This window comes from Anopheles moucheti, chromosome X, assembly GCF_943734755.1.
Source record: "Anopheles moucheti chromosome X, idAnoMoucSN_F20_07, whole genome shotgun sequence".
In the NCBI taxonomy this organism is placed as follows: Eukaryota; Metazoa; Arthropoda; class Insecta; order Diptera; family Culicidae; genus Anopheles; species Anopheles moucheti.
In genome coordinates, this window is record NC_069142.1 from 3,337,152 (window position 1) to 3,449,374 (window position 112,223).

Sequence of the window (112,223 nt, forward strand, 5' to 3'; positions counted from 1 at the left end):
TTTATTATAGCACTTTATTATAGTCCTTCTGCCTTTGACGACTGTAATCGTCCAGTGATTAATTCCAAGCTCTCTTGGTGCTCTTAAAGGTGGACAATATTTTCAATTGAGCTGTTCTTAAATTGGGCACAGTTGTTTTTTACTTGTTACACTGGTTGACATTGGCCTATCTTAACACTTCATAAGAGTTTTGATATTCTATCCATGAATGAAGCTCTATCCATATCTATAATGTTAACCTTCATCCGTGCTTTGAATCAAACTCCTTAGTGTCATCCAAACTGGTTTAACTGTAACTACTTTCGTTTCTATTTCAAAATCATTAATTTACATTTTTATTTGTTTTTCGCACTGAAACACGTGCTTAATAGATCCACCGAGATGCGATTTTGCCAAAAAAAAATTTGCCACCCATCAACACACATCTGCCCCACCGGGGGAGCAATACGAGCATCGGTGACGATATCGCGCTTTCGCCGACATAATACATTATCAGCTAAATCCGCATACTTTCACTGTCGGTTGTATGTGTTGAATAAAAAAGCTGACCAAATAGTAGCGTGCCTATTTTAAAATAAATTCCAGGGCTCCGGTCATTTCAGGTATCAGGTTATATCAAACAACCGATCTTCTTCACTTCGTTCGTTTTGCATGCTCCCCAGCATCAGAAATAACATAACGACATTTTACTACAACTGGAATCAGAATCAGCAACAATGCGGAAAGTAACCTTTGATTGACTGACGTGACTTGAACCGGACTTCAATTTTCATAGTAGTGAGGCAAAGCGGAAAGCATTCCTATTTTTTTTTCCTTAATATCACGTCCTCGCTCTATGTCCTCCCTCGACGGAAGAGGAAAGCTACTCTAAAAACGGATGGATTAGCATAACTCATACGAAGAGCGCACCCACAGAAGAAGACAACACCAATCTGCAAACGCCATTTGCCATTCTAGCCTGTGACTTTACCGCATATTATGAAACATCCTTATACTAGATACACTGCTTATATTGCCTACTACTATCGCACCACTACCAAACACCTGGAGCTGGTGTTGGTAAGTCATGCAGCGGACAATAGCAGATGCCGTCATGATCATTGATAACATGCGAAAATGGAGATTTAGTGTTACCGCGTTCGATGGATGCTCTCTTTGTGTTGCAACATGCGAAATGTGGTCAGTTTATGGAAAGAGATGACGAATTCTTTACGTCTCATCGGACTCATTTGTTGTTATTTTGTCAAAGAAGAAACACATTATTGTAATAAATTATATGAAATATAAACAAAGATCATTCCGAACTTGTGTTACAGAACATAATCAGCAAAACAAATAAGTCAATACCATTATACGCAAGGGAAGATTTTATTATCAATTCCAAATGTACCCTCCTGATAGTACCTATATTACGAAGCGTAGATTTCACCAAAGTTTTAAAAGATTGAGTGAACAAAATAAAATTAATTTGTTTTAAACAAAGTTGCAACAAAAACAATGCAAGTACGCTAGACCAATCGCTAAGCAGCAGATGTTATGTATTCGGCACTAAAATTGATTGTAGTTTACCTTAGAAAGATGTTAAATAATATGCATTAACTTTGTCTGTAACATGAATGTTTGAATAAAACAATCTTTAAGAAAATTAGATTATGCAACTATTTTATCTCTTGATAATTCTCACTATCGCATTTAAAACGCAAGGAATGATTAGAACATCTGCGATTCACCTGCTATTTCGATAACTATTGTGTATTATGATGTATTACGAATGTTTAACCTCGATACGTTGCAATTTTTCATTAATTTGTTTAAGAAGAAAATTCTTTTATCCTATATATGCAAGGTACGACTACAGGAAGTGTTGTAGTTTTATTATTGAGCCTGATGTGTGATGGAGATAGATGAAGGACCCTAAAGCCCAGCTCCTAAAGGAACACTAAAGACGTATAGTGGTTGAAAGCATCAAGCACTCTACCGAACGAAACCATCACCACCGCTAGGTATTATCTTTCTTCCTGTTGTAATTGTTGATGTGTGGCGATATGATCTAACAGTTGCTTGATCAACGGCAGCAAATCGGGTAATTTATTTGCAAATAATGTTTTATCTAGTCCAAAAAGTGTTGCAATAACAATAAAGCTAAAATGTGTTTAAACATAAAAAAAACTTCTACAACGTGCGACTTCCATCCAACATACCCAACATATGCGACAAAAGTACGAAATATTTGGCCGGTCATTCGTTGCCCCCATATCCCCTATCCCAGGTGCTATTCAAGCTGTTGGCGCGTCGTTTCAAACGATCGTGTAGTACGTATTCACGTCGTACAGCTCGCCCCGGACAGGTGGGGACCCCCGCCGGCTAGTTACTTTTTTGAAAGCAGTTTCGGCCAGTCCACAAAATCGATACGATGCTTTTCGAAGAATCGTTTCGTTACTAGACAGGCAATACCCCAGCCAAACAATATAACACCTGTTTTGAAGTTATACGCTGTCGGATATAGCAGAACGACAAAGAACACCGCTATCTCGAACAACACTATTGACGCCATCTGTGGGAAGAAAATGGTAGAAAAATTGCGTTATTTGTCCATTTCCAAACAATTCGGTACCGCTTTGGTTAAGTCATATTTACCATTCGTTTCCTCATGTCAACGGTACGATCGAAGGCAGTCACTGGAGAGGGAAAATCTAAACCTTCACCTTCATTCACTCGATACGACCCTAGAAGCAGCTCGATACTGTCCTGACGGTAGCCGTCGTAAAAGTTGTTCTTTACATAGCGCGTCAGGGAGTTCAAACCATCGCGAAGCAATCCTTTAAATGTACGCTTCCCTGTTCGGGTAAAATCTGTCTTCAGCGCACCGGTACCGGAATACTGCAGCGAAATGAGGTCCGCGTTATCTGCCCAAACCTGTGCACAATGAGAGATATGAGAAATATGTTTTTAGTGCAATGTACCGGAATTATCATTGGTCCATCATCATCGCTCATACCGCTTTGAAGATGGCTTCAAACTGGGAAGTTGGATCGATGTGTTTCTCGCCTAGCTTGAAAATGCCCATTCTTTCCAACGATTGCTCAAGGCTACGCTTTGCAATTAAGCTCTGTACGACATTCGTTCGGTCCAAACAGTCGATGCAGTTCGTACGGAACACACCTTTCTGGACGGAGTACACGTGTCCGGTGTTGCTTGTGTGGTAAACGCCAAAGTTGTCCTGCTGGCTAGCAATCCGCGACATTAACAGACTCAACCGATCGTAACGCATCTTCTTGCACTCCGTATGGAAGTCGAACGATACGTAGTTTACCAATGGGTTGGCGAGTGCTGAAATCGTCGCATCGTAAGCCTTCTCTAGCACCTCCTCAGCACCTTTGTGATCAATTAGATTGATTAAACCTTGCGCACCGTACCGTTTGCACTGCTCGTCAAAGTGACGCGAACAGGCGATTAGGTGGTCTCGTCCGGTTAGCAATTGCGGCCGAGGTTTGTATTGCAACGTTGGGTTTTGTTGCCAGAAGAGCGGAATGCTGCCTCGTGTCTGCACGTACGAAACGCGATCTTGTCCGGTGATTAGGATCTGTTCCGTCTCAACGTAGTTAGCCACCTGACCATCGCTGTTGATACCACGGCAAAACAACCGCGTGCCTGCATATTGTACCGAGCGCCGTGAAATCAATATCCAGCTGAGCGAATGTCCGTTTATTGTCACATCGTTAATAGAGACGACTACAAAAAAAATCATAAAACAGAAAATGAATTATTCAGGATGTGGATTGTTAGATAAAACTACCACGTGTCCTAGTACTACTTACATCCGTGGATGATAGGAAGAACATATCGGTGCAGATGGGCGAAACGGTCCAGCAGTCCAATGTTCCAAACGAAACGCTTGTCACTCTTCATGTAGAGGCCCCCAGTTTCACCGCCACCGGCACTGCTGCCAATCCTTTGCATCGTATTAGTAAGATCATAGCCGTAAGAAAAATAGAAGAAGGGCGTATCTAGCACCTGGCGCATCATAGCTAGATAAATATCATTCTGTTCCTTCTGCGCCTCACTCAGATGGGTAAGCGTTTGTGTGAGTGGTATCAGATCGAAACCAGCCATCTGCCAGATTGGCTCGTTGTTGATAAGACCGATGAAAATCCGATGCGTTACCACGACCAGATAGAAACCGCTGATCAACCGAACCATTCCCAGCACCCCACATATTTTCCGCAGCTCGTAACCGTGGATCGGTAACTGTTCCTTACTTTCTGAGGCTGTAGGGTAGGAAAATACAAATCAATCATGTTTAGAATCCAAGCAACCAAGATCCCAACAAAATACATACTGTGTAACGATACTGTTCCATTAGTACGTTCGATGATAACGAATTGCTCCGATTCGGTAGGCTGGATGAAGAACCTATCCGGTGTAATATAACTGCAAACATTGTAAGCAAAAAAAAACACAGTTCTTAGAAACGATAAACAAGAATTCCAACTCCGTCAAACACGGGCATGTTTCGTCGGTCGACGCAAAGTAAAACGTAGCATGGAGATGTTTTTCTCGCAGTCGGCAATGTGTCTATCTTTGCTGCCACAGTTTACTATTACCAACACTTTTACGATCTACACGAAACTAGATTTATGTTAAATTCACTTACAAATTCATATCATCAAAAACACGTAAATCCATTTTTACCCGATCGTACGACTATGAGGCAATGAAAATGGCTGACGTTTTACATGCTCAGATACACGCGATAAATACAATACAGGTGTGAATAGCGAACAGTGCGATAAATTGAAACAATGACACCGAAAATAACATACCGTGGTTCTGTTTATCACAACATCTATCAATATTCTTTATTTTCCTTCATTTATTAGTCTGTATTCAGTAGGTTTTGATTTGTTTGTGTTTATTATGGTTAGCTATTAGTCAGATTGAATTTAATTAGGCTGTGAAGGGCTTAATTCTTCTAGCAAATTTGCGTGCTACATTATATTATTTTGTTCCGTCTCTGCAAGTAAACTAGTTGAACTGCAGATAATTAAATGCTTATGCATGCAGAGAAAGTAAAACAACACAACAAACTCAAATTAACTGTCAAATCAAACGCACATTCTGCATCCTCTACGTTTACATGGATGATTGTATACGTACTTTAAACGTGCCCAAGATGTATTCATGTAATTGACCACCACTGATTGGAAAACTCTTGTCCTCGTATTATCTAACGAAGTATAGAGAAAAAAACAACAAATCTCTTTTTGGGAAGTGTCAAACTGCAGGCGAGACAATTATTTGTTTACTAAAAGATTTGGTTATAAATTCCATGCGTTGTAGATGAATTTATCAAACTATTGTTCCAGATAGTTTTTACCAGAAGCAAGGTATTTGTGATAACAAACTCCAATGTGCGCAGAATTAACAATATACCGATTTTTCTCTGTAACATGTCTACCTTCTTTTATTCTTTATCACGTTTCTGCAGGACATTGCCGGCATTGAAGGAACTACATTCTACATCTTACATCTTCCTTCTGTCCCACAATGATACGAAATATGGTGCCTTTGATGCAGGCGCGTTTCTTCTATTCGACGATCACGGCAAGTGCTACCGCCACACTTGCAAATAAAGTAAAGCCAAAGTTAGAAGAATTTCGCACAACCGAGCAAATCGTGGCAGAACACCAACGCACAACCATTGGCCGGTTTTATACCATCCAGGCGGATGTACGGAAAAAGATTTTCGGTCATGGTGGACTGCCAAAAAGTTTCGAAAAGCAGATTAAAACATTCAATGAATGCTCTTTGATGGTTCGTCTACCAGCGGTTGAGATAATCGAGTACATAAAGCGGACTGATTTCAACCGTCCGGTAAACCGCTTCGTGCTATACGGCGAGGATGGTGCCGGCAAATCGCTTACCTTGGCTCACCTTTTACACTACGGATTCCAGCAGAAATACATCCTGATACACGTTCCCTGGGTGCCGAACTGGATGAAGCGTGCGAAAGAAATCGCCAACTCGACCACAAAAGAGGGTGCCATTGATTTACCATTGGACGGTGCCGCGTGGTTAGTGCATTTTAAAAGCCAGAATGGTTCATTGCTTAAAGATCTCGGCCTGAAAGTGAGCCGCGATTACGTGTGGACGAAGCGCGAAATAACACCGGCAGGTGCGCCACTGATGGACCTGATCGAGCACGGTATTAACCGAGCGAAATTCTCCTGCGACGCGATTGCTGCACTGTTGCATGAACTGAAGGAACACTCGAATGCGGGTCGTGCCCGCGCTATGGTGCTGATCGATGGGTTTAATGCTTTCTTTCAGCCACACACGCGCCTACTAACCGAAAACAAAGTGCGCGTTAAGCCCGAACAACTCACGCTGACGGACCCATTCCTCAGTATCACTCGCAACGACTGGCGTAATGGTGTGTGCGTGGTAACTATTGATCAAATGGTGGCAGAGTTTAAAGACAAATCGCAAAGTCAGTTAAATGGCTCGGACACAGCGAATGTATCCGCTCAGCCTCCCCTATCTGTTATCGATTCGCGCCAATGCTTTGAACATCTAGACCCTTTTGTGCCGGTGCGTGTCGTCGGTTATGATGACGCTGAATACTACAGCTGCATCCAGTACTATCTTGAGCGTAAATGGATTCAAACAACTGAGTTGGGATTCGACGATGAGCTTAAAATGTTAAGTTGCCAGAATCCATACCAGCTGATGCAGCTATGCGCCTCGTTGTAGAAGTGGAGAGCGGTTAGATTAAAAAGCGAAGGTTATTAATATTGCTTCAATAAATAAACATGCGGTTAAACTACTACCAATCCGACGACAATTCTGACAAGAGTATGTCTTTCATCAGTATAGAAATGTTTGTTGATGAAGCAGAGTAAGAAAAACACGTTCATTCAATCCTATTGAAACGTTTTCGTTTTTATTTGTCTATTGTAAACGGGATTGGTCCACAAGTTGATTCAGAATGATCCATGTCATTGAACTGTAGTCTGTCCCGTGGACACATTGTGATCAAACTGCTAAAGTTCCTGTCCCTAGATGTACGGGAGGACCCAGTGGTCTTAATTTTGTTGTGCATTTAATTCACATATTCTACTAGTGAACAGATTGTTAACATGCCTTTGCGTGGGTCGAGTTATACTAGACGCATGTTAAATAAATAGAATGAGGCAAATACCTTCAAAATGTATAATATTTCCAATTAAAATGTACACTAAGACGAAATATTATTGGGCATCAGAAGTCCCCAATACTCAGCACCCCAAGGATAATTTTTAAAGGTTATATATTTTTTTTATTTTGTTACATTGCCTCGGTTGTCACAGCAGTAACGGCATTTTACAATCGCATAATGAAAAAGTGTTGTTTATCATGGTTTTTTTTTTCAGTCCATCGAATTAATAACATACACACGTTGTTCGTTTTTTTTTTCATTTTCAATTTCCCTATCTGTGACGTTTTGAAGGTAAACTTTTTTATATTGCAATATATTATAGTTTGGTTTATATGTTCGATGTAAGGCGGAAAGGAAGTTTCTCGCTCGAAAAAAGATTGTGGTGGATGCAAATAACGATATTAGGATATTATATGATGCAGCTGCTGTCTTGTGAATCAATTTCAACCAGATTTGGGGGAAGGAATGTGCATTGTGCGGTAGTTTGAAGAAATTTTCAAAACATTCAAATCGAACGTAGAATATACCTAATTTTACAAATTGTGCAATTTAACAAAAAAGCTCAAATCACATCGCTTTTTTCTATAACTTCAATGCCATTAGATTGTTTCCAGCTTTATCGAACAGCGTGTCTATGTATAATGCTCGTTTCGCAACAGTCCAATGTAAATTGATAAGCGCTGCATGACCAGAATTCTATATCAAGTTGCTTTTATACGTACGACCTTCTTTCAGTTCTTCTCAACTTTTATGTTTGAGCCATCTTTGTTCTTTCCCTACATTTTACATAGCTATTTTTTTTTTTTTGCGAAATTTAGGTGACATTGCAGTGTAAAGATGTTTCTTTTTCGTCTTCCTAGATTTATACATCAATTTTTTCCTTCCTGTAGCTTGCTTTCAACTCACTTTGCAACAATCCACTTGACCAGGTGGGGGACATGTTTCCTTGTAACGTTTTGTAAAAATTTTTGTCGTTTGCCTGATTCGTCGTTTGATCAAATTTAAGGCACGTTTCTTTGCAACAACATCGAAATAACGCACCCGGGGAACTTGGCCCAGGAAAATAATGGAAGTAATAACGTTGAAACATACTATAATCCACATCCACACACGTTTCAACTGCGAACTAGCCGACCGAAAGCGTTGGTCGGCGCCCTTTTCGAAACCCTAGAGCAGCAATACAAACTAAAGCTGGTCATAATGGTTGTTACACTCCACCGTAACAAAAAAAACAAACACACACACACATGAGGTGCGATGAATGACAAATGATTGTTCAATAAATGATGTTTAAAATAATGCTCAAGGCCAATCATAATATTACTGATAACGATTTTTGTTTGTGCACTACAATAATTGATCTGACGAAAGTGTACGAAGAAAACAAAATACACGAAAAGCATACAAGCGTAAAATTAAATATTTAAATAACTCATGTTAAATTCTATCTGTTGGCGGGTTGCGGATGGACATTTTTCGCTACTCCACGCAACGGTCACCGGCAAAAGCGAGACGGAAAGTTTCCATTACGCAAACGTTACTCGTACCAGGGCATTAGAAATGTGCAGATTTACTATTGTGTTATTATCACAAAACAAACCCATTAACCTTACATGTTGGCCTGAGTACTATCGTAAACCTGTGCTCTCACACTACATCCTAAAGGGGGTTTCGGTTGATTGAATTGTGAATCTATGGAATGGCAAAGGCAGGCAGCCGTCTGGCACAGATCACATTCTACAGCGATTTGTTAGAGCATCCCTATCATCATCCACCCGCATCTCTCCTTCTCTCTCCTTCTCTCTCTCTCTATCTCTATTCGCCTGTATCGCACCATGTATCGTTTGGCGTGTAGCTATATCCTTACAGCTCCCGCACACCCGTCCCGTAGTTAGCACCACCCGCTTTGTTGAGGTGCGCCTTAAACATCTCCAGATCCAGATCGACGCTCGTTTCCACCTGCAGCTCCACGGCAAAGTTCTACGGTTGGACGAAACAGAACAGAATTAGACATTGCGTGCGACGGTTACCAGTTACGCACACCGTACATTAATCACATCCTTGATGATTGATTTGTCCGTTGACATTTTGGCGCGCTGCATAACGCCCACTTCCGGTCCGATCCAGGTCAGGAAGAGGAACTTGCTGCGTTTCGACATCTCGTCGCCCATCTGTATCCGGATGTAACCGAACGCGCGCTCGTCATCGTGGAACTCACCACAGAACTCGTCGAAGCCCTGGCCCTTGGCCGAGCAAACGATCTTCAGGCCGTCAAACTTGAACACGGCCCACTCGTGATCGCTCAGATTCGAGCGGACGTCCTCGTACGCTTCGCGAATAGCATCCTTATCAAGCGAAGTTGGTAACGCCATCTGGGAGCGGTAAAGAAAGTAAAGGTTGATGAAAAGATTGTCAAACAATTGCATTCGAGATCTCCAGATGCAAAGACATTATGATCGAGATTACACAAAACTACACTTGTAATACTTTATAGTAGGCGCAATATCAGCTGATAATTTAAGATAAGATTACAAACAACTATACGACAAATATTGTAAATTAATGGTTAGTACTCTTGTTAGCAGAACCTTAGAAGACTCCGTCCGTTTCCGACTGCAGTCAGCGAATATTTCTGGCTCAATAACAGCGTGCCTCCCTAGATCCAAGTATTGATACTGTCCATTTGCTAGCTGCTGAGCAATAATTCAAGGGAACTCAAGATAACAAAATTACATATATATATAGACCGAAAACTAAACGAGGTTGAAGAGTTGTACACGCATTACGCAACTCATTTTTATTTCAAAAACCACATATGATTCATAATGCCTTAAAGTGGCAAACATGCCGCACCCAAGTTGATGAAGAATTGCAACCAAGATAACAGTATCAGGAATTCACAAATACCTTCGCCTATCGCCATTTGTAACATTCGAAATGCTTATTCTATTTTTTTGCCACTCATCCAGCAGCTTATCTGACTGATTCGTACCGGTGCAGTCTCTATCGCTCGTGTCTTAACTTGAGCAAAGCCGCAACAACTCCGTATCCTTCAATAAATATTGACTGCTATTAGTTTGTATTAACTATATTTGCAGAGCAATGTTATGCTTACAGCTATTGATATAGTGATGGTAAAAAAGCAACATTGATCCAGTACAGTACATCTAATAACTTATAATGGCTGCCATTCCTGACTAATAATTGACAGTGTTGTCTTACCGACGTTTTTTCCCAAAACGAGAGCTTTCAAATGATATATGTTTGAGTTAGAGCAACTGATGGCTCGTTTAGCCATGTAAGCTCTATGGTTCCAAGAAATTACAGTTACATCGGGCACGATCGGTCGACGATTCTCGGTCCAACCGGTGTGTGTGTGTGTGTGTGTGTGTGTGTGTGTGTGTGTGTGTGTGTGTGTGTGTGCGCATTGCTGAAGTTTCACTATATTGCCCACCAACGTGGAGCACAAACTGACGTCAGCGCCCGTCTTGTACGACCGGAAATAAAAAAGGTTCGCAAGTCAGCGGCCGGCGGCATACACACATGGCTGGTAGCCGTGGGGCGCAACAGCGAGAACCAAAAACCGGAGTCGAAGATTTATACATTTTTCCTTTTCAACTTTACTGCCAACTCGGTTGCTTCTTCCTGTCGGTGCAGAACGATCTTCCACCGATTCGCGAAAATCGCCCGAGAAATGGCGTTAGCTTCAGCGTGTTCATGTTTTCTTCGCGATGTTAAGCGTTGATCCTCTTTTTGTCGATCAACGTGAGGCAGTTGCAAAACGATTCGGATAATCTTCTGCACTACCATCGCTTTGCCGGCCACAAACACACACAATCATGTAATGAGATTCTGCTTTTGCATATCATTTTACACTTATTTTAGATATTCTGGAGGAGTTTTGGCTACTGCAGTTGCAAAACGGCGAATTAGTAACCGATGGATTGTGCTGCAGACAAGGTTATGCAAACGGGCCGGGGGAATCTTTCTCTTCTTCTACTTTACCGGCACAACCACCTCAAGTGGTCTAGAGCCCTGGCCATTGCTGGAATTCTTGAACTGACACTAGCCGAAACGGAAGAGTGGTCCGGATGGGATTTTGGACCGGTTCTGTCGTGTAAATTCCGGTGCTTCCCTAACATCTCTAACATATTTCCATATCTTACATCGAGTAACGTCATCTTCAAGCCGAATTTTCATCTCAATTCCGACCAACGTTTGGTGTGTGATCCCAACACTAATGCGACTGATCATGAGCCATCATTTAATAGAAAACCTTATTACCTTTTACCATCGAACGTGCTGTATGTAACGTCCACAATCCATAATGGTGGTGTTCGTTCTGAATGCCCGTGTCCCAACAAAGCACGGCTGTAAATATCCTTGGGTGCTGAAACACCACCGTTGAGTGCTGATGCGTTTCAGCTACTTTCGACCGGCTCAATGAGCTACTTGACCGGTTTTTTTATGTCATGGCTGCCGACCAACACCAACACACCCAGGCGCACGCGGCACGATGCGAACGGACAGCAGAAGCCCATTATGCAGCCTTGATCCTTGAAACATTGTTGCGATGCGATTGTCGCCGACCATATCCGGCCATGAACCATATTCCGTTGAAATGTTGCTTGCCTGTCGTCGACCATATTTGGCGTCCGGCAGAGTCGTCCATTGCTGGCAGACACTGATACCGAACCGACTGGATTACGTCATGCCATTTCCCCCTTTTTCCAAACGCGTGCAGATTGAAACACATACCCGGACGGTGGTGAACCATATGCTGTATATTTCGCATCTTTTGTACCATTTCCAGCTGTCAAATGTACTGCAGCAGGTGGAACTTTAGAATTCATTTGAAGAATCCATGAAAATAACACGCCTTCGGACAACTTCACTATCAGTCACGTGAAAGCAATGCCAATGCATGGAGTCTCTTTTAAGAGCAATAAGTTGAATACAGGCAGTCCCCGAGATACGACTATAAGCCGGGGAAAATCCGCGTATTTCGAATCCTGGTGCAATTTTGTCTATACTTCAAAGTCACAGAGTCTACTTCTTTCTCTGCAATTAGGTTATTCAGCGAACCAGGAGTTTTTTTAAAGAATACATAAAAATGTCTTTTAAGACATAGGAAGGTATTTTTTAATTTCCAAGAACAGCTTATCTCCGAATCCTCGTATAAGAGGAATCGCGTATCTCGGACACGTGTAACAGTTTCTGCATCTCTGCAGGTCCAGCATCAACTCGTTTATATCTGGTTCTGAGTCTCTGAAGTTCATTAACCGATTGATTAACCAATTAACCAAATTTCAGAGATTTATTATTCTTTAGAAATTTAGACATCTTCTTCCTACATCTTCTGCGCTTCAAAAAATTCCAAGAAGATGCAGGAATCTTTTGAGAGTAAACTCGATGTTGCAAATGGCTCTTTAGGGAATATTTCTATCAATACTTCGTCCCAAATGAATCATTAAGCACAACAACAGCAGTTCAAGCAATTCCAATATACACAGACACCCAAAAAGGTCAGCAAATATCAACTCTTTCATAATGGTACAAAAAGTAATTGCCATAAAATTGCATGCTTCTACAAATTAATCACGAATTCTGACTCATATATATCCCCAAATTACTAATTACTGATACTGATTACTGATTTTCTTTAAAAATTCATAAATTCTTGGAGATTAACGCTTTTCTCTTGAGAGATCCACAAATTTCTTGCGCTTCGAGAAGAGAATCGAATTTATTTGTGGTTCCGGATGAGATTTTGGACCAGGCCGGTATTGGGAAGACCGGTGCCACTACCAAAAACACCACCAGACCACCTGATTAGTCTTGTTATTCCATTCGATAAATATCACACAAGGCTATAGAATTTAATTTGGAAGCTCAACATACCGGATTTTATCTATTGCTCAGACAATGTGTTGAGGAGGCCTAGACTGCACGCCCTGTTCCAGAGATTTACCAACTCTTCATGAACTACAACTACAGTACAAAGTTCCTTCACCCGTAAAGTCATCGGTGCGTCCAAAATAGTATATTCGGCGTTCCAGGGTACCGTACAGATACAGTGGATTGATCGATTTTTACCGTAGGGCACTCGTGCCTGACCGGTTGCGGCTGTATAAAGAACCGTTGCTCTATGCTTCTTCCGACCATCTTTTGCCTATCTTTTGCCTTCAAAGTTTCTCATGTTTTTTGATAGGTTGCCAAGCAAAAGCTCACGAGGTTGTAATCTTTTATAATCAACGCTGTGTATCTGGGCTGTTCGATCCCAGGTGAGAGATTAAATTGGGTGCACACACGTTGCCAATGTTATAACACACATATTGTCGCTGGCTACATCTTCCCTTCTGTTTCCCATCACTTCCTGCGCTCTTTGATTGATATAAATGGCGCCGAAAGCTAAATGTTTCAAAGGGTTTTGCAAACATTACAACCAAATAAATAATAAAAAAAAACAGCCGGAACTTCCCTTACGCGAAAGGAAAGGAAGCTTTTAAGCATATGTGCATATTTCCAATCGTGCCTTCACGCGGTCTTTTTTTTCGTTTGTTAGCTGGGTCTTTCTCTTTCTCGTTCCTTTTTTTTTGTTTTATTTTTTCGAGTTTCGCGTTTCGCTCAGCTTGTGCTCCATATTTCAGAAATACAGTTACCCATGGCTACCTTACCAACCTCAGCCGAGGTTTCCAAAAACTCTCTTCTTTTCTACAAAAAAAAAACACAAAAACAAAAATAATAATAAAAAAAAGCCCGAGACCCTTTCTCCTAGCCGCGCAAGAGGAACGAGATGAATTAAGTAAAATGTGAAATTATCCTCCACGCATTTTAAAAGATCCACGCGATCGCAACAAAGCACTTGGCGCAGCGCAGCTATCAGCCCGGGAGTGGGTGGGAAAGGCGAGAAAACAGATTAGAGGCGTGGGCGCATTTTTGGTGTGTTTGTGTTATTTCTCCTTTCGACGAGCCATTGGCCCCAATTGGGCCTCTAAAATGGAACGGAGCGAAACACGAGAAGACGAAAAATCAAGGTAAAGGAATCCATCTGAAAGATATGCCGGTGCCGTACGAGCCATCTTCAACCGGGCCCCCCCTCCCCCCACAACCCAACACACACCCACCCCAATTGCGCCCGTGGGTAGGGGTGGCATGATATTCAATAAGAAATTTAGGACAACCTGTTTATTGCCCGCATGCAAGAATTCGTATGATTTTGTAACACTTTCTGTCGCCGAGAACAAATGGCAACTGTCGGGCCGTTGGACTCGTGCGTGATGCATTGCATCAATGGCGGAATATTGGGCAACTAGAAAACCGGCTATAGCAATTCTCCTTTCACTCCAGGCAAAGCTTGAGCGAAACTTTCTCTGCATCCGAAGAGCAAATCAACATCGCTCCGGCACGGCAGCTTATATTTTTAATCATGTTCATGCAGCCGTCTAATCAAATAAACTAGACGATCACCGTTTTGTTGTGAGCATTGCAAGGTACGAGAGCTATCTTTCGCCCACAATTAGGTCCAAATACGTGGAAAAGGGGATTATTTTGGGGTTAACAAATTCTCCTCACGATTACAAGAAACATAACAAAGATTAAGGGAAAAGATAATGGTTCTATCCCTATAAGCTGTCGTCTAATCAGCAGTGTCCGAACTTCTGTACGTCTGAAGGAATTGCGCAATATAAAGCCGATAAACGGCAGAATAAAGTCTGGCCTTTAACTTGTTGCTAATCCTTGCCAAGAGTTTGGTCAAATTTCTTCACCGATAACTACAACACGGTGCACACACTTGTTTACCACACCACGCTATCCATTGCGTGACACATTTTATCGCACAGAGAAGTGCATGCCTTCGGGAAACTGGTCCCTATGCAGTGACAGGGACAGCCACATCGCGATGAAGCCATCATCTTCCCTTATTGTACAACAGGCGAAAAATAATAATAAAAAAGGTCGCGCATCGCACAAAAAAATGGAACGACGAAAGTTACGGGCGAGAGAGGACGTGCATTTACACGTGTGCTGGTTTGCACCGTTCGGTTGTGGAACTTGTTTGCCCTCCCTTGTGTATAAGATGGAGTTTTTTTTTGGTGGCTGTGGACAAATTGCAAGCCAGCCTGCAGCGCAACCAGAAGCCTACGAGTTTCAATGGCCGTGATCGATTTTTGTATTTGCAATTTAATTTCATCTTGCTTGTTGTTTATTATTAGCCGGCTTAGAATAAAAGCATTGCCTCTACTGATCTTACCAGAGTGGGGCATCTCTCAGGACGAAGAAACTCTCACCTTCTCTGCCATAATCAACGATATATGACATTCGATTACTAAAGTCACAAGCCCTTAGAATATGAACATAATAAATAGAATAAAATAATAACGCCCATCAGCCCTGATTCACACGCACGAGTGACTAAAACCGGCTGTGAGTCACTAAAACACCGCCACAGATATCGGCTAAGACCGTAAAAGGCAAGGCAATCGCAAAGGGACGAAGAAGAGTAAGAATTTGCTCGCGACCGCAGAGGAACAGTTAGCTGATTCACCAGCGCAAGTATGTGCCCTTTGCCGCAACTTACTTCGATTCGAAGAACACCGTGTTAATGAGTAATTCGCTGACAGCGACATGAATCACGCTCAGGAGCTCCCCAAAACCATTCGAATTAACCATTTATTTTGGGGAATGAATTTTAATGGCAATGGTGTTTTTTTTTGTCTATGCTTTAAAATTATTCCAGCTATGTATGCTATGCAAAATGTATGCTGTTCAAAAATGTTTTCTCTGCCCTCCATATTCGAAACCCGTTCATGGAGAGTGCATTTGCAGCGGTGGAGCTATATGTCGGGTGACACTTTGGTGAATGGATGGTAAATGTTATCTTTCTTGCACCGAGACACTTACCTTACGCGGCTTTGTCTCAGACATTTGCTCTACTTCAACCGGATCCGACATTGCTGCTTGACTCGAAACTTGTCCTGTGTCACCAACGATTGATAGTGATTAATCCAGCCGAGGGTGTTGGAAATTATTGAAACGCTTTTCTTTGAGGGTTGGGCAATGGGCTCGCTGTGGTTTTAACTTGTTTTTTCTTGCTATTCACCAGTTGCCAAATCTAAACAGCACAAACGACGGCACTAAATGCAACTGCACACTTGGTTCGGCGTTTTCTTTCCAGCAAACGATCGCTAACACATAAACAATACCGTACAAAAAGATGTTCCGACTGAAAAGTCTATGCTCGGTGCACCGGCAGTCAACGCTACGCGCTTTGCAAGACAACAAATTCCGAAAGAGACTGACGGTAAAGCGTGCGCTAAAATTGTACACAATTTTACACGTGCCGTCCAAGCGAACCTTTCGCTTCGTTATGCCGCCCGGGAGAAACAAAGAGGTGAACCATCGCATCGCTTGTTGTCTCGCTTCGTCGTTCCAGCGTACGGTGCGTCACACCCACCCTGTGTTCGTAATGCACACACCAACACCATTGCAGCTTTCCAAAATCACGAACATTTGCTTACCGCTGCCAAGCTTGGGTTAGAAAGAGGCAACCAAGTGTGCATGCTTGTTGCTTCCTTTATTCGGTAGTTACCTTCGTGCCTTTCTTTCCCGTGACAGCACGCACACATTTGCACGAAGCCGATTTCCGGCAGGTTAGTCACTCTTTTTCAGGCCGCCATGTTAGATGAATCACCCGGTTCGAATAAAATATTCCAGGGTTTATTTTGAGTGCAATGATGCGCTGTACTGTTGATTCATAATTCCATAAATTGTAGTGTGTCACCACCAGCTCACGGTTTGCTTAGTGAGGGTCCAGAAAGCTTGTAACAGCAAGTTTTTGTAAAAGCGCAGTGTTTATCCCGAAGTGTCAAATTTAAACGAAAGCACACCGAACTGTCAATGCTACGGCAGCTTTTTTTTTTCGAAGTCATTTTATGAGCTTTCGGGAAAATTCCTCTAGAACTGGATTGGTGGAATTCAAACGGCTTGGCATTGGTTTCAGTTCAGCTCAGTGAATCTGGTTTTGGTGCAGAAAAGTGTGTTCTCTTATAATATTTTACTTGTTTCACGATCATCCCTTAATTCTGATCAATTCAGTGGAATCAAATTAATAAATAGACGAGAACACAAAGAAATTCCTCGCAAAGATCGATATTAACGCAGACGATCGTACCATTCGAGAGTCATAAAACCGGGTTCCATTTTGTATCGTGCCCTGCCATAAAATCGAGGACTCCGTGGGTGAAGCTCAGCTACCAAAATCAAAAGCCAGAAGAAAGCTTAACGTTTTCCACAACGTGATCAGCGGCTATTAAGATCAAAATAAAATCAAATCACACCGAAATCTAATTGCCCGTACACCAGCACATAAGGGTAAAAAGATAATATACAGGATGGCAGACAATTCCGCCCAAAATGGCAACGTTGATAGTACGGTTGGTGAAGTATCATCTTCCGGAGATCAAAGCGTTAGCTTTGATAATGATAACCGTAATATAACTTTGAAGGTTATCTCCACGAATGCAAGTAACTTACATCTCACAATCAATACAATGGCTACGATCCGGGCTCTGAAGGAAATAATCTCACGGAAGCTGAACTTACCGCAACAAATTTCCTTGCTGTGTCGTGGAAGGTAACGAGAAACAAAGCATTAGCCAATATTGCAACACTTCTTGCTAATTGCAAAGGCAACCAGATCGAATTGTGAAATTTTATAATTCCTTGTCCATGAATTGATATCATCGTGTAAGTTGTCCTTTTAACGGTTTTTTTTATATTACAGGTTGCTTCTTGAAGGGACGTTGAGAGCCAACGGGGTTAACAATAATTGTGCGATGCTAGTGTCGTCGTCTAAAGATAACGATCCAGTGGTAAGCACATTTATCTAATTTTTTTCCATTATATTAATGTCTTTCACATTTCCAACAAGACTGAAAAAGATCAGAAGATTTATATGAGTTATTAACTTGATTCTCGAGTTTTGAAATATTTGATTAAATTCTGTACAGCTAGCGAAAGGTAATTCAAGGTAATTGTGCAAGTATCAGAAAAACTCTATGTTTTACAACGTCACAGTTAGGCAACATAATATATACTCTTCAATTGAAGAACTGAACTTTCTATTAATTTCAAACGAATTTCCCATACAGCAGCATATTATTCGCGTTGCGGAATTTACTCCAGGGCCGAAATTAATAAAAGCCGATGGAACTGTCGTCGACTTGATAAACGATGTGGCTCCTACACGCACGCAGCCAACAGTTGGTGGTCCAATACGTAACCTGCCAATTATTGCACAGAACAATAGGTCTGTACCCTATTCGTTTGTTGTTTCTGCAATCAACTATGCAACTCAAGCGGCTGCCGTTCTGTCTGCTATCCAACAATCACAACAATATCCAAACATGCAACAATCCACTGCAGGCAGAGTAGGTCCATCAATGCCGGGCACCAGTCAAGCGGCATCCTCGCAGAGAAAGCCGATAATTGTAAGTACTCTTACCATTACTATTTAACAGTGACGTACATTGCATTGACTTGGTTTTCGCAGACGTTGGTGCCCCAAGCAAAGATATTATACAACGTTAACGCAGGTTCGGTTCAGCAAAAACCCCCGAAGAATTATAACATTCGTCCGAATATTACAGTTAAACCGATTACGCCAGCTGATTACATCGTGATAAGTGCTGAAAGTAATGCAAACATTAATTCGTTACCGAATCGTGGTGCGAAAATCGCAGCAGCTAACTTGCCAGAAGATGAAACATACGTCATCAGAATAATAGAAAAGGATGATGACAATGATCAGGCGAAACGGTTCAAGGATGAACACTCAACTATAAGTCTCTACACAAAATCACCGTAGTCGAATTACCAGCCCATCAAAATTTAAGTTTCTTGCCAAACCGATTATTCGACATCAGCCATACCGAAGGCGGCTGTGATTATTTGGTCAATAGGAGCGGAGTTTTGACGTGAGTCAGTAGCGGTTGTGCATGAGAAACTCATCTTACATTCTGCCGCTGAAGGTCCTTCCTTCCAGCAATGGCTATCAAAATGCAATTGCGTAAATTTAAAATGATACATTTGATACGACTTTAATTAATGTAACGAAAATGATATACGAAAGGGTTACCCAGTATAATTGATGTTCCTTCAGGCTCAGCATTGAAAGTTTTATCAGCGAACCAACATTTATTGAACAACGGCACAATGGAGAGAACAGTTTTCGAAATCGGAGTATGAGTTTTTTCGAAATGGTTCTTTTTACTTACAAATTAAGCAAATTTTATTACTTTCCATTCAATTTTTCGTATTATATATTTTTATTATAACATTTATCACTATATTTTTACCTTTTGATTACATTACTTCAGAATATTTTATCTGGGCTTTCAGCCGTCCTTTATATCGAGAATTGTGTAAACCTGTACCGATAGCAGCGCGGAAAATGATTGTTTTCTACGCGATCGTACGGCTTCCAATTCCTTATTTTAGTTTATAATCAATATGATTGCAATGTGTCACACAAGACGCAAAAATAAATGCTTCATTCAATCGCTTAATGATCATGTGTTTTCATATAATATTTTTTTCAATATTCACTTTCTATGAGCAATCTTCTTCATGTTACCGGCTGATTCGGGTAATGTTTCCGCGATGTTAATGTATTGTCACATCATATAAACGGCCCTCGAAATAGGATTTGGGGCTGGTTCGTGTCGTGTGAGGGATCGTCACCACATTATCAAACGAGTATCTTTACAATACACTTATTAATTTTAAATAATCCAATTTAAAATGTCTGAAAAACCCACAATGCTACATTTTACGCTTCCGCCGTTCAAATAGTCCGCGTTCAAAAGGAGCGTTAATTTTTGGGAACTTCTCGCGTCCTCTTTTTCTACGTTCGAGAAATTGGACGGATCGTTTGTCCGAAAGTCAGACGAACAGGCTAGTCAGCTAATTTCTTACAATGAATTGCAACGTCTATGGTTAGGCTCCACGTGAATTTCCTTCTCATTATTTTCTCGTATTCATCCTTAACATACAATTGCCCAAAGTTCAACCCGTGCTCAAAGTTGTTGAGTGGTGCATTTTCTAGTTGTTAATCTCATCGTTCTTTCGTTTCTAGATTTTATGATCAGCATCCGCTGATCATCTGCGATTAAATAGTAATCGAATTATCTATAACATTTAATTTATTCATTTTAAATTTTGGTTCTGAACGCAAACATTGTAGACAACAGTTCTTAAAACAAAAGCTTACCCAGTGATTTCAAGCTGAAATGTTGTGTCAACAAAGTGTCAAACTGGTTTTGGATGAGGATTTGCAAAGGAGTGGTCTTTTTGATAACAATTTGATAAACAGCTTAATTTGACGCTACAGGTTGTATGTTCACCACCTCGTTCCGTTCATTACTTCTTGAAGTTACGTAGCGTTTCAGCATATCCGTGTATTAAAATAGTGGTACGATCCTCAGTTAGGTTCATGTTATTCTTTCATTCGGATGTGTTTTTTTTTTTTCAACATTGGGCACGCAAATAGTGAACCTATAACTAGTTCAGAGCTGTACACATCGACGGAAAATGTCCCGTGGACTTAAGCTGTACTATGATTTCATGTCGCAACCATCAAGAGCGCTTTATATATTCTTGTCGATCAACAAGGTTCCTTTCGAGCGATGTCCGGTAGCGCTGAGGAAACGTATGTGTATTGTTGAGCATCACGAGCGAATAGTTCTATCATAATTACATTTGTTTTCCCCATTTTTAGTTGAACACAAAACAGCTGATTACAAAACGAATGTTAATCGGTATGGCAAAGTGCCATGCATTGTGGAGCAGGAGTTCCGGCTCGCAGAGAGCATCGCTATTTACCAATACCTTTGCCGCGAGTATCGCGTATCGTCCAATTGGTATCCGGAAGACACCGTATGCCAGGCGCGCATCGATGAATATCTCTCCTGGCAGCATTTGAATATACGCGCCGACGTATCCTTGTACTTTTTCCACGTTTGGTTAAAACCGCTGCTGGGTGAGGAGGTGGATGCCGCCAAGACGGATCGTTTGCATGAGCGACTCAACAACGCGTTGAACTTTTTCGAAAAAACTTTTTTATGCAATGGTCAGCAACCTTTTCTCGCCGGAAACTCCATTAGCATAGCCGATCTATCGGCGGCTTGTGAGATTGAACAAGCCAAGATAGCAGGGTTCGACCCTTGTACTGGTAGGCCGCATCTGGACAAATGGATGACTGCCGTGCGGGAGCGTACGAATCCGTACTATGACGAGGCGCATAAATATGTTTACCGACTGGCACCAGAACATATTGCTACTCCTGTTGTTCTTGATGACGACTGAGATAGTGATACTGAACAATCATCTTTGTTTGATATTCGCCAGCGATCAGCACAATTTTTAAAGCTATTTTAAGCTTGTAAAAACCTGGGAAACCTGTAAATTGTACGGTTATGGTGATAATGTATCCTATCCAAATCATAATAGTATAAGTGATATTAACTTTCCGCAATGATATACACCGATTTAAAAATGTATACAATATTATAATAAATGAAAACTTTTCTTTGAGAATCGTTATATCACTAGGACTCACTCTAAATGTGTTGTAAGACCAGAATTTTAGCCCAATATTCTTTTTTTTTTCAAATTGTTACACCAACCACTAGGTCGGCGTAGCGAATTTATGAGGATGCGAAGGTGAGGTGAGGTGAAATTTAATGCGAGCACGAAATACGGTCAAGGGGAGAGCGACATCGAACAGATCCAAAGAGAGATCGAAACTTCGCCAAGTAGCGACTCGATGGCCTTTATTGGGTTGGGTTGCAGTATGGAGTGGGGAAAAAGGTATAAGCAGACACATAAAGATCGATTGAGGCAAACAGGTAAGGAGCACCAATGGCAAACAGAACTAGGTAGGCAATGAAGAATATTTGAGTCTGAGTAAACGATTGGTATTGAAGAGCCCACCAAACTATGGAAATCACATTAAACTAGCCTACCATCTACATAGTTGCATAATATCTAAGGAAACAAAATTTATTAAGCTATAAAAAAGAATTAACATAGTTTTGTCAGCTAAGACAATGAGCCTCTTGTTTTACAGCTTACCAAGTCTTCTATTAGCGTAGTATCTTTTACACATTCTTTAGTTAGAATTTCTATTTCCTTTCCTGGCTTAATCAGCACATCGTCTTCAATGCGCAAGCCTACACCACGGAATTCTCTCGGAACATCCAATTTGTGTGTTGGTATGTAAATGCCTGCAAAATAAAAAGGATTATTGTTAATATATAAGTTATAACTAATAGACCAGTTCAATAATTACCTGGTTCTACTGTGCATACCATTCCGGGGCATAATCTAATGTTTCTAGATATCAGTGGAGTATCGTGAACATCCATACCAAGATAATGAGATACATGATGAGGACAAAATTTGTATGCGGCTCGAGACAGTTCTAGAGCAGAAAGCGAGGCAGGTATTAACTTGATTTCTTGCAAGTATTTGCCTATTTTTGAACACATCGTATCAAAAAGTTGATCTAAAGTTTCACCTCCTTGACACTGTAAACAGTCTAAAAGTTCTTGTTGAACTTGTAAAAGAACTTCGTACAGAACTCGATGAGCATCGCTAAATTTGCCATCAACTGGCCACGTTCTTGTAATATCGCTTGTGTAACCATGATATTCACATCCCGCATCCATCAGTATCAATTCACCTCCCTTTACAATTTGATTGTTGTTTATATAATGTATGATCGTAGCATTGGAACCTCCAGCTACCACTGGTGGGTACGCTAGAAAGTTCGCCCCATTGATACGGGTGTAGTAATCCACATTGGCGTATATTTCATGTTCACTAATGCCAGGAAAGCTGTTCTCGAGCGTAGTATTGATAGCTTTAGAGGCGATCTCGCACGTTTTTCTCATCAACACACATTCACTTTCAGATTTTATCAGACGAAGGCTTTGAATCAATTCGATCGGTGATTTCGTTTGATTGTTGGTTACATCTCTGACCATCTTTGATACATCGGTCAAATCGGACGCTCTTTCGTCGTACCAATATATCGAATTGGGATTGGCAAACCCGTATTTCGTCAAATAGTCCTTTAAGCAATTAATATCATAAGATTCCTCCACTCCAAACACATCCTGAGCGAATTGTACACCAGTCCTAGGTCCATCCCACATCTCAGCAGTTTTATCCTTCGGACGAACAAAAATTGTGTTTTTACAATTGTTGTTTGTATCTACTTCCAGCACAAGCACACTATCCGGTTCTTGGCAACCGCTTAAATATAAGAAATCTGTGTTCTGACGAAAAACGTACGGAATCTTGTGGCTCATGTACTTCTTATTAGCGGATGGTATAATAACCTAAAAATATTAAAAATAGGTACATAATCTAGAATCTATGCTGCTGCTATGTATCACAACATAACTGTGAGCAGCTCGAACAAACTTACAATATGGTTTGTAGCAGCACCAATCTGCCGAGCCGCATAGTCCCTCAATGCATGCAGAAATGTTTGCCGTCTACGTTTAACTTCTTTCAGTGAAATTCCAGTCAACACTTCGCCCGGACCAATTAAATGTGGATGAGTGCTATGTACAGGCTGGCCGAACGTTGCATGATGGCATGCCCGGTTGTGGGTTGCATCAGGCGATACATTATTTGTTTTATAATTTGTCCACCTGAAAACTGACCAATATGAAAGTTGGAAAAGTTAGTATCACATCCGCATCACACATGCAATAAGACAACAGTATTTGTTTTACATTTATTCACTAGCAAACTGCAATGCTTCGTACGATTAATCGGAAATATATTTGGAACACCGAACATTGTGGACTACCAATGCCCTGTTCCTGGGATGACAGAATACACACAGTAAAGTCATAATAAATAGACAATATATATAGCAAGATGTGACAGAAATGACATTTGAGAATTGAATTTCGGTAGTTTTAATGGAATTAAATCGATAAAAGCACCTAGTGTTTCGTGCTAAGTTTATTACCAATATATTTACCGATTATGAATGAAATTATTGACATAATCAACACTTAATTCATTCTTTAAACTTGGTAAATTTTATTGCTACAGCACCAGTGATGAAATATTCTAGTTGTGTACACCTGTCTTGTATAAATCTTTGTTAATGCTTTGCCTTTATTTGACAAAAGGAACGGACGACTCACGGAAGATCATACTTACCATTAGTTAAATCGTGTTTTTTCACATAATATAGTAAATTTAGTAATCTGATGAAGTTTCCTAATCTTCGTGCAAAGCGTGTCGTCGGTTAACTCCAAATCTAATACCTTATTTATTGCAAATCTTCAGATATTCGTTGAAATCTGAACGCATCATCGTTCAACAATAGCAGTGGTAATTAAGAATAGGAGATTCACATTCAACATTAAACTTAACATGCTTCTTTATCCATTGCAACAGACCCTATATTGGTGCAGTATTTGTTCGTGTGACATAATGTTCATCAACTGGTCCAATAATCCCATCCGGCGTTTCTTTCACTGGGGACCATTGATTGCAATAGGTAAGAGTATTCGAAAGGCAAATAAGATAACCATATCGTTTTATCATATGGATAATATCGGAAATATCGCTACGCCTCGTTTTTATAAATTATCAATGAATTGGGATTCACGAGGGATTCAGCGGCCTAGATATAGTACGCTAAATTCGTTTGGTATGCACATGCAGCCTATGGTTTAAGTTGTTTGTTGTTGTTGCATACAACACCAATATTAGGAATCCAACACTTGCAAAATGCTTATGAAAAGATGGCTCACAAAAAACGCTTTTAAAGAAAATCGCTTTCACATATTTTTTAAGTAAGGTTTCTATTTTTAATTTCAGGAATCATACAATCTATCACAGTAATGACAGTTTACATGAACGGAATGTGGTGGCCAGCAAACAGTTCCGTGGCAGCGTTCATACACCAAACTGTGTTCTTAGCTTTATCGCTTAGTACTGGATTTTACTTCATAATGGCTTCATTAACAGGACCTAGTTACTTACAATTAAAATGGAAACCTAAGCAAGAGAAGGATGAACAGTATTTACAGTTTTGCCACGTTTGCGATGGTTTCAAGGCACCAAGATCTCACCATTGCCGAAAGTGTAACAGATGTGTGATCAAGATGGATCACCATTGCCCGTGGATTAACAATTGCGTTGGTTGGGCAAATCATGGCTATTTTACAGCCTTTTTAGGATTCGCCGTTCTCGGTTGTCTTCATGCCACCACGATTCTTGCCGCCTCGTTGTATGTTGGATTATATCGGGATTGGTACATTTATTACGGCCACTATTCCAAGGTGAACGTAAAACTGACTATTTGGAGTCTTGTTTTATGTGTGTTTAATATTGGATTAGCTATCGGTGTTGTAATCACGGTAGGCGCACTGTTGGTATACCAACTGAGAGCAATTTTAAACAATCGTACAGCAATTGAAGATTGGATACTCGAAAAGGCACGTTTTAGGAAAGAACGCATTAATGAGACTTTCGTTTATCCCTATGATTTGGGAAAATGGAACAATATGAAACAGGTAATCAACATAAGCTGTACTTCCGCGGGTAATGGAATATACTGGCCCGTAGTAGAAGGATGTGATCAGTACACCTTAACCGTACGTTAAAAGAAGAGTGCTTAAAGCTCGTAACACTTGTGCCAGTATACCATTTCTTCTTTCTTTTATTTAGCGTGAGCAATTAGCACAAAAAGAAGAGAAAAGAGCACGAACACGCACATATACGATTCATCGTCCAGCCACGGGCAGTTGGGTGCCTATCTTTTCGCAAGGATTTAAGGTGTGCCTATCGCCGCCGCTAACGGATGAACCGCGTATTAAGCTTGCTGTTGGAGATCTCGTTCGCGTTACTAGATGGAGAAAGTATGTTGCATATTATGTGATTAACGCATTTGTACGGGTCATGGCAATTGATGAACTATTATATTATTTAACTCATTTCAGGCATTGGTTGTTTGGTGAAAAGATACAGGAAACAGACAGTGATATTAATCTGAAACGGATTCGCGGTTGGTTTCCTCGTCAGTGCGCTGTAGAATATGCGGAGTACGATGATGTAATAGCCGAAACCCAACCATTAGACAATAAAATAAAAAAAGATGATTAAAACCGTACCAAACAACACATGTTGCAGCGAATAGTTTTTGTCATCGAGAAATTATAATTCGAATGGCATTTGTAAATCTTTCGATAGGATTTTTTGCTCTTCTATTTTCATGAGGATTAGTGTTAAAACGTTTAAATTAAATGTTAATTAATGCGTTCATGTACATTACCGCAATTAGTACATAACATTTCTCTTGTTGAGATCATGCTTAAAATCGTAAGATCATGCTGAGATTAAAAATCTTCTATTGGAAGCTTGGGAATAACTGTAAACTCTACTGTAACTGTAAACTTTTTTTTGTGTAAGTGAGGAATATTTTATGATGTTTTTTAAGGGTTATGATTTAAATTCGTACGCGATCATCTTGTACACACACCATCTAAACGCAACTAACCGGTTTTATAGTGATGTAAGTTCAGTTCCATATTATTCCAAATCGATGTAAAATATCTTATTAAACTTATTCTCATTCGATCCATAGAACTACGAGAGTTTGGTATTGCATTTCACAGCAGTATTAGGATAATAGATTTTAAAATTGTAAACCTTTGCGGCACGTTTAGCTGCTACACAACCAGAACACCAGGGACCTTTAATGTCGAGCATAAAAATGTTTTTGTATGTGTGTCCATCACTGCTTCGATTGCGTGAAAGTGCCACGGTGTGGTTTGATCAATCAGTAAAGTAAACCTTTCTCTTTTCGACTGACGATCCAAGGGATATGATTGTGGTTGTTTGGTTTCAGTTATTCCATCGTTAAACGCATCTAGCATTTTTCATGAAGCGCCGCATGATTTCGCATATAAATGCCATGTTCGTTGTCTAGCGATGAGAGAAGAAGGTGTCAAGATCTTGGTGAGTTCGGTCGTACTGCAACTGTTTCGCGATCGTCTGGTACAGTGCTCGGTTCGGTCAGAGAGTTTGCGTTACGTTCTGTGCATGATTATTGCAAAGAATTGAGCAGATCAAATCAATTACTGTTGCTGGCAGTGATATTAATCGATAGAATTTGCACTCGCGAGTGATTTCTCAATCCAATAGTTCAGGGTTTTCACGTTTCAAGGATATTAGTTACCCAAGCGTCGATACGCATTGTTTGGCTCTCTGCAACCGTTGTCAGCCTTAACCTACCTTTTTCATGGTTGGAGGTTTTAACCCAGAATGGGCAAGTTATCCAACCATTTGTTAATCTTGCGATGTATTGACCCCGATCCGAGTGAAAAGGTTTTCTTAAAGTAGCTTAAACCCATATTTGCTTGCGTCGAACACGTTAAGTTTTGAATTTTCGTATATTCTTTTGGTGTGTTTTATCAAACAGTTAAACTTACGTTACATTCCGTACATGCCGGGTGCATAGATATCTAGATATTTTATTAGTGGAGGTTATGTGAAAATCTGTATTGTTTGAATTCGTTGCAGGTACCTTTTAATAGTCACTATGGCGATGGAGCGTAATGCAATGCTATTCGCGGTGCTTATAACCGTTATAGCAGCAAGTTTGGGTGACTCCAGCAATCTGAACAGCAGCTACCGACTACCCAAATCAATCACCCCCGAACATTACAATTTACGCGTGTTCACACATCTCGGCGATCAACGAGGATTTATTTTTCATGGACAAGTAGCGATAAGGGTAAGCTGAAAATAAATCGATCGTAAGCATTTGCGGTCTATTCTACGATAGTATTTTATTATGTTCTATTTTACAGTTCCTGTGCCTGGAGGATACGGACAAAGTTGTGCTACATTCTAAAAATTTAACACTGCCCGAGGAGCGAGTTTTGTTGCGTGAGAGTGTATCGGACAATCAACCCAATCGGTCGCGGCAAATCGATATCAAAAGTCTGGAATACGTCACAGAGCATGACTATGCCGTGTTTCATGTAAGCGCACCGTTGAAGAAAGGTGAAAGATATGAAATTACCATCCCGTTTGAGAGCAATCTCAGCACCGGACTGATTGGATACTACAGAAGCAGCTATATAGATAAAAAAACGAAGCAAAAGACCTGGCTAGCGGTGACACAGTTCGAGCCAACGTATGCGCGACAAGCTTTCCCATGTTTTGATGAGCCGGAAATGAAAGCGACATTCGATATATCCTTAGCGCACCACGAACGATACGTTGCGCTGAGTAACATGCCATTGAATCGCAGCATGCCGCTGGACAGTATGCCGGGTTGGGTTTTGGACGAGTTTAATACGACCGTACCGATGTCTACCTACTTGGTCGCGTACACCGTGAATGATTTCGAGTACCGTGAGGCGAAGACAACGGAACCGGGCGATGTGGTGTTTAAGATTTGGGCACGGCGAGACGCGATCGATCAGGTCGATTATGCGCGTGAAATTGGGCCACGTGTTACACGGTTCTACGAAGATTACTTCCATCAGAAATTCCCTCTGCCCAAGATAGATATGATTGCCATTCCGGATTTTGCCTCGGGTGCTATGGAAAATTGGGGTCTCATCACGTACCGTGAAACGGCATTGCTGTACCATCCTAACATCTCCACCGCGAGCAATAAACATCGCGTTGCATCGGTAATTGCTCACGAGTTGGCCCATCAGTGGTTTGGCAATTTAGTCACGATGCGCTGGTGGACAGATTTGTGGTTAAACGAAGGCTTTGCCACGTACGTCGCTAGCTTGGGCGTGGACTATTTGCACCCGGAGTGGTATTCGCTTGAGGAGGAATCAATCTCGAACACGTTGGATATTTTCAAGTTTGATGCACTGCTGTCAAGCCATCCCATATCGGTAGAAATTGGGCACCCGAATCAGATTTCGCAAATCTTTGATGCCATCTCGTACGAGAAAGGTTCAATTGTAATACGCATGATGCATCTGTTTCTGAGCGAGGAAACGTTCCGTAATGGTGTTAGCCGGTACCTGCAACGACACGCTTACGGTAACGCGGAGCAGGACAACTTATGGGAAGCATTAACGGAGGAGGCACACGCGAACGGTGTGCTGCCGGATTTTATCGATGTAAAGAAAGTTATGGATTCGTGGACGTTGCAAACAGGCTATCCGATTATAACCGTAACGCGCAACTATGATGCAAACTCTGCGGAAGTAACGCAAACGCGCTTCGTCTCGTCGGAAGTACCTAAAGATCAGAACGTAACCGACTACTGTTGGTGGATACCGTTAACGTTTACCACAGCAAAGCAGCTCGACTTCAACGATACACTTCCGAAAGGTTGGATGGAGTGCAAGGGCGAGAAGGAGAAGCATGAAAAGCAAGTTAAACTGTTGGATGATTTGCCAGATCCCGAGCACTGGGTGATTTTTAACGTACAGCTAGCCGGTTTATATAAGGTTAAGTACGATAAGGCGAATTATCGTTTGATAATCTCCCAGTTGAATGGTGCGCGATATCACGACATTGGGCTGCTGAACCGTGCCCAACTGATTGACGATGCGATGGATCTGGCGTGGACTGGCCAGCAGAACTACGGCATTGCCTTTGCCATGATGAACTACCTTCGGCAGGAAACGGCGTACATACCGTGGAAGTCCGCATTAACAAACCTTAACAGCCTGAACAGAATATTGAAGCGTACCCCGATCTATGACATATTCAAAAGCTACGTCCAGTACATACTAGAGCCCATCTACGAACAATTAGATGTATTTAACGAGGCAAAAAAGACGACTGACCGACTTGATGGTATTAAACAAATTACTTTAATTGCTTCCTGGGCATGTCGGTTTGAGGTAGGCGATTGCGCTAATCGTTCTGTTGAACTTTTCTCGCGCTGGATGAACGAAACAAATCCCGATGTAAGCAATCCGGTCCCTATAGATCTAAGGCCAGTGGTTTACTGTAACGCCATACGCTTGGGCAACGACTCGCAGTGGAATTTCCTTTGGCATCGCTATTTGCAAAGCAATGTTGGTTCGGAAAAGATCATGATCATCGGATCGCTTGCTTGCACACGCCAGGTGGTACTGGTGGAGCGCTTCCTGCAATCGTCTCTCAACAGCACGTCTGGTGTGCGTAAACAGGACGCAACGATACTGTTCAGCAGTGTTGCCCGAAACGACGTTGGTTTCATGGCGGCTAAAAGCTTTTTCCTAAACCGTGCGGATGAGATCTACGATTTGTGAGTAGCGTTTGTGTACTAACTTCTCTTAAAACAGAAACAGTGTTCATAAACATGTGTCTATCCTTTCACAGCCTGAGCCCGGACACGTCGCGGCTGTCGCGTTACATCAAACCTCTAGCGGAGCAAATGTTTTCGACCGAGGAAGTGCAGGAGCTGAACGATTTGATACAGAAAAAGGCAACCATCTTCGAGAAAGCCAACCAAGGCGTTAAGCAAGCACTAGAAATGGCACAGACAAACAACAAATGGTCACAGACCAATTTCGGTAAGATGGAACGTTTGCTTCCGATTTTAGCTACAAGGTCCACCGCAAATACTCTGGATGATTTAATCGACAACTTCTAAGCACGACGAGGCCCATTTTTGTATTAGTTGCATCACACCGACACGTTACAGTACTTAAACGGCATTGCGATAGTTATACTGCGCAGCGCATGTTCATGATTAGTTTAATACTACTGATTCGGTTAGAAAGTTTGTTGCAAACTTGTCTATATATGTTTGATAAAAAAAAGAACACAACTCGATACAAGTTATCAGCTACCTGTAGACGGTCGTTTATGCGCGACAAAAAATATTAACGTTTTAGTGTAAGCGAAAGAGGATGATAATAAAAAAAAACTTAAACTAAATAACGATAATTGCGTTCTGATTGCATTGCTATACGTTACAAAATGTACAGTAGATTTACTTTATTAAACAAAGAGCAAACACATAAAACAAAATCAGTCTTGAATGCTTTACGTGCTTGCCTACCATTTCAATTTACATACAATTTTTACCATTAAAATGTACGTTACGTTACTCAACTTTACAGTTAAACATTACATTAATCATAGCAGTAACAAACATGATACAACAATCAAACATGATTTTATTAGTCTTTAAATATATAGAACATTGCTCAGTTTTTTTATTCATTTCTAATACATTTCATATATCAGATTTTATGTTTTTCATCTCTTTTGAAGCTAATATCTAACATTTGTTCATAATTGTTCGTCTGTAAGCCGTAGGGATGATTTAGAATCGGGTTTTTTTTGCATTTTGCCATAATTATTTGCTGTAACATAAGTATTACGTTTTGTTTTGAAATGAGTGGACTAAGTCATTTAAAATGGTACAAGACATATTACGAAGTATAGCTGCAACGCTACTCAACCTAAACAGATATTGTGGCAGATTTTGTTGTTGGCGGTACATGCTTTGTAAGTGCCGTGTGTAGTTTTTGTTCATACGGTTGCTGCTGATGTTGCGCAGGCGATATCGTTTGCTCCTTTGCTTGATTATGTTGATTTTGCGCTACATCGTAACGAGCATAAAATAGCAAATATGGCGTTGTCACGTGACGACGATTCGGTGAAAGAACCTCCTCAAACTCAAGCTGAGTCATTATTTTGATCTTGTCATCGTCACACATGTACCATGTTAGCGGTTGATTTGTAATTGAATCGTGGATAACGTTACCATAGCCTAAATCTTTACTTTCTTCATTATGCCCCGAATTGGCAAATAATGAATTGTGACAGTCTACTATACTGGAACGGTCTTCGCCGTTGGAAGCGTCTAGCTTATGAGTGTGATGGGTACAATTGTTGTTGCATATCGATCCTGTTGAAATAGGCGACACGTTATGGATGCTATTGTTTCGTGCATTTTCACTAGCCAAACCATCATCGACGAAATATCGCCCGTTGTTGGCCGCCGGATGCAGTATTTCGTTCGTATGCGTAGCTTTTGCAAGCACGGCACAGCAACCAACGCTCTGACAAGACAGACCGGACGTTTCAGTCCCACTGATTAGAAAATCGCCTGAACCATGCGCATGATTGATATTTGCATCGATGCTGTGAATGCTGTAGAAATTATCAATGTACCCCGCCCTGGCAGGTTTCTCAAGACAGGTATCTGCGTTCGTTTGAAGCTGCGAGCTTTCCATGCCGTTAACCGGGGCGAAACGATTAATTACGTTGTTTTTCAACTTTTTGCTAATATCTCCCGCACTCGATGTTTTTTTGCTGCCGAACAGCTTCTTTAATTGACCGGATGCGCTTTTCTCGGCGCCACTTTGACCTTTGTTTGAGATTCCCGTGCTGCTGATGCCATCTGGCGTAGGCTGTGTCGTCTGTGCCTCGAATGAAGCCGCTGCGAGTAAAGCTCTTTTCTGACGATCTTTAACACAGTTTACGTAGTGCAGCGGGATTTGGAGTGAACTGGTATATGCGATGTAGTGTCCTACCGACATTCGTGCTCCTACATGCGTGATAACGCTATATAGTCGATAAATGTGACGCTTCTCGTTATCCGCCTTTCCTATACATTCCGCACAAAAACACTGCAGTATAAATGGTGTTGGAATATAGCTGTTGATTTTTTCCATATCACCATTAAATCGCTTCAGCTGTAGAACCAACAACCGTGGTAATATGTCAAACGAAATCGTACGACACGCTTCGGTGTAGCCGGAACAAACTTCACATCTGTACTTATTATCACCTCGAAAATATTCCTGGGTTATGCAAGCGTCCTGCGAAAGAAAAAAAATGGCAGAGACTTATTTTAACTAAATGTGCATTAACCAGAATGAAACTATCAACCAAAAAGATTTGAAAGATTGAATCTCAGCTAGTTCTTGCTTTCCCTTTTGCTAATTTCCCCCTTAAACTTCCCGTAAGATTCATACAATATACAAGGATTCTCGCTCCCTTAAGGGTCATTTAAAATTCCGTCAAATCAAATAAACACCGGAAACGGTTGCAGAAGGTTGCAAAACACTGCAGAATGTACTCATCACTGTACTCATCATCAAACAAATGGCTTCTAAAATAACATACCTGATAAAATTGTTGAGGATTCTTAACTGCATCGTTTACTTCGTTTGATGTGATTGGAATGGCAATGTCGATCATCGTTTCCTTTTGTTCGGTTACCGTTTCGCAGGATAGGCATCTCGTTCTTGATACTGTAACACCTTCAAAATCTTCACAAAAAAAGTTCAATCCCAATGTCCGGATACGTTGCTTCAATCGTTCTTGGGCTACGCTTGATTCTTGCACTCCAGCAGTTACGTTAGGCAGCGTAATCTTTTGTTTCCCCGTACACGTATGTACACAATTACTTCCCGCAGCGGTTTGAACGTTGATGCCAGCAGCTGCATCAAACCGTCCATCTTTTATGCATGACTTGGTGTTTTTCAATGATTCTTTGCGCCGACGAAATAAATTGCGCGTAATGAACTGTGTGTTGCTAATTTTCGACTCGGAACTCGTAGCTGTAGTATTGCTATTGTTTATCGCTACATCGGTTGCAACAGCTTTCTCAAGAGATGGAAACGGGCTAAAAAGATAAACAAATTCAGTATAAAACAAACCTAACATACACATTTAACAGTTTCGAAAGTCAACAAAAAATGAATATCTATAGCTATGGTTGCTATGTAAATACGTAGCCTTACCTAATCTTTAGAATATCAGGATTTTCTATTAGATTTTTGTTCAGTATTTGACAGGATTCTCGCACGCTATCCAATATGCACATCAGAAACTCGTGCGCGTCTTGCTGTTGATTTCCTTCGAATGTACTGCTAACGCTTTGTACAGCTTGTAGCAATCCACCGGCATGAAAAGGTTCAATCACATCGGAAGCCTCATTTCGGGCAAGGTTGTGGAACAGTTCATGCAATGTTTCGCAAACCAGCTGTCTGTTGTTTTTTGCACCGCTTCCATTAATAAAGTTAATATCAGAATTTCTTGACCTACTACAATTATCACCGGCACATGCAGGCTTTGCTGCACTACAGAAATTACAACTATGCGTAGGACTATTTAGCACACTACATTTATCATTATCACCAAAGCTTATTTCGCCGAGCATGGCAGAACCATCGCATGAGACTGTTGTTCTGTTTGTTGCTGCTTTTTCATATCCATTCAAATTTCTGTCTTGTTGAATTAAATCTTTAGTATTCCAACTATGTCCAGCGGCACCATCCGTTCCTCCCGCAGCAGCATTATGTCCGAGGAAGGAAGATTTCGGTTTAGAATTCATCACATTTAACTCATTTTGAGCATTCTCATCATGTTGAACTATGTACTTTCGATCTGCAATTGATTTATGCAACACTAACTCCAAGAATTCTACGAGATGATGTAAATTGTGTGTAAAGTTTGGTGCAAATCGTAAAGTGTACAACACCGAATTCATATAACACGAGTTGCCTATGTTACATAGTGTTGCGAGTGAATTACTCATGGTGTGCGTTACCATACTGTTGAGACTTTTCATAACAGTCCTTATAGCAGTGTATGCCACTGAATATCCGCTTCAATTGCTTTGACAATGGTATGCAACAAAAATCGTTCCATTCACGTCTTCGTCTAGATATCTGAAAATAAAAACAACACTGCTTGTAATCGATGCATTAGCAGGAGCATGGCACCTATTGTAGGGGCTGTACAATAGTAGAGCTTGTTATATAGTTAATAGAACTTGTTTTTTGGATGGGTTTTGTTCTGACCAGTTATCCTCACCAACCCGAATGCATTGGTTTAAAATTATGTGTTGTCGTTTCTGGTAATATGGATGCCGACCATCATGCAGAAGAGCTGCTGGCATCTGCTAACTAATGAGCGACTTTCGTAATCATCCCACAGTAACAAAGCGATAGTCGTATGTAAATGTCAGCTTCAGCTGAATTTAAAATTGGTCCAGATATTTGAAAATAAGCTGCAGTTTAATGAATAGTATCCATCAAACGTTTAGTGAAACGACAATAGTAGTTTAAATTGAACTTTTCTTGCTCGTCAAGCAAAATGCTTGACAAAATATAGTAATCAAAAAGAAAACGCGTCAGATGGAGTAGAAGTTGGCTATGATTACTAGTAAAACTTGAAACATACTTACTGGTTCAGGATCTTGGAAGTCATACGTGTAAAACACAAATGTTTACAAAACAAATGGCAAGCCGAAGGCAGATGTGTTATTCCATGTACTGCATATAATACCCTTGCAGTGGAGACTGCCACAAGCAGGAATCTGTAAAAAAAGCATTGATTATTGATTTGTTTAATTACGTTGTAAATTGTACGCTTTAACCGTTGCTAAGCTGTTTGATGATGGAGATTTTACTCCATTTGCTAGTTCGTAGCTATATCGGAACTTGATGAATGTAGAAAACCGATAAGTTTTATATTTTCTCTAGTTGAAGCGGTTCTGTTCATCAACTCTTGTTGTCACAGCTCGTACAACGTCGCAGGGGAATTCATATTGACCTTTAATTTATCGCCAAGTTGTTAATGCACTGGACAGCCTCACGCCAAGATTCAACTCTCTTGAATTAGTTGCAATTAAACGATTGAAAACTATTTATTATTATTATTCGCAACTTTCCTTTGCCAGTTCTGGCATACTTTGCACACCAAACTTTTGACATGTAGGATGCGGTAAGCTGACAGTCTCTGTTGTAAAAGGTGCATAGGCTGAAAGAAACCAAAGAACAAGTGGAGAAAGAGAAAGAGAGCGAGGAAAAAAGAGAGCAAGTTTTGATGACGCCATCATAGGAAGCCTTATGTCACTTTGATTAACCTGGAATGCGCTACAGCTGTCAAATCGTGTAGCAGCGTTTACATCGCGTTCAGTGCTGTCCGCATATTTTACAAATCTTTCCCCTGAATTTTACCTATTGTTTTAACAAGCATGAGGATATTATTGTTTAATAGTTCGAGCCAAAAACCAATTAACATTGATTTCCAATAGTTTTGTATAAGCAATTACTTAATTTTACAATTAAGCAAGCGGCTTTCTACTGCATATTCGAATATCCGTGTGGTGAGCAAGGTGCTCTAAGCTGGGGTGGCGCTGAGTAAGTAAATTGTTCAAATTTTATTTTTTAGCAAAATAATCAATTTATCTCACTAAATGATTGATGACAAAAGAACCCGAGGCTCTTTGTGTATTTCAGCAGATAAATGTGTGCATTTTCAATATGGCAAGTGTCTTGAAATAACATATGTCGGAAAAACTATTCGAAAATTGAAGGAAACTGAATAGGGGAACGAAGATCTCTTTTTCCTCGATCTTCAATCTTGTATTATGCTACACTGTACATTTGCTGTCGCGAGGCTAGAACGAGACCTCTGTTTGGCAATTTAGCCATTCTCCGGAGGAGAAAATATTATTGATAAAAGATCGACCATATCCAATGGAGACAAAGTGCCTCATCACGTAAACCTTTTTCGTTCCAGTGTGACACCGTTAAAACAAAACCACGATAGCGGTTGCATGACTGTTTTCATAGTAACTGTTGTAAATCATCTAATTATGTTATCAAACTTTGGTTGTTTATAAAAGAATAGCTGCAAAACACGAAACAATGCTGGGTTCTCCATTAGGTAGCGGAAAACTCGTATGAAAACTCTCCAAAATTGTTCCATTTTTTATTATATGCATACGTTAAAGGTGAAATTGTTTTATGCGGTTCTTATTGCAATTACCTTTGATTGCATTTATATTCTTTCCAGATAATTTCGCCATTTTCTCTATTGTTTAAAAATGATCGTTATTTATGCAATGCACCTGTGCACCTGATCACAACTGCGTTATATACATATTGACGGTGGATATTGGCCCGGAAAATCGAGACTCGGCCACTCTACATGCCAAACGCCGTTTCTTTCGACGGTGGCGACCTCCTTTTCACTTCCGCCACCGACGGACACGTACTTGTGAACACGCGAATTAACTGAAAATTGTTTAAAGCGTGTACATTTTGTCGGATTCTTCGGAAAACAACATCAAAATGGCCGGTGTAAGTAAACGATATTGTTAAACCCTCCAGTACTGCACTTGTGCACAATTTGTGATGCATTCTACTGGTCTTTTGCGTAAGCCGGGTAATATGGTTGTGACAATGCGTATTGCAATGACGATAGCAGGCAAGCGTACTGTTGCACTTTTTTATTTTCCATCGCAAAATTAACTGTTTACCCATAGTCGTCTATTATCGTTTTCGTGCGTCTTGCTGTTTCTTTTAGACAAGGTTTCAAGATTTTTGTTTTATACTTGCAGACTCTGTATACATACCCAGAGAATTTTCGTGCTTTCAAAGTACTGATTGCGGCTCAATATTCTGGTGTTGCGGCGAAAGTTGCTGGGGACTTCGTTTTTGGCGAAACTAACTGCAGTGAATCATTCCTGCAGAAGTTCCCCAGCGGAAAGGTGCCGGCATACGAAACGAAGGACGGCAAATACTTAACGGAAAGCAACGCGATTGCCTACTATGTTGCCAACGAACAGCTGAGAGGAACGAATGATTTCCATCGCGCAGAGGTACAATCTTTCTTAAGTTTCGCCGATAACGAACTACTTCCTGCGGTGCAAGGATGGACGTTCCCGATTATTGGCATTGTGCCGTACAATAAGAACAACGTTGAGCGAGCCAAGGAAGAGCTACGACGCGGATTAACCGTCCTTAATAATCGATTGCTGAAGCAAACGTTTTTAGTTGGAGAGCGCGTTACACTTGCTGACGTTGTGGTATTTGCCACGCTGTTACATGCGTACGAGTATGTGCTAGATCCTTCCTTCCGTACACCATTTGGAGCTGTGACTAGGTGGTTCACAACTATCATGAATCAACCGCAGGTGCAAGCCGTTGTCAAAACGCCAACGCTTTGTGCCAAAGTTGCGCAAGCAGATCCAAAGAAGTTTGCCGAGTTTCAAGCGAAAGTAAGCGGCAGTGCCGCAGTGGAAAAGAAAAAGGATAAGAAAGAGAAGAAACCGGCGCCAGAAAAGGCGGAACCAGCTGCCGTCGAACAACCGGATGCGGCCGATGAATTGCTTGCGGCGGAACCGAAACAAAACGATCCGTTCGAAACGTTGCCGAAAGGTACATTTAATTTCGATGATTTTAAACGGTTCTACTCGAACGAAGAGGAGGCAAAATCAATTCCTTACTTCTGGACCAAGTTTGACCCAGCGCATTATTCGATTTGGTACGGCGAATACAAATATCCAGAAGAGTTAACGAAGGTCTTCATGAGCTGCAATCTGATTACGGGCATGTTTCAACGTTTAGATAAAATGCGCAAGCAAAGCTTTGCGTCCGTCTGTCTGTTTGGCGAAGACAACAACAGTACAATTTCCGGCGTGTGGGTTTGGCGTGGCCAAGACTTGGCTTTCAAATTGTCACCGGATTGGCAGGTGGACTATGAAGTTTATGACTGGAAAAAGCTGGACGCATCCTCGGAAGAAACAAAGAAACTGGTTGCACAATACTTCTCCTGGACCGGTGCCGATAAGAATGGTCGCAAATTCAACCAGGGAAAAATATTCAAGTAATTCATCTTCCTAAATCCGTCATTTTGCAGACTTTTGTTCTGTTTCAGCCGTCGGTTTTGGACATGTAACTGCAATCAATGTAAAGCAAAAGGATAATACAGCAACTATCAATCCTGTTAAGTTCTGTAGGAAGAATATGAGTGTCGTGATTTATTTTGGTTACTCGTCCGGGTTTCGTCACTTTTAAGAATTCTCTCCTATTAGCTTTCAGTAGTTCTGCTGCCATCAATCAATTATGCATTCAAACAGGTTTTTTTTGTTTTCCCACTTCGAACTGAAAGCAAATCAGGCCTTTATTTGTAACCGTGAATTAAAATTGTACCTTTGTTTATTTAAATACATGTTCCATGTCTAACGAATTACACCACTCACATATTTTATACATATGGCTTCGTTTTCTGTCTTATTGAATCAAATGAAAGTGATCACAATACAGATGAAAAAATAAACTCATTTCTTAATATAAATGCAAGAAACATAATTCTTCGTTTTCTTTGGCCGCTGTTGTTGACCTCAGCTTATCTCAAATAATGGCTATCTGAGTGGTATTAACACTTTACTTGACAAATAACTGAGTTGCATACAATTTCATTTACCAATCAGAACCGGTGCTTAAATATTTTGTTCAAAACTCTTAAAAGTTATATTTATTGACCTGTGAATAAACAAACTAATTTAAAATCATTGTCAACATGCTCCCAGTATCAAGTTGAATCAAGCATAAAAGTGAAACGAAAATCCAAACCTTTCGAATAACTACCGATCAAAAATGGACCTACCTTAAAAAATACATCTGTGGAATAAAGTTGTTTAATCGATGGTATAAATAACAGCTCGCCTGTGTTTCTAATTCGAATTACATGCGTTGCGAATTACTAGAATGAAATGTGCAAAAATTGTTTACAATTCACAATTCAGAAGTGTGTGTGTGCAAATGTAATTAATATTACCTACGAGTAAATAAGGCCGAAGAGTGGTGCTATCCGAAAGTTAAATTTATTTTTTTTTTGAGACTGCTGGCAATGGCACAAATACTGATGAGTTCATTATATAATTCTATGTTTATTTGGCCTAATAAGGTGGTGTGTGTAGAATGATTAATATTCACATATTCCCAAAAAACAGATCGCATACTTCATGGGCTACAGTACCAGTTGAGCCGTGCCATGCGTCAAGTCCTTTGAGGCGCAGTGAGAATACTTTCAAGTGATCATAATATTTCAGATTCTATCCACAATATACGAAACATTTTCAGGTGTGCTGCAGCCCAATTGTGAGTATTCTTATTGTTATGTTATTTCGGTTCTCTTTTAAACATTAGTTCTTTGTTCTTGTTTGTTTGTTATGCTAAAGTTATGAGCCCAAATATATGATAGCATAGTCAGCAATGACTTATTAGTCTTTAATCTTGTACTAAGTTCACTTCAACACCCCATTTATCACAAAATATCATTTACAAATCTCTCTAATATGTACACTTTTCCGCTAAATTGCAGAACTAATCTTACCAATAACACCATGAGCTGGAATATACTTCTCAACTGGTTTAACAATACTTCCAGTAAAAATAGAAACGTTATTTTTGCAAGTACTTGCATGACTATAGCTGGTTTTAAGTTGCTGCAGAGCTTGAGAACACGATCGCGGAATCTCATGGCCAGGCGAGGCGCCAATGAAGTAGTCATTATTACCGGTTGTGACTCGGGCTTAGGGTAAGAACCTTTCAGCACTTTAAATATAATTTAGAATTCTTGGCAAAATAAAAAAAATCGTACTCTGTCTCAATCACAGCTACAATACGGCATGCATTTGCCTGCAGGCAGGTATGACGGTGATCGCGACGTGTGTTAGTCAAGATTCGAAAGGATACAACAACTTGCAATCTCAAGGAAAACTAACAGGACAGGTAATCATTTTTATAATGGATTTGAACGACCAGCAAAGCATTGTAGACACTCATCAACAAATACGACAGTGGTTTGCAACAAATGGTTCTGCTCGTAAGTAGAGTGCGCACTAGCAAAAGTAATCGGACCATCAACATTCAAATGTTTTTTTTTCTCATTTTACAGATTTATACGCTCTTGTTAATAACGCCGGAGTGATGTGTTTCGGTGAAGCAGAATGGCTATCAACCAATTTAGCCAAATTGCAACTGAATGTTAACGCAATTGGTACGATGCTGTTCACCATACCGTTGCTCGATATGGTGCGTGAGGCCCGATCTCGATTGGTTATCGTTACTAGCCACTGTGGGCTCCAGGCATTGCCAGGATTGAGTGTGTATTCTGCAACCAAAGCAGCACTCCGTGCCTGGACCGATGCAGTACGAATGGAACTGTCGTGTCATAAGGTTCCGGTTATAGAATTTATGCCCGGATCATTTGTGTTTCATTCCAATATCTGTTCACGACAAGTACAATATTTTGACGAGATGTGGTTAAATTTGAAGGTCACGCAGCGTACATTTTATCACGATTACTTTAGCCGTTATCGAGAGTATCTTGAACCACTCTGTCAAAGGCGTCAGGTGGAAAACTTCAAGGAAAACGATCCATTAACTGTTTGCATTCGTCGTGTACTATTTGACGAAAGACCTAAATCATATTACGTATGTGAGCCGTGGCGTTACTTCTTTTATTATAATGCCTTTCGCTGGTTTCCTCAAACGATTCGGGATAGACTTGTACGAAGGTTTATAGCAATGCCAGTATTTTGATGGATTAAGTTGCTTATCGTTAAATAGTCATTAATCACTCAAAATTTGGCAGAAATCAATAAAAAAACCATACAAACATATATCAGGGCGATCATTGGCATTTTAATTTCATTAAAAGCCTCTTCTTGATATTTTAGGGGCATAGTTTCTTGTGTTATTTGATCAGCTAGGGATTGTAAATCAAGTTTATCTTCTATATTTACCTACGCATGTAGCAGCTAATGCAAATACGTGCATAACATACAGTACCATTATTGCACATGTAGCGCTGCGTTACCAACGCTCCCTCCTATCGCAACAAATATTGCATTCCAACTAGCAAAGAACGTTATAGGAAAAATGATGAGATAACTGATCTGAGCAAGGAAACACTTGATCCATGGGTATATGTATATAAAACCATTTGCAAAAGACTCCTAGAAACACACAGATAACACAGTGATGTATTTGTAACGCACTCTCAAATAACCAGTGTTATTGCTCTTATCATGCTTCCAAAGCACAACGGTACCATGCCATGCACTATCACTGGGAACTGCCGTCTCTCAACTGCTCAAGAGGGCAGGCAATATACAATTAAGCGAAAGTATTTCAAACTGATAACAAATAACAGATAGTGTCACATGGTAGGAGAGTCACCAGCTACAGTTGCCAACAGGATCCCCAACTGACTACAACCATATTTCGGGGCAGAGTAAGAGCCTGCAATTCAATCCCTGTGTGATCCCAGTGATCGAATTTACTTCAGTTTGCAGCATGTTAGGAGCACTGTTGCAGCGAGCGCCCAAATTGTCCAACGTGTTCTATAAAGTTAGCAGTGCTAAATTCGCTCGAGGCATGGCAACCTACTTGGTAGAAGACGAAAGTTACAGTTTCTTGAAGGATCTCGGACTGCAACGTGTAAATAGCGGCGTTTACAATGGAGAATGGGTTGCCGCCGGTAAAGCAAATACGGTGAAATCTATCGATCCGGGAACAGGTCGAGTTATAGCGGAAGTAACAACGGGCACGGAGCAGGATTTGGAACGGTGTCTTACTGCTGGTGTATCTGCATTTCAAGAATGGAAAAAATTGCCAGCTCCCTACCGCGGTGAGATCGTTCGTCAGATTGGTGATGAGCTGCGCAAGTTTAGAGATCCGCTCGGTAAGTTGGTAGCGTTGGAGATGGGCAAAATTCTACCAGAAGGCGTAGGTGAGGTACAGGAGTTTGTCGATATATGTGACTACGCCGTCGGATTGTCGCGCATGTTTGGTGGATTCATATTTCCATCCGAGCGGGCACAGCACACTATTCTGGAGAAATGGAATCCGCTTGGATTGGTCGGTGTGATATCGGCGTTTAACTTCCCATGTGCAGTTTTTGGATGGAATACGGCCATTGCGCTTACCGTTGGAAATACGGTAGTGTGGAAAGGTGCTCCAAGTACATCGTTGGTCAGCGTTGCCACCACCAAAATCGTGACAGACGTGATTAAGCGCAACAATCTACCACCTATTGTGACACTTTGTCAGGGTGGTGATGAGATAGGCAAGCAAATGGTTAAAGACGAACGCGTCAAATTGATGTCGTTCACCGGCAGTACAGCAGTTGGCCGAACCGTCGGTATCGAGATGCAGCGACGATTCGGGAGGTGTCTGCTTGAGCTGGGCGGTAACAATGCGCTTATCATCAACGAAGACGCGCCTCAGGAAATGGCTCTCGATGCAGCATTTTTCGGCTGCATAGGCACCGCAGGCCAACGTTGCACAACGACTAGACGGTTGATTATTCACGAAAAACTCTACGATAGTTTTGTCCAAAAGCTAGTCAAACGCTACACTAATCTGATGCAACGTGTCGGGCATCCGTTGGATCAGGCTACGCTTTACGGGCCGGTACATAACCAGCAGGCGGTAGACAATTACAAACAAGCTGTGCAGGAAGCAGTTTCCCTGGGCGGTAAAATAGAATGCGGTGGTAAAGTTATTGAGCGACCTGGATTTTACGTGGAGCCGACCATTATTTCCAATTTGCCACACGATGCTCCTGTTGTTAAGCGAGAAACGTTCGCACCGATTGTATATGTTTTCAAGACCAAGGATTTAAAACAAGCAATCAGCTGGAATAACGAAGTGGATCAAGGACTTTCCTCCTCACTTTTCACCAATAACATCCAGTCTGCTTTCGAGGTAAGTGTTTGAGAATACTATTTCATCGTGAAAAGGTTTAACAATCAACTGTTTGCCCTTTTCCTCCCAACAGTGGATAGGAGAGAATGGTTCTGACTGTGGCATAGTAAACATTAACACTTCACCTTCTGGTGCTGAAATCGGAGGAGCCTTTGGTGGGGAAAAACACACCGGAGGTGGACGAGAATCTGGATCCGATGCATGGAAACAATATGCCCGTCGTTCAACAATTACTGTAAATCATTCTACAGATTTGCCACTGGCACAGGGACTTGTTTTTGAATGAGTTAGACCCGAACGGGATCAACGATGCCATGTCATTACGATTTCAAATATGAAGCGAAATAAATACATACTTGTTTTGTTTAAAAATTAAAAATTCAAGCTTCTTTTCACGATGTTTATTTGGTTTTTAGTGAATGATAAAGTAACGGTCTTCATGAGAGGTGAATCATTAGGGATATTCATGGCTGAAATTTTTCTAAATGTTAATACAAAAATTTAATATATTGAATATTATATGGGTGATTATCACAACATGCAGTAAATATTTCTTGTCAGCAAAGACTTTTTTATAGCAGTTCAAAGTATATTTCAATTATAAACTGATTGTATGTACAGAAACTTTACATCGTGCATGTAGGAATTAAAATTTTTTGACCGAATTAATTAAAATTGCTTCACTTCTTCACCTGTCCGGCGCTACAACCGCTTCGCGGTCTTGGCCTGCTGCAGGTCCTCTAAACCGTTCACGATCCAGCACCTTCGTCTGTCAATCCATTGACCATTGCCAAGGATTGACTATCCGGCAACGTGGTAAAAATAGTTCAAGTAAGTCAGAAATGGCAGACTTGACCTACTAGGTCGATACGCCAAGAAGGGAGAGAGAATGAAGGAAAAATTATGCGTCATGCTAATTCTGTCTTCTTTTCCTAATGTTATCATTTTTCCTTTCATACACGTAGTAAAGGAGTAAATTACTTATACACTCCTAACAAATTGTACGTTGTCTACTTCGTTTCAACGTTTGCAAGTTGCGTAGAATCGTTAGGAGATTTAACCACCGGCGAAGCTTCGTATCCTTCGTCTGCCTCATTGTCTTCTTTGCTGTTTTCATGCAGCAGCACGTATTCACGAGAGCTGAACCCAAACTTAAGCACATCTTTTTCACGCAGCTCAAGATAACGTTTTGCTTCAATTTGCTTGTTGTTGACGAACGTTCCATTAGCTGATTCCAGGTCGATTATGTATGGGCGTACGCATTGGCTTTTGGTACCGTCAGTACGTTCGTACGGCACCAGACGGTACTGTAAAACCGCATGTTGCTTCGAACAGGATGGATGATCGACCGGTAGATCACAAATCCTTCTATCCCGTCCGACCAAGTAACACGTTTGACGATGTATGTAAAGTGTGGGCAATGCTTGTTCGCCTTTAAAAGGATATAATCGCCAGCGACGCTTTGGTTTTCGGGCACCGGGCGGTTCCGAATAGGCAATGACAACCCCGTTAACCTTGTTTGTTTCTTCGGTTAATTTCCCCGATAAACCGAAATTTGGTTTTTCTTTCTCGGTAGGACTAGCCATTTTATCGCTCACGGCTGCAGATTCACTGTCCCGCTTGCTGTTATCAATGGTTTTAGAGGGATTTGACCTATTATCTGCACGTTTGCCCCATGCGTGTTGTTCGTCTTCATCATGACGACTGGTTTTCTCTGATTTTATATGCGCCTTACTGATATGCTGATGTTCCACGTTGTTTTGTCTCTGTGACGAAGATCGTTCTCTTCCCGATAACTGTTTGTAAGGACTATCATCATGTCCGCGTTTTCGACTACCGGTACTACTACACTTATCTGCTGTAGATTGGTTACATCGTTCATCATGTAAATCCCGGTTGGTCTGATAAATGTGATGTCCCGGGTTGGAACTGCTGGACTGTTTCCCTGCTTGATTCCTGTTGGAACTGCGGGAACCACTTGCTTGATGGCTACTACGATTGTAACTATCTCGTTCACACGGTTGATTAGACCCGTGCTTATTGTATGTACGAGAATAATGGTTTTCATTCCTACTGCCTGAAAATCATCAAAACTTTTGTAAGGTTGATGTACATATAGGAGTTATATATGTTATATACAAGGAAGTTATCAAGAATTTATAAACGTTTGGGACACAATGTTTCGCGGGCCATTAAAAGAATGTAAACATTGAAGTAAATTTCAGATTGTATGGGCTCGCCAAGAATTTTAACATACGTATCACATTACTATTATTATTATTGAGATATTATCTCGACAAGCATGCTAATCAATTTACATTCATTTATATTGCGGAAACTTTGTCCAGAGTGCTTACCTCGCTGAGCGGTAGAACCATGTTCTCTTTCCCGATTATCGACGTGATGGGTACTCTCATCATCAACACTCTTCGAAGGTCTTGTTGATTTTTGTTCATGAGATAAGCCGTGCCGGTGTAATCGCTCCTTATCAACATAACCATTATTTTTGGGCGCTCTGGAATCGGAACGATACCTGCAAATGTATTCAAATAAATATAAATTGTTTGAAACCTTATGAAACTCACGCTTCCCTCAATTAATGCACATACATTCTGGTATTCTTGCTATCTAACGTTTGCCGAGAATGTTCACCTTCACCGGAACTATCCCATCGCGATGATATCTGTTTATGCACATCAACTTCGTTTGCATTCGGTTTACCACCTTTAGTGGATTTGTTCTCTGCTGGTGAATCTGAATATCTCACAGCCCTCTTCATTAGCGATGGATCAAGCAAATCAACGCTTGTCGGGGCAACACGGGTATCGCTTTTGCTGTGGCGCCGCTCAGCATCGAACGAATTTGACCGTTCTCTTTTATGTTTTTTAGATTTTTTCTGTTTCTTTTGCTTTTTATGCTTCTTTCGCTTTTCTGAGCACTTTGTACGGCCACGGTCGTGACGATCTTGGGAGGAATTGTCATCGCTGCTATCGTCGTTACTTTCAGAATCTACCATAGAGCCAAATTTGGTACTCATGGTTAGTTAAAACTTTTCCTTATTCAATTGTATAAATTGTTTTGGTTATTCCACTGAATGTTGAATGTGCTTCGATGTTGTTGTTGTCGCCACGATGTTCCAATCAATGTTTACTCGTTGAGCATCTCATATACGAGTGAAAGCGCTGTAATTGTGACGAAAATATTAATAAGCGTCAATTCGGAATGTTTGCTAGATGATGACGCAAGAAATTGTAGCATTTCTATTGTTCGTTCAGCTTTGAACGGTGCAGTTGCAACTTTAATCGAGCTTATTCGACTGAGCAACAGAAGCAGGCACTAGCAACAATTTCATGTACAATAGTTACCTGTTTTTAATTATTTCACGTATCGGGTGCTCGGCAAGATTTTCCTTGAGTTGCTCCACGGCACAAATTATCCACTTTCCACGTTAAATTACGGTTTTTGTTATGATTTCTCTGAAGCCCAACAGAAGAGCGTTTCTTTCGAGGCTATATTTGCAAGAAATCAGGCGGTTGAATACAAGCATTGTGACGTATGATGCTTTGACATATCGGTTCCGCTTCAAATCCTATTCGTTGAATGAAAACAATCTTCTCTTTTAGCATGGCAAACAAAAATATCTCTATTTCTCTAGTGTAACTAGTATTCCTAATTAAATTTAGTTACAAAAACGGATATTTATGTGGATAAAAGATTACGTGTCTTTGAATAACCTTCATTAGATAAAGATCGTTTTAGTTTTGTGTATTGGTTTGCGGGAAGATGTTTTCATTCGTTCTATCGAAGTAGGCATTTAGCAGGCTCGAAAACAAATAGTTATCGAGACGATTTGGTCTTCATACATTTTAATCACAAAGTGTTTAGCAGGTAGCCAGTGTTTTGAACGTATGGAGAGATGGGATCGTAATCACTTCGGTAAAAGAAAATCCCCCTTTGAGTGACACAACGCAGGTTGTAAAGTGCACAATTGCTGACCGACAGGCCATTCATGTAGAACATCACAGACATATTGGCTGTAGGGCTAGTTATTTTTATGAGCTTGAACATAACCAAACGAAAATTCTTCAATACGAACTAGTGCAAACTATCTAAAAATACTTTGTACTCAATGTTAGTCGGTATTTTATGAGTAGCATGTTATTTTCTTTTCAAAATCGAAAATATTCTACAAGACCGACGACAGGCACGGGCTGAATACAAGACTAGGAGCTTTACGATACTAATAGTACATTAAATAAGAAAAATAAGTGTTTACTTACATAAAGCGGTCTAAAAATATGCCGGATTGTTTTAAAAAACAAATAAACAAGCCCTCGTAGAATTGGCAGAACGAACAAGAAACAGACTAACCAGTATAGCTGTCGGCATTGAAGCAATGAGCTGTCGGCTTGACAGCTCTCCAAGAAAGAAAAATATAAAAAAATAAATGTACATATATATTTATATATATATAGAAGAGAGAAATTGCTAATAGTGCTTTGTGACCCTTTTCATATCTTCAACGCAACCAACAAATGTGAGAAATACCGTGTTCAAGTGATTTAAGGTGTGAATACATTGGCAATGGTGTAGCATAGATTGGAATAACCATAAATTAGGCTAGGCGTAATATAGCAAAATGGCAAATGTCTCCAGCATAGTAAGGAATGTCCGACTACGGGGAACAAACTAACTGGCACGATGTGTAGTATCATAAAGGAAAATGCAAGTTGCATTCTAGGGCTTGGCAAGTGGGGTTGGAAATGAGCTACATGAACATTGAATTGATATTTTGGAGCAGGTTCTCGTTGAGTGCAAATAATAGTTAAATGGTATTCTAGGATCTTTGTGGAACATATATTGCCAAACACATACACTTGCAAATATACGCACGCATGAACTCGCACACCAATGCCCACACGTACACATACATACGGGCGGGTAAATGCAGAAAAAAATTAGCAAAACAAGCAAAAGTTAAAGCTCATTTGCATGACTCCATCACCAGTGGGACATTCTTTAACTTTCTACTTGAATAAATCCACAATATATTGTTTTTAAGAGAATTAAGAGTAATTAGAGTTTGACAACAGTTTGAAGAATTTTGTAGTAGTAAAGAATTTGGATGTTTTTTCTTGATAATGTTTAATGATATCTTAAAAAAAACAATTGCTTAATGTTTTACAGCTGATGAAAGTGTAAATCTGCAGAGTTGATCATTATTATTTGATATTTTTTTGGTGCATTGCAACTTCATAAGAGCAGAAATTTATAAAACATAGTTGACGAAACCGTACTCAATATGTAGAAGGAGTTAGTTTTTGTATTTTAGCCAAATATTTGAGAATCTGGTCGCTTAGATTATCTTACTGTCCATACAGATCTATGGATATGCTGAAGAAAGTTGACTCACTTATTTACCCGGCGTCTCAAGCGTTTCGCAGTCTTGCCCTGCTTTTGGCGGACGCATCAACTCCATCTCTAGTTGAGCCTGGCAAGCCTCGCCTGTCCATGTGGACGATTTAAAATGACTATACGAGCTGGCTCGTCTGGTGTCATATAATATCATGATCAGTTCCCCTCGCCCTGGCGAGTCTAACTCTCTATTCGATAGTGAGTTCATCATACAACTCGTTGACTTCATCATTGTAGCAGTTAACCGGTGGTGCCACCATTAATTTGGATCTAACTTAAGGATTTTTGCTGCCTGATCTATCCTCTGGTAAGCATCCTCTACAAAGGAGATCTGTAAACTAATGATTTCTATGTCATCAGCGGTTTCCAGAATCAAGATGGACTAGGGTTGGATGGATGGCCCTCTCTAGCGTTAGGTTGGAAAGTAGACAAGCTAGCTCATTTCCTTGGCGTAGAATCTAGGTGGTAGCAAAGAGTCCTGAGAGCGTTCTACTAACCAACACTTGGTATGTGACGTTGCTCATTGTTACTGTTACAAATCTTCCGGGATACTACAAGAGCTCTTGCGTCATAAAATTTTACCCCGGACATGTTCAGTGTGCCGCCTTGTAGTCAATGAATAGATAAAAAGAGTAGAATTGAAAGTGTTCTACTGTGAAGTGTTATTAGAAAATGTTTTATATTATTACGCTATAATACGAATGAATGAATGTAAGACCATTATGATTGATTTCTCAATTTCTGCTCTCATTTCAGATATACTAGTTTAAATTGTATATATTTATCAACACTTTAATTGAATTAATATCGTCTCTTAACAACTACAAGGAATACGTACGTAAAACGGTATAATTGAACTGCAAAACACCATGAATGAGAAGAAGAGTAAACTAAAGAATAGTGCTTGTAAAGTAAGCGACGATCCGCTAAATTGTCATTTACCAAAAATTGACACATCTGAAACGTATTTGCTGAAAATTAAAACATGGAGTCCGGGAAAACGGTCGCAGTGCTTTGTCACGCTATATCGTCATACTAAAAGCAATATTTCTACGATTCAACGCAATTCCAATTCGCTTCGAACTCGCTTATCTTGCTCACATAACTCGCTGACAGATTCCATCAAAAATAAAGCAGACGATTCCGTGTTCATAACACAAGCGATGTCGCACGATGCTTTAGACGACAACAAAATTTTAGATTTTTACAACGTTCCTATTGATTCCGACATCTATACAACGCCAATTGACTTAATCAGGAACACGTACAATGCGGAAACGTCTTTTTATCGAAATCGGAACGGTAAGTTTCATCCTCTCGTACCTGCGAATTGTATGTTACACAACCATGCTATTAGCTTTGTTTCGTATAATTTTTTTTTTAGATGAATTTTGTGATTTCTTACTTTACATTGATGTGATTGTTTCGATAAAGCAGTAAACCACACAAAAAAGAAATGAAGAAAGAGAATGTTCCATTGGGGGCATGTATAATTTATGTTGCATTTGTTTGTGGTTACCACTGGGTGAATTATTCGAAAACATATGTCGTTTTTTGCATTGAATGCATATTGTATAATTTAACAACAAACAGAAAACAACTATGTATTTTTAAAAAGTATTTTCTAAGATGTGCGTCATAATGGAATCCACTAATGTGTGTTGATATTTTTTCAGAAGCATCACAGAGAAACAGTTGGAATAATTTATTAAACTACAGTGAACAGATAAACTCTATTCATGAGCGTAAAAACAATAAACCCCACATTATATTCGACAGAAAATCATCTAAAGTCGTTGATAAACATACCAGTGATAAGTCAGACAGCAAGCGCAATTCCATTTCACACGAGATACGTTCTCAGTGCAAAAAGTCAAACTTTTCAGTAAATCTTAAGCAAAAGTTTTGTAACATTTTCCGAGTGAGCCGACAGCAACATCACAAGCCGTTTTTGAGCAATAAACGTTCGATAGTGTCCAGTAGAGCTAAGGATAATGTCGTGTGCATTAAGGATAAAAATGAAAGCACAATCGGCAAAAAGATAAACACTCCTCGGAAGCTGCCACCACTTCCTGCCAATGGTACGTACGCTGCAGAAAAGATAATAGTTCTGGATGTTTGTTAATTATTTCATATTTTGTTCTTTCCATTTTGCAGAATCTGATTTAAGGTACCTAATGGGCGATACTAGCGACCAAAAAAGGAAATCAGGTGAAAGAAAATCGTCGATGGACTTTACTGCAAGTATAGAAAAGGTCCAAGAGGTAAAGTAGAAAACATTAACCACCTTTCTGAAATAGGTTGAATCATATTGAACCTTTGGAAGAAAAGTATCAACTTAAGATAATGTCTCGGCAAATGAATTATAAAGGTTTGTTTTCTTACATTTCATACCGTTTTAGTTCGGTTGGTACTGGGGTCCAATAACTTCTGAAGGTGCTGAAAAAATACTTTCAAACGAACCGGATGGTAGCTTTTTAGTTAGAGATAGCTCTGATGATCATTACATATTTTCTCTAACATTCAAACTAAATGGCACGGTGCGCCACGTTCGAATAGATCAAGATCAAGGTAAGCGAAAACCGTTTGGGTTTTAGATTATAAAATTACTATCCTCTTTTGCTACTCCTCAGGTTCATTTTCATTCGGATCATGTGCTAAATTTAAATCACGAACAATAATGGAATTTATAGAAAATGCCGTTGAACATTCGAGAAGCGGCAGGTATTTATTTTTTCTGCATAGACGTCCTGAGTACGGCCCCATGCGTGTTCAATTAACAAAACCAGTTTCGCGTTTCAAACATGTGCAAAGTTTGCAACATATATGCAGGTAAGTAAACCATCTGTTTTGCCCTTTATTTGTTTCAGTTCACCCACATCATGGTCATTCACATATTCTAAGGTAAATGTAAAGCGCGCGAACGCATTCTAATGTTTCTTTTCCGATTTTTTTCCTCAGATTTGTCATTCATAAAACAATCAAGCGAAAAGATCTTATACAAGCTCTTCCATTACCGAGAAGAGTTTTGGACTATTTGTGCTACAAAAACTGTCTTTCGGAGCGTACTGAAGTGGATTTACTAAGCAGCTTGGAAAAACCAAATATTATTCTCCGTTAGATTGGAAAATATTAACATTTTTTCCTGATAGTGGATATGAAACATAAAATTACAACCATTAAAAAGAAACTGAAACACACATAACCTACCCTCGTAAAAAGCTACTGCGTGGTAATATTTCATTTATTTATTTGGAGAAAAGTAAGCTGGGGCGTAAGTGAGGTATGTATATTTGTGATATTGTACGTTAATCATATCTTTTAGACATTGCTTTAGAAAGGTGCTTCAATGAATTAGAATGTCTTGAATGAAGAAGACCATATCCTAGTTCTAGTTTTCTGGAGCCCATTTCAAACCCGAATCCTTATAACAATGCGCCTCCAGATTCCGCTGCTTAATTTGTCCGGAGTAATGATCGTTATGAACCGATCCCAGAGTTTCTCTACTGCCTCGAATTCGTCGCCGTCAACATATATTTTGATTATGTTGATTTTGCTAACGTTGTGGTTCTAGTGTTACCGGCATTTTTGGAGTAAAAGACGGGATTTAATGGGATTTTTTCTCTAAATTTTGTTGTTTCATAAAGGCCTTTTCGTAAAGGCCTTTTTGCTGCTCTGTGTGTATCAATTTTGTTTTTTTTTACTTTTGTAATCGCTAGGGTTGAAGTTTGTTACATAGCTTTTGCTGGCATAGCGAAAATATAAGCCGAATATTTACTCATCGTGCGGTGTATTCATCTAATTTGTGGTTGTAGTGCGGCATATTCGTGTAGAAGACCGCAATGAAATATATCCTAAATTGAAACAGACGTAAAAGTTAAATATTTAATACATGAACGAGTGCTTGAAAAGTGACCAACAGTCTACCGCTCATGATAAAGCTTTTTTTTGTGATTGATGCTATTCACACAGTGCCAGGGCGTACAATTAATAGCATCGTCGAAGATGGCTTCTAAAGCAAAAATTGTCGTAAAAATCGAAGAAGATATCCGAATATCAATACACAGGCAAATAGATCTGTTTCTTCAGGACGAGAATCAGCTGGAATACGATTTTCCATCAGATCTTACCAATCAACATCGGGCGTACATTCACGAATACGTGCGGAACAAGCAATTGAAATCGAGATCCCACGGAAAAGGTAAGTATTCTGCCATTGCATCCATGACATCCCACTACAGGTGTACAAAATATTAATCCAAATGGCATGAAGCTTTGTAATCCTTCTAGGAATCACCCATAGTGGGGGTGATAGGACATTATTTTTATTCGGTAACCTTTAGAGTATTTTGCGTTCGAAATTTCATACGTATAATGGGTTAATATTCCAAAGCAATGGGTGGCACCGGGTAAAAATTCTTATAATCTCTTTTCTTCTACTTCAGGGGAAAACAGGTACTTGACTATATGCAAGACAGGCTTGCCGGATGTTACACACGATGATGCTGCGCTAAATGTAACACCCGAATCGTGTGTGATGCTAAACAAAATCGAGAAGTCCTACAACGCGTTTCGTAAGCCTTGCAAGCGTTTGGGAAAAGGAACACCTATTCAATCACATTCCATCAATGTTACTTCGGTCTCGCCTTCGATACCACCACTGCCGACTGGTTGTGAGGAGATACAAGCCGTCCGTAAGCGATTGCCCATAGCGCAGTTTCACCAGGAAATACTAAAGTGTATACAACAAAACCAAGTCATTATAATATCGGGAAACACTGGATCTGGCAAAACTACACAAGTTCCTCAGTATATTTTAGAAGAAGCTGCACAAAAAACCCAACCCTGTCGGATCATTTGCACGCAACCTAGACGCATCAGTGCAGTCACAGTATCGGAACGAGTATGTTACGAAAGGAATGAACAGTTGGGCGATACGGTGGGTTATCAAATTCGATTGGAAAGTCGGGTAAAATCTACCACGAACGCTTTGTTTTGTACGAACGGTGTATTGCTTCGGTGTTTGATGGGTAAAGGGTGTTCAAACTTTCTGAAAAATATTACACACATCATCATTGATGAAGTTCACGAACGAGATCAGTATTCCGATTTTCTACTGATAGCTTTGAAGGACAATTTGTCGAAAAATCCACACCTTAACATTATTCTGATGTCTGCCACTATAGAATCAGACACATTTTCGAAATATTTTAACAACTGTCCAGTTATTGAGATACCGGGCAGATTGTTTCCAATAGAAATCGTTTTTCTTGAAGATGTTTTGTTTAACATTGAAACCTGTAACCATAATGTAAGAGATGTCCGCACGAGAATAATCAAAAACACGGAAGGGCAATTTGGCGAACGATTTAAACCGATAACAGTTAATATGGATGACGAAACAATTTTATTGATGAACGATATTTTGGAGATTTGTTGGATAGAGAACAATCCCAATGATTTTCGTAACTTTTTTGTACTGATCGAGGAGGAAAACATTCCAATCGACTTTCAGCATACCGAAACACAAATGACTGCCCTAATGATTGCAGCTGCTAAAAGTAATTAAACATAAATGTACCATCAAAGTGCATCAATGCTAATGTTAATTGGAGATTTTGTTTTTGTTCTTCTCTGATAGATTACACTGAAATCGTGCAAAAGCTGCTGGATATGGGAGCGGATCCTAACATAAAGGAGAAGCATAACTACAACGCTTACAATTGGGCTTGCTTTGTGAATGGAAGTGGTAAATGTTCTGATCTGCTGCAACAAGCGATGGGGAAAATCGATTTACCAAAATCGCGCATAGTGACGCTGGCACCAAACGACGCCAAACTATTGCTGGATGCATATCATACGTCCGTCGGTGACGATAGGATCGATCATAGTTTAATCTTCGACATTATCATGTACATCTGCCACCAAAAGTCAGAAGGGGGCATACTGGTATTTTTGCCCGGTTACGACGACATACAGGAGCAGTACGGGTTGCTAAGTAGCAAAGCGTCGAATTTGCACTGCATAAAAGTATTGATGCTGCACAGTAAAATGCAAACGACCGATCAGCATTCCGTGTTCAAGCCCGTGCCTTCGGGAGTACGCAAAATCATTCTCTCGACCAATATTGCTGAAACGTCCATAACGATGGATGACGTGGTGTACGTGATCGACAGTGGCAAGGTGAAGCAAAAATATTATGACTCGCTTACATCTACTAGTTCGTTGGCCGCCACATGGATATCGCAGGCTTGCGCCACACAACGTGCTGGCCGTGCTGGGCGTACGCGGCCGGGGACCTGTTTCCGGTTGTACAGCAGAACGCGCCACTGTGCGATGGATCAGTACACGTTGCCGGAAATATTGCGCGTCCCGCTTACAGAAATATGTTTGCAAACAGCATTGATAATGAAGGATGCATCCATACAGGAGTTTCTAAAGAAGGCAATAACGCCACCGGCAGCAATGAGCATCAAGCAGAGTATAAAATATCTCCAGAAGGTAGGAGCGTTGGATGACGACGAAAATGTAACCGATCTGGGATACACGCTAGCGGAGCTACCTGTCGACGCAAGGTTGGGAAAAATGCTGCTGTACGGTATATTGATGAAATGTTACGAGCCTGTATTGCTGATTGTTTGCATCTTGAGCGTAAATGATCTTTTCGTGATACCTCCATTTGCCGGCGATAAGGATATGGCGAAAAAAATGCGCCGTGATTTGTCGGACAATTCGTTTAGCGATTGCTACTCGTTAATTCGCGCCTACCAACGTTGGTTAGGCACTCGCTCCATGCTGAAACGCAAAGAATTGTGCAATCGTTTGTTTTTGAATCATGGCAAGCTAACGATGGTGCATGATTTGCGCAATAAACTTCACGGACATTTGTGTACGATCGGAGTGGTTAAATCTTATGGGCCGGGTAATGCACAAGAGCTAAATGTGTATGCCTACAATTGGAGCTTAGTGAAAGGTATATTACTCGTAGGGCTGTACCCGAACGTGTGCTATTTGGAAAAGTATTCAAAAACCTTAAAGACACGCTTTGAGAAGAAAATTTTTATCCACCCGTCGTCAGTGGTAGGTGCAAAGATTACAAAAAAGGCCAAAGATAAGAACAATGCACTTTCGCTGCCGAGTGAGTGGATGACGTTTGAGGAAAAATGTAAAACGGGTAGAGGTTCCATGATCCGGTGCAACACGGTCGTATCACCAATAACCATAGCGATATTTGCCGGACCATTTTCAATAGACGAAACAGAGTGCATCGTGCAGACGAATGAAGACGACGATGGTCAGGAACAGTGTCGAATAGCAATCGATGATTGGATAAACTTATCGGCAAAGGAAAATGTTGCCAAGTCTGTACTGCACGTTCGACAAGCGTTAAATGAGCTTTTTCTAAAATTTATTGAAAATCCCAGAGCCCATCAATCGAATCTGGAGGAGCTGAAGATGTTAGATTATTTGGGCAGAATACTTGCCGCGGAGGATGAGTCGATGCAAGTAACTAATCAGTTACCAGATTTTGCAAAACCTGTTAATAAGCAACGGGAACCATCGTGCGGATATCAAAGAAGGAGATAAAATTATGACAGGATTCGTATTAGGTGCGCAACTAAGTAAGAATTTGTTTCATATCCCGCTACATTGAATTTCTTATTCAAAATTTGCTTCATCTTTTGAAGCAATCCAAAAATCATGTCAATTTTTCGATTTTTCTTATATTACCTATTAACTATTAACATCGTGAGGAACGGCCCGGAGGCATGATGGTAACGGCGCCGGTTTTTATTGACTATCCAGCTACTGGTAAATAAAGCCACAAAAAGCCAGAAATGGTAGACCTAGACCTACTGAGGTTGGTTGTGACGGAAGAGAAGAAGAAGGTTAACAACTGCAGGCAGTCCGCGAGATACGCTATTATAGCGGATCTTCGAATCCGCGTATAAGAGGAACTGCGTATCTATGGGACTGCCTGTATTAATGGAAATTAATGATTATTAATAAATTACTGGATCCAATTGATGAATATTTCTTCTTTATCGGCACAACAAACAACACCTCAAGAGGTCTATGCCTGTTATTTCCGGCTTCCGTTGACCGGACTTGTGTCAAGACCGACGTTTCGAAATGATAGACCATACGAGATTGATAGACACATCGGATGCTTGGTCTTGGCCCCAGACAGAAAAAAAAATTGGGAACGCAATGTACTTGAAAACTGTTATTTCTCATTTGCGGTCAATGTGTTACAATTTTAAAGAAGTTTTCGTATAACGATTAAAATACTGGAAAGGAGTATACTCGTTGTAAAAGGGTTTGACTGTATTCCCTCTTTTTGAAAAACGTACGTATGTATCACCGGGCCATACGCGAAGCACATGCGTCCTAGACATTAGGAAATTTGTTCGACAATGAACGAATGATGTGTTACAGAAAAACATCCATAATAAAAGATTATTTCTATTAAATAACATCACAGTTTTTTAATCCGTACTACTCCTATCGGTTGTTAGCAAGGTTCATGCAATGTTTCCGTTCGCTTTTTTCTCAAACAAAAGATTGTCGTTAGAATTTGTGCTGTGATAGAGATAGAAAATTTTATTGTTTTTTTCCCAACAAATATGCAGATCTATTATGAAGGTTATGGAGGGGATTTTTTTTTTGTAATCATCAACTATTCGAATAGGATTTGCATAATCTATGCACATGATGGATCGTCTAGGTCGGAACCTAGAGCTTAGGAACAAGCATCGTAGAAATAGCTTAAATCAAACCAAAACAGGAAGTTGATGTTGAAAGTATGCGGCTTTGCAGGAAAGGAGTGGCTCGGAGCATATAGATATATGTATATATAAAATCATTACGGAACTGACGAGACTTCGGCGATACATTCCTATCGTAAGGTTAGGTTGGCGTATGAGTCTGCACACCTTGGTGCCGCGCATCCAATATGCTGTATGATGGGTTTGTGTACTGCATGGCTCAATGCATTCTGGATTCTGGAATGATTATTGAACTGCCCTTGCTTCGGAGCGAAGATCCCTTGATGATGGTGAGGCATCGAACTAATCACGCATAGCGCAATCCGTCACGCAACGTTGCGGCAGCGTAGAAACGACGCTGCTTCGCTAAGGCGCATGCAAATGGGGGTTTGGTATTAGCTGTGTCGGGTTGATTGGTTCCTGCCACGCGGTTGGCGGCAACGGTGTTCAGATGTGCGTTGCGAGAGAATGGTGCGTGCTGTATGTTCGGCGCGGCAAGACATTGCGATGACGATGGTAATGACGATGATAGCCAAACAGTTGGCCGCTGCTTTTATGTTGGTCCTTGTGCGGTTTATGGGCGCGGTTTTATTGTTTTCGATGCCGGCGGCGGAATTTTGCTAAAACCCGCCGCATCAAACACTGGGAGCAGCTCTCGCACACGCCCTGGAATGCTTCCGTCAATCATGCGTCTAACGGAAGTTTGGAAAAGGGAACACACATATGTATGTAGCATGAATACAACGCTTACGACTGATCTGAGCGTGATCTTTTAGCTGTACGAGATCGTCAACAGAAGATCCACCAAAGAACTACATTCGGAGCACATTAATTAGTGTCTGCAATAGGTAGGATATTGAAACGTGCATACTATACTGAGTTTCTCTACTGTATATGCTGATCGCAGTGATAAGTTTACTGACCTTGCAAAACTAGATATTAATTCCTGTGTACAATTTAGTGCCTGTCCAAGCCTTACACAGTCACAGTTGTGTTTTAGATCGTTAATCTGATAACTTCTAAGATTTACGCGCCCTATTGGATGAATTCTTGCAGCTCTGCATATCTACTTAATATAAGAGATAGCTGAGTATAGTGTGTTCGTTCTATCCTAACTGCTGCAGTATCCTGCAATTCTGCTTGTACAAAGTATTCTCTGTCCTGCATATGGACTCCTAGGACTCCAAAAGAAGTTCGAATATGGCCGATAAGATAGCAATGACTTCTCTACTTACGTTCCTCGTTTAGTAGCAATTTTGGCCGCGTGTGGTGGTAGTTGGGCCTCGGTGGGGAAAAACGTAGCCCCATAGAAGTCCAACCCGTTCTGCAGTAGGTGATTGTACTCATCGAGCGAGGCGAGCGTGATACGTATCGGTGGTGGTGGCGATTCTTTCTGCAGTGCCACGTCCTGCTCGTCGATTGGTTTGGTAGTCGGCAGCTTTGGTACCTGAGGTTTCGTTTGGGGCGCACCGGCGGCTGCTGGCGTTGGCGCATCGTTACCGCCGTGGGTCGCGTGGGAAGAAATGAACGGAACACAGGTAGATCGACAGACAGATACAAAGACATACAAATGGGGATAGAGAAAATGCAGAAAAACGGAAAGAGAGACAGAGAGACCAGAATCAGTCGGGCGCGTGCTCGCGTACACTTACCGGTCGCGTGCATCTGACCGGGATCCGGCTGGATCGCGGGTTTCTGATACTGCACGACCAGCCGGACAACCTCGACCACCGAGTTGAAACGATACAGCGAGTGCCGGATGTCTTCCTCCGGCAGGTCCTCCGGTACGTCAAATACGTACAGCATGAATGTCTTCTGCGGCCGGCACGGGATGGCAATCTTTTTGTAGAACCGTGCCCCAGTCACCTTATGGAAGCCCTTCTTAAACACCGCCTGATAGTCTTCCGGGTTGGAAAACTTAAACAGTATGCCGGTGGCCGTCTTGGTCAGGCTGAAGCAACCCTTGAAGTTCATCTTTTCGCAAATCAGTGCCGCACGGTCCATCGACAGTTCGTGCGAGGGCGTAAGCAGAAACGCACCCTTGGCGAGAAAGTTCTCGCTGTCTGACACTTCCGAGTCGTCGTCATCGCTCGCATTCACAGCACGACTCGCGGCACGTTTATCGTTCCACAGCACATCGGACATTTTCGGACTGCCGACCGATTGTTTGGCGCCGGTCGGCATCAGATTGCTAGAACTGCGCTGTCGTCGGTATTCGGACAGATTCTTCTCCTGCTCCACATCTGAGGTGTTGCCAATGTATGACATTTTTTTTTAAAGGGTTTCGTTTTATTCTATTCCAGCGAACGCGAGAATGTTGAACTCCTCAACAAACTGATGTGAAATACCACAACACTTAGCACACGGCACCGCGGTTCCGGAACTAGGGATGCACAAGCGAACGGGGGATAGCTGATGTATATCTGAGGCACTTGGAGCTCGCTGAGATCCAACGCACGGGAGGCGTAGATGGGTAGTTTGATAGAAGAGGAGATTTGAGGTAATCCTTGCCGGCTGCGCACTACTCTGAGAGACACAACACGATTCTGGATGTTACACCACTGCTGGCGTAATGAGAAGACACACCACGAACCGTTTGCTTTTATACCGCACACATCAGGTTAAAGGGTTATGCCTGGGTAGGTTAAACAACCCCTCGGGACCCCGCTGGATATGGTAGACGAGGAAACGCACATGCCTTCGCGTTGCCTCCATCATCTCAACGTCCGTTGAGCAGGGCGAGAAGGTTCAACCGCTCATCATGGGAAACAAAGCACCAAAAACTGGAAGACAATTTGAATTGTTTCAAATCAATTTGAGTTCACGCACGCAAATTGCAGACCATGTGTGCGCACACCACTACCTTCGATCACAATCTTTGGCTCCGCGGATGTACCAAACCATGCCCGATTGCCCGTTGTGCATCATTTATCACATGATACGTAAGAATAGGTGGAATCCAACAGGTTGGAAGGGGTACGGAACTGACAAAATTGTTTTACCCCTCTGGTTTGTACTTGGGTTTGCATATTGGTATCGATGGTTACTATTCGTAGAAAATTTCTGAAGACGTATGTATGCTTAATCTTCACCGTTTATGTTCTATCTACGAATTTGCTCGCTGCCAGCAACTATCAGCATCAATTGCATTTAGATCGAACAAATTGGGAGGGAAAGAGCTTTAAAAATTGTATCTTCTGCAGCGAAAAACCTGACCTTTAATGGTAGTCTGACCATCATTCAGTTATACATATGATAGCGATAAAAAATTGTATCTTACTTTTCGCTTCAAGCAAAGAGAACACCGCGTCTTCGCGATGAATATCGATACCTTTTCGATATCGCATAACTTTCACGCCTCATTGCACATTGAGCTGTCGGATAGCGGCGGCGTTTAGCTTGTCTCATGCCTTATGGTTTTGCAGTTGGCGGTTAAGCTGTTTTAGTGTTTTCTACGTCATATGGACAGGGAGGAACCGCCTTTGTACCGTTTGTTGGCTATTCATTTTTCCATTTGTAGCTCATAAATCTCGTACATCGGTTTAATTTTCATGTAATGCGCAGACAAACATCCGGTGTGGTAAGGAATTCTGCAAATTTTCTGCCAAACTGGTTCTTTGTATTGGATTGTATGGATGAAGTTCGTTTTTTTGTTTTGTTTCTCAATCATGGGCGAGGCTACAACGAAATTACAAAACGGAAATACGTGCCGATCATCCCTTATCCATCTGTGCAATGTGATACTTTCCATAGTTTCACCATAGTTTCTTCTCTGTTCTCTTTGCAAAGTGTCATATTAGATATGGGAATAATCACTCTTTTCGGTAAGCTGAATCAGAGTGGAAAATTGGCGGTTGAAATTTGAATGAATGGCTTACCTACTCTTTTGCGAACTCTAGTTAACGCAGCAGAACGGGAAATCGTTTCCATTTTCTAACGTATCGAAATGTTTTATTCAAAACGTTTCCTCTTGTACTAACCGTTTCGTTAGCTTTAGCTCCGGTAACACTTTTCGCCTACGGATGAATTGCTTCCCGTTCATAAACTTTCGTAACGCTTCTGGGATCGTTATGGAATAGTCTTCGTTCTGAAAGTTTTCCATCAGTGCAATTAACATTCTCGGAATAGCACATGCGGTACCATTGACCGTGTGGGCAAAAGTCTCCGTTCTATCCGTGTCATCGTTTGTGACGCAAATACCGAGCCGGCGTGCTTGATAGTCCGTGCAGTCGCTGCAACTCGATATTTCACCATACATGCCGCGTCCAGGCATCCAAGCTTCAATGTCATATTTTCGGTACGCTGGTGCTCCCAGCTCGCACGGTGGCATGTCGAGCAACAGAAAGTGCAGTCCAAGTTTGTCAAACAGGCTCACTTCGATATCACGAAACTCTTCGAGCATGGCAGCTGATTGATCAGGACGGCAGACGGCAAACATTTCTACTTTCGTAAACTGATGCACACGATAAATGCCTTTTTCCTCCTGCAGTGCTGATGTTTCCGCACGGTAACATCGACTCACAGCCATTAGCTTGTATGGTAACGTTTCTGCCGGTATCACACGGCCAGCAAAGTAGCCAGCCAGTGCCATTTCTGATGTACCCGAAAGACACAGCGATTCCCTTGCGTCGCTAGTCAACTTGTACACCTGATTGCGCTCACCATGCACGCTCATACCGCAGCTCTCAATAATGCGTCCCGGTAGCAAATCTGGTACGGTGATAAGCTGGAAGTTTCGCCGGCGCAAACCCTCTACGGTATAATTGATGAGGGCGTGTTCGAGTTCGGCTAACTCATCCGTCAAATAGTACGAGCGATGTCCGGTAAAGTTGCCCAAATTCTCCATCCGGTATAAATTCATCTTCTTGCAGATATCGCTGAACTGGAAGTACTTTCGATCGGTACGTTTATGCTGCTCATTGAACCGTCTCAGAATTCTTGGCTCGTTGCCATACTCGAGCACTTGGGGGTGAGTACGATTGGGAATTTTGCTCAGTTCCAATTGAAGTTGGGATTTCAAGGTGGCTCGTTCGCTTTCCGTCAGAGCTATTCCCGCAGAAAGCTGCTCCTGGATTTTATGCACGAGCTGTATATCACCAATACCCTTTCTGTGCTGGATGTTCGTTTCAATAGTTGGCCTATTTGCAAGGTTTAATAGATATTCCGTATCAAAGCGGGCTTCCTGCAGGTTGAAACGTTGCTGGGACATCCGCCGGGCAATGAGCCGTAAAATGCTGTGCCTCATTGCTGTTAATACCACACATTTAGGTACAAACATTGCGCAGGTTAAATGAAACACCTAAAACAGTGACTAAAAGTTAACAAAAAATGATTCCTCTCGTTACGCAAACTTTACCTCAACCTACTGTATCATATTGTTTAGAAATGGTGTATTCGCGCCGGTTCCGTCAGGTTCTATTTGTTGCCGTTTTCCTTTTTGACAGCAACGACATCCGGAATATTGGAGAAATAAAATCGGGTTTTGTTCCATTTACAGCAATTCTCCAATGGTAATGTGATTCAAAATCGTTGCAAGCAGGTGCATAAAATGAATCAAATTTCAAATGAATAGCTTTATTTCAAGGCTATTTGTTCGCTTCATTGCAGCTGTTGCTAATTTGCACATCATTCGTGCCGCACATTGTTTAAAAATATCCAAATTACTTTCGTGGTTTCGCCAGAGCCTAAAATACATTATTTGAGGCGATTTAGCGTAAATAAAGATTTATAATAAAATATGTTCTATGAATTTGTAGAAAATAAAAAAAATACAAAATATGAATATCCAAATCGGTTTACAAATACGGGTTGAATTCTGCATAGCTGAATGTTTTCCTTGAAATCAATAAACAATGAACGAATGAACCAGATCGAAATGAACGAGCCGCAACCGAAACAATGTGTGAGAAATGAACTCTCTGCTTTAAACCACGCGTATCGCGCAAGTTTTTGTTGTGTGTGTAGCTGTCAGTCGGCCTTGTTTGTAAAAAAACTCGGCCTAGAAGCAGCAAGAAGGAAAAAAGTGCAGCGAGAGTGTGACTCGTCTCGGCAATCCGAAAATAAAGACAAGATTCTTAGAGGGCCAGAACATCGTAACGGCCCCCAAAACGAAGAGCCGGAGTTGGTGGCAAAAAATAAAACAAAACCCAACGATCTAGTGAACGGCGGAGGTAACAGGGTGGAAAACGGACGGAATTGGCGCAGCGTTTTTCTTCGGTTGCACGAATGATTACACCCAGGCCTGTCCGCTCCGAACGCGTACGATCGTACCGAAAAGGCATTGACTTGCTGTAGGTCCGTACCAGGACGGTGATATTTAGTGGTTGAAAAACAGGGGCCCGCTCTAGGATATGGCATCGGTGTCTAAGAAGCTGCCGTCCAAACTATGTGAGTGTGCGGGGATTCGATGTGGGTGGGTGCGAATACTGTTGGTGGATTGCTGAGCCCATCTGTTTGCATTATGTCCTTCACCGTCGCGTCGCGATCGGTTTCTTTTCTTTGTCGTGTTGGGCGGACACATAAAAAACCGGAAACAACGGAAACTCCTATCAATCAGATCTATCAAACGCTATTACTACGCCAACTTTCACGAAAACATTGTTAATATCCAGTACGGAATCGCAAATAAAACGCAACATAAATACGGCATCCAGCAACCCCCCCGATTCCCCTCGCCGTTCATGCTGCCTGCTTCAAAGCGGGCATTGTGATTGTGTGTTGAGACCGTCGTCACTGAAAGGTCGGATGTTGTGTTGGTGCAACGGAGCGCAAGGTTATGCGCCTGTACCAAATTAGGCATAATGTTCGATTTGCTAGTTCTGTTACTACCGATCCTCCCAGTTTAGCTGGTGCGCACGAAAAAAGTACGTTAATGATGCTCTAGAACGGTGACTAAAGCGCCTAAAGCGATACGATGCATTTTAGAGACACAACTAGACCGTGCCCAATATCTTTATAAACATACAAACAAATACACCGTGGTTCATCAGCTACAACGGGCTTTTGTTTTCAGCAGTGTGAACCATCTATTTAAGCCGCCAACAGTTTTCCAGCACAATCCAATACCTATCATCTAATCGAAATTAAAATTTATTTTGTTAAAGGATCAAATAAACTATTAACTATAAATTTCTCCCTTCCCACAGATGCTATTCAAGCTCATAGCAGTAAAGTAACATGCCTAGACATTGGAGAAACTGGACGCGTTCTGGTTACTGGAGGTCAAGATCGAAACCTAAAGCTATGGACATTCGGTGACGAGAAATGTTTTATGGTAAGCTTCCTAGTCATCGTATCTATATGGAAAGGAAATTAAATAACTATACCAACGTTTTCATTTTTATCGCCTCATGGTACTCATTACTTTTATAGACACTTCCCGGGCACAATTCGTCCATCGATTGTGTGAAATTTGCCTATTCCGATGATTTTGTCTACTCTGCGGACGATACCGGTGTAATAAAGCGATGGAATCTGAATGCATCCGACTCCATCTCGCTGTTCGGACACATGAAGAGTGTCCGCACGCTGGACTTTTATCCGTACAGTGACACATATCTCGTGTCCGGTAGCAATGATACGTCGATCCGACTCTGGGATGTCCGGGAGAAGGTATGCATCAAGCGATACCGGGGTCATATGTCGCATGTTAATTCGGTCAAGTTTTCACCGGATGGATCGTGGATTGCTTCGGCTGGAGCTGAAGGTAAGCGTCAAAGTCAAAGAAGTTTTGCTTGTTATGCTAATATTTTTCGAATTTATTGAATATTATGCCCTATTGTCAGCATTATTCAGCGCCTTTATTCGTAGTCACTTTCAAAATTCAACTCTCACTCTTTCAACTGAACAATTCATAAGAGAAAATAGTCAAAAATAGATCCGTAAAAAAAAATCAACTCACTGATACGCATTATTTTGTAATATAGTTTATGTTGGTTATTTTTGTGTTCTTTATCTGTTTTATACCTGCCATCGGACATAAACTAATACGGTATCAATTAATTTGGTTCTACAGGAAGCGTCATTATCTGGGATATCAGAATGAGCAAATTGTTTATGGAGTTTACCGAACGACAGACACCTGCAACGTGCGTAAAGTATCATCCTACAGATCTGTTAATGGCTGCCGGTCGAAGCGATGGTTCCGTGGATTTGTATGATCTCGAGAAACGACAACTGATCACACAAACGCCTGCACAGCACAGTACTGGCGCTGGTGGTAGTGGTCAGCCCGTGCGTTGCATCACGTTCGATGAGAGTGGCAAATGTTTGTTCGTCGGTACCGGTGCAGGTATTTCTGTAGTTGGATGGGAACCGGACCGAGAGTATGATCGAATCGATTCGAACTGGAGCCAGCTGGGCGATATGAAAATTGCTGGATCAAAGCTGCTGTTTGGCACGTACGAGGAAGCCTCGGTGGCGATCCATGCCGTGCCGCTAGGGCATCTGCGTGCCTTTTACAATCCACAAAATCAATCACAATCATTCACCCACAATCAAACGTCTCGCAAGAGCTTCAGCAGAGGTAGTGGCAAGGTGCGACTGTCGATTGGTGCCAGCGGAGGTGGTGCCGGTGCGGGAGTCGCATCGGATGCGGGCCAGGAAGGCGAAGCAGGCAGTGGTAATGGTGGCGGTATGTCACCAAACTTGAACATCGAAATGATCGACGAAGAAGATGCCACGTATGGCAGTGCGTTCGATTTCAATCTACCACCGTCCAAAAGCTCGCTGGATGCGCTGGGAAATGGCGGAATGGCTAGTGGATCGAATGTAGGCATATCGTTTCCGGCAGGCCCGGGAGATCCGGTAATGCCTTCTGCTGGTCCACTCATTAACAATCACTATCTAGTGCGAGAGGAGATGCAGATGTACAATCTGAACAGCCTTGACTACTATCCACTACCGAAGGGAATTGTGCCAGAGGTTGAAAAGGAAGACTTTCCGGTTAACAATGCACAACCACCGGACTACGCACCGAAAAGTGCCAGTCAACAGATGACTGGTGGTTCTGGTTCGGCGTTTGTGAACGGTACGGCTAGTGGTACATCGGGGACGGGAAAGAGCGGTGGTTCTGGGACGAGCGGACGAATTGGCAACACGAGATCGTCGGTCAGCACAGCGTCAGACCAAAGACGACCCGGCAGCATTCACGGTGGCGTAGGCCACAGCCGATCGGCAGGGAACCTTGTAAGACGTCTTGCCACCTCGAAAAGTACACTTGAACTGAACAAACTGCCGGCAGATGAGGCGGTCACGTTCAAGAAGCCGATCAGTCGTGGCAGCTCACCTATCCGGCACCAGAGCCACCAGCCACCGTACCACAGTGGCACTGGGTCGAGCCTGAGCAAAATTCAGCGTAGCGAGAGCAGTGCTCAGATCACGGGCATGCGTAACGGCACGAACGGTGGTACCGAACGTTCTCGGCAGCATAACGCGAACGTCAAGGTACAAATCGTCACCAAACCGGTACGCTCCAAAACATCGCTGGATATTCGCCATCGCACGACAGCTGGACCGGCGGGTGGAATTTACAGTCAGCGAGCATCCACCATTAACCAGAATGCGGGAATGAACGCCCATGGGGAGGCGCTGGCAGACTATGGCAGTGTTGGAAATGTGGGCGCACTAATGTTAGACCAACCGGCCGTAGGACCCACTATCCTTCGGTACGGTGGTCACGAGAGTACGAGCATGGAATACGAAATACAGGTGCTACGAAACGAGCACGACACTACGCTACAGGCGCTCTGTAATCGAACCGCACTGCTATCTGCCATCCGCAACTACACCAAATCAGGCGACGTAACTGGTGCGCTGAAGGTGGCAGTACGCATGAACGATCAGCATATACTGGTCGACGTGCTCGGCGCAATATTGGAGAAAACGTAAGTTGTCGATGGCGAACTGCGGCCGAACAAAGCATATATAGGTTTAACCATATGTTCCCTTATTTTTGTTATAGCTCCCAATGGACACTTGACATGTGCGTGTTGCTACTGCCAAAGGTGTACGATCTGCTACAGAGCGAGTATAAATTGTGAGTAAAACATTTCCACTGCCAATAACCCTTTTGTTTGAAATTGTACATGCATGTTGATTTGTTCGAATGTTTATGGATTATTTCGTATGTTGATAATTAATTTTGCATGTAACACTAGAACTACCAAGCGTTATAAGCGTTTATGCGCGTTTATAAGCGATCATGTTTTAATACGTTGTTGAGGCCATGCTACTGAAAAGATATGTAAAAAATCATGCATAAACTTTGGTAGAATTGTGTTATCCCAAGCATTAATGTGATAAATATGAAACGTGCCGATCAAAATGGCTTATTCGGAAGTTCTAGTGTTAAACGAGAAATCGGAGAGTCCCAAACTTATTCAAGATGAGTGTGAATTTGTTTTAAGTTGTCCAAGGAGGTGACAAATATGTTTTTAATTGTAACTCTTCTATATTTGTATATATACAAGGGTCTATTATTGTGTTGTGTTTATCTATTGATGTAAATAATAAGGGCCAAATTTGAGGACAATATTTTGCATAAGCTAATCATCGAATGTTGCCTGAGCAGCATAAGGTAGCTTATTATGTGTGGTTTGAATCTCTTGAGGGATTTTATAAAGCTTCATTCTCCGATTAGCAAACATTGAATACATTTTCCTAACGTTGTGAATGTATCATAGAGTTAAACTACTTCTTTCCTTAATTGCTCGTATGTTAAACCTTTACAACTATTTTTCCCAAAAAGCCCCCTAACGAACCAATTGCTTGTTGTATGCAATATTTGTGTACAGCAGGATTTAGAAGAGACCATCACTACAACAGCTTCATAGGGCCAGAATCCCAAAAACGTGAGGGGTAAAGTTTCACGGCCGCAGAGCACGAATTGGGAGGGGTCAATCGGAAAACCAACCGGCAAGGGCTCATTATGCCGTACCGCCGTGTACACGCTTGCCCGTCTTTCATCTCGTAGTGATTGTGATCAGCGACCGGTATTATCGAAACCCCTCGACCGGATAAATGTCACTCGTTGTCACTCCTTGATATTATTTTACTGTGTTTTGCGCGATTTTCTCGAGGGAGTGGTTTTCCCCGGTTTGGCAAGGGCCGAGCGGAGGTTTGCAGAAAAGAGAGTGCAACAATATATTGCGTGTAACATTATTAGCGACGAAGTGCGATGGCGATTAACGGATGCAACAACAGCTGGTACCGAGGTGACGCTTAGAATATAATATTTTTAACTTTTTTAGCTGATAGAATATAATTTTGTTTGAGTTATATGAACGGCTATAGCAAATGATAGAATATTTAGAAAATAATCAGTGCAGCCATACGACTGGGATTTTATTTGTCACATTAAATTGTGCAAAATCACATCATTCATTTTCCTCACGATGTAAGGATGCAACGTCTGGAATTGATGTGAATTATTGTAACAATAATATTTTACAGCAGCAAGAGTACTATGGCGAAAGCAAGGGAGGATATAAAACACTTACACAACAACACTGTAGCCAGGGAAAAAAACATCTTCTCAAGTGTGAAGTGGATAGCGTACCGAGGGATAGCAAACACACAGCATTAATATTAATAAACAAAGAAGAAATACTGCTGCCCGTGTGTCTCTTCATGCGCCATTGATGTTGATGGCGTCGGTCCTTCCCTGATGGGGGAACCAACGGCAAACGTCCAACCCAAATATGGGTGCACAGGACGTCCGTGTGTCCCTAGGTGCATATCGCCGACATTTTATTCGCCGATCGCAACCGGTATTTGCTAGCCGGGGTCGTTCCGAACCTGTATTTGATGGGAAGATTATGAAAAGTATCTATTACGGCAGCCTCTATCTTTTGGCTTGTTTTGCCACGGTGCTACGAGTGCAATCATCAACACGGCATGAGGATGGCAGGAAATCGCTACAGCAGAGTGGATGGCGGTAAAGCGAGATATGATTTTGTTTTCATGCAATCTGCCTTCCCCGTTTGTCAGAGCAATCCCAGCCGAACAATAGTAACTGTTTTGCAACGGCAATGAAGAACAGCAATTCGCCGTAATGGCATACATTCGTGTCCTGCCCTTAAGGGGTACGGGATGAAGCTTCCTGTGTTTATGTGTACATTTTGTGATTTGTACCGATTGGGACAATTTCGAAACGGGGACGTGGCTTCGAACAATACAACTGTACCCCGGTACCCCGGTTATAGGGATGTTTTGGGGGCACTAAATGTGCCGATAGGTTTAATGTGCCAGTTGCATCAACAATATCAAATTACCGTCCAATTTTGCCAAGGAACAAAACAAAAATGACTGTGTAATGTTTGACATTGTAATTTGATGTATTTTGCCAAAAACTTTGCAGATGTGATTGTGTGTTTTTGTTGCTGTTAAATGCAAATGTGTTTGAAAAGATAAATGATTTCTTTTGCTGTAGAAAATGGTATCTATATAAACGGATTTGACGCGGGTGAAGCTCTCTACAGTATGTAAATATTTGAAGCATTTACAATGACTTTCATCGAAGTTGTTACTCTCTATTAATAACTTTATGGTTCTCCATCGGTAGCAAACAGTCCACTGGTTTGCCAATATTTTCCTAGTACGATGATTTTTTTCCCGACATTTGAGAATTACCGCCTTGAGCTTGTCCGGATCGATGTCCTTGTATTCGTTGAGAATCGACATCCTACAGAACCAAACAAAAAGTCGATAGAATTTAAATTTAGGACACTTTTAGTTAAAAAAGTTATGTCCAGAAAGTCCAGGTTAAATCGTTCTGAAATCAGATTTGGACCAGATTGCACAGTCCTGCTGGAACATATAGTTTTCATCTCCTGAAAGGCTCCAAGAGATCCAAGATTTATAATCTCCATGGAGCTGTGTGCAATACTTTGTAGTGTTGATCAATTTGGTAAGTATTCCTGATAATCTGAAGGATTAAATTGGATTTAAAGAATAGTTTTATTATTCATTATATTTAATTATATTATATTTATTATATTTATTATATTTTAAAGCGATAAAACACCATAAAAACATACGAAAAAACAACACTTGTATTGATTGTACTTGTATCAATCATCTACGTCGCTAATATCCATCTGCATCTTCTTTCTTTCTCTAGCCATTGCACCCGGGCCTGCGATACGCTGCGTGTCATACTGTCCACGTTTCTGCCCGTGATTCGCGAAAACACCGACCCGTGGGGCGCGTGTACGATCGGCGTGGACGTTAGTCGGGAAGAGCGCCAGAGCAAGTGTCTTGAGTGCAAGAACTGGCTGCTGCGAATACGCTGTTTGCCAGAAAATCCCAAAATGGGCAGCAACTTGCAGCAGCTGCAGAATATGATAGTGGACATCTGATAGAACGCTGATGCTTTTGGCCTGCAAATTGTCTTCAGTTTTCTCCATTTCCTCATAAGTTATTCCTAACGGATTTGCCAATTGTACTTTCTAATCTGCCTAGCTGGTGATCAATGAAGTCGCTCTGATCCGGTAGCAATGCTCGCGATCGTTTTAATATGTTTTCGTTGATTCTCTCTAAAGTGATAACCGTGCGTGCGTGGCATGCGTGTGAAAGCTTGCCCAGTACGGGCTATAGCTATGTACAGTCAAAATCCGTTCTAAACCTTGCGAGTATGTGGGCGCCCTTGACAGTCGAACGTTTATCAAAACAGTCCTTCTCCCTTCCCACTTCGAATCTAATCATAAAACCGTTACAAATCCATATCGCGTACATGTCTACGTGAAGTTATTGCAGCTACCTATTTCCAGAAAAAATAAGATAGAATCCATCAACTTACCAATGCAGATAAACAGCATCATTGTGACACTAAATCACAATCGCCGTTATGTGATCAAAACGTCAGCGCATGGTCTTTACGTTGCGTGCACAGCACCCGGCAATAAGCGTCTTGACTGGAATTGTTCATATCCGATCAAGTTCAATTAGTAGAGGATCACTGTGATTAATTGTAGCTTTCAAAAAGCGTAGTGCACCAATTGTAATCTGAACTATGTATCAATAGCCATGTGGGTTCGGTGTTGTTCAATGTTTGCCTTATTGCCGTTGCCTAACAATTTTCTTGATTGAATGCGCTTTGTGACGTCGACCCTCAGTATCGGTTATTTCCAGGCAGATTTTTAGCGCTAAAACTGTTCTCTACAAGTGACATGAAATTGAAGAGGTTTATGTTTTAATGTAAAATTCTTCAGCTCACTAACTAAAATTTATGAATATTCGAAGCTGCACGATAAGAGAACAACTTTTTCTTTTGGTTTTGACACCATAACCGTTGTAGGTCTGTATTATGTCTAAATGGCTTGCTATCTTCTTTAGCTGGGACTTCATTTATTAGATTAATAATCAACCTAGCGTATGAGTTGTGGTGCGGATTGAACCATGCGCATTATTGGTTAAACAGTCATTTCCCGAGTTACGCGAATGATGCAACATAGCACGATGTCGCAATGATGTCGCGTAGCACGGGAAAAGACTGTACTGCATCACTTACTTGAACAGGCATACTAACACAATTTTAACCAAAATAAGTCGTTTTGTTTAATCACACTTGATCGGCAACGCTGTTTGACTGTCCATTTGCTCGCTCAGTTCACTAACCCATCTCACACTAATCCAACCATAGATCGTCAACATATTTGTGAATTAGAATGCATTACAGTGGATGAAGGATTCACGTACATGCTGTCCTGGTTTTTTCCATGTGTCCCATTCCTTAAATTATATTACGCTCGCATTTTGATCTAGGCTGTACTTGTGTTTCGTTGCGCCTCTACACACACTTAGGCGTCGCGCTCACTTTGAATTAAACTTTGTTGAACAAACCCGTTTCTTTTCTTCTGCTACGATATCTAATAAGACTGATGTTACGTCGTTTGTTGATGAATGTTGAGTCGAGAAACTGGCTTAATATTATATACATTAACAAAAAATATAAAAAAATAAACGGAAGTAAAGTTAACACGATACTGATTACCAGGACGGTGGTAAAATGGAGCCGTACACTAATGACTAATTACGATCTTATTAGCTAACTCGCTAGGTTGTAGCAGTTAAGGATGCGCAACATGGTATGAACCATTTGCTGTAAAATATTAAGTTAACAAGATAGCGATACGTACATAATGGTCGTGCAAATGGAACAAAAATGTAGTGCAGACAAATGAATGAGGCGTGTTGTTTGGATGAGAACTCAACGGTTTCGATAGTCGCGAGAGCGGAAGCGGATCGTAGACATTGAAACGTGGGTCGATTGGCCGGGGACAAAGGTTCGATGGTTTGAAAAGATAAACAAAAAGATTAAGCATGAGAGCAAACGTGTGTAGTGATTGGCACTAACCAAAAATACTAGAATTACATTTACATAGCTGCATGCCTAAAAGTATAGTCATTATACATTTACGCCTGAAGGAAAAGCACGGAAACGAATGGTAGAAAATTAGACAATAATGAGCTACATTACTAGTATACTAAACCATATCCACCCTCCCCCTCCTCCGTCCCTCTCCCAAACTTCCTTCTCCGTCCTTTTACTGTTGATTACAATTTTATAACAAAAGGAGTGCAAAATAGATGAGTGCAGATCGAAGGGTGATTTTCTATAAAAATCACCTCAAAAGTAAATCAAGGTACATACAAAAGCATGGACATGTAATATGCATAACAGTGGTTGTAGAAAGGGAGATAATCAGTTTTAAAAAGAGAAAGCTAATAACATACGTAGTTGTGAAATTGCGATAATACCGTGCATATGACACTATTTCTCTAACACGCAAATAATTTAGTTGTAGACGAAGAACTACATTACCAAGAAGCTCTTCAGATATTCAATCTGCACAATAGATTCTTACCATCGCGTGCGTGGAATGGAAAACTAAATTTGAGGTTGGCCTTACTATATTACGAACTGCTCAACTTTAATGATATTCAAACACCTCAAACCGACACAAACTTTCATAACATAATCACAAAATGGATGAAGATTCTTAAAACAACCAACAATCGTACTACCATGTTGGAGCACTTTACAGCTTAAAGCAGTTTTTAATTTGACAACAGGACACAACTGTACGCGTGTAAAAATGTACAAACATAACTTGCCGAATTACATGCTGTTAGTTCATTTTTTTTAAACATCTTATTAAAACATTAAACAGAATGAGATTGTCGTGCTGAGAAAAAAAAAGACAGGTTCACTTCGAATACAGAAACAATCCCGCGTCGAGAAGAAACAAAAAAATGTTGCAGCTACGTGTGCGAGCATGTGTTATTCTGACTACAGTTTTTAACTGATCGGTACTGCCTAACTTTATTTTGCAATTGCAATTCGCCTATACACATAAACACATAGCAAGTGATAAGCGACTGAAAACGAAGCAAAGAAACGAAAAACAATATCAGTGCCCGTGATAAAACCGTTAAATAGCAAACAAAGCATTAGATGAAGACTTAATGAAGACAGTTGCGAATTGGGGGGGAAAAAAACATTATTGAACGGGGGCAACAATTGCGATGGTTTTAATTAAAAATATTGTAATAAAAAAGACGAAATGCTAACTTCAAAAAAGCAAGGATGTTCCGATGTTGGTTGCGGTTCGTGATGACGGTTTCGAAAACAAAAGATTCGTTTTATTAACTAAAATTGTTTAAGTTAAGTTTTATAATTATTGCAAATGTAACGACACATATTTCTTATATACTTATCCGGCGCTACAATCGCTCACGGCCCGAGTGCCATTATCCCGGTCTTTCTGATGGATGTATTAACACCATAACTCTATCTCAGTTTTGGCATTAGACGTCTCCTCTAAGAAAGAAGAGGGTAGCCTAATTTACTGCCTGCTGGATTCTGATGAGTCTATATGATAGCGAATTAATTGTATAGAATCTAAGAGGCTTCTCCATGCTCCTTCCAAACGGTGCTAAAACCCTTCTGAATGTCTTCTTCTAAGACGATTTCGTTAGTTATGGACATAGTCCTTATATCAGATGCGACAGATCGACAGTAACAGATCCTCTGATCAGCATCCACTACGTAGGGTAGAGTCTTCTACAAATGGGAATGGGAGGTCGCCCTTTTGAAGATCATGTCGAGCAGAGTGTAAGCATTTGACACCGTGTAGACAAGCTAGAGCCACGATAGCCTCCTTGGAGGTTACTCACCCTGCCTCAAGTACTATCACTGACTACTGCAGACAGTACGGTATAAAAAATCTTACTTGAAAGTAATTTATTTCAATGTTCTAGTAAACGTTCTAAATTTAAAAGTAAGCAAAAAAAAAACCAGTCGGTCTCACCAGACATTAAAAGAATCGCTTACGATCCTGCTCTTGGGACTGTGGATGATTTAATTTCGCCCTCGTTCCGTTTTATAGTGTCCGTCTCTTCGTTATCGCATTTTCTTTTTTCTCTAGATAAAAAAGTTCACAAAACAACTAAGTCTTTTCCTCCCTTGCAAATGAGCGCACTGGTCCGTTTAATATTAACCGTCCTAATCCGTGACAATAATAATAATAATTAACAAAAAAAAAAGAAAACAACCTCTGTATTCATTACCCGGGGTCCAGTTTTCGAACGCCGATCCCGACGATGGTTGCGCGCTAATCCGCTTAACGATGCAGCTTCCTTACGAGCCGGTACAACAAGAAAAAAGTAACAGTGTAAACTCTCGCCAAAGAATTTGTGTTTTTTGGGTTCCGGGTTTTTTCACTTTCTTGCGTTTCGTGTTTGGAAATGCTTTTGAAGTTTTTTTTTGTTTATTTGTTTGTACCAGCGAGCAGCCAGATCAGAAGACTTCCGAGACTGGTGGGAATATGCGAGCGTTTAAATAAAAATGAAATACTTTCAGCTCCCGTCACGATTTATGACTTCAAAGATTCGCTTTTCGCATGAGAACGCTTAAACATCGCTCGTTGGTGGATGTGGCGAGGTTGACCTTTTGCCAAACAATGTTGAGTGAGAGCGTGGTGGAGATGGAGTTTAGTGGTTTTAACCGAACTACAACCGGCGTGAGCCATGGAAGATTTACGCGTCATAAAAATAATCTGTAAAGACATTGTGTACGTGAAACCCGAAGGATAGGTGCGTGTGCGTCGTTGAGTGAATGTGAGTGCGAGTGAGTGAAAATAATTAATTGTTTAATAGTGAACGAATCGGGCGGCGGTAGTCGATAGTAACGTGAAGGTGCCGGACGGGAAGTGCCAATTTGATAAGGGGAAAGAACGTAGCAACAATGGTGTATGGTGTAGTTGGTGGTAAATTTGTGTGTAGGATGAGTAAATTCAATGGAACACCAACGAACGGCGAAGGCTGCTGCTCAACTTGTACCGTAAGTAAACAAAATGCTAACTTGCCTCGCTGTTGATGGGTGTAGCCTCTATCGCAATCGAATTTAAGGGTTTCGGGCCAAAACACCTAATAGATTTCACCCGACACCATCCGCCTCTGCCCACGCATCCAGCAAAAAACGGAACTCTGTGCAAATAAATCTTGTCAGCCAAGGCGGAATTTTAATTTAGCAACCTTCAGCAGCATTCCAGCCAGCGGGTCGGTCTTTTCTTGGGGGCGTTAGCGTTTGCTCGTACCGAAACGCCCCTCTTACCCTATTTTTGGTACTTATTATCACACTTCTCCGCAGAAACAAACGAGGCTTGAGAAGTTTAAACAAGGCACCGTCATTTCAACCCCTTCCTGCTGGAAGGCACCGGGGGATACAGCTGGAGAAATTACTTATCTTCATTCCCGTTCCCTTGACGATGGGCACCTGTTCGACTTGCTGCTGTTCATTTTGCTAAGCCATGGTAGAAGCACCATCCAGCCGAGTGTAAACAGCAGCCATCTTGTTCGGTTCGAGTGTCGAAATGGGTGGGTGTGTGTGTGTATGTGCGGAAATAATGGGGGAATACATAAAGTCTTATTCGAATAGGAAAAGTCGCAGTGTGAGGCAGAGCTGTCGTGTAAGAGCTTAACACTTCTGCAAGGGATTGCGTTAAACTTTTCTAGAGCAACTCTCATTAAAGGCGAACCATTGGAGCGAGATCTAATGCCATGTATCGTTCGATAATCATTTGCCTGCACTAAAAGCTCAGCACACACTTGTACGAGGATACCAAGTGGTTTTAAAATAGAATCATGATAAGATCAGTGTTGAAGGTGGTAATGATAATCTTTTGCTTCAAACAGATGCACCTGACGGTAATTGAAACGTTTTGGTTCTCCCGATCGAAATGTGGATATTCGATATCGTTTCGTTGCTGAGCGCAACAACAGAACAGTTCTGGAGGATATATAGAACGTCAGAGATTTTTGAGGAATGTTGACGGTTGGTTCGTTGTCGCCTGTCATGTCACGAGTGTGATCAAGTTATTCGAGGTACCAAGGTATTCTGACATCTGGAATATGTATAATTTACACGATAGATTGACTTGAAAATCTCGCCGAGACTCAGAAAAGGTTGCACGGGACACAGACCCTTTTGAAGAATCTATTTGGACACTAAATCGCTGTTAGACTTAATTTTGGAAGGTATTTACTGTAATTCAATGCTTGAAAATGTGTCACGCTTCTTAGGTAGGAAACGATCTGTTTTCTCTTTCATTGAAATATACGTCTGTTTTGTGATCCCAAAACGCTCTTATATACAAACATGACTCGTTACGGACCTCTTTAAACGCTGCTGATGTATGGAACTACTGCAAAAATAATCCAATAATGGACAATAACCGACTACTTCTACCAAGAAGCGAAATGCAATCAATCGTAACTTTCTTTCTTTGCCGTGTCACATCACAGCAGCAGGGACACACAAAAGGCAGATTGAAAAGAGCACAGACGGTAAAAGGGACTACGGCAATTCGACTTTTCTTCGGGGTGGAATCAGTTCCGATAGGTAATAAAGGAACATGAACCACTGGTCTAATGGAATATAATATGATCAGCCGAGAAATAGAGACATCCAGACAAACCGTGTCGTCCCATTTGCCGCTTCTTACGCCATCCATCCCTTCGAAAAGGATCTTCTCGTTCTCCTGCTGCTCCGCTCTCAATGCTACTTGAGATTATTCGCCGCTTCTCGATAATGGGCTAGTGCCCTTCGGTGTGTGCGCCTCCCCGTGGTGATCGAGACTTGAACGCGCAGCGGGCGGTCGAGGCGTTCGTGGGCAACTATCAAAACATACCGTCCCTTCCTGCCCTTTCGATCGGCAGATCGGCCAGAAGTGAGGTCGCCTGTCACTTGAAGCGGCAACAATCCCGAGAGAAGAACAAATCACAACTCCGGCACCCGACACGTACAGCCAAACAAACACGAGAAAAAAAACAAACAAACAGACTCCGCACCACGGGCAGGGTTGCGGTGTTGAAGTTCTCGTTCGGGATCTTCACGGATGAGCAGAACGAAGTCACCTACCGGGTATGGTATTCGTGATCCCCGAGTTACTACCCTGGTAGCTGAATGCCTCCAGTGTTGTCGCGGAGAATTTGATGAGCTCTGATATCGCTGCACGCCACAACCCAATCGCATAAGGTCGATGCAGTACCGCACAGAGGACGAAAGGTAGCAAGAAGCAATAAATAAAGCATCGGTGTGACATTCCTGAGCGAACGGCAAAGTCCTCCAGATGTTGGACGATGTGGAGATTCACGCAACGCGAACTATTTTTCGGTTGTTTTGTTACGTATCTTCCATTATTACAACCCGGGACGAAGATGTCGCTTTTTTATCAAACAAAGCCCGAAAGGTGTTTATTTGAGCAGAAATGTCGTTGAAAAGAAATCACCAACTTGAAACGATCCGATTAGCCGAAGGGGAAGTCAAGAGGCTTAAGAGGAGTTTGGGAGCGAGTGCTTACCAAAAAGCGGATGAGGAAGGTTACAATGGGTTTGTTGGTAGAAGCTCGAGATTACTGTGCTTGGGTGCAAAGAGAAGTTTTTGGTGTGCAGTGCAGATAAGGGTTTTTACTATACTTTTATGCTTAACCTTAGAACCTTCCTCACGAGAACCGGTACGAGTAGGAAATGAGCTGCATAGCATTGAGGACTATTCCCGAACGAACTTATGCTGCCACCTTACAGCATTTGAAGGTTTGTAAAACTTCAGAACTTACCGTTCTGGTGATGGAAAGAGGGAAAATCCCAACGAATTCTTAATATGGTCAGCCAAGTCGGCAGTGAAATTAGATTAATGTACCATTAATTCCAGAGCAAGGTGTCTGGCGAGCAGTTTATCGATGCGCGGACCAGATTGGGCGTACATTGTTCATTTTTATCCACAACACCATCACCTCTCAGCTTTATTCCCTGCTCCAGCACAGTGGATATACTTGTGCTCAAACATAATAGCATAACATCTGGGCAAGGGTGTTGGAGTCGGTATAAATCTTGGCTCTTGCACACACGGGCATGAGTTATGTCTGGACATCAATTATCCAGAGCCTCCGATCATTTGCTGAAGCATACGAAGGTCACGCATTTTGGGGCCTGTCGTTACCTCGCGGTTACTGAGCGGCGATGATCGATGGCCTCCTTCAAATGAAGATGTCGAATCTGGTCCGGGTATCTTGAGGGCTGGTTCGCGCATCATTAAAGGGTTCCAACAAATTCTCATGTATATGACACATCTCCCGAATTACCGACGCAACCATACTGCGGCCTCATTTCATAGAGGAGTATGTTAAAACTCAAAGAGATAGAATCCCTGGACACGGTGAATCTAGATGCAATTGTGTTTGCATTCCTTGGCGGTAAAGTAATGTCCAAACTGTTGGACCATTCCCATCGGTTGATTTATTCTGTTGCTTTGTGCAATTTGTTTTTATTGCGTCGCTTGAAAAATTGGACCACTTATTCTTCTTGGTGCGCACCCCTTCATCGTCATCCGATGGCCGGGGTTGATGTGCTTCTCAATTTTTGTAGCCGCATGTCCTGCGGGTGCTCAGGTGATGAAGTTATCGCACCTCGAACGGGCTGCAACTTGTCGCAAGCAAACCACAGCTTGGACTGGGACTGATAATGGCAATATCGATGCAAAATGATGATGCTGTTGATTATGTCCGCACCGCAAAGTGGTTGCTTCCGTTGCAGCGGTCGAAGTCGAAGATGCCCGCAATGCTCCCACTAGTTGCGTTCTTACAAGCGCACTCATGCACTGCGCCCTGGTGGTTCCGGTGCCGGTAATCGAGCAGTTACTGGTCCGCCACTCGGCCTGACCCGTCGGTTCGTAATGATAGCGTTCACCAGCATGTAATATCCATTTCGAAATAGGAGCAATCGAAGCGGGACGAAATCAACAGCAGAACAAATCGATTTATCGGCCAGTGCGTTTTCTTGCCTGTACCGAAGCATTGATGTGTATTTTCTTTTTCGTCCCCGCTTTCTTCGCTACCGACCTTTTGGCGTGGTTTGGCGAGTGAAAGATCAGACCCCAGTGAGCAGTGCCACTGGGGCAATAACAGATTAAGAAGACCTTAAAAAATCACACACACACACACACAGAGCACAATCGAGAGAGAGCACAATTTGAACCTCACCGTAATCTAACCTCAAATTGTACCAGTCGATGTAACCGCAGTATATCGCTTCAGGACTCCCAGCACCTCTCCTCCCGGGGCCGTGCGGGGTTTTGGGCCACCAGAGCCCCGGGGGAAGGGGCATGGGGTTCGGCAAGTTCGCACCACAGCCACAACTACCAGTCGTCGGCGGTTTGCCGTTTTGCGGATCCGCAAAACAGTAGCAACCTTGAACTTGCCACCTTCCTCAACGGATGCGGTTGAGCGTGGAGGGGCATTTGGTTTGGCACGTCCACTTTCCTTTGCCTGGGATGGAAGGGGGTTGGGGGAGGTGTGGGGGTGGGGGTGGAAAGGTAATTTACAACAAACGAATGTGACGTTGATGATGTTGGGCAAAATTTATGAATGAGCAGCCGCAAACAGAACAGAGGTTAATAGGATTTTTTTTGTTGCTTCTAGCGAATAAATCCTACCCTACGGTCGGAATAGCTTCGCTTAATCGACGACCGAGACTAAGATAACCCCCAATATGAGGTACTTGAAAAAAAACCAAGGTTGTTAAAGACACATTTTAACGGTGGCATTCATACTGTGTCGTTGTGATATACATGTGTATGTATAGTTCTCACATCAAACGCATTAGCCCACAGAGCGGTTAATTGTTGGACATGCGGTAAATAACTAAAACGTCTGTAAACATCTGCATATAAATCTTCACAAAAACCAGAAAAAAAGCAATGCTTATTGCTTGGACTTCATGATGTCAGAACGCACGAAAAGGTCGTGTAACCGCTCGTAGTGCCTTTGTCGCGATTAGCCACCAACGGACCCGAAGTGACGAGAGATCATGCCAATAAGTACCGGTGTGCTAACAGGTCGCACTAGATTGGTTTCTGATCGGGCTACTTCTCCGGTGACTCCTGCAGCAGATACCGCATGTCCAAAACCCACAATTATTACATTCGCAACCCCAACACCGCGTGGTGCAAACTGACCATCGCCGTCCGTCCGGAGGTCAATCAAGCCGTCCCAACCGGGGGCCACGTCCAGAACCGGCGGCCACCATCGTTTTGCCCGCTGGTTCTGACCTGCCCCGGCCAGTAAATTTGATGCCCTTTTTTCTCTTGAACCCGGGGCCCCACACGGTGTTCGCGTGTCGGCGTTGCCCCGGCCCCGGTAACGCACCCGTTTAGACGAAACGAGTGGGCAGTACCGGGGGCAGATCCGGTAGATAATAGCTGCCAGCACCGACCGTGGAGGGCGGACGAGTACGTACACAAATTCGATAAAGTTTGATTTCGGTGTAGCGAAACGGAAAATAAAAGCTGACACACAATCAAGACCCCCGGTTTGTGAAGAGGCTGTAATTTGGCAATCACCCTCGCGCACCATTTTGGAACCAACAAATGTGTGCAGATATGAAACGCTGACGGGAGTGATTCCAGCATTCGATTGATTCGTTTCGTGCCGGGCAGATAATTACAGCCCTTGCGTTTGGTGTACGGTGCGCGCGGTACGGGGCTCGTCGCTAAAGTCAGTCCATTTGCGCGGGGATTGGCTTCGAAAAGGGGCGAAACAAAAGCCCAAAACCCCGGCTTTGGACGTGCCTGGATGCCCCGCGAGAGTCAGCGGGAATCGACGCCATCAGATACAACAAATCAGCAACAAACCCCCGGGTACGTACACCGGAGGGCACTCACCGGCTGGCGCGGAAGGTCACAGAGTGCGAGTGCACCGTTGTCGCGTCGGCAAAAACGGTCCACAATGTCGGAAGATGGTGCACGGCGGGAGCTGTGTTTTTATAGAAATTTGATTTTGTTGATTAAAAAAGTCGAGCTCCCGTCGGGTTTTTCGGTCCGTCAGCCCTCGTATTAGGCGATCTCCTGCAGCTGCGTGAGCCGCTGCATTCTCGGTGCCGTACTGTCAGTTTGTGACCATTTTTTCACATCGGGACAACCGGTCGTCTAAACACGATAGTTTTGATGGTCAGATGTAGCTCTGGTTGGATATGTTGTGTACAGAAAGCGTCAACGCCAAAAGGTAATTTGAAATTGTCGTTGGGAAAACCTCCAAATAACGTTAATCATAGTGAGTCACTTAGTGTCCACCATATTTAGTCCATCTGGCATATTTGTATTTACTGGCCAAACAGACTGGCCTTATTACTTGACTGGCCTTGAGGAAAAAAAGTCTAACGTCGTCAGCTGGATTCAGACACCACAGAATAGTAACGTCATTAATAAACAATGAAAACAGTAACGGTCCCAAGTTACTGCCCTTGGGAACACCTGAAGAGCTCTCGAATTCGAATTAGTACACGGTAGCGACGGTTACTGGCCTAATTAAGAGCATTCTGCATTATTAAGATGCATCTAAAGATGAAAGCAGAGGGCAATGTGACCGTCATAGGTTCTTAGACAAGATGAAGATTGTTGGCAGGCTCAGATGCCGGTCATCATCCAGAAGTAGTGATGGGTCAAGTAGCTCTTTCGAATGAGCAGAGCGACCCGTTCGCGCACAAATCAGTGAGCGGTGAGCCCGAGGTAGCTCTTTATCCTTTCCTTTTGTAAATTTTACCAAAAAATGTTTATCCTATTTATTCCACCTCAAATATCGCTCCTCATAGCTGGATAGCTTCCTACTAGCGCTAATCGCTCTTTAGAGCGCTAGTCTCACAGTGAAGAGCTACCTGATTTTACTAATACGCGCACTGAGCAAGCTCAGTTAGATGAGCAGAGTGATTAAGGTAGCTCTTTCGCTCACGACCCTACACTACCCAGAAGGTTCAGTCGAAGGTATTCCCTTGAAGGTAACCACTTTCCCTAGTTGACGAGAGCTGAAGAAAAATGATTTACCGACCCTCCGAAATATCTTCAGATGTGACTGCAAATCCTTTATAAGAAAAACCTTGAGCTCCAAAAATCAGCACCAATAATTTCGATTCCAAAACCGAAGACAAAATAATATACCTTCTTCCTCTATGGCTATTTGAGTATTCGTGAATCTTAGAAATAGAGATTCAGGTTCATGAATCTGAGCAAGATTCACCCAACTCAAGTCGAGATGTTAAACGAAACTTGCTCAGTTGGTATATCAAAATCCCCTGATAGCGTTCCTGATATTGTTCAACAAGTTCAAGTTATTGTTCTACAAGTTCTTCAAGTTGCCCGCCACGGTTTACTTCTTCGGTACTTTGGCACAAAGCGAGCAGAGATGGTGTCTGGGAACCCCATCTTGAATCCGCCGTCGATCGACACCATCACGTACTGTTTATTTGACATTCGAAGTAACGCTGCTGTAGGTATCTGGATCAACTTCATACACCATCCGCTCGTTCGCTAATGTATCCCGCGCAACCGGGCGGGTCCCATCCGTTTGCGGGTGAGCAAGGCAGTACAGTAAATAAAAATGCAGCTGCAGATGAAAGACCCATTGTAGTCATCACAGAGACAGAAAAGTCGTTAAAACGGGGCTGCTGCCCTTTTCGGGGGGGTTACGGATGATTACATTAGCTCATCTGGCCGCGAAACTGGCGGCAAGTTAGGACGCGCACTGTAACGCTTACGTCCACATTGCACGGTGAACGCAGAGGTCTCTAAATAGGGTTTTACGAGGTTTTTCTTTTTGTTGTTGTTGGGGGGTGCCGTTTCCTTAAACTGTTTCGACATACTGATGCCGGCTTGTGCTTGAGTGAGTTATGTACCGGCCAATCATGCCGTCAAACGGTCGGGTTGTTTGGGCCGTTGCATTATGGGCTTTGGAGGAGGATTAAGAGCAGGCCCGGTATTGGACCGTGTGTAAAGTGCGGGGGAAGATTCCGTGCGTTGGAATACCATTACCGAGTGTCGAGTTGACAGACTTCGCCGCGCATTCGTGTCAGTGTTTCGTTCGGGTTTGATCCTCACAAGAACGTGGGCAAACCTTGAAGAATGGATGGTCGGCAGAGCGCTTCCGGGTTTTGTTGTACCACTTGGACGGCCTGACGGCGTGGTAACATGCTGCTGCTGTCGATCAAGAATGAGCCCCGTTTTTGGAAGTGGTTCAACAAGTTCAACGCCTAACATCACCCCTTTTGAGATGAGGGTTACTGATGTCACTTATTGAATCGTGTTTTTTCTTCTTTCCTTTCTGGTTATTCCTAATTAATCTGGTAACTCCAAAGCGCACATATACCATCATAAAGCAGGATTCAATTTTACCTTCTTGATAGCATTTAGGACGGTAAAAGATCGCTATCAACCCGGCGTTCATCGTTGTTAATCCTTTGCGATGGGGGAATTTTGCCGTTTTTTTTTTTGTTGTTGTTTTGTTTTGGACGCTTGTGAGAAGGAAAGTCTCGCGCAGCGGCAACCAGCGGCCGATTGTAATCAATCAATCGAAATCCTCGGCCATAATGCACCGAAATCGGTAAAGAAGCGCGCGTGCGGTCACGTGGCTGATGAGGCTTTTTACACGCTTTCTGTTTACCGACGTTGCTGTCCTGATGTCTTGTTTTCGTCCTTTACGGCTCGTGTACGATGCGAGCAGAGATTAGGTGGTTGCATCGTTTTCCATTCCTCTCGATTCGATGGCGATTATTTCTATCGCGATTTGTTTATTTTTTACTTGTTCTCTCCCCCCCCAAGGGGAAAATACCCCGTTCGTGTTAGCTATTCAACAGTAATCATGACGATGTAGTGACCCGGGCCCTTATTTTCCTTGTCCACTTCTTGTCACTATTCTTTTTGTTGACGGAACACAACCCGCTTTGGCTTTGATGGTGTTGTCCGGCTCAAAAAAAAAGGGGCGTAAGGTCGCTAGATTCAAAGCTTGCCCGGTGTGGTACGGTGGGTGTTTCATGTTGACCACAGCTGATTGCAGCAAATGCAGAAAGTGCAGCATGAATAATGTCTGTGCTCACTACCCTTGGTGCCGAAAGACCCAAAGGGAATACTATCTTAGAAAACAAACTCACCGGCCCAGTTCGATCACCTGGACTGGGCTGTGAGTTTTGTCAACATGCCCGTTAATCCCACCCCTCCTTTACTCCCTGGTTCACCCATAAACCCTTTAGCTATCCGCGCCCACGGTCAGCTACCTAAAGCCCAAGCAGTAAACGCCCACGGAGCCCGGTCAGTTGATTCTAAATTAGCCGTACGGGCACCGCAGGAAACCGGCCCTCGCTTGTACCCAGTGGGTGCGGTAAAAACCTGCCCAAGAAGCGGCAAGATTTCGATATCATAAACGGTGCAGGTGATTGCGCTTGCCGGTAGTTTAATGGTTATGGACGGTTCGCAAAAGGGTAGGGGCAACTCGGTAAACGTCATTTACTAGACGCGCTGTAAAACCGCTTCCAATGTGTCAATAAAACGCCTGTTTCAGGTCGGTTTGCCACAACAGTGCGTGTGTGTGTGGAAGACAGAGGGTATTTTTTACCTTATCCCAACTCTCATTACCACCCGCAAGACCTTGAGCGTTCGGATACCGCAAATACTGGGTGAGATTTATAACCCGCTTCCAAATACAACCAGAAGCTACCGGTACAGACATTAGACATTGTTTCCACTGTGAAAGTCCTTTCGGCCTTTTTTTGCCTGGCCGTGCCGACAAATGCTTTATGCTCCGCATTGTAATGCGAAATCACAAATAATAAAATGAAATGATAACAGACTGATGCAAAAGGCACGGCATCGGGGGCGTTGATGCAGCTCTGAATTAGAGATGAAAATAATCGCTCTTTTTAATGATTTGAATCAGAGTCAAAGAGTGGGTTTAAAGATTTGAAACCTTTATTCGCTCTTTTGAGATTCATTAAATAGTATTACACTCTTTTACCTCTCTATTACTCTGTTTTTACCTCTCTTTTGCGTTTATACTCACTCTCACTCTCTGTGCCGACTAGAAACTCACTCAGGAGTGAGTAAAACTGTTTTATCACTCCTTGGATTATAATCACTCTGTAAGAGTGAGTAAAACTGTGTTATCACTCCTTTTGGATTGAAATAATTCTGTAGGTGCGGTTAATTATTCTTTATAAATTGTTAATATATAATTTGTTTTAAGTTCAACATATTTTTTTACATTTATTTTTGCCTCGGCTTTGCCAATAACATCCATCAAAATTGTTTATTGCAAACCACAGTAAAAATATAGATTCATTTAATTTTTTTTATACCAAGGACTGTTAAAATTAATTAAAAAAATATTTATTTGTACAAGTTTGCATTCCTGGTTAAACTCATAACGAATTGGAATACGACTCTTATTTCCGGTTTTCGGTATCAAGGAGATTGAAAATTCTTGCTATCCCTCGGTCCTCCTAAATGACCGATTGCATCATATTGTTTTATAATATACCATTTTAACTTTTTACCATTTTAACTTTTTACTATTTTACTTTCTTTATAATAAACCATTTTAAATAAAAAGGAGTAAAATCCGAAGAAAATGACAAAACACGTTTGCGTACTCATCATCAGTGTTTACAATCTCAAAAGAGTGATAATACTCTTTTACTCACTCTTATAGAGTAATTATAATCCAAAGAGTGATAAAACAGTGTTACTCACTCCTGAGTGAGTTTTTAGTCGGCACAGAGTGTGAGAGTGAGTATAAATGCAAAAGAGTGGTTAAAGGAGTCATAAAAACTCTTCGTGCTGATTTATACTCATTCACTCTCTCGAAGGTTTCAACTCACTCACTCACTCTTTTTCAGCGCGCACATCTTTACTCTGGACCAAACGTTCATCGATTGGCAAGACAAATTAATTAAGGTTAGTTTAAGGACCGTTCCACAACGCACCGCAGACGTGTTTGAGTGTAGTGATAAGGGGCTATGGAAAAAGATCAAAACGGACAGACGTACCTGTTAGCCTTTTCGTTTCACCCTCTGCTGGAGATACGTTCCACTTACCCGAAGGCTATTTTATTGACTGGAGAAAATTAATTTCCGTTTTGTTCTTCAAATTTCCACCTCCCCATTTATATCAATTCTCGATAGTCTGCCGACTGTTGCTCTCGTTAGGAGAAGAATAAAAACGCTCGCATAAAACCTGACGATTGCTGGCTGGACGCGCATGAGTAAAGCGCGTACGTGTCAGCTGAATGTATTCCGGGACGCGTTACAGCGAACACAAAACCTGCCCCGGGTGTTCCGCCATTAAGTTCTCGGTTGGTCGGGTTTTGAGCTTCGGATCATTGAGTCTTCTGGCACGGTGTCCAGGTGTGTAGCGGAGCTGTCAAGTGTTCGAAATCGTGGCGCTCGCGTGATGGTCTAATGAGCACACGGCAATTAGTACGTGGGGTTCTCCCCACGATCTGTTCGATGTGTCTCAGTTATTGAATTTTACACTCTAATAAAGCGAGCTGGGTGTTCTGCATTAGGGCAATTAATATGCGGTATCCGGGTAGACACTGTTCAGATGTTGCAACTAGCGAACTATGCTCAACAGTGGACAACACGCTAGTACGCTCTCATAATACAGGGTATCCCACAATGTTTTGACAGTGTCCCAAGGTTTTTCCCAAGGTGTCCCATCAATTTTTGAATGTGTACCGCAAGTTTTTGAATACGTCCCACATATTTTTGAATTCGTTCCGAGGTTTTTTTACGGTTTCTTAAAAAGCTTTAAATGCTACTTTAAATAAATTGTCTTTCGCTTAACCACAGATTTCCTGCAATTGTATTGAACCACAGATAAGGTAGAGAAGGTCACAGGTTCAGATGCATTCATGGAAAACCGTTGGCCTCCGTATGTCATCTTTGAGGCGAAAAAAGTTTGGAGAAAATCGACCGCTGCGGATGAGCTGCTTGGTTAGCGTGCAGAGATTTTACCATCAAGCTCATCATCAATGCTTGATTCACCTTCAACATCTTTCTTGCTTGTGTATCGGCACAACAACCTCAAGAGGCCTAGAGGCCTATCATTTCTGGCTTTCTTTGTCTCTTATTATCCGTAGTCGAATAGTCTGTTCTGTGTACAGAAAATTGATCTGGATGAGATTTTGGACTGGTCCTGTCGTGTGAAGACCGGCGCCGATATCTATACACCACCGGACCGCCCCAATTAAAAACCACGGAAAGAATTCAAAAATATATGGGACGCAGTCAAAAAATTGTGGGACGAATTCAAAAATGGATGGGAAACTGTCAAAGAATTGCGGGATACCCTGTAATATCGGCGTGCTGTACATCTCAGTCATTATGTTGTGTCCAATGAGCATGGGAGTGGATGTCTCAAGCTGCCAGTAACTTGTTTTCTGGAAGACAATTATTCATCCATCTCCATATCTGAACAGGAGTGTGAGGAGTCGGAGTGCTGCCCGGTGCTCAGTTTGAAGCGATTCGTTCGGCAGCGCTCCGGACACGTTCCGGACGGTTCGGCACTACCTTTTTGCTAATTGTATGCATCCAGCGATGCACACGGCGCACGCCTTGCGACTGGCAGGACGTGGACGGCAACCTGCTGGGGGTGGTCCGTTGACAGCCCGGGCCTGAAACGCCGGTACGGTTGCAACCGTTGATCCCGCTGGTTCGGGGACAACGCAGCGGGAAACGGTACGGACTCTCCCCCCCCGCCTCTACGTGTGATGTTTCTGTCAGAATGTTTTGGGCCCCTTGTTGTGGCCGGGCTGATTGAGGCAGCTCAACGCTAATAAGCTCCGCCCGACACGTTTACCAACACACGCTTAGAGCTACGCCGCTTATCATTCACAGCCAATATTAGCACCTCGTGGTACTCGAAGCGTTCCGAGACCGTAGCAGCATCAGCAATAAATTTCGACACTGCACCTTCCAGGCGTGGACAAAACCGTTCCGGGGTTTTGGACGGAGCGATCCCACGACGACCTACCGTTTGGTTGGGCCATATAATACAGCAGCAAAAGCATCCGTCTGGATGCACATTTTTGTGTTCGATTTGGAAAAAGGAGCAGGATCGAGAGGGGAGGGGGGAGGGAAGGTTAAAAGGGCCCCTTTCGTGCCAGTCCCGTTGGCCAAATGCAGCCCATTGTTTATGTTTTGGCTGCTGTTTTGCTTCATGCTACATTATTGCTCGCCGCCGCTCCTACGCTTTTGTTGCCCGAGCGGTTGCCCGAAAATGGTAATTCATGCTCAGGACATTGGCAGGATATACCAGGTCCTGCCCCGGGGTGTGTGTGTGTGTGTGATGCCCCTTCCTCCTCCGGCCACCACCGACCTACCAAAGGCAAGACGTGTACACACTATCATTAGAGCGCGTCGTATAAAGTTTTATTGTACCATATATTTATACAGTGCGCACCTCAATTAGGACGCACTGGCAAATACCGAGTGTCGGCAGCCGAGGGGTTTTCCTTCTGGGTAGTAGAATTGGACCCTGTACCGATGCCGGACGGCAGCAACAGGCCGATTGGTAGCCGCCTGTGAGCGATGTTCATACGGAACTCGTGACAACTTCTGTTACTTCATGCATCTCCAAAGCAGCCAGTTAGAAACAGAAATATTTGAAGTTGTGATTGAAAAGTTAACAAAAAGTGGCAATAGTCCAAAAATACCTAAACTTAATTAAATTCTAAATGTCTACAAACCTATCAGTGTCGGCTATACAAGATAGATACTTTCAAGTTTTAAAACTAAAAGTTTTATATTATTCGATATTCGATGAATCTCTGAAGTTCTGAAGAAGAAAAAAATGAATCATTCTCAATAGAGATGTGATTTCCAACTCTTCTAAAAGAATGAATCCTAATGTTTTGCTCTCTGGAAAGAGTCGACTCTTTGAAGAGTTTTTATACGTAGTGCAATATCAAACCGTACTTGATTCATGTACAATAAAAATTCTATGCTGTAGAACAATCATTTGCATCATTTTATCTTCCCAATCATTTTTTTATGATATCATAAAAACATAACCCTTAATCCATCATTCATTTTATGCCTAGTCTTCATATGTAGTCAACTGACTATCACCTAAGATCATGAACATGTAACAAGGCCTGCAGTCTTTTTTTAACAGTGAAAAGAAAGCGATGGGTACAAAGAGTCGACTCTCGGTTATTCTTTCAATTTAAGATAGTGTTTCAGTCGATGCAATTCGAGAGTCTACTTCAAGAGTCTAACACTAATTCATTCGAGAGAAACGACAGTGATGGATGAAAAGAGTCGACTCTCGGTCTAGCAATTATTCTTCCAATGAAATTCTCGATTTCAGTCGATGCAATTCGAGAGTCTACACTAACAAACTCGATTCTCCCACTTTGCTATCTTATTAGGTGTACTTTTGCAAATCAAATAAATATAAAAATAAAGTAAATGTAAATGTCATCTCATAAAGAGAACAAAGATATCAGGAGCGTCCGATAAAGACGCAGCTACTGTCATTTTCTATTTACTTGCAGAAATTGTGACAATCGAAATACTAAACACAACACTCCACCACAATACTGTTTCGAAACACGTAGGCTGGACATTTTCACGGTTCAATCGGGGATAGAAAACAATACCACACCACGAGTATCGCAATGGCAATAGCTTGCGAATATTGCGGAAGTGAAAACAAGCATGGTTTCTATTCTAGCATCTAACGCAGCGGCGGATCAAACGGTAGGCGGAGTAGGCGGTCGCCTAGGGCCTCGCTGTGTTGGGGGCCCCAATAAATTTGTGCCTATTGTGCGATTTTTGAAAATGTTAAAACCAAGTTAAATTATAGCAAAAAAAAATTAATTTACAAGGTAGAAAATTGATCAAAAATATCTTTCTTGTTTATATAAAACATTTTTTTCTATTTGATAAATTAAATGCAGAGAAGAATATCGACTTTGTGACTTTAAAGTACAAACGAAATTGCACCAGGACCAGGACACTAATTTTCCCGTTGGTCGAGAAAAATTTCTTCGAAAACTACCTGTTTCCGAATGTATAATACCAAGAGAGCATCCACGGAAGAGGTAGCACCTAGTACAGCAATTTTGCTCGAAAACCGCCGAAAGGTATGCAATGTTTAAACACTAACTTTCCCGTTGGTCGAGAAAAATTTCTTCGAAAACTACCAGTTTCCGAATGTATAATACCAGGAGAGCATGCACGGAAGAGGTAGCTCCTGGTACTGCGCCGTAAGGTATGCAATGTTTATACACTAACTTTGCAACCAACTTGCAACGCAATGCGCCGTAAGGTATGCAATGTTTATACACTAACCTTGCAACCAACTTGCAATGCAAGTTTGGTGCATACAAGAAACTTGCAGCAAGATGGCGCCCAACTTCGTACTTGCATGCAAGCTTGCATGCAAGCTTGCATGCAAGCTTGCATGCAAGTTCTTGCAAGCAAATTCTTGCATGCAAACTTGCATGCAAACTTGCATACAAGAACTTGCATGCAAACTTGCATGCAAACTTGTATGCAAACTTGCATACAAACTTGCATGCAAGTTTGTATGCAAGAATTTGCTTGCAAGAACTTGCATGCAAGTTTGCATGCAAGTTTGTTGCATGCAAGTACGAAGTTGGGCGCCATCTTGCGCGCCATCTTGCTTGCACCAAACTTGCATTGCAAGTTGGTTGTAAGGTTAGTGTATAAACATTGCATACCTTACGGCGCATTGCGTTGCAAGTTGGTTGCAAAGTTAGTGTATAAACATTGCATACCTTACGGCGCAGTACCAGGTGCTACCTCTTCCGTGCATGCTCTCCTGGTACTTTAAATTCGGAAACTGGTAGTTTTCGAAGAAATTTTTCACGACCAACGGGAAAGTTAGTGTTTAAACATTGCATACCTTTCGGCGGTTTTCGAGCAAAATTGCTGTACTAGGTGCTACCTCTTCCGTGGATGCTCTCCTGGTATTATACATTCGGAAACTGGTAGTTTTCGAAGAAATTTTTCTCGACCAACGGGAAAGTTAGTGTTTAAACATTGCATACCTTTCGGCGGTTTTCGAGCAAAATTGCTGTACTAGGTGCTACCTCTTCCGTGGATGCTCTCCTGGTATCGGCAATCTGAAAACAGCTGGTTTTGTATGGAATTTCGTACCAGCTAATGGCGATCCAAGTAGTGGCGTTATCGTTCTCCTTAGCGCATAAAAACGTTTATATATAGAGACTAGCTTACTATGCCCGTTTACAGGGCTACGCAACAGAACGCTGAGATGTACGCAAGGGAGCTTTCTTTCCAAGACTTTGCTGGTGTTGTTACATCATGTTTGAAGTACATCTCCCTAACACCGATAATGCTGTAGCAAAATTATGGGCCCCCCTTGAAAAATTTCGCCCTGGGCCTCCAAGGGGATTGATCCTCCAATGATCTAACGGTAGGATCATTTACGAACAGATGAAAAATTCCCGTTCAAGAAATAGAATACATGAATAGGTTGAAGTAAAAGGGCATATAAGGGTTCACGGGGCGGCCAGATGGTGTATTGGTAGCGCAGTCGGTCTGTACAAGACAGGACCACGGAAAAATTTCATTTGGACCACCAAACCTCCGTACGCAGCACTGACTATTCTACGGGTAAATAAAGTAAAAAAAAAAGCCAGAAATGGTAGGCTTAAACATCCTAAAGATGTCGTGCCGATAAAGAAGAAGGAGTTTGAATACACTGCATACTTCTCTTGCGTAGCCGTGTAACCGGGCCGATATAGCTAATCAAATAATAACAAATGTTTTATATAACCAAGGATATATAAAATCCAAAGATATTTTCGATCAATTTTTTACCTTTTAAATTAGATTTTGTGCTATAAATTAACTCTGCTGCTAAATTTCCAAAAATAAACAAAATAAAATACAAATTCCACTAACGAAAGGGTAGAAAAAATGCATAAAACTGTCCATTTGTTATTGCGAATTGTTTCTTTTCGGGCGAGGGGCATCCAACTGTTGTCTTTTTTTTTATACTACAACTATACAACTATTACTCGCTTACCGCAACCTGGTTGATCACTCTCTGCCATATGAAACACATATATGCTTTTGTTGTATTTTGTATTTTTGCTGTATCTGGAATATTGCTACATTTTGGGTTGAATTTGTTTGGTTTTGCCGTCCCATTGCCATCCGAGCTGTAGTGGTTTATTGAGGTGGCAATTTATGCGTGGTTCGTTTTGAATGCAATTTGGCCAACGTATTGGTTGTTTGAAAAAATAAAAATAAGAGAAAAGAAAAACCACCAAACAGGTAGAAGCCATCACGACTGCTGTTGGGCGTAAGGAGAAAGTGAAGAGTGAGCGCTGTCGGAGGCACTGTAAAGGTATTGGGAACGATTGCTTTTCGGTTGCCACTGTTGTTGCCTGCCAATTCATATGCCGGCTTCGACCGGAACATTTTATAGATGGGCCAACAATTGTCGGAAGAATTTTTACATCAACAGGGTGTTAATTTTATGACACATTGCCGCTGGTGAGAGGTGTCGCTTTCTGTCTGGGGTCCGGGAGAAGCAGTACCACGAGCAGAAGTGCAGGAAGTGGGCAAGTAGTTGACGTATCTCGGCGATCCTTGTAGCCTCCCAGCGGGGGCATTGAACGGTTTCGAGTTTTGGTTTTTGAGCTGTTCGCAGAGGAGGGCGTTTATAGCATTGAAGCAACATATGAATTCGTAGAATATTAACATTCCCTTCGTTTATGTTTGTTTTTGTGTTAAAATTCATTTGTTTTATAATTTTTACATTGTCTAACTTCATTCTTAAATAGTTTAAAATCAAATAATTTAAACTATCTCCAGAATTCAAGTTCCAATAGCATAGACATGAGAGTAATTCTTATTGAGACGACATGCATCAACATCGATTAGACGTTCTACACCCGTAAAAGGAACTCACCGCATCGGGAAACACTTTCCAGCTGGCGACCTTGCCCTGTTCCCGACTGGAGTGTTTAGCTAGCGGATTGTAATCAACTCAATCAACAGGAGCGAGCACTACTACTTTAAGCAACCTGACGGATTCACACGAGTTTCGGTAAATCGCTCGTGTGCACCCCCGAAATCCATCAATAAAAACACGTTTATCCTTTTTAAGCTACCCCGTGGGCCGTGATTCGGTGCACTTGTGCTCTGCTCCGGACACGCTACACAAGGATGCAACCGGGAAGGTAAATCCTGACTGCGTGTGTGTGTGTGAGAGAGAGAGAGAGGATGATGAAGTGGATTACATAGAGCCCTCATGGTCTAAAGACGTCAAATGCACTTTCGATGTTTTCTACCACTTTTTCTTGTTTTATTTTTTGTTTTCCAGGGGACGGGGGGTTTTGCATAAACTAGCGCGAGTTTTCCGGGACGCAAGGGAACCACCGCATGCATATCATGCGCGACGGACATTCGCCGGCAGACGGATGGGTTGTGCGTCAAAATCCAATTACTACGCAATGGTGACAGCCAGCAGGTTCCATTCCCACGCCTTTGTAGAATCGCCGTTTGCTATCTCTTCCGCTCGGGGTTTTCTCACTCCACCCGGTTTGTGTGTTTCAGATCACTGCCAAAGGGTCAACAAGTGTTTTTCCCCGTTGCTTGGACGGCCCAACGAAAAAAAAAAGGAGAAGTATCGCCCTTACGCCTGTTAATCGATTGCCACGCGCTCGGGTTAGTGTGTGTCGCAGGTGTTGGACAGAACTGGGGCTGATCTTCAGCATCACCATCAGTGCCCAACTATTCGCTTTCCCGCTAAGGGACTATTTTTGTGTGCAGGAAATAGGGTTGCTGATGTAAGTAAACTTTTCCTCAAACTCACATCTGCATTTCACGCATTCCGCGCGCTCAAAATTGCCTTCCTCCCGGAACTAATTGTGGGCGAGAAATGGGCCCTTTTTTGTGTTGAACGTGGTTAGGCGTATTGCGTTTTTTTTGTATTGCATGCCAAACGGATTTACGAAAAGTGCGCTTGGAAATTAATTAAAGAAAAGCTTCGCGCAGTGCCGCGTTGACAATGTGTTTTGTGGGTGGAGAAAAATAGAAGAAATCGCAAGCACATTTGCTTTTGCCCTGCTGGAAAATGGAAGATATCGTTTTTGGGGATAAGCTCCAGTTTCAGCTCCAGAACTTTGCGTTGATTTTTCCATACCGGTGCAGTAGTTGTAGATGACGCAGGGGAGCACGCTGTAATTGACCTGCAAGATCCGATATGTCGCCGTGTTCCGCCTGATGCTGACGCCTTGTACATCGTGTGCGCCGCACTACATCTCAGCACAACCAACGACTGGTGCACTTTATTGCTTTCGATAATTTTACGACCGTTTTTTTTTTCGCCTGCGCCCTCCATTGCCTCATTTAGAGAAGGGGTTGTGTGTGTGTGTGGATTTTTTTTCTTTTTCCGCGGGGTTGATTTGTTCATTTTTAATTTTTTATTATTTTTTCCTATTTTCCGGCTGCCGGGTGGATGGCGTGAAGGCACGGCCAACAGGGGGTGAATTGTTGAGATGCATCGAGCCAGAAGCACAACAAGGGTTTTATGAAGGAGGAAAAAAAAACACACACACAGACAAAGCAAAACAACAAAAAAAGCACACATTCGACGCCGATCATCCCTTTGATGATGTACGGCTGATGTTGATGATCCTGTTTTCGCCCTTTTTCCCTGCTTGCACACACATTGAGCAGGTTTGCCCTTTTTTTTTTGCTGTTGTTTTGCTTCCCCCCTCGACTCGCCGTACCGCGTGCATGTGTAATTTATTTGAGTTTAATGAGTTTTTATTTAAAATAAAATTATAAAATTAGTCTGCAGTCTGCCGGATTCCGGGATTCAGGGAAACGGTCGGTGGGAAAGGGCCACTTTGGGCCGTTTGTTCGATGCGTTTCCTGGTTCGGTGACGAGCTCACGAAGCGTGCGGCAAAATGGATGTCTTAAAAAAGTTTTTCGCACTCAAAACAAAAAACAAAAGGATAATTAACGTGAAAGTTATCACTGGAGAAGATGAATATATGGATATGAAGTGCTGAAATAATAATAACAAACCCTCAGCGCACAATCGATTAATTTTCCGTACCGGTCGCAATGCAAAGTAATGCGATTAAAACCGACGCGGAACAGCAATGATTGTAAGAGCGATCAAAACGATAACGAGCGGAATCAATTGCCGCTAGCGACGAAAAACAATGGCACTCGCGGCAGCGCTCGTAAGCTGATTAAGCGCGCTTTAAGGGTCGCGATGTTGCGCAACGTTGATGGCGTGCTCACCATGGGCAAAAATTATTCCACAAGAATGGCCAGAACGGCGATGGATGTATTAATTTGGTCGTCTTTTGATACCCGCTTTCATACCTTTTAGGGGAACAATTTTCCCTATTAGGAAAGGATGGTCCGTTTTAGCCCTCGTCTGTCAACAGTCGGTGTGTTGGTGTGTGTGTGTGCGTATGTGGTAGGGTAAGGGGGAGGGATAACACCACGGGTGGCCACTTTCTCGACCGGGCCCGGAGGGCGCGTACAGGAGCATCCCGACGAGTGGGCCCCGAAAGTGCGTCCGTGTTTACAAATGTTTTCACGCATTAGGAAGAAGGACCCTGTGCCTAGTGGTGCCCTAGGGCCCCGAGTGCCGTGCGCCCGGGTGTGCGAACCAGGGAACTCGGCACGTAACGATGAGATTGATCACCACGTTTCCGGTTGTTCCCCCGTAAGGTTTTTTTTTGCAGCTCAACATTCTGCAGGGAAGAGACCGCGCGCGCACCAAACGACTAGCGAAACGTCACACGGCTGATGACGTTTGACCCGCACCGGGTGGTCTGTTTTGCATACAAGGACGCCGCTTTAGGACCCCGGCCAGTACGGGCAGGGAAGTAGTTTCGCATCAAACTGGCCGTACGATTTGCAATTGCCGATTCTTCCTACCTACCGTGGTTGTCTCCCTTCGGCAAAACGCTCCGGTGACATTCTCGTTGAGTTTTGTCCCTAATTTTCGATTCTCGCTAATCACCCTTCGCACTGGAACGCAATTGCGAACGGTCCCGATGGTGGACGCACTCGAGCTGAAGGGATTTTCATTCACCTTCAGGTTGGTCCGGTTCAATTTCCCGCTTTTCTCGATTTCGATTGATTAATTTCCCCTACCTGCCATACAGGGGACACGAGGTTACCGATGGCTCAATATCCAAGCTAGGTGAGTTTTTATTTGTTTAAGTTTTCGGCTAAAATTTGCCCGAAAAAAAAGGCAAGAGAAAAGAGCACATCGAGCCGTTAATGGACGACTTTAAAGCATTACCGGTCACCGGTCCGGCCGTACGCCGGTGTGCTTGCGGATCGGGAAGAGGACTGGAAAAAAAAAGTTCGATGATTGAAATTGGACAATAAACGCACGTCAACAGCAGCATCGTGTACCAACCGTATCAATGGCGTCGGATAACAGCGTCAACATGTCATCATTCGGACCGCCGTCCAGGGATCTGCCAGTCATTTTGACAGCTCATTACACGCTCGCTTTGGATGTGGGACGCAACAAACGCACCGGGCGAAACGGAGAGCACAACTGAGAATTGCAAACTCAGTCCCGAAAATGGCACAAACCCGTACCCGGGTGACGTGGGTTCCTAAAAACCGTCCCACCAGGAGTTGCATCGCCAACTCACCCGGGCAGGACATGGTAATTGATAACTTCTTCACTCTTATACTGGCCTGTGGCCCTATTGTACCGTTTGCTCTTTTATTTCTGCCCAGCCCAGAGTTTCCAGCCAGCCAGAAACTTCCACCACGGGCTGGCAAAAACCTTTTGCGGATTTATGGCCATTGACGGTTGAGAGGTATTCCAAACTTCCTTCCTTCCTTTTTTTTTTCGTCAATACCTCCCACCGGGGTTTCGGGTCCCGCAACTGCTGCAGGAAGCTCGTTTCCAGCATCTTAACACCACATTTGGGCGCATTCGCTCCGACCACTGTCGGACCACCGGACCGAGCGTCTTCAAGTGTACGGCATTGACTCTTTCATGAATGAGCGTGAATGTCCGGGTTCATTATGCGGCTTACACATTCACCGTACCGGACGAGAACGTGTGGTGAGTTGTCGCATCTTAATTGAATCCAACGTTAATGGCAAGCTGCAGGTATGGTGGGCAACTTAAAAAGAAAAAAAGCAATGCAAACAATTTCCGCTTTTCGCCAACTGGACACTCATGTTTCGGGTGCCACAAAAATAAAAACCCCGGAAAACAGAATTTATGATGGCATTCTGAGTTTTGATTCGGATGCACGGACCACCGTCGACGGTGAGTGTTCGACTATCTACCGGGGGAATTGTAGGGTTCTCCAGCTGCCGGAGAATTGTAGGGTTCTCCAGCAGTGTCCTCGTTGCTGCCTACATTCTCGGCGATGTCTTATGTGCTTTGACCCAAATGTAAACAATTCTTCAAGAAGAAATGCTCGTTTCGAAGCCCTTCCCTCGTAGCGATAAATGTGATAAATGTGCTGGATGCTGTAGGTACAATAAGCAAAATGGCGACCCTTCCTTTTGCCAAGTTGTCTCCAATATCCGACGTGCTTCACATCCTCTGCAAAGGATTGCGCCGAGTTCAAGGGCATAATGGTATAATCCCAATGATACGGTTCGTTGGTGTATGAATGGACCATTCAGTAGGTAAGGACTGTTCCCAGGATGTCCTCATATGACATACACGTAATACGTAATCCATCCGGTAATCAGGTTACCGAGAGACTGCTGCAGGACCGTCGCGCAATAAGACGCACCCGCTTGGCTCGGTAACATAGACAATGGTGATGACGCTCGGGTATCGATAGCGAACAGATAAGTCAACCATTCCCACACCGGTAGCAAAAAAAAAACGAGAACAAACAAGTGAGAGTTGATCCAGATCTCTAGATCAGCGTACCAGACAGAAGACGTTCATACAAGACGTGCGGGACCCAGTTTTGCCGTAATTAGTGCAATTGTTAAACTCCGTTTCCTACAATCCTTACATTGGCGTCCACACATGGTCCACCCGTTTTGCAAAAGACACCGGATCGGCAGCGCAAGGGATCAAGATCGTGTTGATAAGCCAAACAAAACATACGGAACGTACGTGAATGCACACCGGCAATTTGTTTCCGTGGTGGGTACGCTAAAACAAGCAGGACTTATCCGGAAGGTGGAAACAATAGTGTGACCCGAGCAAACCGTAATTTATCAACTCGCTCCATCGGGTGTTTTGCGCAAGCAGTCGGAGATGGGAAACGAACTTAAGGCTACCCCGCGCCCGACAGTGTGTCCGCTTGGGGTCCGCCCGGGTCCTGTATCGTCCCGTCATCTGAAGCGCTCGGATTTGCTTGTTGTTGTTGTTGTTTGCCGGTGCGTAATACCTTCGTTTCCAATTGCGTTAATCTGCTTGTTTGATTCGATCCGTTTAAGGGGCGATACGATCGGAAGTTCGAATGGCGAATGCCGGGTCCCTTGGTAGGTAGGTGCAAAAAAAAACTAGCATCGCCGATGTGCAAAACAGCAGATAGGTTAGGGGTCCGCAAAGGTAAAAAAGCATCGGGCGATGCCGAGCTGCCCCTTGAAGGAAGTGTCACTTAAACACGGCACAATACGGGCGATCTAAGAACCATTTTGTTTTTCCTTTCGATGTTTGTTTGATGTTTGAGCTTTCTTATCGTGACATCGACGTCTTAGCGATGTATCGGCAATCGGCAATGGACGCAAAACGGCTACAATTCCTAAGGGCAGCGGCGGTAATGAAGACGTAACCCGATTAGGGCACGAAAACGGAAACCGTCAATAGAAACTAGAACAAAAAGGACATAAAAAAAAACGCCATACCAAATGCTTGCAGTAGAAGGTACTGCCTGCGCTTTGTCCAGTCCCAGCCGTACACAGGGCGTTTGCAGTGTTTGATGTCGTTCCCAAAAAAAAAACAGGAAAGAAAAATGCATTTGCCGAGGGTGTTTTTTTATCTTTGGGTTAAATTTGCTCCTTCATTCGAATTACCAGCCAGAATCCGTGTAATGTCTTGCCTACTTCAACACGTCAGCGTCAGCCGAGAATTGATCGCTGTGCTGTCTGTCGCACTATTTACCAGCTCGCTGTCAACGGAGCGGACCCGAGGAGCCCGCGGGACATGATTTATCGAAACCTATTGTAACAGTAACAATACAGACAGCCCGGTCTCGCACCGTTCGGACAACGCACCCAGCATTCCCATTCCCATTGTGTGCCGCTTTCCGCAGCGCGGTTGCCACAGGATAATGCGTCGGTAAGGCAAACAGCACACAAAACGCGTCCCACAACGCTGCATCAACAATACACGACAGCAAAGCGAGTAATGAAAGCTAAAGAATTGGCAACGATTTAGGACCGTAACCGGTAAAAAAGTCAAAAAGTGTCCACATATTTTCAAACACCCCAAAAGAAAGACAAAAAAGTAAATAAATAAAATAAACAAAAAAAACCCAACCGGGTTTGGGCAACAGAGATATCAAACGGACGGCGGACCCAAAACGAAGGTGCTCGCCGATTGTTGCCCAAGTCCCATGCCCGCTCGTTGCTTGCTTGCTCCCTCGGGGGAAAAGAAAAGAGAACAAGGCGAGAAGCAGCCGAACCAGCGTGTGTGTGGACCATTACATATATGTGCGAATTGTGAGTGAATGTTGAACCGTTTTGTGCAAGTGAGTAATTGAGTAAATATTGGGTCCCGTCATCGTGGAAAAACACACACACACACACACACACACACACATCGCAGCACAGTGGGACGGCGATTAAGGGACCTCTCGGCGTGTCGCTTCCCCCGTCAATGGTGAGTGGCAACGGGACGCGCTCGAAGAAAGCGACAAGCTGTGAATGATCAGATCACAAGATGCCCGGCTTATCCCTTACCGCTTCTCCCATTCTCTGCCTCCAGGACCCGTCCAGGACCGGCACCGACAAAGGCGCAACCCAGATGAGAATCATCCCGAATCCGAATCTGAAGTTGCAATAAAAGCGTAGTAAACGTAAACAAACAAACAAACAAATAAATCAGCTTTTCCGTGTGGCGGGGAGGGGGGAGGGTGGGATGTGCAGTTTGGGCTGCACATGCAGGGCGTGAGCGGGTGGATGCGCTGAAGACGGGCACGGTACGAGCGATGAAAACTGCACCGAAAACGTCAGCAAAGCTGTCACCCATTCGGGTAGAGCAAGGATAACGAAAACAAGAAAAGAAAAAAAACCCTCGTCCCAGAACAAATGAGGTCCCCAAAATGGTGGAAAAAAAAACAATAATACACCCCGATAGGAACAAGGACTTGGTGCAAAGGAGAATGTGTCAACTGGAAAATTTTCGTTTCTTGTTGGAAATAGTTGGAAAATAACAAACTTTTCCGCGCGCGCGATGCAGTGCGGTGCATTTCGTGTAGACACACACACACACACACCCTCATTCGTAAGATGAAGGAACTGCAACGGCTAACGACCTGGATATTCATGTCCTCAAAAACAAAAAAGGTGGGCACCCATGGTGGGGTTAGTTAAAGGAGTTGGCAACAAACAAATGCTTAAACACAGAAGTCGAGTGGAAGACCTTTTGTTGACATCGTTTCATTTGTTCTCCACGTGTCAACTATCAGCAAAAGTTCATGTAGTGTGTTTTGCCGACCTGGTTCATCGTCCAAGATGGCCTCCTTGCACCTGGGGGGGGGGTTGGGATTGCACCGAAGAAAGGAATTCTTTCCCAAAGCGAGCGTGTTTCGTTTGACACATCCTTGTGATACAGTTTTTTGTGGGGGAGGGTTTGTGGGGGAAGAGAGATAGGGGTAGGTACTGGAAGCCACCACTGAAGGGGGAGGTGGGTGTTTCTTTGCTGACAGCTCAAAAACCCAACACGTTCACGGCTGTCCTGCCCGCCTAAGAGCGTCCCACGTGGAGAACGTTTTGATAAACGATTTTCCGCTTTGCCGAAGTCCATCTTAGGGATGAAACGAAAAAAAGCGAATAGCAGTGGAGCTCCAAGCAATGGGGGGTGCCATGAGGGTGTGACGGCATTGGAAAGAAACCCACAACACAACAACTTCACCCCCCCCCCCCCCCCCCGGGTTTGTTCGAACCGCGACCGGCATTTCGGCAGACAAATTGAAACAAAAGTTGTCTTCCATCGTCCCATCACTGGCAACGCTCGAGATTTCTGCAAAAGATTTTCCACGTGCCACGTAACGTCTGCATTATGCATAGCCTGTGTGCATGAGGTGACGCAAATCGCAAACCGAGCGAACGGTAACTGGGCATTGGGAAGCGCTTTATCGTTGCGGGAGTGAAAAAAGGCGGGGGGCGAACGGGGGCTGAAAAATGATACGTTAACAGCTTCGCGTCGCGTTGCTGCTTCCACCAGAAGCATCAGAAACTGTGAGGCACAATTCATATTTAATATCGGTTCTTTACAAGAGTTTGTGCTTTTTTTTTGCTTCTATTCCTCTTTTCCCGCCTTACATTGAGAGGGTGACTTTTGTGCTTTGAAAAGGATGCAAGCATTGATGGTTGCTGTGACGTGGGTTTTACTTTAAAAAAAGGATCATTTTAAAGCAAAAGGATATAACAAAAATAATTTAACATAACAATGATGCAAACTTGATACAACTAGCTTCTTTGTACGTATAGCAAATTTATTATTTTATTATAAATAAATCTTAGGGTTTTTTGATAATTTCGGATTAATGTTGTGTTGATCTTCGTTTCCTCATATTGGGTTCGCAAAAAAATTACTTTAGTTTTCTAATTTTTTGTAGAATTTTTATCAAAAACAGCATAAATCAAAATGGGAGATGTACTAAACAAACTGTTTTAACATATAGGCAATTTACGTATTACATCAATAATAACAGAAGAAAAACCGGACAGAACTTAGTTGCACACCTAATGCAAAATAGCAAAAACACAACAACAAAAAAAACGGAAGCGAAAACTTTACGGCTCACATTTTTCCTACCGGGCTTGTGGCTGTGCTGTCTTCCTCAATAATACATTTTGTCCGTGCTTTCCTCACATTTTTCCTGCCGGCAGTTGATTGGGAAAACTCTCCACGCTGGCACCATCTTGGTACAGCACAGCGTACACATTTCCACACAAAACATCCACCCACCGTCCCACCTTCCGTGTCCAATGCGTAGACAAACAAGGCAAACATAATGGTTCGGTGGAGGAGGGTGGGGAGGGGAGGGGCAGGGGGGGGGGGGAGGGTGGAGTTGGTGCATCAAGAAAAGGAAATCCAAACAAATACCCTTAAGAGATACCATTCACGAAACGGCGCCCAACGCCTGGATTACCCGGTGGGTGGGTGGGGTGCGTGGAAATAGGGCAATGGCGGACGTCTTGTTTTCCAGCTCTCCCACACCACGCCTGTCAGTGCGGCCGTAAAGAACGTTTCGGGAAAATGTTGGACAGAAAAAGAAAAATCGTTCCGTAATCAAAGCGCAGCGAAACGAACATCGATTCTGGCTGTGAAAAGCCCACCCACTCTTACATCCCCCTTTTTTTTGGGTCTTCTTTATTTCGCATCCCCTTGGATGGTTGGAGGGAGGGGAGGAAGAGTGGGGAGTTCGGGGAGTGGGTAACTGTTGTGTGGAGAGATGGATAGCTGTTGATAACGAGCAGTTGATGATACCTTCGAGTGTTGATTTCTTCCGTCCTGCTATTTGTTTGCGTAATTGAAGAAAGCAGTGGGAGTCACCCACTGGCGGGAATTTAATTCGCAAACGCTACCAGACACCACCTCCGCCCCCGCCAGGGACGAGAACTTTTTGGCCAGCGCACGATTTGCAACAACCGTACCCGGGTGTCCTTGACAGTTTGGTAACGCTAGGGCTAGATAGAGGCAAGAAAAAGAAATCGTTTGCTTCCGGTTTGGTATTTCTTCGCTTCTGGTACTACACACAGCTGGTGGTGGTTTTCAAGGCAGGCTTGGTGGGGTGGGAGATAGGCAAACGAAAGGCATAGGAGTATTGTTTGCACGCGCCGTGAAAAGCTGCGAACACAAACACGGTGTAGGACACGGACGAGGTTAGGTCACATTTGCATAATAAGGTGGACGATTGTTTGTTTCCATCGGGTGGCTTAGTGCGGCTGAGCGGATTAGGCATCGGAACAATCGAAGAATGTTGCGCCGCGTGTGGCGAAACCCCGGAAGCGACCAAGTATACGCCGACGGTGGTTTGGGTGTGCCGGATGAGCCACAGTTTGCTGAGCGAAGACTGGCCGGTCCGGCACGGTACGGAACGTCTTAAGCGACCAGGCTTAAGGAGATGCAATTGTTTGCGCACAACAATGTCCTCAATGACTCCTATCGCTCACGGATCTCACATTCGTTTGGTTCGTAAAGCGAGGTTCTTACAGTTGAAGGTGCGATTTGAGGAGATTATTTTTACCCGCACAACACCTCGTGCTGAGTAGTTTAGAGTAGGTTCTGTAATTTCCCTCAAGGTCTAAGACCCTGAAAGGGGATTGTTCCGCCACTGCTCGGAAGATTCATAAATCTTTTGAGAGTCGATTCCTGATTGAAAAGAATGACTCTTCTCAAAAGATTCATTAAGCACAGCACTGTTTTTAACCAGCACGCAGAAAGAATTTCTAAAGAATTATCCAATTTCTGAAGAATTATAACCTGGAAATCCAATTCCTCAGAGATTCATGATCATCCAGGACTTTCCTTCCCCATCCACCGTATTTCCCAGATCTGGCTCCCAGCGACTGTGTCTTTTTCATAGATCTCAAAATGTATCGAAGATATTTTCGTCGGATGAAGAGGTGATTCAACCTCAGTCGTACGTAAACAAATAACAGATAATGATATTTCTGTTTCGAAACCTATTAGCCAGCACCGACGTGAGGCTGATAAACCATCACGAGACCGCTGTCTAATCTCCACCCAAGTCCCATTACCGAATCATGCCGATCGATCTAGAGCGCACTATTGTAGTTTCGGCATTGTTTCGCAAATAATAACCTTCATTTTGCATCGAAAACCACCCCCGTCAGGGTACGTTCGCACACATTCGATTGCGTTAATACGCTCTAAATTCGTCTGTGTTCTTTTTTTTCTCTCCTTTGCTACGCTTTTCTTTGCGACCAGAAGATGTTAAGTAATCCCCTTTTCTAGCATAAAAAAACACATACACGCACGCATGATAGGGATAGGGAAAATAGGGAGGAAAAAAAACCAACAACGCCAAAAAACCAAGCTTCGAGGAACGGACTCGTCCGTCGAACAAACAATGGCATTAGCATCGTAATCATCCTTGGCCGGGCGAACCCGAACAGCTTCATCCGCAATCACCATTGTCGTAATGTACGGCACCCAAATTGAAGTTAAGTACCAGGTGAAAACAACCGGCCCACATACGGGAGAATCATCTTAAAAAACAGCGTACACACGCACTCTGCGTTGCACTGGAGGACGTGGAACAAAAGGGGCAGAATGCCCGGGATGACCATATCCGGACCGACGGCCAAGGGCAGTGTGGGCGGGGGTTCGTGTTCTATTATTAACAAAGCCTTGCTGGGCCCCGTAAGTGGGTTTTACGGGGATTTTTGTTTTGTTCAGGCTGCTGGATACAGCTCGAGCACTAGCCAGAACAGGCCACCGGGCCAACGGTGTTGCAATGTTTCAATTTTTCATTACGGTTCGGTGCGGTAAACAGGATTAAGGGCATCCCGCAACGTTCGCTGCGGAATTGAAGCGAATAATAATGGAATTCCGGCGCATTAAGGCGAAGCGTCAATTTCTCCCACGGGCGGAGTTTTTTTTCTGCCATGAAAGCAAACGGGCCCACTTTTGCTTTTCTCCATTTATTAACATTGTTTTCAGGTGAGTGTAAAATTGGTTTCCAGCGACTGGATTACGTGCTGGGTTGAGAGCTAATAAATGTGTAGAGTTCGATCCACTAGAAGAAAACGGCTCCAGGATCGTGATAATCGGAACGAAGCAAACCCTCCGCCGAGATTCAATTGCTCGAGTGACACCCAATGTGACATCATTCAATATTGCTCCCGTATGTGCGGCATACCGTGACCAAGCGGAGATAAGGAGGCAGAACAAAAAAAAACACGAATTAGTTACACACCCGTAGGCAATCCGCATCCCGGCAACATGATACGGAGAACCGTTGCGTGTCTTATCCCATTTTCTCGGTGCACCCCGATAGTGATCTTCCCAGGCCCAGTGCGCTACCGTATCGGTTCGATTGCGAGATTGCAGGCTGTCCGGTTCCCTGGTTGAGGGACTCGCAATGGCCAGGTACTTGCAGCCCGACTGTTCGCTAATGAAGGAAATGCCACGGAACACTTGCGCAACAGAATAGCCGCACGGAGCTACCTGGACTATATGCAGAGGACGGCCCATTTGGCAGCCGGCGGAAAATGCAAAACTGGACCGTTTTGTGCTGATCGCAACCGTGCCGGGGCAGGGTTGCCAGTTTGGCTGCCGATCGATTTGGGTCGTGGACGCAAGAGGTTTCCACCGGCAAAATCGGATTACTTGTCATCCGAGGTGCCGGGGACCAAAACGGGGACCCTTTCGCCTTAGTCGTAAGGTTTGCTGCCGGCCCGTTTCTTTAAACCTTCGCCGAATGTATTTATGCTAAGCAGCGATGAAGATGCTGCGATCCAGATGAGGGCAAAGCAGTCGTCGGGACCACTTTTCGGGCTGCGCTGTAACTGGAGAATGGTGGAATAACGCCGGATGGTGATGAAACGAAATGATCATCCTGTCGGCATGATGGACAACGGTATGGGTAAGGAATTTTGCTAGTCGTTACACCATTATTGGACGATTGACGCTGTAGTTGGGTGAGCTAGAGTAATTGGAATTTTCTATTCATTTGTACACAATATTGCATTCTTATCTCCTGAAGATGCAATGGACAATCTTTCGTATGACTTCTTAGCCATAACTCGAAGTTACAAAATAGTTTTCAGTGATTTTTCCAAAAAAATCATCACACGCGTAACGCTAACGTAACGTACACGTAACGTATTATAATATCGGTAACGGACGGAGTAGGAGACTCGCTTGACGTTGATACCATTGCAGAACTCTATTGAAGAGACTTCAGACTCCAGGTCATCACTAACAGCGTCGAATTGACGTCAACGCATGGTTCGAACATGTAGATAATAAATTACAGGGTTTGACAATAATAAATAGGATATGGAATCGCGCAAGCGAATAAGATAAAGCGTGACATTAATAGTGAAACGCAAAACACTGTACGGAATCGCGTGCACAATTTAGTGAATGACAGGCTGTTTACGCTCTTGCGGATTGAAGAGTTGAGAATAAATTTTACGAAATTTTACGAAATTATAAACTAAAGACGTGCAGATCAGGAATTAAAAATAATTTTAAATAATGACAAATATTTGTGTTTGTGTTAGTTTTTATCAAAAAAACTTTCATTTTATGACAAAAATTGACAAAAATTTCATTTTATTTCTCAACTCTTGAATCCGCCAGTGCGAAAACAGCCTGAAAGAATTGGCATTCACTAAACTGTGCACGCGTTTCCATATCTATTTGTTGCGATTCCGTAAACTGTTTTTCGTTTCACTATCAATGTCACGATTTATCTTATTCGCTTGCGCGATTCAGTAAGTTAGGAGCCATTTTCTATTAGTTCAACAGATTAATAAATAAATTTGTTAAATCATTTGAGAACTTCTACAACTTTCACTATACCACACAGGGCCGCTTAAGAATAGGGTATTGAAGAAATACCACTGCGGTCTGTTCGATGCATGTTAACTTAAGCACACGATAATAAACAAAAATTCCTCGGATATCAACCTGAAGGTAACCCCATTTCATGGCACTCATCAGGTCCAATCAATTTCCCGCAACCCACCGTTCTCTGCGTTACGGCACGGTGGAACAAAAAAGAGGCACAAAACACACATCACATCCACGGCAACAGCTCCGATTACGGACAAATATTTTCATAACACAGAGCCTCACACCGTACACAGAGGGCCACCGGAGACCTGAGGGGATGTTTAGGGTATCGCGTCGTATTACACCCGCAACACGAGCCTAAATCGTAGCCCACGGTACTCATCCCCCATCGGCATTCATTCATGGCTTGTTAAACAAGCATCATCCCACCGTCGGCGGGTCTCTCTCTCTCGGTGTGTGTGGCTGTTGTCATCCTGGTTGTACGCCAGTTTGATGTTGTTGCGCTTTACGAACGGTTACAACCCCGACAGCACCCTGTCAAACGGGTACCGGCAAATGCCGCCGGGCAGATAACTCTACTCGGATTACGCACACGGCGTGCTAGTCCGCAGTCGACTTATGAAGGTAGAGATATGTGAGACAGCTACCAGATATTAGATTGGATCAATCAAGGGTGGTACAATCGGTTGTTAGAATATTAAATTATAACCTCAACAGGTCTCGCTAAATGGTTGAGCAAACGTTTAGTAAGGAAGTCCTTCTTCTCTGAGACAATATTTCTGAGAAAATGTGTGATATACCTAACCGAAAAATTGGAACTGCTCGTCTAATAGCTGATCAACTCCTGGACACTCAATGTCATTAGCATCTACCCAACTCGCCGACTTCGACTCTGCTTTGATTGACAACATCTAATTTCGTTACGTTCCACAATCCCACAGGCAGTTCCCAACCCGGGCAAAACCGTTCCCAGACGCCCGGTGTGTGCCCGTTTGTTTTGCCCCAAAATTATCGCTTATGTTGCAACAATCATCACCTTTTTTGGTGAGGGGTTTTGCGTTGCAACGTGATTACTAAAAAGCGGAAAAGGTACGAAGCAACCAACCAACCAACCAAGAAAAAAAAAACAGGCGCTTACGACTTGACATCCATGCGTTGCGTTGATGTAAAGCAGGGAAGGTAAAGGAAATTGTAACAATAAAAGAATCAGTCGTGAGAGAATATCGGGCAAACATCCTGCAGCAATGCAAGGACGAACGGGCAAGGATGTGGAAAAGAAAAAAAATATATATTTATAACAACACGCGGCAGGGGCACAACGGCATTTTAATCAGCATCAGCGAGCGCATGGCACAACAGAACCAGCGTGCAGCCGTTAATTCGTCGAATTAAAATCGCGTCGTCTCCGAGCCGTTAATGTGTCGCACAACTCGGATGGGATGGTACCCCTTCCCAGGGCGGAACACGGTGGCACGCCAGTAGCATGGAGCGACTGTTGCGCCAACTTGCACCGCATTGTTTCGGGAGGCTATAAAACAGGGTGTTACGTGTGGCCCACCAGCCGCGCGGAGGGATCCATTGTTCGGGACGGCACCAGTGCGCCTAGCTACTTCGAACTTCGCTACTTCGCGGCATCGCCGAGTGACAACAGCACTTTGCTGGAGTGCTCTTCCGGCCTTAAATTAGTCTCCCGTGCGGACGGGTGAACGCCATTTGAGGCGTTTTCATTTACAAACAAAAAAACAGGGTGTCTTGTTCGGTTGTTAAGATGCTGGTCCGATGGGTGGGTGCCACATGTGTTTGCAGCTCGAGCCGCTCATATGGTTCCACTCCAAAACGGTATTCCAAACCCGCCGGTCAAACTTCCGGTTACGAAACAAGAAACACAAGAAGGCAAATGTGCTCGAAGTAACAAATCTGCACGTGTCCAGTTCGCTGCCGAATGGCGTGTTGGACCCTGCGGCCTTATAGAGGGCTTTGTCCGAGAGCGGTGCATTTTAATTATGCGCTTAGACACGAGCGATCCGGGCAAGCTGCGGGTGTTCGCCCAAGTTGTCTCGGTTGGGCTCGATAGCCTTTCAAGAGGTTTCCAGTTACAGTTCCGGACCACGTGAGGACCATCGGTGCTGCAGCAGGCTACAAATAGCCAATCCCGTCGGCATCCTGCAATGGCTGCTGCAACTCTGCGTTGCTTTTTTTCCCGGTGCTGGTTGCACAACAATACTCTTGAAGATTTTGCTCCAACGTGCTCAAAGATATCTCGACATCTTGCGTGGTATCTTACGCATAAATGATGCAAATTCTAGCTAGAACTCCCGGAAGTACGCCACAATCCGCTGCGAATAAATAAGCACAGCATTCGGATAGATTATATGTATATCCACCCTAGCTATTCCTCAAGCTACAACTGCTTACAAGACGTCTTGCATATCTGGACGACCGTCCACCGAATCTTGCTGGTGGATAGATGTGGATGCACAGCACAACAATGTGCGAGAATTTCCACCAACGGATGCGAATGGGTGGGAAAATTGGCATCAACTTAGAACACGGGTTTGCCGCACCCATCACCGGCTTATTATACATCGCGCTGTACATTATTGGTGATAGGCAACCGCAAATTTAACTCCTTTCCAGGTTAGCCCCCACTATGTGTGTTTTTTTGTTGTTGTTGTTGCTCCCTCACCCTGTCGGTTGCCAGTTGTCGGTTGATTTGTTTGTTGATAGTGGGCTATCAGTGTGGAGCAATTTGGAAAAATTACCTACCCAGAATGTGGTGGCGTTTCCAGGTGTAATTTTCGTGTCCGTAAGTGCCGCGTTTCGGCAGGCAGGAAGGAGGACCGTGGTGTTGCGGAAGCATAAATAGTTTGTTTATGGTTCGCAACCTCGCCCGAATGGTTTTTGGTTTTGAGCGCCCCAGCTCTGGGCGGGCGTGTAGCATCAGCAAAGGAGGTACCGCGGTAACTCATCGGATAGCGGCGAGAACCAAAAAAAAAAAAACTGTGTCCCCATATGCAACACACACTTTGCGACCACTAAATTAACATCCTGGTGGTCGGTAGATCTGTGCGTTATTGTGTGTGAAGGGACCACACATTGATTAATTCCTATACTTTTTTGGGTGCGAGAATTGAGCCAATTTCGACCCGCAAAAGGGGAGGGGGCGGTAAGGAACCCACGGCCAACGAGTCACCACAAAACTCACCGATAAGCTAATCACAATCCTGCACACAAACTCCCCCCCCCATAAAGTCGTCCTCAACACCGCGGTTCTCTGAAGGTTCACCGATTTTTGTACCGGCGGGGAGTCGTCCACATAGCGGCGTGAAGTTCTGGGATGAATTGGAGCTGGTTCTTGAAGCGCGGCACCCCCAAACATTACTGAGCAAGCTAGCCTCCAAAAACCCCACAAAAACCCCGATACAAATATACCGGATCAAGTGGACTAGGTCGGGATGTGTGTGTGTGTGTGTGGCTGGCCGCAAACCGTTACCCAGAAAGCTGGTGACTAACGGGTGAGGCAGGACGTTCTACGAATACTTGGACGACCCTGGCCGGATCGTTCTAGAGCACCGGACCGCTCCATCCAGTTCAAAATGGAGAGGAAGTTGGCAAAGCGAACGGAATGAGTATGTACGTTTTGTTTCCGGTTTGAGGTTAGGAAATCGCCTAAGTTCATCATACATGGGAGGTTGGCACGACAAAGTTCACAGAGCGTGGGATTACTGCCTTCTACCGAACTTCCCGAACAATATTGCGTTGGAAGTCTCGGTAGTATCACAATACATAATCTTTAAGCACCTTCGTAAAGGGAAACCTACGAAATATTGAGAAAGGTTAATTCTAAAACTCAATCAACCATTAGTAAAGCCAGTCAACCTGCATACAGAAGATATCCTATCTATAACCCTTAATGTCCGCAGAAGTAAGGAAACGTACGAGATATGTGTTCTGGAACTCTGGATGTTTCTTGAGATATTCCAAGTCTGAAACTCTGGATATTGCTGGAAATATTCCATTTCTGGAACTCTGGATGTTTCTTGAGATATTCCAATTCTGAAACTCTGGATGTTTCTTGAGATATTGCAATTCGTGAACTCTGGATGTTTCTTGAGATGTTCCAATTCTGGAACTCATTCAACCTTCACTATAGTCGCTAAACTACACACAAACACAGAAGACATCATATCTGGGATCGTTAATGTCACCAGAAGTACTAAGCCTGTAT

At 42.7% G+C, this 112,223-nt stretch overlaps 16 protein-coding genes across 25 annotated transcripts; 9 read left to right on the forward strand and 7 right to left on the reverse strand.

Annotated features, from left to right (window-relative positions):
* Nucleotides 1-1,359: 1,359 nt before the first annotated feature.
* LOC128306834 (phosphatidylinositol-3-phosphatase SAC1) lies at nucleotides 1,360-4,736 on the reverse strand. Its single transcript, XM_053044455.1, has 6 exons — nucleotides 4,655-4,736; nucleotides 4,340-4,431; nucleotides 3,819-4,268; nucleotides 2,999-3,732; nucleotides 2,638-2,916; nucleotides 1,360-2,554 (listed from the first exon to the last, which is right to left on the reverse strand). The coding sequence occupies exons 1-6, from the start codon at nucleotides 4,684-4,686 to the stop codon at nucleotides 2,369-2,371; spliced, it is 1,773 nt and encodes a 590-aa protein (XP_052900415.1). The 5' UTR covers nucleotides 4,687-4,736; the 3' UTR covers nucleotides 1,360-2,368.
* Nucleotides 4,737-5,273: 537 nt separating this feature from the next.
* Nucleotides 5,274-6,833, forward strand: LOC128307024 (28S ribosomal protein S29, mitochondrial). Of its 2 annotated transcripts, none has more exons than XM_053044733.1 (2): nucleotides 5,274-5,411; nucleotides 5,489-6,833. In XM_053044733.1, exon 2 carries the CDS (start codon nucleotides 5,548-5,550, stop codon nucleotides 6,751-6,753), a length of 1,206 nt encoding a protein of 401 aa, XP_052900693.1. In that variant the 5' UTR covers nucleotides 5,274-5,411; nucleotides 5,489-5,547; the 3' UTR covers nucleotides 6,754-6,833. The 2 variants fall into 2 exon arrangements, with proteins under 2 accessions (XP_052900693.1, XP_052900692.1); XM_053044732.1 differs by having other exon boundaries at nucleotides 5,279-5,387.
* Nucleotides 6,834-8,417: 1,584 nt separating this feature from the next.
* Nucleotides 8,418-16,528, reverse strand: LOC128306342 (coactosin-like protein). 3 transcript variants are annotated; one of them, XM_053043809.1, is made up of 3 exons: nucleotides 16,103-16,528; nucleotides 9,247-9,570; nucleotides 8,418-9,178 (listed from the first exon to the last, which is right to left on the reverse strand). In XM_053043809.1, the coding sequence occupies exons 1-3, from the start codon at nucleotides 16,151-16,153 to the stop codon at nucleotides 9,062-9,064; spliced, it is 492 nt and encodes a 163-aa protein (XP_052899769.1). In that variant the 5' UTR covers nucleotides 16,154-16,528; the 3' UTR covers nucleotides 8,418-9,061. The 3 variants fall into 3 exon arrangements, with proteins under 3 accessions (XP_052899769.1, XP_052899770.1, XP_052899772.1); XM_053043810.1 differs by lacking the exon at nucleotides 16,103-16,528 and adding an exon at nucleotides 9,787-9,884; XM_053043812.1 differs by lacking the exon at nucleotides 16,103-16,528 and adding an exon at nucleotides 9,772-9,853.
* A 4,263-nt stretch (nucleotides 16,529-20,791) lies between these two features.
* On the forward strand, nucleotides 20,792-21,739 carry LOC128306623 (glutathione S-transferase theta-1-like). Its single transcript, XM_053044185.1, has 2 exons — nucleotides 20,792-20,909; nucleotides 20,979-21,739. Exons 1-2 carry the CDS (start codon nucleotides 20,792-20,794, stop codon nucleotides 21,563-21,565), a joined length of 705 nt encoding a protein of 234 aa, XP_052900145.1. The 3' UTR covers nucleotides 21,566-21,739.
* Nucleotides 21,740-22,148: 409 nt separating this feature from the next.
* LOC128306621 (xaa-Pro aminopeptidase 3) lies at nucleotides 22,149-24,087 on the reverse strand. 2 transcript variants are annotated; one of them, XM_053044184.1, is made up of 4 exons: nucleotides 24,007-24,087; nucleotides 23,694-23,922; nucleotides 22,551-23,604; nucleotides 22,149-22,485 (listed from the first exon to the last, which is right to left on the reverse strand). In XM_053044184.1, coding segments are annotated over exons 1-4 (1,470 nt in total). In that variant the 5' UTR covers nucleotides 24,009-24,087; the 3' UTR covers nucleotides 22,149-22,300. The 2 variants fall into 2 exon arrangements, with proteins under 2 accessions (XP_052900144.1, XP_052900143.1); XM_053044183.1 differs by having other exon boundaries at nucleotides 23,694-23,929; nucleotides 24,007-24,073.
* Nucleotides 24,088-24,424: 337 nt separating this feature from the next.
* Nucleotides 24,425-31,126, forward strand: LOC128306620 (palmitoyltransferase ZDHHC6-like). 2 transcript variants are annotated; one of them, XM_053044182.1, is made up of 5 exons: nucleotides 24,425-24,619; nucleotides 24,686-24,788; nucleotides 25,112-25,890; nucleotides 25,964-26,154; nucleotides 26,236-26,453. In XM_053044182.1, the coding sequence occupies exons 2-5, from the start codon at nucleotides 24,722-24,724 to the stop codon at nucleotides 26,396-26,398; spliced, it is 1,200 nt and encodes a 399-aa protein (XP_052900142.1). In that variant the 5' UTR covers nucleotides 24,425-24,619; nucleotides 24,686-24,721; the 3' UTR covers nucleotides 26,399-26,453. The 2 variants fall into 2 exon arrangements, with proteins under 2 accessions (XP_052900142.1, XP_052900141.1); XM_053044181.1 differs by lacking the exons at nucleotides 24,425-24,619; nucleotides 25,112-25,890; nucleotides 25,964-26,154; nucleotides 26,236-26,453 and adding exons at nucleotides 27,818-28,031; nucleotides 28,108-30,509; nucleotides 30,584-31,126 and having other exon boundaries at nucleotides 24,719-24,788.
* A 240-nt stretch (nucleotides 31,127-31,366) lies between these two features.
* On the reverse strand, nucleotides 31,367-35,931 carry LOC128306587 (uncharacterized). 2 transcript variants are annotated; one of them, XM_053044137.1, is made up of 5 exons: nucleotides 35,783-35,931; nucleotides 35,415-35,546; nucleotides 33,967-34,896; nucleotides 33,347-33,848; nucleotides 31,367-33,039 (listed from the first exon to the last, which is right to left on the reverse strand). In XM_053044137.1, the coding sequence occupies exons 3-5, from the start codon at nucleotides 34,794-34,796 to the stop codon at nucleotides 31,675-31,677; spliced, it is 2,697 nt and encodes an 898-aa protein (XP_052900097.1). In that variant the 5' UTR covers nucleotides 34,797-34,896; nucleotides 35,415-35,546; nucleotides 35,783-35,931; the 3' UTR covers nucleotides 31,367-31,674. The 2 variants fall into 2 exon arrangements, with proteins under 2 accessions (XP_052900097.1, XP_052900096.1); XM_053044136.1 differs by having other exon boundaries at nucleotides 35,607-35,931.
* A 1,254-nt stretch (nucleotides 35,932-37,185) lies between these two features.
* On the forward strand, nucleotides 37,186-39,208 carry LOC128306914 (elongation factor 1-gamma). Its single transcript, XM_053044578.1, has 2 exons — nucleotides 37,186-37,317; nucleotides 37,578-39,208. Exons 1-2 carry the CDS (start codon nucleotides 37,309-37,311, stop codon nucleotides 38,847-38,849), a joined length of 1,281 nt encoding a protein of 426 aa, XP_052900538.1. The 5' UTR covers nucleotides 37,186-37,308; the 3' UTR covers nucleotides 38,850-39,208.
* An 831-nt stretch (nucleotides 39,209-40,039) lies between these two features.
* On the forward strand, nucleotides 40,040-41,568 carry LOC128307174 (retinol dehydrogenase 16). Its single transcript, XM_053044913.1, has 4 exons — nucleotides 40,040-40,122; nucleotides 40,346-40,561; nucleotides 40,641-40,849; nucleotides 40,922-41,568. Exons 2-4 carry the CDS (start codon nucleotides 40,368-40,370, stop codon nucleotides 41,566-41,568), a joined length of 1,050 nt encoding a protein of 349 aa, XP_052900873.1. The 5' UTR covers nucleotides 40,040-40,122; nucleotides 40,346-40,367.
* Nucleotides 41,569-41,914: 346 nt separating this feature from the next.
* On the forward strand, nucleotides 41,915-44,110 carry LOC128306847 (putative aldehyde dehydrogenase family 7 member A1 homolog). The gene is made up of 2 exons (XM_053044473.1): nucleotides 41,915-43,737; nucleotides 43,811-44,110. The coding sequence occupies exons 1-2, from the start codon at nucleotides 42,325-42,327 to the stop codon at nucleotides 44,021-44,023; spliced, it is 1,626 nt and encodes a 541-aa protein (XP_052900433.1). The 5' UTR covers nucleotides 41,915-42,324; the 3' UTR covers nucleotides 44,024-44,110.
* A 226-nt stretch (nucleotides 44,111-44,336) lies between these two features.
* LOC128306889 (uncharacterized) lies at nucleotides 44,337-47,635 on the reverse strand. The gene is made up of 5 exons (XM_053044527.1): nucleotides 47,601-47,635; nucleotides 47,103-47,246; nucleotides 46,347-46,919; nucleotides 46,095-46,270; nucleotides 44,337-45,814 (listed from the first exon to the last, which is right to left on the reverse strand). Exons 3-5 carry the CDS (start codon nucleotides 46,772-46,774, stop codon nucleotides 44,748-44,750), a joined length of 1,671 nt encoding a protein of 556 aa, XP_052900487.1. The 5' UTR covers nucleotides 46,775-46,919; nucleotides 47,103-47,246; nucleotides 47,601-47,635; the 3' UTR covers nucleotides 44,337-44,747.
* A 530-nt stretch (nucleotides 47,636-48,165) lies between these two features.
* LOC128306823 (uncharacterized) lies at nucleotides 48,166-52,367 on the forward strand. 2 transcript variants are annotated; one of them, XM_053044441.1, is made up of 7 exons: nucleotides 48,166-48,304; nucleotides 49,909-50,454; nucleotides 50,829-51,233; nucleotides 51,310-51,416; nucleotides 51,555-51,723; nucleotides 51,786-51,984; nucleotides 52,114-52,367. In XM_053044441.1, the coding sequence occupies exons 2-7, from the start codon at nucleotides 50,022-50,024 to the stop codon at nucleotides 52,271-52,273; spliced, it is 1,473 nt and encodes a 490-aa protein (XP_052900401.1). In that variant the 5' UTR covers nucleotides 48,166-48,304; nucleotides 49,909-50,021; the 3' UTR covers nucleotides 52,274-52,367. The 2 variants fall into 2 exon arrangements, with proteins under 2 accessions (XP_052900401.1, XP_052900402.1); XM_053044442.1 differs by lacking the exon at nucleotides 48,166-48,304 and adding an exon at nucleotides 49,637-49,863 and having other exon boundaries at nucleotides 49,981-50,454.
* Nucleotides 52,368-52,903: 536 nt separating this feature from the next.
* LOC128306768 (3'-5' RNA helicase YTHDC2-like) lies at nucleotides 52,904-57,562 on the forward strand. The gene is made up of 3 exons (XM_053044373.1): nucleotides 52,904-53,353; nucleotides 53,598-54,713; nucleotides 54,794-57,562. The coding sequence occupies exons 1-3, from the start codon at nucleotides 53,110-53,112 to the stop codon at nucleotides 56,737-56,739; spliced, it is 3,306 nt and encodes a 1,101-aa protein (XP_052900333.1). The 5' UTR covers nucleotides 52,904-53,109; the 3' UTR covers nucleotides 56,740-57,562.
* A 181-nt stretch (nucleotides 57,563-57,743) lies between these two features.
* Nucleotides 57,744-60,473, reverse strand: LOC128306879 (uncharacterized). Of its 2 annotated transcripts, none has more exons than XM_053044514.1 (3): nucleotides 59,632-60,473; nucleotides 59,156-59,494; nucleotides 57,744-58,612 (listed from the first exon to the last, which is right to left on the reverse strand). In XM_053044514.1, exons 1-3 carry the CDS (start codon nucleotides 60,186-60,188, stop codon nucleotides 58,495-58,497), a joined length of 1,014 nt encoding a protein of 337 aa, XP_052900474.1. In that variant the 5' UTR covers nucleotides 60,189-60,473; the 3' UTR covers nucleotides 57,744-58,494. The 2 variants fall into 2 exon arrangements, with proteins under 2 accessions (XP_052900474.1, XP_052900475.1); XM_053044515.1 differs by having other exon boundaries at nucleotides 59,156-59,399; nucleotides 59,573-60,473.
* A 1,402-nt stretch (nucleotides 60,474-61,875) lies between these two features.
* Nucleotides 61,876-63,340, reverse strand: LOC128307170 (serine--tRNA ligase, mitochondrial). 2 transcript variants are annotated; one of them, XM_053044907.1, is made up of 2 exons: nucleotides 63,287-63,340; nucleotides 61,876-63,219 (listed from the first exon to the last, which is right to left on the reverse strand). In XM_053044907.1, exon 2 carries the CDS (start codon nucleotides 63,196-63,198, stop codon nucleotides 61,876-61,878), a length of 1,323 nt encoding a protein of 440 aa, XP_052900867.1. In that variant the 5' UTR covers nucleotides 63,199-63,219; nucleotides 63,287-63,340. The 2 variants fall into 2 exon arrangements, with proteins under 2 accessions (XP_052900867.1, XP_052900868.1); XM_053044908.1 differs by having other exon boundaries at nucleotides 61,876-63,231; nucleotides 63,287-63,339.
* Nucleotides 63,341-63,943: 603 nt separating this feature from the next.
* LOC128306348 (katanin p80 WD40 repeat-containing subunit B1) lies at nucleotides 63,944-74,467 on the forward strand. Its single transcript, XM_053043824.1, has 6 exons — nucleotides 63,944-64,307; nucleotides 65,066-65,193; nucleotides 65,292-65,625; nucleotides 65,935-67,804; nucleotides 67,882-67,956; nucleotides 71,041-74,467. The coding sequence occupies exons 1-6, from the start codon at nucleotides 64,271-64,273 to the stop codon at nucleotides 71,276-71,278; spliced, it is 2,682 nt and encodes an 893-aa protein (XP_052899784.1). The 5' UTR covers nucleotides 63,944-64,270; the 3' UTR covers nucleotides 71,279-74,467.
* The last annotated feature ends 37,756 nt before the right edge of the window (nucleotides 74,468-112,223 follow it).

Coding starts and splice junctions, on each gene's coding strand:
- LOC128306834 (XM_053044455.1), bottom strand. CDS start 4,686: ATGGATTTACGTGTTTTTGATGATATGAATTT. Junction 4,432..4,654: donor GTTTTTGATGATATGAATTT/GTAAGTGAATTT, acceptor CAATGTTTGCAG/TTATATTACACCGGATAGGT. Junction 3,733..3,818: donor TCTTCCTATCATCCACGGAT/GTAAGTAGTACT, acceptor TTTTTTTTGTAG/TCGTCTCTATTAACGATGTG.
- LOC128307024 (XM_053044733.1), top strand. CDS start 5,548: ATGATACGAAATATGGTGCCTTTGATGCAGGCGCGTTTCTTCTATTCG.
- LOC128306342 (XM_053043809.1), bottom strand. CDS start 16,153: ATGTCGGATCCGGTTGAAGTAGAGCAAATGTCTGAGACAAAGCCGCGT. Junction 9,571..16,102: donor CTGAGACAAAGCCGCGTAAG/GTAAGTGTCTCG, acceptor TACCGCTCCCAG/ATGGCGTTACCAACTTCGCT. Junction 9,179..9,246: donor TCATCAAGGATGTGATTAAT/GTACGGTGTGCG, acceptor GTCCAACCGTAG/AACTTTGCCGTGGAGCTGCA.
- LOC128306623 (XM_053044185.1), top strand. CDS start 20,792: ATGTCCCGTGGACTTAAGCTGTACTATGATTTCATGTCGCAACCATCA. Junction 20,910..20,978: donor TCCGGTAGCGCTGAGGAAAC/GTATGTGTATTG, acceptor CCCCATTTTTAG/TTGAACACAAAACAGCTGAT.
- LOC128306621 (XM_053044183.1), bottom strand. CDS start 24,073: ATGTTCGGTGTTCCAAATATATTTCCGATTAATCGTACGAAGCATTGC. Junction 23,605..23,693: donor GTGCTGCTACAAACCATATT/GTAAGTTTGTTC, acceptor TAATATTTTTAG/GTTATTATACCATCCGCTAA. Junction 22,486..22,550: donor GGTATGCACAGTAGAACCAG/GTAATTATTGAA, acceptor TTTATTTTGCAG/GCATTTACATACCAACACAC.
- LOC128306620 (XM_053044181.1), top strand. CDS start 27,837: ATGGCGATGGAGCGTAATGCAATGCTATTCGCGGTGCTTATAACCGTT. Junction 28,032..28,107: donor ATGGACAAGTAGCGATAAGG/GTAAGCTGAAAA, acceptor TCTATTTTACAG/TTCCTGTGCCTGGAGGATAC. Junction 30,510..30,583: donor GCGGATGAGATCTACGATTT/GTGAGTAGCGTT, acceptor ATCCTTTCACAG/CCTGAGCCCGGACACGTCGC.
- LOC128306587 (XM_053044137.1), bottom strand. CDS start 34,796: ATGAAAAGTCTCAACAGTATGGTAACGCACACCATGAGTAATTCACTC. Junction 33,849..33,966: donor CCTGATATTCTAAAGATTAG/GTAAGGCTACGT, acceptor TTATCTTTTTAG/CCCGTTTCCATCTCTTGAGA. Junction 33,040..33,346: donor ATCCTCAACAATTTTATCAG/GTATGTTATTTT, acceptor TTTCTTTCGCAG/GACGCTTGCATAACCCAGGA.
- LOC128307174 (XM_053044913.1), top strand. CDS start 40,368: ATGAGCTGGAATATACTTCTCAACTGGTTTAACAATACTTCCAGTAAA. Junction 40,562..40,640: donor GGTTGTGACTCGGGCTTAGG/GTAAGAACCTTT, acceptor TCTCAATCACAG/CTACAATACGGCATGCATTT. Junction 40,850..40,921: donor TGCAACAAATGGTTCTGCTC/GTAAGTAGAGTG, acceptor CTCATTTTACAG/ATTTATACGCTCTTGTTAAT.
- LOC128306847 (XM_053044473.1), top strand. CDS start 42,325: ATGTTAGGAGCACTGTTGCAGCGAGCGCCCAAATTGTCCAACGTGTTC. Junction 43,738..43,810: donor ACATCCAGTCTGCTTTCGAG/GTAAGTGTTTGA, acceptor TCCTCCCAACAG/TGGATAGGAGAGAATGGTTC.
- LOC128306889 (XM_053044527.1), bottom strand. CDS start 46,774: ATGAGTACCAAATTTGGCTCTATGGTAGATTCTGAAAGTAACGACGAT. Junction 46,271..46,346: donor GATAGCAAGAATACCAGAAT/GTATGTGCATTA, acceptor ATACATTTGCAG/GTATCGTTCCGATTCCAGAG. Junction 45,815..46,094: donor TGGTTCTACCGCTCAGCGAG/GTAAGCACTCTG, acceptor GATGATTTTCAG/GCAGTAGGAATGAAAACCAT.
- LOC128306823 (XM_053044441.1), top strand. CDS start 50,022: ATGAATGAGAAGAAGAGTAAACTAAAGAATAGTGCTTGTAAAGTAAGC. Junction 51,417..51,554: donor GTATAGAAAAGGTCCAAGAG/GTAAAGTAGAAA, acceptor ATACCGTTTTAG/TTCGGTTGGTACTGGGGTCC. Junction 51,724..51,785: donor TCGAATAGATCAAGATCAAG/GTAAGCGAAAAC, acceptor GCTACTCCTCAG/GTTCATTTTCATTCGGATCA.
- LOC128306768 (XM_053044373.1), top strand. CDS start 53,110: ATGCTATTCACACAGTGCCAGGGCGTACAATTAATAGCATCGTCGAAG. Junction 53,354..53,597: donor ATCGAGATCCCACGGAAAAG/GTAAGTATTCTG, acceptor CTTCTACTTCAG/GGGAAAACAGGTACTTGACT. Junction 54,714..54,793: donor AATGATTGCAGCTGCTAAAA/GTAATTAAACAT, acceptor CTTCTCTGATAG/ATTACACTGAAATCGTGCAA.
- LOC128306879 (XM_053044514.1), bottom strand. CDS start 60,188: ATGTCATACATTGGCAACACCTCAGATGTGGAGCAGGAGAAGAATCTG. Junction 59,495..59,631: donor GTGGTCGAGGTTGTCCGGCT/GGTCGTGCAGTA, acceptor TTTTCTCTATCC/CCATTTGTATGTCTTTGTAT. Junction 58,613..59,155: donor ATTGCTACTAAACGAGGAAC/GTAAGTAGAGAA, acceptor AACTTCCGTTAG/ACGCATGATTGACGGAAGCA.
- LOC128307170 (XM_053044907.1), bottom strand. CDS start 63,198: ATGTTTGTACCTAAATGTGTGGTATTAACAGCAATGAGGCACAGCATT.
- LOC128306348 (XM_053043824.1), top strand. CDS start 64,271: ATGGCATCGGTGTCTAAGAAGCTGCCGTCCAAACTAT. Junction 65,626..65,934: donor TGCTTCGGCTGGAGCTGAAG/GTAAGCGTCAAA, acceptor TTGGTTCTACAG/GAAGCGTCATTATCTGGGAT. Junction 67,957..71,040: donor CTACAGAGCGAGTATAAATT/GTGAGTAAAACA, acceptor TTCTTTCTCTAG/CCATTGCACCCGGGCCTGCG.